This window comes from Pararge aegeria, chromosome 27 (genome assembly GCF_905163445.1).
Source record: "Pararge aegeria chromosome 27, ilParAegt1.1, whole genome shotgun sequence".
In the NCBI taxonomy this organism is placed as follows: Eukaryota; Metazoa; Arthropoda; class Insecta; order Lepidoptera; family Nymphalidae; genus Pararge; species Pararge aegeria.
Window position 1 is genome coordinate 3,739,870 of NC_053206.1, and position 144,179 is coordinate 3,884,048.

The window sequence follows — 144,179 nt, forward strand, 5'->3', positions numbered from 1 at the left end:
AGCCAGAGAGTTCTCCGGTCTGAAAGGCGTGTGAAGTCCACCAATCCGCACTAGGCCAGCGTGGTGGGCATAGCCTGAACTCTTGATGAACCGAAACCGGTTGACGATGATGGTGATAATGAGAAACTTGAAGTTGTTTATTTTAAATATATATTTCTTGCATACAAGGGCAGCAACCCAGTTTCAAGTTGTTGTTATGAACATATGTTTTTCAGTGTCTGGGTGTTTATATGTTTATTATTAATATTAATTTTATGTATAGTAGTATACAGTTATAAAAATATTCACCAGTTATCTTAGTGTCCGTAACAAAAGCTATTACTTTGACGCCAGATGGCTGTAGTCACCACATAACATTGTGAGATGATGATAACAAAAAAAACACCCGGCTAAGTTTGTTGTGGGCTTCTTCTTAGACCAGGACGCGTTTGGAACCCTCGTAGGTTTAGTTTTAAGTTTACGATTGTAGTTATCGCCATCATCTCACTACCGTGTAATTCTTATGTACGCATCAAAAGTGCCACCTATGGGCCAACTTGAATAAAGATATTTTTGACTTTGACTTTAACTAAACTATATGGCGCTATAAAGATTCTGCATCGCGCCAACATGTGTTCACAAAAGTTGACGTGTATATTTTTGTAGTATATTTATTTATTTTGTATTTACTGTTCGCACGGCGTGTTCCGGATAAGGTCGCGAACTTTTCCACTGTAAAATAAAATAAAAATATGAGTTTTTAATATCGTAAATCTAAAACCTCAACCTATTGGCGTTTCCATTCTGGGTAAGACTTGGTGTAATACCATCACAAGCTATATCAATGCTCTGTCGGACTAAAGGCCTCTCCCAGCGTTCGCCCATTATCTTGTTGCTTCTCAAATAGTTTTAAACGACAATGTGAGATGGTGATAACGGAAAAAAAACGAGCTAATTTTGCTGTGGTCTTCTTAGACCGGGGTGCGTCGAACCCTCGTAGCTTTAGTTTTGAGTTGACGAATTTAATTATCGGTTAGTAAGGCTGAGTTTGCGGCCATTTGCCATATTGTTAATAATAAATCGGCAATAATTTAGTTCAAATCTTGTATCAACAATAGAGTATGGCAATGATTATTTATTATGAATTCTGTTTAAAGTTTGGGTTTTTATACAAAAATGGAAAATACATTACTATGTCTGTTATTCTGTTTGGTTATTTGTGGGCGTGAATTGTTCTAAATTCATATATAATTTATTAATTAACTGTGAGATGGTGATAACAAAGGCTGTACACACCTATGTATGTAAAAATTAACCTCGCTCGTATTTAGCCTCGAGAACACAAATTTCGGCATTTGGTTAACAAGAACCCAAAGGTCGTCACCCTTTATCTTCAGATCTGAAAAGACAAATATAATTATTATTAATAATTTGTCAAATATAATCTTTAAACGAGCAATTCTTGTATATTATGTATTATATACATTTCATGAGTGTGAAGCCCTGTCTCATGCGGTTGTTTAAACAGTGTTACAGGAGACAGTGTCTTCCCTACATCTATGGTTTTATTAACAAACAATTGTTTGACAATTTAACAGGGAAATTATATAAAGGAAAAACAAAAAAAAAAGTTATCCCGTTACTATAAACTTCGTCACTCCTACCAGCAGGTTAGAATGCTAAATTGTAGTAGAATCAAAAAAAAGTTATCACCCGATATGTAAACCAATTTAGCGTGATCTTGAATAGCGATGCCGATGTTTGCGGGCGCCATTATGGTGTCGACACGCCAACACAGGATGGCGTCTTGGGCTGGATTCGCGAAGAAGAGTGTCTTCGTTGCTGCGTGATAGCCGTGTGATCCGCTTTGAGTTTTAACACCGCGTGTGCCTACAACCTGGAATACAATAAAAGTTACTAGCTGCCGCCCGCGTTCTTCGTTTATTACGGTTTTTTACTAATCCCGTGGAAACAGTCTGTTGCCCCGGGATAAAAAGTGGCCTATGTTACTCTCCGTCCTTTCAACTAACTCTATGCCAAAAATCAAGTTGATTCTTTGCTTGTTTAGGGCGTAAAGGACGAACACCCACACGCCCCTATTTATAATTTTAGTACTAGTCCAAGCATGCCAACATGTAGCGGCGATCGGCGATGCCTATGCTATGTCCTCGCACCTAACTCTACCTAAGCAGGTAGGGCGTAAAGGACGAACAAACACAATCATCATCATCATCATCATCAGATCAACCGGTAGACGTCCACTGCTGGACATAGGTCTTTTGTAGGGAGTTCCAAGTTCCACGATTCTGAGCCGCTTGGATCAAACGGCTACCATTACCATTACCAGGCGCGTCGCAGGTGCGACGCGCCTTATGTCGTCTGTCCACCTCGTTGGGGGTCGACCAACGCTGCGCTTACCAGTACGGGGCTGCCATTCCACACAATAAACTATTATTAAATTGGATATTGTGTTTAAATAATATTTAAACACAATATCCAATTTATAATAATAGTATGGATACCAAACATAGCATGTGTAGCAGTAACCAGCGATGGGATAGGCATTCTATGTCCTTTCAAATAACTCTGTGGCAAACATCAACTTGATTGTTTGCTTAATTAGGGCGTAAAGGACGAACAAAAACAATAGTAAATTTATAATAGTAGTATGAATACCAAACATGCCATATGTGGTACCAGCGATAGGGCAGGCGTCCTATTGTTTATTGTTGTTTATTGTTATTGTTTATTGTTATTAGGTACACAAAACAGGTAATAACTAAAAGTAGATCTAAATATAAGTAATAACAAGTTTTGTTCTAAGCTACAACCCAAAGTATGTGTACACAACTTGGAATTAAATTAAACAGAAAGTAAAGATAAAATTAAAGTTGAAACAAAAAGAAACACTTAAATAATAATACATATACATATTATTTCCCTAAAGATTATGTGGAATAGTGCTTAATAATTTGATTTTTAAAAATATTTATCCTTTTGTTAAAAATGACAATATTATGATGTCCTATGTCCTTTTAACTTACTCTATGCCAAGAATCAAGTTTGTCTGCTTAATAAGGTCGAACGAACTTGTTTTGTTCTTCTGTTGTTTGGACGAAATTGAATCAACGAACAAACAAACTTTCATATTTATAATTTTAGTTCGGATTCCAAGCATGCCACATGTAGCGGTGACCGGCGATGCCTATCCTATGTCCTTTCAACTAACTCTTTGCCAAAATCAAGTTGATTCGTTGCTTGGTAAAGGACAACTTAACACACTCCTATTTACAAGCGCGGCGGCGCCTTTGACAAAATGGCTTTGAATGAATATTTTTGACAATCTCCCTGGCGCAACAATGAGCGCCGTGAATTTAAGAAGGAGGTCCCGGGTTCGAATCCGGCCGGGGGCAACTTGGGAATTTTCTCTGGTACGGTCTGGTTAGAGGCTTTGGCCGTGGCTAGTTATCACCCTACCGATTACCGGGTATAACTACCATACTCGCTAACTGGATAGCCCGCTACCATCTTCGCCTGCATAAACACTTACCGCCTGGTGAGATTGCAGTCACTTTGAGATTTTTGTACAATTGGATTTAAATTGATCACTTATATGAATCTGCAGACTAACAATTGTCTCAGATGTCAACTGTCAAACCTTGTAACTAACTTCAGGGTGTCGGTTTTTTGTGACGGTGTGCGCGCGCATCGTTAAAACTCTCATCATTTTCCCCTAACGCGCCAAAAGAAGTATAACTTCAAAAATTTAATAACAGATGACTTGGAGAGCCGACACCGGTGAAAAGTTTAAGGTATCTTTTTTTGTGAAATGAGATTATGAGGCGTGCACTTTTGGATTTTCCAATTTTACCTTGACATTGTTATCAATATCTCCACTCTTGAGAAACTGGGTGTTGATGGAGAATTCTTGGTTGGACACCATCGGGTGGTAAAACGCTGTTCTGTCACCACGAGGGTCGGGCTCTGATAAAGCAATACTGAAAAGACCATCTCGCCAGTTGATAACATAATCTGAAAGTTTCACATTAAATTATAACCTAAACCAATAAGTTTATTTTACATGGAGATGTCTCTTAAAAAGTTCAAAGTTTGTATTAAACGTAAGCTTATAGAAAAGTCCTATTATAGTATAAAGGACTACGTAAACGATAAAAAAGCTTGGGTGTAAATTATTGCTCTAACCAGGTCGCTCTTCTAATAAATTTTAAATGTCATTGTGAGATGCTAATAAGAAAAAAACACCCCGCTAAGTTTGTTCTGGGCTTCTTCTTAGACCAGTTCGTGGACGCGTTTGGAACCCTCGTAGCTTTAGTTTTAAGTTTACGAATGTGGTTACCTCCATCATCTCACTACCGTGTAATTCTTATGTACGCATCAAAAGTGCCACCTCTGGGCCTCCTTGAATAAAGATACTTTTGACTTTGACTGTGACATGAATAAATGAAGCGGTGATAGCCCAGTGCGTAGGAGCTCGACTACGCTTTCAGTGGGCCGAGTTCGAATCTCAGCACGCACCTCTTTTACTAAGTTATGTATTATGATTTAAAAAAAAAAAGTAATTAATATATCACTCGCTTCAACGGTGAAGGGAAACATCGTGAGGGAATCTGGATGGCTGAGAGATCTACATAATGTTCTAAAAGGTGTGGTGTGGAGTCCACCAATCCGCACTGGGGCCTTAAGGCTTAACTCTACGCACGTTTCGCTCCGAAACCGTAGCATCCTCAGGAGATGTTGACTTCACAATGAATAATTTTGCCTTTGTATAATAAACCTTTGTATAATTTGATTATTAACTTTTCAAAGCTTGCTCAACATGATTTTGCAGGCATGTGTAATGATTGTTCTTGTTGCGCACTTTACATTTCGCATGCTTAATATTGTAATGTATTATATGGAGGAATGTTACTCGTATATTATAATAAGATCCTATGTAAGCTCATGTTCAGCGAATAAAATTTTATTTCATTTCATTTCATTATATTGTAATTAGAGATACTAAAACGATTAAACGTTGTAAGATATAAATATGGGGTTTCTTTTAATAGTTAATTGCATAGTTATTTATAGGTTTGGCCAATTTTAATTTATAATATAGTAAATAAGAAGAAGAAGAAAAAGTCTTTATTGCACATACAAATATAAAACCAGGTTAACAAAAAAAAAATAACGATAATATACATATGCTAATTATAAACATTACATATACAATACATACTAATACTACATATAATCATATATATGTAAATATCAATATATATATATCAATATATAAACTTAAATACATATTACTATTTAAACATACACATAAAATACATAGATATTTTGCTACATACTGGACAGGAAATAGTCTTTTAACCGCGATTTAAAGATATTTAATGATTCGGACTGACACATCCCTCTGCAGCTCATTCCATAAATTAACCACCTTTACCGTAAAAGAATTGCCGTACGCCAATGAACGACTAGCAGGAACGTGTAACAAGCTGTCATTATTAGCTTGCAGATAGGATAGGTAATTGTTATTGATGTAGCTATGGATTTTAATCTGAATTAAACGTTATTATTATAGTGACAAACTTACCAGCAACAGTGAAGTTCAGAGCGGCCTCGTCGTGGACGAAACTGGGGTGGTTCAGACGTCTGCTTGTATTCGACTTCAATGAGTATACAATCATGCTTTCTGTGGCAAGGTCGTTGATATAGGCGTAAGCATCATCACATCGGTCTTTGGTAACGTCTACTGTTATTGAGGTTAGACCTGGGAAAGGAAGGTAAGGAAGAAAGTATACTTTAGTTGTACGCCTTATTACTAAAAAGATCTCTGCCATGCATTCAAACTGCATAAGACATAATGAGTGACCGCTGCAATGAGTGCAACAATAACTTTTATAAATATTAACAAATTCTTACAAATATATATTAACGCACATAATTTGATATTATAATACTACATGATTAAAGTACTCATTATTACCCAAAAACCAACCCCGGGAAAACTGACTGTTCCTGCGGAATTTGTAAAATTAAACGCGGACGAAGTCACGTGCAACAGCTAGTTTAGTGCAAAGTTGTGTGCACGCTATCGCGCAGTCGTTTTCGAGTATCAAATCACTGTTAAATAAAAGCAAAATGGACCTAATCTCACTCGCTTTAGGGTCGTTTTTGTATTTTGTACCGCACCGCTAGCATGGACAGGAGACAATCATCTCCAGGGGAAAGGAAATAAATGTATCTTCTCCCACAGCTTTCTCATCTCAGAGCACTGGCGCACAAGTGAAAATAATATCCAAATAATATATGTGTAGGTAATAGTAAACGGGCTTAAACTGGTAAACTTCTCCTATTCTCTGTTCCCGTGGTTTAGAATGTGGACACGTTAATTATATCTCCTGTCAGGGTATATAATCGGGGGATATAATTTTTGGCTCCGTGCTGCGGACGAATTTTAGGTTAAAATCAAGATGTTTTCATTCCATTTTACTCTGTCATTGGAGAGTATCTTGTAGAAGAACGATAAAGTTACTTACCTCCAGGAGTTCTTTCGTTGACAAGATCTGCGTCATTGAACTCGTATCTTAAAATCAGTTTGTCAGTCTTAAGGTCGAAGATCACAATTGAAGGATTCCTTAGCTGCTTTCTATTCCCTTAAAATGTATAAAATATCAAGACACACGACAGTGTGTCAGCCAAGGTCCACCATCTTTACTTTTAAATATTCCAACAAGGACCCATGATACAGGATTGCTTAAAATTATGGAGTAAGTACCAGTGCCGGAAAAACCAAGTGGCAAGAGTAGCAAATGCTACGGGTCCCGCGCGAAAGGGATCCCCGCAAATTTAATACCGCTCGTCTCTGCCTGACTGACTGACAGACACGCACACGCACACAGACATCGGCTACAGTAATTTACTACACTATTAATTACCCACAAAATGAATTTATTTATACTCTTTATTTGCACACAAAGAAGAAGAATAAAAAAACACAGACAGAATAAGTACACAAAAGGCCTTATCGCTTTGTAGCGATCTCGAGCGTACTATTAATAGCAAATGCGTATTGTATTTAAGATACGTTAATACGTATTTAATATATTTATTGATGTTGAATTGTATTTTTACCAAGAACGCATAGCAGATCAAGGGCTCTTTTAAAGAATTTGCTACGGGCCACGCGCTTCCTTGATCAGGCACTGGTAAGGAATCAATCAAAAAAACGTCACAAATCAAATCAAAAAATCAGAAATCCAACGATTCCAACGAAGCTGTCTCGACAGAGCAATCGTTATATAATCACGGATCCAAGTGAGGGCTTTTTTTTTTTGCTTTTTGGGAAGGACACTTGCCGATAACCACCCTGAGGGGTTGCTACGGCGTCACCGGGGGAGTGGGGCGAGCGCGAAAGCTCGCCATGAGAAGAGCCCCAGGGCTCGACGACTTCGGGGGGGAGAGTGGGAGACGTCGACCCGATGGTGCCTCCTGCGAGGACTCGGACCTCTGCTCGGTTCGACGTTAATCTGACTGTTGGTGGACTTTTGGACTAATCATTGTTTAGTCCGAACGCCCCCGTGACCGTGGTAAGGATCCACGTCCGGATGACGTCAGAAATCGGGGCCCTCGTCTTCGCCGGCGAAGACGCTGTGTTTGTTGCGTGTGTGTTGTTGTTGGGACAGGGTCGTCAAGGACATGCTTCGGGCGTCGCCGCTTTGGCTCGACGTCGGGGACGGGGGTATATGTGGACGCCTCGACCACTAGGGGGTTGGGGTGTCGGACTGCTCCAAGTGAGGGCTATTGGTACACGAGTAAGTAGTAAGGCACTTCATCACATCCGCGACCCTCTCTTTCTTTCCATCCCTTAGAAAAGGATTGGCCTAGTTGAAGATATGGTTAAAATAGTAATCGCAGTAGAGCTTCTTGTGGCAGCTCATACGGGAATGAATTAATGAATGAATACACTTATTGTACACCACAGACAAAAATCACAGAGACACATATACAATAGCACAATAAGGTAGTACAATTTGGCGGTCTTATCGCTATATAGCGATCTCTTTCAGTCAACAAAAGGCAAACGAACAAACGCTATAGGAAATTGGTAGCTGGTATAACATACACCAACATCGGGGAGTGCTAAAGTCAGGTTTATTTCTGCCGCCAAGCAGAATTGTTGTGTTCAGGTAAACCATCGCTTTGGTGCGTCAATTATTACTTTAAAAGTATAATAGTACCTGGTACTTCCAGCAGTCCAGTATCGACCATCCAAAGTCTCCCGCACACATCTATCCTAGGTCTGTACACAGATACCAGGTCCTCACTCCCAGGATAAGGTTGTAGTCCTGGCGATTTCCACGGAGCATTTCTGACGAAGTTAAGAGTTGATGGGATTCCTGGAAGAAGAAATAGCTACGCTCAAGGGCGTTTTTTCTCGATTTTGATCGTCTCAGCAATGAGGTGTCTCTGAGGCGTCTCAGGAATCTCGTGATCAAATCAGGAATGAGGTTATATGGAGAAGAATAAGTGGCAATTGGTGGGCACATAGCTCGGAGAACCGATGGACGTTGGGTCACAAGGTTCTGGATTGGCCACCTCGGATAAACTCAGCGTTGGCGTGGACGAGGTAGATAGATGACACCATCAGGAAGCCCGCAAGGGGCACAAGACCGTGTTATTTGTGACCTTCCTACAGAAAACCTCGGTCCATCAGTGGACATATATTTTTTAACATGACGATGATGATGATGATACCAACCCATAATGGGTTCTAGAGCATCAGTCCATCTGATTTAATAACACAGATTTTATAACTTCAAACTTATCTTATGGGTGCCTACCGAAAAGCAGCGTTGGCACTGCCAACGTTGCGCTGAGGAGGTGACCCATTGACTACATCGACACAACGCATGTATGTTTTTAAATTATTCTTTAGTGTTTTTATAGCTAGATGAAAATTCAAAAAAAAGAAGAATACGAAAGTTACGATTCGTTTGTTTTAATAAGTAATGTGTAAATTGTTTTAATAAAAAATAAATATTTTGTTGTATGTTAAAAAAATATTTATTATTTTACAAAGAAGGCATGACGACTGGTGGCCACCAGTCGTCTTGATTGTACGATGTCATTCCAACACTGCAAATAATTCTGACCGTTTGAAACAACCAACTTAATTAGAGTTTAGTCGAGTATGTGTCATAAAAAGCTTACCAAAGCGTCTTCTAGGCACTGTCACAAATATTTTATCGCCCCAAACTTCTAGTCCTATAGGAACGTTGTTGTATTGAATGAAATATTTTTCACTGTCTTCCAGATCGTCCTCGAAATACAGAGCGTTGGCTGTTTTTTTATAATTTGCGTCTCGATTATCTGTAAGTAGATTGAAACAACGTGATATTTATATGCTTTGTGATTTTCTCTTTAAATTTCTGTGCGAAAGCAGACTAAAAGTAAGAATCCCGTAAATTTCGTAACTAACCTGCTTACATGACAACACTTCTGTGTGTTTAGTCACCTCGTTAGTCACTTTTTCATAGCCTAAACTAAATTTCTGTGCGAAATGGACCAAAACTAATATAATGATAAACGACTAAGACACCGGGAGGTATCTTTGCATCGTTCGAGTCCATGTAGGACTGCGGTGCATCGTGTGTGTGTGTGGATTCGAAATGTTATTGGCTGGGAACCTTACGGGTTTCAACAGCGTCACCGGTGGGTCGGGGCGAGCGCGAAGCGTCGCCTGATGAAGGGTTTTGAGCCCCAGGGCTCGAGGAATAATATGTGTCGTCGGTGTGTAGCCCTAAAGCCCTAGCATAAGGAGCGTTGTCCGTCGTTATGTCGTCGTCGGGGTCGTCAAGGACGTGTCTGAGCCGTCTCCTATTAGGATCGACGTTTGGATTGGGCGTGTTGCAAATTAGCTGCATCCATGACAACACTTCTCTCAGTTTAGTCACCGTATTAGTCACGTTTTTATAGCCTAAATTAAATTTCTTTGCGAAATGGACTAAAATGAATATACTTATATGAGTTTTAGTTTTAGTTTCGCTTCTTAGTACTTTTGAAACGACTCCATGAAACTGCCAATTTAATAGTATAGACATACTTACACAAAATCCCGTCAATTTCGTAGCTAATTTGCTTCCATGACAAAACTTCTCTCAGTTTGGTCACCGTATTAGTCACTTTTTCATAGCCAAAACTAAATTTCTGTGCGAAGCACACTAAAAGTAAGAACTTAAAAACGTTGTTCATAGTGCTGTTATCTTTTACGAGTGTTCATTAACTTGATGAGAACCGGTTGACTCGATGAGAATCGCAAGAGATTGCCAAATAGTCATGGGGAAATATATATTTTTTTCGATTCTATCGATTTTTTTTTTTTGAACCACTGCAAGTTAGGCCTTGATATAATGAACACCAACTCATTGATATAATGTATTTAGATAACGCACATGCCCATAACTAGAAGCGATCGTTCGTAAAACAAAACAAACAGTTCCTACTGGATTTGTAAAAACCGTAATAAACGCGAATGAAAACGCGGGCAACGTCTATTTATCGATATAATGTATTAAGATAATGCACATGTCTATAACTAGAAGCGGTCGTTCGTTAAATAAAACTATCGGTTCCCACGGGATTTGTAAAAAATTGTAATAAACGTGAACGAAAACGCGGGCAACATATTCTATTTATCGATATAATGTATTAAAATAATGCACATGCCAATAACTAGAAGCGGTCGTTCGTAAAACAAAAGGTGGGTAAATAAAAAAATATATATTAATTGAATAACGTGAGAATCTAATAAACTGTAGAACAACATGAATTGTTTATCTTAACTACAATCATTCGCCTGTTAACGTCTCATAGCTGGGCAGAGAATAGACCCACCATGTTGTTAAAATGCGGGTTGGTGGGCTTTAACGACTGTTACCACAAGGTATTGATAATAACCTGCACGGACGGCTCCGTGCTCTTCGAGGCACGGGGGTTGGCACAGATTGCTGAATGGCTGGTACTAAAATTCTTGAAGAGGAAATACAGACAACCTTATTGGCCCGACCCAAGATTCGATCCTCGACCCAAGAGAGGTCCCTCTCTGATGTCTGCAGTCAAACAAAGTTTGACAGCCGGTTTGCGCAGTGGGCAGCGACCCTGTTTTCAAGTTGAGTGAGTTGAGTCAAGTTGAACTGAGTCTTGTACTCAGTGTGGGTTCGATTCCCACAACTGAAAAAATGTTTGTGTGATGAACATTAATGTTTTTCAGTGTCTGGTTATATCTGTATATTATAAGTATTTATTTTTATTATTCATAAAAAAACGCATCTTAGTACCCATAAAACAAGCTACGCTTACTTTGGGGCTAGATGGCGATGTATTGTAAAAAAAAAAAAAAATATATGCTCTCCAATAAACCAACGAGACAATTAGCTACAAAAGAAGTAAAGTCGCCAGCAAAAGCAAGTTTCTAGATAATAAATTACAACACTAGTGTTATTGGATTCTTTGTTTACTGTTGACACTTGTGTCAATATATTGTGTCTGCTAAAACTTTCGGTATCCAATAGTTTTAAATCCCGCCTTAAAAAGACTGGATGTGTGTTTGTGGCATCGTAGCTCTCAAATGGCTGAACCGAATTTGATTTTTTTTTTGTTCATTGTAAAGTGACTTGTGATAAACACGTTTAAACACGTTTATTGAGGGCAATATGGGAATCTAGGGCTTGGTTTAACTAGTACAAATGCACGATGATAAATTTTAAATCCAAGTTGGCCGCCATCACGAAATTGCATTTTTTTCGCAACTCCCTCAATATGGGTACCTATCGAATGAAATGTCTTGGCTAGTAGAATACTATGACAAATTTCAAATCAAAGATGGCCGCCACCAAGAAAAAATGCATACGACATAACTTACGTGTAATATTACTGTTCGATTGCCTTGAAAATCTAATTAATATACATAAAAATAAAATAACATTCCACTGCTGGACTATACCCATAGAAAATCTAAAAGTGCACACCTCATAATCTCATTCATTACAATAAAATTGAGATTATTTGTAAATAATAATTAAACTATATACCGTGAAAAGTAATAGGCTTCTATTCCTCAAAATACTGAAGCCTGTAAAAATTACCCGTCTCGATAAGTGAAGTGTTTCGCTCGTTGTCGTGACCACAAGGACGTCCAAGACGGAACTTTTTTAAATATTTTTTTAATTCGTTTAAATAATAAAAAGAGATTTAAAATATCATGAGTGTTAAAAATAGTGTTTTTTCTCAACATTTGTCTATTTATATTCAATTATAAAAGCAATAAAGAATAAAAAAGTGACATTTTAAGTTGGAGTTATCACTCGGTGTGCGTCGACTGACAGTAATACCCACCCAAACCCTTCGCTTGAGGCGTGCAAAATTACAGACCTTTCTAGGGTGCTCTAAGAATATTCTCATTTAATTTAAAGTTTCTACGCTCGGTCGTTTGTCTTCTAGGTTGCCTCAATCTGTATAGTAAGTCAGGGCAAAGGGTTTGTAGTTATATATCATCATCATCATCAGCCATTGTGCGTCCACTGCTGAACATAGGCCTCTTTCAAGCAGCGCCAACTTTTCCTATTTTCGGCTTTCCTCATCCAGTCGATGCCTGCCACTTTTCGGAGGTCGTCGCTCCATCTAGTAGGGGGGCGTCCGACACTCCGTTTACCGACACGCGGTCTCCACTCGAGAACCTTTCGACTCCAACGTCCATCGGTCCTCCCACAAACGTGACCAGCCCACTGCCACTTTAGTACGCTAACACGAAAGGCTATGTCAGTTACTTTAGTTCTTTGGCGAATCACTTCGTTACGGATCTTATCCCTCAAAGAAATACCAAGCATAGCTCTTTCCATAGCACGCTGAGCGACTTGAAGTTTGTGAATTAGCCTCGCTGTCAGTGTCCACGTTTCGGCACCGTAAGTCATGACCGGCAGGACGCACTGATCGAAAACTTTTGTCTTCAGGCATTGCGGTATGGGTGACGAGAAGACTCGGCGGAGTTTGCCGAACGCTCCCCAGCCCAGCTGTATTCTTCTATCGATCTCCTTCTCGAAACTGTTTCTATCCAACTGAACGATTTGTCCAAGATATGTATATTCTTTAACAGTTTCGAGAATAGACCCATCGACAGTGACTTGCCCCGGAACGATCAGATTATTAAGCATAATCTTGGTCTTGTCCAAGTTCATCCGGAGGCCGACATTTTGCGAGGCAGCATGAAGGCCATCGATCATTTGTTGAAGCTCCTGCAGCGAACCCGCGATGATAACGATATCATCTGCAAATCGAAGATGTGAAATAAGCTCACCATTTATATTTATGCCATGTCCTTTCCAATCTAGCGTTTTGAAGACATCTTCCAAAGCATTTGAAAATAGCTTTGGAGACAGGATATCTCCTTGTCTCACCCCGCGATGCAATTGGATAGGTCTTGTAAACGCGCCTTGTACTTGGACAGACATAACAGCTGCGCTATACAAGCATTTCAGCACCTTGATGTAACGCCAGTCTACTTGGGATCGCTGCAGGGATTCCACAATTGCCCAGGTTTCGATTGAGTCAAACGCTTTCTCATAATCCACGAATGCAAGACACAGAGGCTGGTTGTACTCGTTGGACTTCTGTAGAATTTGCCTCAACGTGTGTATGTGGTCTAGAGTACTGTATCCACTCCGAAACCCTGCCTGCTCCGGCGGCTGGAAATCATCGAGCCTACGTGACAACCGGTTCGTGATGACCCTTGAAAACAACTTATAGATGTGGCTTAGGAGCGAGATAGGACGGTAGTTCTTGAGGAGTGTTTTGTCACCCTTTTTAAAAAACAAAACTACTATGCTCCTATTCCACGCCTTCGGAGTTCTCCCATTCTGAATAACAGAATCAAAAAGCCTCTGTAGCTCCTTAGTTATATATAGCGTCTTTCAAATAATCGTCCCATAGCGTCGTTATAAAGTTATGCAGTGTTTTACCACCCATAAGTTCTTCATATGAGAGCTCCATTCAAACATCTGATGTTTGAATGGAGCGTGACAAAACAGTGAATAACTCCGTCTTTATTCCAAGTTTATTTCTAAGGCCCATTGAAGATTAATGACTGCTACGCTACTGTGAAATAATAAACTAATATTATTTCTGCTTAATACAGTAATAATCATATGATAAACAAATTGAGTAATTAATTCTATAACTTTTATTCAATGTCAGTTATTAAGACCTTCTACGGGTGTGCAGTTCAGATGAAAGATTCTAGTTTTAAGTTTTTTTTTATTTTCAAACTTCAGAGCGTGACAAAAACAGTGAATAACTCCGCCTTTATTCCACGTTTATTTCTAAGGCCCATTGAACAGTACTGACTGCTACGCCACTGTGAAATAATAAACGAATATTATTTCTGCTTAATACAGTAATAATCATAACATAAACAAATTGAGTGTGTTCATTCTACAATTTTTATTCAATACCAGTTATGACGACTTCCTTCCGGTGTGTAGTTCAAATGGAAGTTTTTTTTTAAATATTTAACTGTGGATTGAAAACATTATATTTTTGGTAAAATAATATAAAATCATCATCACCACATCCACCCATTACCGGCCCACTACAGAGCACGAGTCTCCTCCCACAATGAGAAGGGGTTAAGGCCGTAGTCCACCACGCTGGCCCAGTGCGGATTGGTGGAAATTCCCAAACACCTTTGTGTTGGTAACACCAAAGCTACCACCAATAGTATTGAGAGTTATGTAGAACTCTCAGGCATGCAGGTTTCCTCACGATGTTTTCCTCCACCGTTGAAGCAAGCGATAGGTATTTTAATTACTTAAAACGCACATAACTTAGAAAAGTTACAAGTGCGAGGTACTGGGAGAACTCGGCCCCCTAAGGGAAATGCGATATGGGGTTATGCTCCCAAAATTGCCCGCCCGTGCCGGACCTCCCATTTGTAAGACGATAGAGCGTGCTGCGCCACGGAAGACGACGTGATACTAAAAAAAAACGTGTGTGTACTTATGTAGACGCGTTAAAAGGTATACTTCTTTGGAGTAACAAGATACAATTTTTTTTTGAAAAAAACACACTAACAATAGAAGGTATTTAATACATTGATGATATTATAACGTATTATCCATGTAGTTATGTTATTATCGTACAACCAAGTTTAACTCACATTCAAATTTGAGATGAGAATGCAGACTTTGACAATTGAAAGTGTAGGTACACTGTCAAAACTTTTTTGAAAACTAAAATGATGACTATAGCTAACTTCAGGGTGTCGGTTTTTCGTGACGGTGTGCGCGCGCATCGTTAAAATTTACTCTCATCATTTTTCCCTAACGCGCCATAAGAAGTATAACTTCAATATTAACATCCCTTTATGATATATTTCCTTGAGGACGCAAGAACAATTAATTTGCTAGTGTTCTAAGAATGATTCACATATTTACCAAGTTATAAAATAAAGATAACCTTTTAACCTTACTTCGCTTTAAAGTACATATCACTATCTATTCACTGAAAATAAATGTGTTGAATAACGGAGTTCACAAATTATAAATATTAGTATCGTAAATAAGTAAACTTATAGAGAAATTCGTAATTGTTCTCGATTCGAGATTTCACAGAAGTATTATCAATTTTATTCCACTAGTTGTTTCTCTCAACTTTGTCGCTCACTATTCTGTCTTTAAAAATCCTACGAGAGTAATAAATAACTTTATTCGTAATAATACTTTTATCTCTCGAGGGATATAATGAAAGTGTCCACGTCCTAAAATCCACGTGTCCACGTCCGCAATGGGCGGTGGTACCTTAATTGCTGTTCACCGCATACTTAATACTAATATTCTGAATGTACGTCCGTTGCCTGTATTTCCCGATGCTGAAATCACTCAAATCAATATATCACTATGTCGCGGCCCCACACATAAAAATCTTCGTTTGTTCTGTTGTTATTTCCCACAGAATGCACATCAAATATGGTCTCAACATCAACTTTTCGAGCACCTTTCAGACTTAAACATTGAAAATCCAACGGATGAATTTTTAGTGGTTGGTGATTTTAATATAAAAAACGGAGAGTGGCACTGTGACACTCGCGAATCATACTATACTTTAACAAATCCTACTGTTGACCAACTTACAACCCAACTTTCGTCTTTTTTATGTTTTACTGGTTGGATGCAATTTAACTGTATCAGTAATATGAATTATAGATATTTAGACTTAGTTATATCTAGCTCTCAATGTGCAGTGACTAGATGTGAACCACTATCGCTACCTGAAGACGGTCACCATCCTGCACTCAATGTAAACGTCGATGTGCAATATGTGCAACCCAGTCTACGTCCGCCTCCTCGCTTGGTACGACGTTTTCATACTGCCGATTACCACATCATTAATGCAGAGTTAGGGAAGGTGAACTGGAGCGAGCGTCTCGGTGACAGGAGTGTGGTAGATGCCGTAGACGAATTCTATTCAATAGTTAATATAACAATTGATAAGTTTATACCGTCCAAGCTTGTCATTAATAATACGAGATATCCAAGTTGGTACTCTCGTCCATTAGTTAAACTTTTGAATAAAAAATTGAAAATACATAAGAAATGGAAAATTTATTGCAGGAAATCTGATTACATATTGTTTTCTCATCTACGGCTTGAATTCAAAATTTTGGAAGCTTCATGTTATAGTTCGTTTATTCAGCGTACAGAAGGTAATATTTCTTTAAACTCAAAATGCTTTTGGTCATTCTTACAGTCAAAATATAACGTTAATAGAATACCTGATAGTCTATATCTAGATAATGAAAATGCATATGATGGGCAACGAATAGCGGATCTTTTCAATAAATTTTTTGAATCGGTCTTCGAAAACCATTCGATTGCTATTTCGAACATCAACAATTTTAACTCTTCACAAGCACTTATTGGAAACGTAAAAATAAATACTGAAATAGTTGAAAAGTACTTATCAGGTCTTGATTCGACTAAAGGCAGTGGCCCTGATGGTCTTCATCCCTTATTCCTTAAAAAATGTAGCAAACAATTGTCTAAGCCCATAACACTTTTGTTCCAGAGATCTCTCAATTCAGGAGTAATGCCAAACACTTGGAAACGTTCTATCGTTGTTCCTATCCATAAAAATGGAGATAAACACAACATACGTAATTATCGCGGTATATCTAAATTATCAGTCATTCCTAAACTCTTCGAAAAGATTATATATGACACGTTATTCCCAGCAGTACGACCATTATTGACGCCCTTTCAACATGGGTTTATAAATAAACGCTCTACGGAAACCAATCTATGCCAACTTCTTGATGTCACTTTAGAGGCAATGGACAATGGTTTCCAGGTTGATGCCGTGTACACCGATTACTCGAAGGCTTTTGATAAAATATCCCACGATATCTTAATTAGGAAGCTAGAGGCAATCGGTATACATGGTGACCTCCTGAGATGGCTCACATCATATCTCCGTGAACGTACTCAAGCAGTTGCTGTCAAGGGATATACTGCTACTTTTGTACCAATTGCATCTGGAGTACCGCAGGGTTCTCACCTCGGGCCTTTACTTTTTAACATTTTTATCAACGATGTTGTAAATTGTATCAAAAAGTCTAACTTACTTTTATATGCTGACGACACAAAAATCTTTAATATAATTAAAACAGAAAAAGACTGTCAAGATTTGCAGAATGACTTAGACCATGTCAGTCAATACTGTATAAAAAACGGTTTAACTTTGAATGTTGATAAATGTTGTTCAATTACCTTTACGAGGAAAAAGAAAATTATACCTTACAGTTATAATTTACTCGGTACAAAATTACGTAGAGTAGATGAGGTAAGAGACCTGGGAGTCCAGTTGGATAGTCGATTATCGTTTGAACCTCATCTAAATATTATTCGTAATAAAGCTTATAAAATGCTTGGTTTTGTTTTGCGTCAGACTATTGATTTTAAGAACCCAAATACACTCATTTTACTTTTCAACTCACTCGTAAGATCCCACCTAGAATATGCTTCCATTGCTTGGAATCCGCATTACGCCATTCACGTGGATATGATAGAGAGCATTCAGCGTAAATTTTTTAAGTGTGTTAGTAAAAGATTTAATTCCTTTGACCCTACAAAATTAAACTCTTTACAACTTAGAAGAGAACACAAAGATCAGATTTTTTTGTACAAAATAATAAACGGCCTAATCGATTGCCAATATCTGACAAATAAAATAAAATTTTGTGTTCCCAAATCCGACAAACGTACTAATCGTAAAATGAATACGTACCTTCTCCCACGTGCTAAGACCAATTATAGCCGGAACAGATTTATTATAAGAACATGTGATATTTACAATAATAAGTATCAACATATAGACCAATTTTATTATAAGTATGGAAAGTTTGTATCTGCTATCAAAAAATGCACTTGAATGTGTGTTTTTTCTTAGACTAACTTTTTGTAAATGAGCAATCATTTTTGCGTTATTAACTTATTGTAACTAGTATTACTTAGTATAAGTTACTTATATATAATTAAACCAAACTCCCGTATCATTATGATAATTTTAATTAATAGTGAAAACTTTATTGGCTTGTGTAAGATCTATAATTAAGTTTATCCATTGTAGAAATTTATTTATAGCTGTTTGTTTTCCAAATAAAAAAAAAAAAAAAAAAAAAAAAGTACGGGAACAGGGAATAGGAAAAGTTTACCCCCGTTTATTATAACACGGGTAGGTATATATGTATTTTTGGATATTATTTCCACTTGTGCGCCACCAGTGCTCTGTGAGTTGATAAAGCTGGTGGAGAAGATACATTGTTATTATTGATAATTGTCGCCTCCTCGAGACGATTACCTCCCCGGGAAAAGAATAAAAAATTATCTCTAACTCTATCTAATTATCGATGTTGAAATAACATTATATGTGTTATAATAAACGGGGGTAAACTTCTCTAATTCCACGTCCCCGTGCTTTAGCAGGTGGACACGTTAATTATACCCCTTGTCGGGGGATATAATCGGGGGATATAATTTTTGTCTCCTGCCTGTGTTAGCCCTGCTGCCCATGCTAGCCGTGCTGTTTGTTAGAATGGGCTCCACGAGAGAATTATGTCTATCCATTATCTCATCAATCTCATTAGAAAAAATATGACTCACGGGTAGAGATAACTATGTCGTGGTGCGCACATGCTAGCTCTACTGTTTGCAAAGTTATACATTTAAAACACTCTAAATCGCTTGGCGGCACGCCTTTGACGTGGTAGTTAGCCTCGGCCGAAGCCTCCCACCAGACCAGACCATAGAAAATTCAGATATTACAAGTTCCCGAACCACAGAGCTCACTTCCGCGCCAGAGAGGTCGTCAAAAGGTTTTTTATTGGGATGTGGACCCAAAGAAGAGAAGGGGTTAAGGCCGTAGTCCACAACGCTGGCCCAGTGGAGATTGGTGGTGGGACCCAAAGATGCTGCATTATTATTATGGTACGCCCGTTACATTTTCACAACGTTACTCTATGGTACAGGCCATTATGGTACCAGGTAAACGAGAGTTGATTAGTAGGTATATTTTGAAGGGACAAAAGAAAAATAAATTCGGCTACTTACAAAATATTTAAACTTCAAAACAAGTTAGGCTTCTTTAAGTGGTACTTCTACACTATACGTATGGCATTTTTTTTCAGTTAGTCAGTTTGGTTATAAAGTAAAGTTAGAAACAGATTAAAGGACTTTCTCCGTACTATCTTAGGCTTCGGCCGAGGCCAGTTACCACCCTTAAAACTGAAAAATATCTTAGCTATACTATTTAATCGGAGACAGATATCAAACGTCACAATATAAAAAGTAATGAACTTATATAAAAACTCCATACATGACACCTCCCTTCTTTTTTTCTAAGGAAACACAAGGCACATCAAAAGTAAAACTAAACAATGCTTCTAATTACTAGAACTAACATAAACCTTAATTTATGAGTACATGTCCAGCCCTAAGGTGAAAACCTAATAATCGGCTTCCTTATTCGCTTTGGGCGCATCACTGACGGTGGTTTTGTATATTCGGGCGAGGACGTAACTGCTGTTGTCATACCATCGTCAACCTCCTCCCCAACAATTTTCAAGCTGGGCTCACTAGAGCTCGTCCCCCGACTGAGACTCCTTGGCTTATACTTATTGTCTGATGTCGCGTTTATGGCTTCTTGTGAGAATGCCTCTTCGTTATCAAAGTTGATGACACTGGACAAGGAACATCGGACATGTGTGATCTGCGTCTGATTTGATCCACGTGTCTGGATAAAACACGATCATTTCCGGTGTCCACATCGCCGAGACCCTTCTGAAGCAATAACAGTTAGTTCCCTTTGACCACCTATCGCGAGACCCATATTCGCGAGCCCAGATTGAATCTCCTGGAGTCAAAAAACAAAGACGCGTGCCTCAGCGTAAGAACCCTTTAGGAGCATGGGTTTTGTCGGCGACTAGCTTTTACCTTAGTTTATAATAATTAATATAGGTAATTAAAGTCGTTGAAATAATTATTACAAGCGGTTAGTAAATTAGATATTTTAATTATGTAAAAAGAATCATTTTTTAATAATACTTTAGATTGTATAAGAAATATTGTATAATAAAGAGTCTCCATTGGCGGTCGAGTACTTTCACACTCGATAGCTCACCAAGAGTTCTCCCCCACGGGCTACTACTACCTGAAAACGGTGGTAGAACACGACCGTACGTGCGTGCGTAGCAAACGGGCGCCGACCAGCACACGAGACAGAGCTCAGAACATAACGCAATGTTCTATACCTGCCTTATTTCGCGCCTCGTCACCCATTGGGACACGTTCCCTTGGCGTTGCTTCGGCATAGAACACCGACGCGCCGCAACAGGTTTCATATAAATGCTATACCCCTAAAAGTTTTTCCCGAACGGTTTCGGACGGCAGCTCCGACACGACTGGAAAGAAAGGCGTAGGACTATTAGCTAAACGTGCTCTCCGCGGCCCGGGGTACATGTTCATGGGGGGCTTGATCAGGTATCCGCTGCACCCGGCCAACGGAGCGGAGGATGCGTGACCGCTGGAAAACAAGTCTAGAGGATGCCCTCTACGGCAAACTTACCATAGAGGCCATCCGCCCGGTCTTCGGCCAGTGGATTCAACGGGAGCATGGTTCACTCTCCTTCCGGCTCGTGCAGGTTATGATAGGCCATGGCTGTTTCGGTCATTACCTGCACCGTGTCGCGAGGAGGGAACCAACCCCGTCGTGTCATGAGTGCGGTGCTGCGGATGACACTGCTCAGCACACCCTTGAGGAGTGTCGCAGGTGGGATCCTCAGCGCCGCACTCTAGTAGCGGAAATCGGCGGGGACCTCTTGCTGCCCAGCGTTGCATTTGCCATGGGAAACTACTACCGCCATACTGATTTCTACGGCTAAGCAGCATTCCTGTGTACCGGTCTGAAGAGTTTTGTTGCCGGTGTCATTACAGGCTTAACACCAATGCCTCAGATTTTTGGACACAAGGCGGCACTATGTAAGGTTGCCTGGCAGAGATCGCTAATAAGCGATACCACCCTTAGTGTTCTGCTTCTATTTTTATGTTTCTTTTTTCTTGTATAATTATATTAATTCATGAGGTGTACAAAAAAAGATTAATAATAATAAGACATGTTCCAGTTTATAGGCCATTGTATTCAACTTAAATATAAAAAAAAAATTGGTTGTCTGTAAAGTCAGCTTACTGACGATAGTTGAACGTGACAACGTCGTAAGAAAATACTGACGGAATGGTTGCATTTTTCAAAAGAAAATTTTAATTTTATTGTTTGATAGATATTATCGTTACTATAAACAATTGACACCACATTCACTTTTCACTGGACTTCATCCTTGCCGAAAACATGTAAATGTATTATTGTATAGAAGCTGTCCACGCGGACGCATCGCTCACTCAAGTTAGAGAGAGACAGATGTTGAACGCGGTGGCCGACTGTGCCTCTCTGTCGCTCGCTCCGCGCTCTCGCTTGCACTTTAAGCCTTGAATGGAACGCCTCAGAGCGAGGTAACGCCGCATACGTCATGTTTTTTCGTGCGTGCAGCATGTCATAAAAGAGTAATAATATTAAGACATGTTCCAGTTTATAGGCCATTGTTTTCACCTTAAATATAAAAAAAAAAACTTAAATTGACAATACCACTGGGTGTGGAAGGGCCTTTACAATGACGCCCATCTTGGGTGTTTGACATTTGACCATCTCAGCAGATATGTATCAACGTAAGTAACGAATCAAACTTGAATCAAATAGAACGTTATTCTGAAATCCAGATCAGTTGTAATCGGGCGCTCGAAGGAGACGCGCGTTTTTGTTTTTAACTATTTACCTAATAGAATAACCCTGTGTTTTACGTGAAAAGTACATAAATGTAAGTGTTTTATTTTATTTACTTTCTTGCTAGGTTACTTTGTTGTATAAATAGGTGTGTTAATGTAACTATTTCCGCATTATTAACGAGTTTAGAGAGCTTTTTTTTGTTAAGTACGTAACTACCTAGGTTTCTTTATACGGCATAATCATATTAAAACCTTTTCATAACCGACTTTCAAATAAACAAAGCTTAAATCTGATCGATCCGCATAATTGTTTTGCAATATTACCTACCTACTTTATATGTTTTACAAATCTGAACCAGTTTTGATGATTCATTTCGATTATCACAAAGGCTTATATTTGCTAGTTTTTTTTATTTCCTCTTTTTAGTACCGTATATAACGTCCGGGAGGTATACAACGGGTTCCCCGGGCGTCTAACAAAGCCAACAAGAGGGACATGCCGTGTTGGTTTTTAGTTTGGGTATACCCCTTAAGAGGGGGAGTGCCACAGAACCTCCGTCCTGCCCCAGGGTCTTAGGTAGCAATAAAGCTTTTCCGCCAAGCAAAAAAAAAGGGTTCCGTACCCAAAGGGTAAAAAAGACCCCTGTTACTAAGACTCCGACGTCTGTCCGTGTGTCCGTATGTCCGTGTATCCGTCTGTCACCAGTAATTAACGTGTCCAGCTGCTAAAGCAGCTAATAAGGCTGCCTTTTAACACTACTGTTTTTATTGGATAGAAGCAGGCGTGCGTTCATCATCATCATCATCACATCAACCGATAGACGTCCACTGCTGGACATAAGTCTTTTGTAGGGAGTTCCAAGTTCCACGGTTCGACGCGCTTAATGTCGTCTGTCCACCTCGTTGGGGGTCGACCAACGCTGCGCTTACCAGTACGGGGCTGCCATTCCAGCACCTTGGGACCCCAACGTCCATCCTTTCTCCGAACTATGTGTCCGGCCCGTGGCGTTAAGGCGTGCGTTACTTTGCGAAAATCCATGATATATTATGTAAATTAAGGTTAATTGGCTTTACAACGTGAAAAGCAGGAGAATCTGTATGGTATTTATAATTTCTACAATCCTTAAACATAAGAATGGGAGGTTCGAATTGCTAAACGATGTCTATGTTTTCTTTTGGTATTTCTTTGTGTTTTGTTGCAATAAACTTAGTATTGCCACTGCGTTCGTTCGTTTACGGCGGTTTACCCCGTTAGTTTTCTGTCTGCATGACTAGATTTTTGCGAGCTCGATAGATAGAAACCCAAAAGATATTTGGGTGCAATCTAGGCTTCTGTAGGTAAATTCTATAAGCTAACGCGTGTTGCAACCTATCCTTTAGTGTCATCATCACTACAGGGCAGGGGTCTCTGCCCACAATGAGAAGGGTTTACGACGTAGTCCACCATGCGGGCCCCCTGGGGATTGGTAGACTCCACACGCCTTTGGCACATCATGGAGAACTCTCATGCAGGTTTCCTCACGATGTTTTTCTTCAACGTTGAAGCAAGCGGTATTATAATAGCTTAGAACGCACAGAAGTTACTAATGTTAGGGATGCTTGCTGGGATTCGAACTCGGCCCTTCGAAATTGAAACCAAAATCTTGCCGACTAGGCAATTACCACTTTTTTGTTTTTTTTATTATTTTTTTTTTTTAAATATAGACAAGTGCTTGACTGCAATCACACCTGGTGGTAAGTTAGGATGCAACCTAAGATGAAGCGCGCTTGCCTAGAAGATGCCTATTCACTCTTGATTTGAAGTTACCCAAATTATAGGTATCGGGGAAGACGGAAGATGGGAGGGCATTCCAAGCCTTTGCGGTGCGGATCAGAAAGGAAGAAGCAAAACGCTTCGTACGAGTTGATGGTATTTGAACAACGTAACGGTGCAGATTCTTTCGGTACCTCGCAGTTCGATGGTAGAAAGGCGATGGTTTAGCCAAATCGAATAGCTCCTGAGCACACTCTCCGGAATGTTTCTTGTAGAATACAGCCAGACAGGCAACCTTGCGCCCACTTCACAATCACATAATGTTTCGTGGAAGGATGGGAATAAAACTTGAATGTAAATATTCACATTGTTTAATATAACTCAAGGTTAATCGTGGAAACATTTTATCTCGCGATCTTATACTAATGTTTAAAGCTGAAGAGTTTGTTTGTTTGTTTAGTTAAACGCAATGACCTCAGGAACTACTGGTCCGATTTGAAGAATTATTTTAGTGCTGGATAGCTTATTTATAGAGAAGGGCTATAGGCTATTTGTCATCAAGCTAAGACCAAATGGAGCATAGCACCAATGAAGAATGTTTTTTTTTTTTCTTTTGTAAGCTTCCGTTGCGTGCGCTAAGTAAACGGTTAAAGTTACGATAAAATCATGCATAAAAAAGCTGTTCGTCTTTAAAATTTCTCAAAAAAAGTCCGGACGGTAAATGTTTATCTTTAAAGGTTGACTTTACAATGAATAAATGTGAAGTCATACAGATTCTCCTGGTTTTCGCGGACTATAGCAAATTAAGCTTAATTTTCCTAATATACCTATCATGGGTTCCCGCAAAGTAACGCCTGCTTCTATCCAATAGTATAGCAGTTATTTTGACTCCATATCCCCACACTCTGTTTCTACGCGACGTCAAATCGCTTAGCGGCACGTCTGAATCCATAATTATTATTCATGACCCGGAGTAAAAAAGCAAGCTGGTGATGTCAACAAAACTGAGTCATGTTTAGCCGAGTCATAGACCTAAGCAACTAGGAAAATACCTACTTGCGAGACAATGCTTTGAGAATTGTGACCATATAAAAAGTTATTTATGTTTTTTCTTCTTATAAGGCTACAGTACGTAGTGATATCAGGGGCATACGAACAAGTTGATATTTCCTTATATTGTGTTACAATAATTTTATAAAGTGGGTAAATAATTTAACTTATGATAACTATAAATTCATGTTTACCACAAATTTTATTAAATCGATTTCTTACACGATCGATTCTTTACAAATACGCTAATAATTATTATTTAATTTATAAATAGTTTTCAAGAAACAATTCAAATTATATTTGATTAACAACAAAAGTTCATGACATTGAGTCGGTGGGTATTTTGATAAAAATATCGATACCCTTTAGTCCTGTATGGACTCGAACGATGCAAAGATACCTCCCGCAGGGTGATTACGTATCTCGCGACAGACGTAAATCATGCAATCACTGCAGCTGTCAAACATCACTTTTCCATAAAATAAATAAACAAAAGACGTTTGACAGCTCCTGTGCTGAACACGGGGGCCTTTTGTATTTTAATTACAGCTATAACCTAAAATAAACTATTTAAAACGAAATAAAATCTATTTTGTACAATTACAGTATCGCTTCTCGGCCTTTATATTATATTTATAAAAGAATAATATTAAATATACATATATATTTTCATAATTACAGCTACTGATGTTATTCATTCATGAACAGTACCTATCTTTAGGGGTAAAAGTTGATGCAAACCTTGGACGATTAAATCAAACTAACTAGATTTTTCATTAATCGCCCCGAGATTTTTTTTGACTGGATCATCATCCAGTCTGAGATGCGCTAACCTGTTATGCGTTATTGACCCCAATTGCTTTCTACGCTGCTTCGTACGGGAACTCTAAATTAAAAAAAAAAACAATATTCCTTTATTTTAAGTAGGCCCAGTTTATAAGCACTTGTGAAACGTCAAGTATACAAAAGGTGGCAACTAACTACGGCTGAAATCGTATGTATAGAGGCCAGAAGAAGTCTGAAGGTGATATGTGAATATAGTGGGCCGATCCCGGCAGCACTGCAATGCCGGGCCGACCCGTGACAGGAGTGGAGCAAGCCCCGAACATCCCGTCGTTTTGCAAAAATCAGTTTAATATACTGGTCCCACATTGTGGGAACTTTCAGATATTAAGCTGAAAAGAACAGATACTACACTTTGATCTTAGCCAAAAGGCCGAGAAGCGATACCGTACACGTAGAAAATCGCGAGAGTGATTCAACGCTGTAGAATCTCTCTAGCGCGATGTAATATTTGGTACTGTTCTACTAGCGCCATCTGTGCAAACGATGTGAAACTCAGCGATAAATGTGAAGCGCATTTAGCGTTCGAAATCGGACACGTCAATGGTGCAAATTATGTTACACATAAACCTACCTTGAAAATTTTAAACTTAACTAAATACTGCTTAAAAATTTTATTGTACACAAATCTCTAAGCGGAACTAAATTTGCAGCTATTAAAGTAGTTGTGTCCTTTTTACAATGCTATCCTCTTGCGAGACAAACGTTATACGTTATAGTATATTAAACGTTATACGTTATAAAGTAATAAAAAGTAGGGCTAATGATTATACCTCCCAAATACTTCATACAATTAACAGCAGACGTGTCGGAATTCGAGAAGACGCTTTCCACTTAGTTCCGAGGTTTCTTATTGTAAAAATTTACTTTCCTTTTTACAGCATGAAACTCCTCGTGATATGGGCGGTGATCGCCCTTACGGCAGTTCACGCCAGGACCACAGCAAAACAGCAGACCATAACGCCACAGATAACTTCTTTGACTGATAAGGTAAGACCGTTTTAGATCATCTGCTTGAACCAAAAATCTGCGTAAAAATTTAGAAAATCACTTGTTAGACACTAAGTGTATGTACAAAGTTATTTTACATTTTACTTGGCACCGACTTAAAAATTTTATAATAATACCAATTAATTACCTACCTTAGAGAACATTATGGAGAACTCTCACGTACGCTCAACGGTTGCTTCAACGGTAAACGAAAACTCCTGTTCCTCACGATGTTTTCGAAAACTTCGAGGTGCGTTCCGGGATTCGAACGCGCCCTCCCCCGAAAGTGGAGACGAAGTCCTACGCACTGGGCTATCATAGCTTAATAAAAAATGTTTATTTCTTGCTTTTGAGTTGTTTCACAAAGTCTTTTTGTGTATTTTATTTTTCACGCTTTTTTTATACTATCTCACAACTATTTACAAGATATTTATTTTCACGAGGCCGGGGTGCTAATATTTTAAGAGTCCTTCCAGCACATCACCATTAGTTCGTTTATTATGACGAGCGTGAAATGCTTACCTAACGGTTATGAATGAATGAATGAATGAATACACTTTTATTGTACACCACAGAGAAAATTTACAGAGATACAAATACAACAGCACAATAAGGTTGAACGTACAATTTGGCGGCCTTATCGCTAAATAGCGATCTCTTCTAGGTAACTAAAGGCATACAAGAAAATGTTATAAGAAATAAGTAGGTGGTACAACAAACAAAATTAAATATTAGGATTTAAAACTAACGTAACTAACTTTTACGTTAAAAAAAACATAAAACATAGTATATACTAAACATAACATATTAAAGATATGTACAAAAATATAAAATATATTCCATATCTACATATATACAAAAATATAAAACATGTATAACATACAAATACGCTACTATAAATACTTAATTAAAAAAAAAAAATTAAAAATAAATAAAAAATAAAAAAATTAATAAAATAAAAGAACCCTCAAAAATATGTTGTTATATTTTAATTGCATAAATTGAAAACGCACATAACACCTAAAAGTTCAAACTCGAACCCTCAGAGAAGGAGGCCAAAGGACTTTACGCCAAGCTATTATCGGTTCATGGATAGATTGCTTAATTACAGCCAATTTTACAGCCAATTATACAGCAATTACTGATTCTTGCTCGCTATTTTTCCTTGTGGAGTTCAATGCTGAATCAATTCTTCATAGGTATAAGGTGCGATGCCTATTTTTAGAGATGTTGATTACACGACGAAGTTCCCCTCCTGAACTTTGTTTCTGTTAAGATAACCTCGTAACTAACGATAAGAGCTATAACGCTATAACGTTCTTAGTGTCTCGTGTGTGATTTTCTACCGCCGTCCTTATTCGATCGCGTAGAAGTTATCTAAGATTTGTAAGGAACCGAGAGAGCGCCATCTAGATAAAATACTGGGAAACAGTATTCTCACTTATAGTAGGTATAGTAACAATACTAGGAAACAGTATTGTCACTACTATGGTTACAATACTGGGAAACGGTAGTGCCACTAGTATAGTTACAATACTGGGAAATATTAGTGTCACTAGTATAGCACCAATACTGGGTAACAGTATTGTCACTAGTAGAGTTTTAATACTGGCCAAAGTATTGTCACTAGTATATTTACAATACTAGGAAACAGTATTATCATAGTTAGGTGTATTACTGGGAAAAGATGACTCACATCTTACCTTAGTGTCATTAAGACCTTTACGGCATTACGACTATTTGAATTTGATTGAATAATCAATAATGTGTTTTTTTATTCCAGGATGCAAGGCAAAAGGCAAGAGTACACCCGGCTTTCGCAAATGCTGGAACTCGGGCTGGGCTAGAATTATGGAGAATTGAGGTTAGTTATTTTTCTTTTTGTTTACCGATACTTCGTCTGAGTAGAACTTGTGATATCTAAAATATTTCATACAAACTGTTTTCTGCTTATCTACATAATTTTTATTATGTCAACTCTTGGACCAAGTCTACTAGCCTAGGATGTAGGTGCTTTGGATACAGAATATTCTTAAGCATTCGATTAAATATCACATAAAATTCTGTTACATAAGCTCGATAAAAATAGAATACAATATTATGACCATCTTACCTTAGGGATCGTTCAGGCTGTAGCTTTAAAATAATACTTTTTCTCTTTCCTGCCTGACTCCACTGGTGTCCCCTAAGGCTTGCATTTTGGTCCATTACTATTCAGCATCTCTATTAACGACGTCATTTCTTTTTTTTCCCAGAACCTATTACTGATGATACTATTTTTTTTAAATCATTACAAATATACTACACGATTACAAAAGATAACAATAATAATATAATATTTGACGGCCGAGTGGCGCAGTGGGCAGCGACCCTGCTTTCTGAGTACAAGGTCGTGTGGTTCCCACAACTGGAAAATGTTTGTGTGATTTTTAGTGTCTGGGTGTTTATTGTATATTATAAGTATTTATGTGTATTATATTCATAAAAAAATATTCATCAGCTATCTCAGTACCCATAACACAAGCTACGCTTACTTTGGGGCTAGATGGCGATGTGTGTATTGTCAAAGTATATTTATTTTATTTAAATATGATAAGCTCTTTTTATTTTTTTTTTATTTTTACTTGTCTTAATCTCTAATCATTTCGTTTCCCAATATTACAAAGCTGAGGAAATCTTAAATGTTTATGCGATAAAAAAACTGCATTACTCTTATGTGTAGAAGTATTGTTTGTGACGCTGGAGAAGCTAATTCAAAATTCAAAATTCAAAATTCTTTTATTTCAAGTAGTAGTATTTATTTTCATAAGCACTTTTGAAACGTCAAGTCTATCTGTTTGTAGTGATTCTACCACCGGTTCGGAAGGCAGATTCTACCGAGAAGAAGCGGGCAAGAAACTGCTGGTTGCTCTTTTCCAACATCAACAATTTACATTTTGCATTTTAACATTCATTTTTCTATCTTGTGAGAGCTGAAAGCGGAGCACGATGCTTCCAAGCAACCTTTTCATTAAAATATTCATTAATTGTACAGTAACCTCGCTGTAATAAATGTGTTTTAACTAATTCTTTAAACTTGTGCATTGGCAGGTCCAAAATCACCTTAGGAATCATATTAATCAATAAAAAAATACCAACAATATTTCTATGAATGCTATATGAATGCTATGTAATTGATACAAATATTTTATAACTTAGTTATTAAAATACATATGTTTTTTTTTTTTAAATTACTAATGTATATTCTAGAACTTTGAACCAGTGGCGGTACCCCAAGCAGATGTTGGCAAATTCTATAAGGGAGACTCTTACGTTGTCCTGAAGGTAAGTAATAAACATTAGCGTTATTATGTAATCCAGGGCAAAAATAAATTTGATCCAAATAGTTTCTAAGTAGGTGCTTCAATAGACGATTATGCATCAAGTACGGTTACATTGCAGTTTACAGTCGAGTCTTTATTAACGGCACTCGAGCGCGGTAAGTAAGCCGAGAGTTTAATAAGTTATGTACCATAGGCGTTTGATGCGACGATTTTCATCACACTTGCGGGGAAAAAACAGGCTAAAGTTTTAAATATGTGCTCAGAAAATAACTGACCATTTTTGCCGTTTTCCACTGAATGGAAGTTTTGTAGGCCACTCTCTAGGTTTTGTCGCGATAAGTGTCTCGATTATTATTTCCGGCGGAGTGAAATCTACTATTGCTCTGCTTTGCAAGTTAAACTGGACATTTTAAATTATTAAAATTAAATATTTGAAAATGGGCCATTTTAATTTTATGCGGGTAATACGGATTCTTTAAAGAAAAGTACGCATTTTCTTAAATGATTATATAAGTATAAGTATAACCTTAATGAAGTTAAGCATGATAAATATGAAGAGTACATTTTTGTACATAATATATTTTTTATTTTATCCCAAAAAAAAACGTATACCAAATGTTTGTAGGAGGTAACTTTGATATTTATTTCTGTCATGAAATTTCACTCAATCGTATAAAGCGGATAACCATTCAGTCAGTAAAAATGGACAAAAAAACGTATCTTTTTTTTTCTGTGGAATACTTCATAAACAATAGTTAAAATTTTTCCAATCTCGCTCAGCACCTTAATAGCGATCGTACACACAGACAATTCCTGTTTCAGACCACGGCAGACAAGCGTAATACCTTATCCTGGGACATCCACTACTGGATAGGCAGTGAGAGTTCTCAGGATGAATCTGGAGCGGCGGCCATTTTGACTGTAGGTCTGGACGACAAGTTCAACGGCAAGGCCATCCAGCATAGAGAGACCATGGGCCATGAGAGTTCACAGTTTCTGAACTACTTTACTGGAGGAGGTAAGTGGGTGTTTGGAGCCGTGCTGTGGTTGCCAGTGCTACAGATGTACACGTGAACCTACGGTACAGGTTGATGAACGCAGGGCGGAATATAATAAAAATAGTAAATTTCATTTCAGGCGTAGCCCACATGCAGTGCAATTACCATCTTAAAAAAAATTAAAATACTAAAATAAACACGAAATAACTATTAAAATAAATATAAAATAAAAAATATAATAGAGGCAAACCAATACTATGACATTTATTATATTTATATAATGAAATAGTGTTTAAAACAAATGTCAAAAGGGTTTTTTTTTTTCCTGTTTAATGTTACGTAAGTTTGACTAAAACACAGCACCGGTATTTGAAAAGAAAATATGACATTCTCAACTCTCAAGACCTTAAAGCAATTCTGGTCGCAAAATGTCATTCAAAACACTATCGAAGTACTGTGGCATCAGAATAGAATAGAAGATGCCTTTATTGCACTGTCATAGCAGTGTAGGTACTTAAAGAAAAGTGTGATTCACTCCACTAAAAAAAAACATACAATATAACTTGTGTGCGTGCGTGTGTATGTCACTGAACTCCTCCTAAACGGCTGGACCGATTTGAATGAATTTTTCGGTATGCGTTTGGGTGGCACCCTGGATGGTTTAGATTCACAAATCTGCCCGACAGATGGCGCTGGGGTCTACAACTATAATACTCGGGTATAATACTCTTAAATATACTATTTTTTGTTTATACTGTACCTACTCTCTTCTTTGGTTTTCCCTCGCTTGCACCGCAATGAGGGGAGACATGTAGCGGATGTAAGATGCGATAGCCTAGTAGTTAGAGCTTTGCCTTCCTTTCAGGTTATCCGAGTTTGATCTCCAGCACGCACCTCTAATTTTTCGGAGATATGTGCATTTTTATTTGAGAAATTTAAAATATTACTTGCTTATACGGTGAAGGTAAACATCGCGGCGATAACTGCATGCCTGAGAGTTAACTTACTCTATAACTTTTTCTGTAACTTTTTAACGTGTGTTTTAACTTTAATGCCCTCGACATATGAAGCCCCTAATGGATTTATTATGATAGACTGGCGCAGTGGGCAGCGACCCTGCTTTCCGAGTCTTAGGCCGTGGGTTCGATTCCCACAACTGTAACTTTTGTTTGTATGATGGACATGATTGTTTTCCAGTGTTTGGCGTTTTATCTGTATATTATAAGTATTTATGTGTATTATTTTCATAAAAAATATTCATCTTAGTACCCATATTGTCGTAGTATATTTATTTATTTATATTTATGTTGCTAGCTGATGTATAATAGAGGCAGTTGCGTGCAAAAGGTTTTTCACTGGGAAAGGCACAAAGCACAAACATGGCATCAAATGGGTAAAACCTCTTTCCATATAAACTTTGTAAATATTTTAGGGTATGCAGTGCTTTTGTGCATGTATGAAGTGCACGCCACTGAATAGAGGCCAGCTTTTCAACTCCTGATGTGTCACCATTTTTTGCAGCCGTCCGCTATCTTGACGGAGGTCACCAGTCCGGGTTCAACCACGTGGTCACAAACCCCGGTGCTGAAAAGCGCCTTTTCCAGGTTAAAGGCAAAAAGAACATCAGAGTGAGACAGGTAAGAAACGTGGAAATAACTAGAGTTCAATCAATATCTATCTACTATTCTCATTGGAATTCATTTCATTTAAAAAAAAGAAAAAGAACAGTTTTTAATACTCTAATGGTTTCCCTGCCGCTTATTATTTTGTTTGTACGCCTACGTCGCCATTGTTTAAGCAAAGGTACTCAGCCTAGCGGCCAAATAGTATACCTAATAAATAGCATCAGTGCGTAGAAGAGCTGATTTAATTAAAAGCAAATTAAAAAAGAAAAACAAGACAGAAATGAGTTTCAATACAAAGTTGTAGTCGCGATTTTGTACAGATTTTTTTTGTTTAAAATCCTCCATAATGCATTTGGATGTTATTATAATATGCAAGACGGAAATAAAAACACTAGTGTGGAAAAGAATAACTTTCCAGACACATGAAAAAGTTTACTTTTTGTGCAAATATATTTAAAAATACATTCCAATGTTTCTTTTTTAAGGTGGACCCACTCATATCTTCGATGAACAAAGGCGACGTGTTTATCCTGGACATCAACAACGATATTTTCGTGTACGTCGGCGAGAAGTCCAAGAACGTTGAGCGTCTGAAGGCAATATCTGTGGCCAATCAGATCAGGGACCAAGACCACAACGGAAGAGGCCGGGTGGAGATAATTGGTAAGAGACAATTCTAGAAGAGTAAGATCCGACTTCCAAACGTCATTGAAGATTTTGGATTACCTGCAGTCCGCCATCTTGATTTTATTTCAAAATCTCATTCACGGATAATTCTTTCACAAACTGATTGATGCTTAATATATTTACAAACACGTAATAATCTTGAACAAAAACTCGTGAAGTGTCACAACTCACATTTCGAAGATATAAGTTTTCTAAGTTTGAATTTTTTCACAAATAATTCTGTAAGAATTCCTTGTTATTTCCAGCCTGGAACGAATTATCCGTTATTGAACGCCATACAAAAATCTTCCTTGCCCTTTATTATTTTTATTTTATATTTCATGCAATCGTTAATATTTTGATAAAATACCAAGAATTACCAATGATCAATATTCCGTAATTTTAATGAAATAATCACAGATAATTACATTATTACGAAATATATTACGCCATATTCCTAGGTAAAATGTGAGCATATAGTAATAAAAAATAAATAAAATATACTACACACATCCCCATCCAACCCCAAAGTAAGCGTAGCTTGTGTTATGACTTATGGGTAGGTACTAAGATGACTGATGAATCTTTTAATGAATAATATACATATATTATATAACATACAGATGAACACAGAGATACTTATATACATTCATGTTCCTCACAAACATTTTCCGGTTGAGAGAACTGGACCCACAGCCATGGCTCTAAAAAGCGGGGTCACTGCCCATTGCGCCAGTCTGCCGTCAATAAATGTGATTAAAGTGGGCCGACCCGTGACGGGAGTGGAGCGAGCCCCGAACATCCCGTCGGTTTACAAAAATCAGTTTAATATACTGGTCCCACATTGTGTGAACTTTCAGATATTAAGCTGAAAAGAACAGATACTACACTTTGATCTTAGCCAAAAGGCCGAGAAGCGATACCCCGTATGCGTAGAAAATCGCGAGAGTCATTCAACGCTGTAGAATCTCTCTAGCGCGATGTAAAATTTGGTACTGTTGCTACTAGCGCCATCTGTGCAAACGATCTCTCAGCGCTAAACGTATCTCTCTTTGAATGCCGACATGCCTTGCATGATGAATATTTATAATTCATCATACAAACATTTTGCAGTTTTAATAATCGAACCCAGTCTCCGACTCAGAAAGCAGAGTCAATCGGCCTGAAATATAAATCGCAAACTATATTTTTTTTAATATTTCCCGCGAAAACGCTCGGGTGTCATGGCCGTACTCGTCTCGACATAGCCAAATTAGAGCTTCCGTAGGTCCTTGTTCCATAGCTTAAGATTATTGATTTTGGCATTGATGACAAAAAAACACAGAAACTTCGAAATCACAAAATACTTTATACAACGTGTAAATGAGAAGCGATATAATATTTCATGGGCTTTAGAGGAACAATATTTACTGTATCTGTGTCCGGATGTTTATATGTATATTATAAGTATTTATGTATTCAAGTATTATCATTTCGATTATATCTTAAAAAGCGTTTTTTAAATAAATAATGGTGTTAATTATACTTGTTAGAATTTCTTACACTATTCTTAATTCAAATGTATTAAAATTTAATTTATATTTTTTAGTTTTCTATATAAAGCGTGTGTTTCAGTTTTTTTTAACAATTATTTACTATTTTATTTGATTTTAATGAAATCATTTAATTCAATTTAATTTAAATTTTTTAACAGTTGTTTTAGAAAATCAACTTTTAATAATATAATCTTATGCTCAATGTTTAAAACTTTAATTTGAATATGGACTAGTCGTGCTGTCAGTCTGCAACAAAATTGCGTTAGAATATCAATTAAGAATAAGATATACTAGATATAGTTTTATTATATTTTAGGTTTAGGTGCATGTAACCAGTTTTGCGAGAAATATTTTTATGTTACATTTGTGTAAAAACATTAAAAGGAGCAGCTGTAAAAGGTTAAACTTTTTGCAGATCAATACTCAAGTGATGTCGACGTTCAGAAGTTCTTCACAAATCTTGGCTCTGGTTCCAGGGATTTGGTGCCAAAGGAGAGCGCTGGGGGTGACGATCAGGTGAGACCGGGTTTCTTTTTAAAAAATACTCCATTTTTAAACCCCACGCAAAAGCGACGGGGTGTTTGAGCGTGAGCGTGTGTGTCTGTGGCATCGTATTTCCCGAGCGGATGAACGGATTTCGATTTTGTTTTTTTGTTTGAAAGCTCAATAACTTGGGAGTATTCTTAGTTTGATAGAATTGGCCGCCGACACAAAATGCCTAATTACATTTTAATATTTCGCAACTCCCTCAATATGGGTATTAAATGAAAGGGCTTGACTAGTAAAATAATAGACTTATTATTATTTAGTGTTGGGGGTTTTGAAATGTTAAATATATAGTAATAATATTTAAATTTATAGTTCTAACTTGTCTTATTATGTTAACAATATTTTCATTACTTTTTAGTGTAAAGTATGTTTAAAAAATTGGATAATGTCGAATATGTAGAATAAACAAAAATATAATCAAATTTTATTGAATTATTTAGTTTTTATATGTTGTTGACTTTACAATGAATAATTTTCAAGTATCGTAGTAGTCAAGACGACAACTACGATATCGATTCTAGTTTTCGATTCCTATTGCAATTGCGATTGCGACTACGGTATCAATTCTAGGTATCAATTTAAATGTCGATTAGGATATCGATTACGATTACGATTGCAATTGCGATTGCGACTACGATATCGATTCTAGGTATCGATTTCGATAAGATTTTTTAATCGATTATCGATTTTGATATTGATTACAATATCGATTATTCAATTGCAATCGAAATCTTAATCGAATTAAAAATCGATATCGATAACGATATCGAGTTTAGACGAATAGCTTTAGTTTTAAGTTGACTAATTTAGTTATCGCCATCAACTCATTTCTATGTTATATTTTACATGTAATGTACGCATCGAAAGTGCCATATATGTGACTATGTGAATAAAGATATATGTCACTTTGACTTTGACACATTTATGATATTAGTAAGGATTTTATTAAGATTATAACAATTCTTTCAGACTTTCGAGAAGAATGAGGAAAGCTCCGTTATCTTATCGGAGGTCTCAGACAGTACTGGTAAACTGAAGATAACACCTCTCTCTGCGCCATTCCGTCAAGACCAGCTGAAACCTCAGGTAATGTCACAATTTTATCCCGACCCGGCCTCTCGGCACTGTGGACTTCACAGGGTGGTAAAATAAATAAATAAATAAATATACTACGACAATACACATCGCCATCTAGCCCCAAAGTAAGCGTAGCTTGTGTTATGGGTACTAAGATGACTGAGGATTTTTTTTTAATGAATAATATACATAAATAATTATAATAAACAGATAAACACCCAGACACTGAAAAACATTCATGTTCATCGCACAAAAATTTTCCATTTGTGGGAATCGAACCCACGGCCTTGGACAATAAAAGCAGGGTCGCTGCCCAGTTAAAACCTAAAGCGTTTTGAGAGCTGTAATATTTTAAAGAAAGTGGACTGTAGGGGAAAAATAGAGATGTTTAAACATTAGGAAAACACGCGAAAGACAATCAATATGGATAAGATAAAAGAATATTAACTCACGGTACTCCTTAAATCCAGCGTGGTCAATTTCAAATTCTCATCACCACAATACTCAATGAGGCGTTATGCGAAACGATAATCTATATCTATCTATGCATATAAAAGAAAGTCGGCTCAAGAACGGCTGGACCAAATTTTATGCTATTTGATTTTTTGGATTCCTCTTAGACCGGAATAGGATAATAAGAATTAAAATATTGCATTCATCAAAAAAAAACAAATAAGAAGCGGTAATAAGTTCGCCGGGACAGCTAGTAATATTTAAAAAAAATATGTTGGTTTGTGTACGCTTCAAAAACTCAAAAAGTTCTGCACCGATCAAGATGAAATTTTAGCATGATATATAATCCGCATCAAGGATTGTTTTTATCTATTTTTTGCATCAGTCACATATCCGCGACCGCGAAACTACAGGTTTTTTTAACGATCGATGTACCAGTGACCGCGCCATCTGCCGCATGCGAAAAAACTCGCTGACATATGTAATGTATTCTTTGTTTTGTTTCTCATTTCTCAACCATTCCATAAAAATGTGCCACAGCGAAGAGTGGCAGAGTACAACTAGTAATTTTTTTTTTTATTCTTTAAAATAATTGTTTTATAAATATAACCTAAAATAAACTATTTAAAACTAAATAAAATCTAAAACGTCCTCGAAACCACCGCAGCGAGGCACATTCCTAAGATGCTGGCAGCATTGCCCCTTTGGATGGCCAAACTAATTCGTTGGCCAAGGTAACTGCCCGCTCTAGGATCACCGGTAGACTCGATAATTCTTTAAAAAGGGCGCTTGCCTCCGGACCCCACGGTCCCAAAGTCTCTACTCCAAAAGGCACACTAGTAATTTATATAGTTTTTGTAACTTATACGGCCATGTTTTTTGTTCTCACGAATACTTAGTACGTGCGCGACGATAGTCGGAGGTCGAGTTTTTTGTTCATAAATTTGCGAACCCCAAAGGACGGGTAGGAAGGAAATACAGATAGGAGTTTTAATGAGAGGGAAAGAGAAAGCGTCCAATTAGTCATTTTTGATAGAAGCGTTAGTTTGGCACATATTTTGATTGCCATATTAAAATTGTGTTTCCTATTATTACCACACGGCATGGTATCAGATGACTCCTGCCACTTTATGAGGTCCGCGTCGCGTAGCGTAAGTACTATGCGCGTGTCGGTATTTCATCTTCAATAGGGTTGTCCTAAGTGAACACTTAGAATGTTTTGAATTGGTTTGTATTGCAGAATAAATATGTTTCTTTTTTTTATTTAATATTTTACAGGGTGGTTAAACTTTAACGATAAAAAAGCTTGGGTGTGAATTGCTCTAGCTTCATAGCTTAATATAAATAAACTGTGAGATGGTGATAAAAAAAATACCCGGCTAAATTTGTTGTGGGCTCTTCTTAGACCAGGGCGCGTTTGGAACCCTTGTAGCTTTAGGTTTAAGTTGGCGAACGAAGTTATCACCATCCCCTTACGATTACGTAAACATATATGTATGAACGCTTCAAAGTGTCTGTGATAGGGCTACATGAATAAAGAAATTTTGAATTTTAATTTTGGTTACAACGGGTTCACCGGGCGTCTAACAAATCCAACTAGAGGGATATGTCGTGGTGGTTTTTAGTTTGTGTATACGCTTTTTAGGGAGAGTCCCACATAACCTCCGTCCTGCCCAAGGGTCGGGGGTAGCACTAAAACTTTTCCACCACGCCAAAAAAATAAAAAAGGGGATTCCAGGGGGCGTTCATAAAATACGTGAGATGTTTAAGGGGGGGAGGGGGTCGAGACAAATCTCATCTAATCTTACGTTGGAGAGAGGGGGGTCTCGGCAAATATCAGGCAATTTTATTCCCAGATTGAAAAAAAAAAATATACTATTACCATTGGTCCATTGGTCTTTTTACAATAACAATCCAACGCGTTAACGTAAGAAACCCACATTTTGAAAAATTTCACGTGAACTTGGGTTATGGGGGAGGGGATTGAATAAAATCTCACGACATCTCACCAGGGGGGGAGAGGGTGACAGAAAGTTAAAAAAAAAACACCTCACGTAATTTATGGACGCTCCCTTATGAAATTTACTTAAGCACACTTCAACAGTATTTCGTAATTCGGTTACACGTTGTACAGACCAAACTGAATAACGATTTTTTTTTCCAGGAAACGTATATCCTTGACACAGTCAGCGGAAGTATCTACGTGTGGGTCGGAAAGCAAGCTACGCAAGCGGTAATCTTTAATCAATTTGATAATATGATTAAAATATCAGTTGTACTTAACAATTATTAATTGTAAAGTCATCATCTCCTGAGGATGCTCCGGTTTCGGAGCGAAACCTGCGTAGAGAGTACATTGCCGAGGATCTGTTTGGTGTGGAGTATACGGATTGAAGTAATTATAAATTACACCACAGATTCTGCTGCTGATCGCAGAGTATAGCAAATTAAGCTTAATTTTCATAATGTGAAGCATCAGACGGAGGGAAGGACAGAACCTGATTGTTGGCCTGATATACGATTGTATTTTTGTATTTCGTATTTAATAATAAAAATGAATATTAATATATTAAACAGTCATTATTAACCGACTTACAGAAAGGAGAGGATAGAATATAAATAAATAAATAATTTAAATCCTAGGACAACGTACACATCGCCATCTAGTCAAAGCGTAGCTTGTGTTATGGGTAATAAGATGACTGATGAATATTTTTATGAATATATACATAAATACTTATAATATACATATAAACACTCAGACACTGAAAAACATTCATGCTTATCACACAAACATTTTCCAGTAGTGGGAATCGAACCCACGGCCTTGGACTCAGAAAGCAGGGTCGCTGCAAATTGCGCCAATTGGCCGTCCAATGATTCGGTTGTATTTATTTTTTGTTTTTTTTTTTAACAAATTTATACTTAATGCTTTTATCTTTTCATAATGCATTATCTGATTCCTGTCGTATTCGGTTCATAAAACTTATTCCGATGTTTCGCATCTGTCAGGCGTCCCGTGACGTTAACACATTTTTTTTAACCATTGTTTTTATACTTACAAACTGTGGAGTTAGGTTTTAGCTTTTTTAATATTGTTTTTCTTTGTTTCAGGAAAAAGCTGAGGCTATGGCGAAGGCGCAACAGTATTTGACAGCCAAAAATTATCCGTCTTGGGTAAGAATAGATTTTTTTTTTATTAACTAAGCTTGTTTTATTCTACTCTTTTAATAATTTATTATGTTAGTTATTTGTACTACGTAATTTAGTGTGTAAATTTATGTAATGTTTATTGAAATTGCGATTTCCCGTTTCTAATTTAGGTAGGTATATTCCTATCGTGAAGGTTACCTGGCAGAGATCACTTTTAGTGAAAAGGTCGCATTTTGCTTCAATTATTTTTTAAGTATATTTTTAATTTCTCCTTTACTACGCAATAAATATATTTAAATTAAATAAAGAAATAGGCTTTTGTTTACAGAAGCTATAAATACCATGGAAAAGAGAAGTTGCATTAGATACACTGCTCACGTTTTTGATACGCGTTGATTTATGCGAAATCGCTTAGCGGCACGTATTTGTCGGCGAGGTAACTAGCCACGACCGAAGCCTCCAGATCAGAAAATTGAAAATACAGAAATAATTAATTCTTATTTATTTATTTATTTAAGAGCACTAACAACATGCATATTACACGTTTTTTAAACATAGCTCACACACAAACACAAGGACTGATATGCACGTCAATGACAAGTGCACATAGCATTGAAAAAGCGTCATATAAACTTAATTTGTAAAAAAAATTAGCACATAATTTAACTCACCGATAAGTGTTCGGTGAGTTTTTTTTCTAAAAGCTGTGGGTGAGTCATGGAAGGTATCGATGCCAGGTATCTTTTTAGATAACTCATTGTATTTCGCATGAGACCTTAAGGCACAGTGGGCCTGGAGGTCGTCAATATCGAAAGCAATTATTTTAATTCCAGGTGCACGTAGCTAGGATCCCCCAGGGAACCGAACCCGCTATCTTCAAGCAGTACTTCACCACGTGGCGTGACGTTGGCATGTCACACTCTCGCATTGTGAGGTCCGCTGGCACAGGTCAGGAATAGTGTAAACGGGTTCAACGCACGTTAGAATAATGGTGGGAACACACTTATGAAACGCTCTTCGCACGCCAGCTAATGAATGGCAATGCAGTGTGACTTCGTAATTTCTTTCATGACATTTATGTGAACGTGTGTATTATGCACAAAAAAAGATCTAAAAGAATAACTGTCAAAATGATCTTAAATGATCGATTCTGTTCTAAAACGCGACGCTATTAACTTGCCTTTATATTTCCCGTATTGATTATCTACGAAGACAATATGCTGAACGCTTTTGTAATTTTACCTTCAAATCTTCAGTGGCGTGCACTTCATACATGCACGAAAGCACTGCATACCCTAAAATTTATACATTATAACTCGTATAGGAGGAGATTTATTGCCGTTTTCATCATATTCATCATCATATCAACCTATTGCCGGCCCACTAAAGGGCGTGGGTCTCCTCCCACAATGAGAAGGGGTTAAGGCCGTAGTCCACCACGCCGGCCCAGTGCGGATTGGTGGACACACACTTTTGAGAACATTATGGAGCACTCTCAGGCATGCAGGTTTCCTCACGATGTTTTCCTTCACCGTTGAAGCAAGTGATATTTTGATTGCTTACAATCGATACTTTGAAATAATTAAAAAAAAAATCGCGTCTTTATATTAAAAAATACGAATTACTGAAGAAGCCGCATAAACAGCTCAGCGTAATATATTATATCAACCACTTAAACATTACAGAATAGATTAGAATGGAATAGATAAAGAGCGTAACGGATTTTTTTTGCATGACAGCTTTGTTTGTTCTTACTTGGAATGTTTTATAACAGTAACAAATTCTTAGGCGTTATAAAACAAGAATAGGAAAAAAATGTATAACGTTTTCTATCTCACTCTGTCCCATATATTTATGTGTTTGTTTCTTTACCTAGATAATATACGGTTTCCTTGGTAACTTAAATAGGAAAAATAAGTTAATTAAACGAAAGCGACGTTGCATGTTTGCGCATGCAACGTCGCAAAGCGAAAACGTAACGAGGTCATTCATCAGTAGATTTTGCTCCTCACATTTTTCTCATACCTGGCGCCTTATATGTGAAAATCGATTGTTCTTTCATGCCACCTAGAACTAACTTTACGATGTAGAATTCACGTGTCGGTGTACGCGCGCATTGTAAAAATTCACTCTCATCATTTTGCTCCACCGCGCCATAAGAAATATAACTTCAAAAAACTGTTATCTTTTCATTTATACAGCTAAGGTAAACCTATAGAATAATTATAGCATCGGAGAAGACTGACGTTTCAAAAGTGTGTTGCCGCCTTAAATTGAATGATATATTTATTTGAATAGAATATATTATTAAAATTACATATTTGAATGGAATGTTAAATTTATTTAAATAGAATATTCGAATCGTGCTTGTTTGTGTGTTTGTGAGCATTATACACAATAAAATAAATATTTAACAATAATGTATTTTTATTTGATTTTTTTGCACCTTCATCTATTTATTATCTTACTCAAGGCATGTGCTTGAAGTGTTCTATCTATGAATGTTAGAAGTAGTAAAGCTTTTTCTGACAGCTTGTTCGGGGAAGTACCGACGTGCTTATTTCTCCTTATGAAAATTAAGCTTAATTTGCTATACTCCGCGAACAGCAGTTATAAGGCATAAATCTCCTGAGGATGTTCCGGTTTCGGAGCGAAACGTGCGTAGAGTGTACATTGCCGAGGATCTGTTTGGTGTGGAGTATACGGATTGAAGAAATTATAAATTACACCTTATAGATTCTGCTGCTGTTCGCGGAGTATAGCAAATTAAGCTTAATTTTCATAATATATTATGGGTTTCCGCAAAGTAACGCCTGCTTCTATCCAATACTGATTTCTGACGCCCAGCAGCACGGTTATAAAATCACGCCATATTATGTTTAAAATCACGTCTTAGCTTGATGGACCCAGGGCGACACTATATAGGACGTGTTTCTAACATGTCATACGAAGTGTTGCCATAAAAAAAACTGCAAACTGTCCATTCATACAGCTAAGGTAAACAAACCTATGCAATAATAATATATCATTAAAAAAAACTGCAATCTGTCTATTCATACAGCCAAGGTAAACTATGCAATAATAATACGATAGGTAAAGACTGACGTTTCAAAAATGTGTTACCGCCTTAAACTGAATAATACATTCATTCAAATAGAATATATTATTATAATTATTTGAATTAAATATATTAAATTTGTTTGAATAGAATAAATAAAAATAAATACTACGACAATACACACATCGCCATCTAGTCCCCAAAGTAAGCGTAGCTTGTGTTATGGTTACTAAGGTAGCTGTTGAATATTTTTATGAATATAATAAACTTAAATACTTATACAGATAAACACCAAGACACTGAAAAACAATCATATTCATCACACAAACATTTTCCAGTTGTGGGAATCGAAACCACGGCCTTGGACTCAGAGAGCAGGGTCGCTGCCAACTGCGCCAGTCGTAGTATATTTTTTATTTATTAGCTGTTAACCGCGACGCGTTTGATTTTGTTTTTTGATGTGGCATTCAATTTAGTTGTAAAATTTAAAGTATTAAGTATCGCTAAGCCTTAAATGAGGGGTTTGCTGCTGTCCACTGAGGAGTTCTGTCCTCTATCTCCAACCACAGTTTGGGCAAAATTAAACAAATATTGTAACTTCTACTTATAGTACAAACATTATTATTTAAATCGGTTATAATTTGTCGGAGTTATGGTGTAAAACGTCAAACACTTTCATCCCCTCTCCCAAAGGAACCGAGCTTAATGTCGGGATAAAAAGTATCCTATATTACTTCTAACACTTCCAAGAATATGTGTGCAAAGTTTCATGAGGATTGGTTTAGTCGTTTTTGCGTGAAAGCGTAACAAACAAACTTACATTGACATTTATAATATTAGTAGGGATAGGGATTTATTTTTCTATGAACGTTAGAAGTAGAAGAGATTTTCGTACCATGCTTATTTCTGCTGCTAAGCAGCATTGTTGTGTTCCGGTGTGAAGGGCGTGGTTGCCGGTGTAATTACAGGCGTGAGGAGTAACACCTACGCCTCAGTTTGGTGGACACAGGCCGGCATGTTGCAGGACGTGCTCCTTGCATGCCCTGCGAAGTGTTGTTCTATTTACAGGCAATAGTTTTCAACTTTCATTTAGGTGGATCATCAGCTTGGTACGTCAATTATTACGATAAATGAAAGTGTTCGCGCAGTTTACCTTCTCTGGCGACAGATGGCGTGATCACCCTCTGGGATCGCGCTATCGTTGTGTTATTCCCAGAATATAAGTACCTATGTCGATTTATTTATAGTCAGAAAGACGAACGCAATTTCCGCGTCGTCATTAAAGGATTACCGAAAGAGAGTAGCTTCGAGCTAATATAAGCCGACCTTTTGTCGCAAAATCTACCTGTCCTGGGACAAAGGATGTGCAATACCAGGACAAAATACGTCTACGAGATGGTTCTCGTACTCTTAGAACTTTCCCCCGAAGGGAGAGAAATATGTAACCTCGAGAAGGTATGCCACCTGTCTGGCTTTACCACCGAGAAGCCCCTCAACAGAGGCAAGGTCGGCCAGTGCCACCGATGCCAATTATAAGGCCATTCCGCAAGGAATTGTTTCGCCCGCCCTAGGTGCGTCAAGTGCCTGGGCGATCACGGCACCGCCGATTGCTCCCGACGGGACCCGACCGTCGTCGAACCACCAAGCTGTGTACTCTGCTACACCCAAGGCCACCTCGCGAATTATCTCGGATGCCCAAAGGCTCCGCAGTTTACACGGCGCAGGGGTCCGCCGCCGGTTCGGAGACCCGCAGCCCAGCCCGCCCAACGCTTCGTCCCAGCGCCGGTAACCGCTACCAGCGCATGGGCCAAGCCCCTCAACGGAGCGCCTAGCGCCTCCGCCCCCACACCGGTGCCGGTGGCCCCTCAGGCCACCGCGCCGGCAGCGGCCCACCCGGGCGCAGCGCCCTCGCCCATACTCCCTGGCTGTCAGCTTCTTTAATGCAAACGGCCTTATCGATCAAATTCAACAAGTCCGCGAATTTATATGTGCACAACAAATCGATATCTTCTTAGTGCAAGAGACCTTCTTGAAACCTAGTAGAAACGATCCCAAAGTTGGAAATTATAACTTAGTCAGAAACGATCGTACCACCAACCGGAAAGGTGGTACCGCGATCTATTACAGAAGGGCTCTTCACTGCACTCCTCTCGATCCTCCACAGCTTACCAACATTGAAGCCTCAGTATATCAGGTGGGTATGACCGGCCATCCGTCGATCATACTAGCATCCGTTTATCTCCCCCCGACTAAGGACTTTTTAGAGAGCGACTTACGCGCTCTCCTCTCCTTAGGAGACTCTGTCATTTTGGCTGGCGATTTCAACGCTAAGCATACCGACTGGTCCCGTACCACTAACCCTCGCGGACGAAAGCTTAACGCACTTGTCAGTCGACCCGACCTCAATTTTATAATTGTTGCCCCCAATACGCCGACTCGCTTCCCGATATCGGATAACCCGACCGACCGGCCGGACATACTCGATATAGCGCTCCTCAAGAATATCGCCCTTGAGGTGAACTCTGTGGAAGTGCTATCAGAGCTATATTCGGACCACAGACCCGTCAAATTACAGTTAGGCACCGTAGGACCCGCGATCCTCCCGACCCGTACCGTCATCGACTTCAAGAAGCTCTCCGGGCTTCTCGAAGCGATGGACTCTGTGCACCTCTCTAAAATTCCTGATGTCGTAGAGACATTAGAGCAAGGCAGCCTCACTGCACCTGACCGATCACGTTTGTGACGCTACGAGCGAATGCTCCCGCGAGATGCCGTGCGGATTTTACCGCATGGTACTCACGGAAGACGCGCGAGAGCTCATCACAAACAAGAATAGGGCCCATAGGGAGCACGACAAATACCCGACACGACAGAATCTTACGGTTCACGGTTAGAACTCTGGAGAGCCCAAAGGAAGGTAGTGTCTTGCATTACCGCACTCCGATACGGACATGGGACAGGTTCTTGGGGAGCTCCCGCCATTGCGTAGTGCGTTCTACAAAGTGGCGAGGGCTCTTAAAATTATCTCCGCTCCCGCTCTCCCTCCGTTAGTACGACCTACCGCCCGCCTTTGAAGATATCGATAAGGCGGAATGCATGGCTGACAGCCTGGAATCCCAATGCTCTCCGAGCACCGTCTCTATTGATAGGCCCCACGTCTTGCGAGTCGAAAGCGAACTCGCAACAATCCTCTCGACCCCTCCCGATGGTGAACCTCTCGCCCCGACGACCTGCGATGAAGTTCATACTATTATCAAGGGTTTCCACGCTAAGAAAGCCCCAGGTCCCGACGGTATTTCAGATATAAACTGTCATAGGCATCCACAAGACGGGCAAACCCCGCGACCATCCCTCTAGTTATCGCCCTATAAGCCTCCTCAACACCTTAGCAAAGGTGCATGAGAGGATAATACTACATAGATTGAAGGCCGTCGTGGAGGAGAAGAAACTCCTCAACGACGAGCAATTCGGCTTTCGAGCCAAACACTCTTGCATTCATCAAGCGCACCGCCTCACGGAGGAAATCGTGACAAATTTTAACCGCTACAGACACTTGGCCCCCACGGGGCCGTGTTCTTCGACATTGTCAAAGCCTTCGATAGGGTCTGGCACGCCGGCTTGTTGTACAAGCTTCACTATCTGGGTGTGCCAGCTAGACTCGTACGTTTCCTGCGAGCTTTCCTCACAGACCGCATCTTTCGCTACCGCATTGACGGCACGCTATCTTCCCCTAGACCGATACGAGCGGGAGTCCCTCATGGCTCCTTGCTCTCGCCGCTTTTCTACGCGCTCTTCACGAGCGACATTCCCCGTGACCTACCGGCGACGGTCAAACTGGCCCAATTCGCCGACGACACCGCTCTCTTTGCGACCGATCCCAAAAAGAGTAACATAGCAAGTCGACTCCAAAAGGCGCTCCACCTGCTGGGCAAGTGGTTCCGCCTCTGGAGGATCGAAGTGAACCCCGAGAAGAGCGCAGCGGTGCTCTTCACGGGCAAACTGAGAGGCCGCTTCACGGTAAACCCCGCAGATGTGACCCTCTACGGGCGTCCTATCCCTAGGCAAGACAAGGTCAAATACCTGGGAGTAACGTTCGATCATAGAATGAGCTTCACCGCACACATTCGCAAGGCCCGCCACAAGGCTTCGTATGTGATGGGTCGTCTCTATCCGGTGATTTGCCGTAAAAGCAAATTACAAGGTAACCTTGTATAAAACGTGCATACGTCCCATGATGATACACCAGTGTCGTATTCGCCCATCGCCCTCACAGCTACAGAATAAGTTTATGCGCATGGGCCACGGGCAGCCCGTGGTTCGTGCGTCTGGGGCTCTTCTAATGGCGAGCTCTGGCGCCGTAGCAACCCCTCTGCACGGCTAGCATGGGATGGAGACAATTATATCCCCGGGGAAGAATAAAAAATTTTCTTCTCCCACAGCGTTATAAACTCTTCGCACAAGTGGAAATAATATCCGAATAATATATGTGTAATAATAAACGAAAGTAAACTTCTCCTGTTCCATGTTCCCGTACTTTAGGAGGTGGACACGTTAATTATATTCCTTGTCAGGGGATATAATCGGGGGATATAAAAATTTTGTCTCCTGCGCGTGCTAGCATGTAAGCAATGCTTTATTCTAATATGGTAAGGTTCCTCCACAGCATAAGACAGCCGGTTAGCGCAGTGGGCAGCGCCCTGCTTTCTGCCTCCAGGGCCGTGGGTTCGATGCCCACAACTGAAAAATGTTTGTGTGATGAACATGAATGTTTGTCAGTGTCTGGTAATCATTTGTATATTATAACATAAAAAATATTCATCTTAGTATCCATAACACAAGCTACGCTTACTTTGGGGCTAGATGGCGATGTGTGTAGTAGTATATTTATTTTATTTATTTTATTTCAATATAACATTTTGTTAGAAGCAATTTTAGCCTAGTGGTCAGATCTACGGCCCCTCTTTCGGGGGACCGAGTTCGAGTCCCAGCAGGTACTCAACTCTATCTTTTCGGAATTATGTAAGTTTTGAAATTAGGTAATCAAACATCCATCAATCCGGACTTGGGCGTGGTGGACTACGGCCTTAACCCCTTCTCAATGTGGGAGGAGACCCGTGCTCTGTAGTTGGCCGGTAAATGATGAATTAAACATCACTTGGTTTAACGGTGAAGGAAAACATCGCTCAGGAACCAGCTTGCCTGAGCGTTCTCCGTAATGTGAAAGGGGTGTGAATTCCACCAATCCGCACTTCGCCAGCGTGGTGGACACCGAGCCTTGTAGTGGGTCGGCAATGGGTTGTTATCATGATGTTGTATTATTAGAAACAATAACTAATTTGTATTGACAGATAACGTGCTCCAAGATGAATCGACTACGGGTTACCGACTATTCGATGTAACAGTACGTTCGGCTCGTGTTATTGAATATAAAGACGAAATTCCCGATTTTTCACAAAAGGTAAGTTAAGACTCAGCTGTACAAACAAGATGAATCGACTACGGGTGAACAAGTGAACGATCGATTGGCGCAGTGCGCAGCGACCCTGCTTTCTGAGTCCAAGGCTGTGGGTTCGATTCCCACAACTGGAAAATGTTTGTGTGATGAACATGAATGTTTTTCAGTGTCTGGGTGTTTATATGTATATCTATACTTATAATAAAACTGTAAGTGGAAGATTTCTGTACATTTAATATATTTTGAAAATTTTGACCGGGGGATGCTTTATAATCGACACTTAAGTCCAAAACAGATTTTTATTAAATTTTTGTCTGTCTGTCTGTCTGTCTGTGTGTCTGGCATCAGGTGAAAACTACTGAACGAATTTAAATAAAATTTGGTATAGTGGTAGCTGATACACCGGGTCAACATATAGGATACTTTTTATCCCGGGAAATGGGATGAAATTTTTTATTAATTTTACTTCATAGCTCCGTTAAATTTTGCTTAGAAGTTGCGACGGGTATAGAATTACACGAACGGCCGCGAATAACATAGTTTGGTAATATAACAGGTCCACCTGGTAGATAGCGCTGCAATTAGTTTCTAGGTTTCTTTTAGGTGCAGACGAAGTTCCGCGGGTCCGCTAGTTATACCTAAGTATTTATGTATATTGTTCATAAAAGTATTCATCAGTCATTTTAGTACCAATAACACAAGCTACGCTTACTTTGGGGTTGGTGTTGTGTGTGTTGTCGTAGTTTCTAAATAATTGTATTTAAAGTTTTTAGGATTTTTTTGTTTAATTACTCGTATATATAAGTAGGTTGAGATGATGATGATGACGATGATATATAAGTAATTATAAATAATTGAACAAAAAATTGAGGAGAAGTCGTGTACAATAGCTAGCTATAAATAAATTCACGACTTTTGTTTCAGGTTATGAGAGATGATAAAGTTTATTTGCTGATAAATAATAACAAGAACTACATCTTCTGGATCGGGAAATTCGCACCAGAAAACTACCTTAAGACTCTAAATCATTTTGTAACAGTAAGTATATTTTTGAAGTTATACTTCTTTTGGCGCGTTAGGGATAAATGGTGAGAGTAAATTTTAACGATGCGCGCGCACACCGTCACATAAAAACAGACGCCATGAAGTTTTTCTAAAAAAGGTTTGACAGTTGACTTTCAATAATTAAAACAATACCTTTTTTCTATTGTTAGTATCGTTTTTTCTACAAACGTTGAGTAAGGCGAAGATAAAATTTTTCAAAAGTGTCTCATATTGTCACGCCACACACGTTTTTTTTTTTATTAGCTTACAACCTTTTTACAAGCTTTTTCCCGTTCAGAACGTAGGTAAAACTACTACTACTGTTTCTCACGGTACTGTTTCTTTTCCTGTATGTTATACGTGCAATAAAGTGTTTCTTCTTCTTCTTCTTCTTCTTCTTAAAATAATGACTGTCGACTGCTAAATAGTATGAAGTGACTCAGAGACACTACTAAAGTGGAGTGGTTTATGATGCTTCATTATTAGTTGTATATACGGTTTCTGGATGTTGGTAATTCTGTAGTACTTTACACTTTGAAAAGTACGGCATGATAGTAAGTCGTTTTTGATTTTTAGTTATTTTCTTTTTCTTTGCAATATTATTGTTTTTTTTAATTCTTTTATTATTGTTTTTCTTTTGTTTAGCGGCTAAATATCACCCAATTTGGTTGTAAAAAAAAAGAGTGTCTTTTGTGTTATGCATGCTGAGTTAGCCTTTAAGTGGAGTGTACAACATTTTAAAACAATTGTTATATGTGTCCACATGTTAAGATACGTTGACTTCCAAATGAATAACTGAATAAATAAATACCCTAATTTCAGAATGTGGCCGCGTTTGACCAAGAACATAATTTCACAATTATCAAACAAGGATTTGAAAATGCGAGATTCCTTGAGGCTTTTGAAAAATGGGACCCAGATATGTGGAACGTAAGTGGATTTTTCGTATGGCAGGCGAAAACCATATATGTATCTTATATAAATAAGCAATAGTTTCAACGCATTTCATATATTGGATAGAAGCATTTTGACGGCCGAGTGGCGCAGTGGGCAGCGACCCTGCTTTCTGAGTCCAAGGCCGTGGGTTCGATTCCCACAACTGGAGAGTGTTTGCGTGATGAACATAAATGTTTTTCAGTGTCTGGGTGTTTATCTGTATATTATAAGTATTTATGTGTATTATATTCATAAAAAAATTATTATCAGCTATCTCAGTACCCATAACACAAGCTACACTTACTTTGGGGCTAGATGGCGATGTGTGTATTGTCGTAGTATATAGTATATAGTATAGTATATTTAACTAAAGATTTGCTTTTCGCGGAGTATAGCAAATTAAGCTTAATTGTCATTAAGCATTTTATGTAGATTTTTTTTTTGAAGTTATACTTCTTTTGGCGCGTTAGGGAAAAATGATGAGAGTAAATTTTTACGATGCGCGCGCACACTGTCACAAAAAAACGACACCCTGAAGTTAGCTATAAGGTTTGACAGTTGGCTCATTTCGGTGATTTAATTGATTCAATTGTGCAATAATCTCAAATTTTAATGTTGAGGAAAACTTGGTTGTCCTATAATGAGTCTATTAGTATTCCAAATTTAATTATTTTTATATTGTCCTTTTCTTTAATTATGTACACCGACCTACGTCAATGATTATGTAGAAATATATTTTGTGGTATATGGAGGGTAGAGGTAAGGAGAGTCATAAGTGTCGTCAAAATGTATTAAATTAGGATGGCGCCACATTTGCATCAGGGTAACTCTTAAAAGAAGCGCCAAATATAAATATTGTTAGAGTAGGCTTGAAAAATAAACAAGGAAGTATGGAGATACAAGGGAGTAAGGTTATATTTACCACAATATTTTGTACAACGTAAGTTGTTGAAATACTCAATAATTAACTACTTTAGTCGATAATGACATTAAATTTTTTAACTCTGCATACTTCAATTCATCTACGATTGCTACATTCATACCATACCCTGTGCATCCACCAGCGCCATTGTGGAGGATTTTTGAACTGTTATTTAGCGCAACAACTGGACTCTTTTTCAACTTTTCTCCCATATAAGATGACTCTCCTTACCTCTACCCTCCATATTTGTGGTATTTAAATAAACTTTTTTTAACTAGCTATTATAATAAAACTTTCAATGTATCACCTTTTTTCTATTGCTAGTGTCGTTTTCTACAACCGCAGAAAGGCGAAAGATAAAATTTTTGAAAAGATTTTTATCTTGTAAGTCTAACTTCTAACGCAAGTACATAAAGACACACACTTTTTTATAATGTATACCAGCACTTGACAGCAATCGCACCTGATGGTAAGTGGTGATGTCTACTTGCCTGGAAGATGCCAATTCACTCTTTATTTGAAGGTACTTTTTTTATACGTACCGGGGAAAACGGAAGCTAACCTACGAACAATGACTGTGACCGATTGGGGCAGTGGGCAGCGACCCTGCTTTCTCAGTGCAAGGCTGTGGGTTCGGTTACCGCAACTGGGAAATATTTGTGCGATTAACATGAATGTTTTTCAGTGTCTGGGCGTTTATCTGTATATCATAAGTATTTATGTATAAAATACTAGATGTGCCCTGCGGATTCGCCCGCGTAATTTTGGGAGTCTACACCTATATTCATATATGAGATTTTAAGTTTTTTTCACAAACATTTTTTTATCTTGCGTAATTTTTTTTGCAAAGTATACTATATTTTTTCTTATATCTCCAAGAATATGTATAAAAAGTTTCATGAATATCGGTTCAGTAGTCTTCCCGTGAAAGCGTAACAAACAAACTTACATTAACATTTATAATAGTATTCATTCATTTATTCATTCATCAGTCATCTTAGTACCCGTAACACAAGCTACGCTTACTTTGGGACTAGATGGCGATGTGTGTATTGTCGTAGTATATTTATTTATTTGTTTAAATAATATTTACCTATAGATGAATATTTTTGTTTCAGAAACTAAAACTGGAGGCAATAGATAAGAATGAAGACCTGAGAACCAATTTTATAGACGTCGATTAAACTTATCCTGTACTCAATATTATTCTTTTTCTTCTTTTGCTTTTCTGGAAAAAATAAACATTATATAAATACTACACTATACTTTTTATAAATATTAGTATTCCAAAATAAGGAGTTCGTAATGGAGTGTCTTTGGATAGTGTTATAATTAAAAGTTTTTTTTTATTATAAATCTAGATATATTAAGAGCTTAATTTTGTCGGATTGAATATATTTTTACATAGCGACTGAAAACTAGCATAAGAAAACTTCGGAGAAATAATGGACGGGGATTCAATATCCTTAGCCGATTGAATGACAGCGATTTTATTTTTTGCATTCGACATAAGATTCAAAAATAGAAGTTTAGTTACTTTATTTCTTTATTTTTTTTACATTTTACACTATTCAGGGAGTGCTTATAAAAAATATCCAGACCACCTATCGTGGTTCCGTAAACCGTGGTTTCCTGAATAATTTATCCATACGAAAGTGTAATTCACAGAAGCTGAAGTCTACAATCAATTGCTGATATTCTAAGTGCCATTTTAACTGTTCTAAAAAAAGATTTTAATTAAGTAAAAAAAAAATCCATTATACCTATGTTTACAGTTACCAAGTATAAATAAAGTATTTTATTGAAAATTTTGATGTTTTCATTACTTGGTTTATTTATATTACAAGTGCGGTAAGTCGGTTTTGATTAGGATACTGATGCAAATTATTTTCTCAGTGCTAGTAGCGCTTTTAGTGACAGAGATCGTCCTAGGAAGCACCATGCCATGCTTATTTCTGACGGACGGCCCATTGGCGCAGTTTGCAGCGACCCTGCTTTCTGAGTCAAAGGCCGTGGGTTCGATTCCCACGACTGGAAAGTGTTTGTGTGATGAACATGAAAGTTTTTCAGTGTCTGGGTGTTTATCTGTATATTATAAGTATTTTATGTATATTATTTATAAAAATATTCATCAGTTATCTTAGTACCCATAACTCAAGCTGCGCTTACTTTGGGGCTAGATTGCGATGTGTGTATTGTCGTAGTATATTTATTTATTTATTTATTTCTGCCGCGGAGTAGCACATCCTAAAAAATATATTAAAGTGTGTCCGACGTACGACTTTCAGACACATTAACAGAGTAATCTGTTGCTAACATCGGGAGTTTCATCGATAATTACCGAAACAAATACTGTCAAATTAATTTCAAAATCGACGTGAGAGTTAATTACATCAGCTACGGAATGAATTATATAATTTTATTAGATAAATAACTCGTCCCGGATTTTCCGCTTAGTTTATTTCGTATATGTTTTTCTAAAACAAGATCGTATTTTGAAAGTAACAATACAAGTGTGTTCTGCTCAATCCAGTTACACGGTTTGAGTTTCTCAGTGATTCTCACTGTCGCTCTCTCCGTTCTGAAGATAATCTTATGCTAAAAATTCCTTCCTATTCTAAATCCTTTGCGGTTGAAGCTGTTCGACTATGGAACTCTCTCCCCTTCCAAATTAGGCGCGCGCAGTCACTACCGATTTTCCAAAGATTCCTTAAAAAACATTTTATGCCACCCTAATTAGTAATTTTTTTTTTTTTTGCTTCTGAGTCACTTTCCTTGGTGTTGTAGGCTTTTACTTTGTATGATATAATAATTGATATATATATTTATTTTTAATTTGTTAACTGCTGCTCTTGTGTACAACCTAACCCTTAAGTCTGTTTTTTTTGCATTCCGTGATTCGACCGCAGAGGTCGCTTTTTAGCGATAAGGCCGCCCATTGTACCTGTGTTGTATTGTGTTATTTTTGTTTATAATTTAATTTCTGTTAGGTGTACAAAAAAGTGTATTTTCATTTAATTTCATTTCAAGTTCTACGTTCTTTCATTTATTTAATGAAATTAGCACTTAAAATCCGGGCTTTTCGGCTTGTATGGTAGTACCGCCATTGCTGTGTTGCGGTCTGAAGGGATATAAGGACACACAGTTGCACTTTGTAGGCCTTGCATCTGCTCTGTCAATAGCCGATGGTTCTTAACTAACAGCAATGCTGGCGGCAGAGATAAGGACGAACGAAACTCTACTATTAAAGGAATGCTTGCCGTACACAAATATATAACTTCACTAAACTAACAGGTCTCAAATGAATGCTGTTTCACATTTTTCGTGTGGAAAACGATAGTGGTATGTTAGACTTGTCAGTTTATTATAATCGTTTGTTTGTTGTTTGAAGTCTTAATTGTACGCACACATTTTATAAAAATTAAACACAAATACAGAAGTTCGAAAATAAAATAGAGCGTGCAAAGGCGGTCTTATCACTAAGCGATCTCTTCCAGAACACTTGACGTTAGGAAAAACGAAGGAGCGGGTTGGAGCAGTTTAAAAATATATATTTATATATATACAAAATAATTATAATAAACTACTTACTCATAAATTCTAAAACTACACACATATTATACATAATATATACAAGTATATAAATATTTATGCAGTACATACTATAATATTACAAAGATTTTTACTTCAGTAGGTTACCTCGTAAGAAGGCTCAGAGTCACTCAGCGGGCTCGGAGTATCTCTACGTGATCAAATCAGAAATGAGGTGATCCGTAGAAGAACCAGAGTTACCAACATAGCGCAATGAGTCGCGAAGCTGAAGTGGCAATGGGCGGGACATATAGCTCGGAGAAAGGATGGACGTTGGGGTCCCAAGATGCCGGAATTCCAATCGGTAAACTGGTAAGCGCAGCGTTGGTCGACCCCCAACGAGGTGGACAGACGACATTAAGCGCGTTGTAGGTAGCCGTTGGACAAAACCGTGGAATGCAGGTAGCCGTTGGAATTTGGAATTCCCTACAAAAGACCTATGTCCAGCTGTGGATGTCTATCGGTTGATATGATGATGATTATTTGTAAAATATCTAAACACCAAAACAGAAACATAAAAGGCTGCCTTATCGCTTTACAACGATCTCTGTCAGTATTAACGTAATTCAGAGGTTTGTGTATATAAGAATTACCTACGTTTTATGCAAATAAATAAAAAACCGGAAAAGAATATAAATAACCATTTATTTTGTGCTTTCATTTGTGCTCATTTAAAGAAAAGTATTTTAAGTACAGCTGGCTGATTAATTGTTTAATAAACTTAAAATTATTTAATTTAAGATCTTACTGAACGCAGTCTAATTTTTTTTACCTGTGTTCTATATAATTTCAACAATATTTCCGTATTGACGGCCGACTGGCGCGGTGGGCAGCGACCCTGCTTTCTGAGCCCTAGGCCGTGGGTTCGATTCCCACAACTGGAAAATATTTGTGTGATGAACATGATTGTTTTTCAGTGTCTGGGTGTCTATCTGTATATTATAAGTATTTATATGTATAATATTCATAAAAATATTCAACAGCTATCTTAGTACCCATAACACAAGCTACGCTTAATTTGGGGCTAGATGGCGATGTGTGTATTGTTCCATGGCTTCCAAATCAATAGTCAAATGACAATTCAATATTGTGCAATGGGTAACGGCACATCCAGAGTTCAGGTGTCACCAACATTTTCTTCCTGCGGGTGTACGAGGCGACTAAGGGAAAATAACGGATAGCGGGCAGCAGCGTCCTCTATGCTACTATTAACATCTCTGATTATGGACTAAAGGCCTCTCCCAACCTTTTTTAAGAGGCCTTTAGTACAGCAGTTGTCTGTTATAGGCTATTGATTCAAAAATTTAAAATTCATTTATTTCAAGTAGGCCTAATATAAGCACTTTTGAAACGTCAAGTCTGTCTGTTTGTAGTGACTCTACCACCGGTTGGGAAGGCAGATTGTACCGAGAAGAAGCCGGCGAGAAACTCAGCAGTTTACAATTTACATTTTAACATTCATTTTTCTATCTTGTGAGAGATGAAAGCGGAGTCGGATGCTTCCAAGCAACCTTGTCATTAAGCAATTCATCAATTGTATAGTAACCTCGCTGTAATAAATGTGTTTTAACACATTCTTTAAAGTTATGCATTGGTAGGTCCAAAATTACCTTAGGAATCATATTATAAAAGCTTATACTCAATCCCACAAATGACTTCTGTACCTTTCGCAGACGATATGCAGATGTCACTAATTCATGACCATTTCTTTTAAGTCGACTGATGTTGATGTTGACGAATGAAAGCCAGGATTCTATTAATAAAGGAAGCGTTTTTTTCCATCTGTCTGTTTCTATGTTTTAATACTAAAGCTTGTAAGATTTAGTTCCAATCTTGAAAGTGCTGCTTGAAGGCCGTCGGTTCTGCTTCTTCCACCACCTTGGATATGTGGACCTGGAATAACATTTTATAAATGAAGTTATACTTCTTTAGCGGCGTTAAAAATCATGGGAGTGAAATAATACGATGTAACGAAATGCGCGCGTACATGGTTACACGATTTTAACTGGATGAAGGTAGTTGTGAAACCAAGTGAGAGGGAATACAATATCGTCTGCCAGCTCACTTTTTACGATGCGCCGTCACAAAAAACACCCTGAAGTTAGCTGTAGTCGACATATTCGTTTTTCAAAAAAGGTTTGACAGTGTACACTTTAAATTGTCAAAGTCTGCTGCAATATATATCTATATATATAAAAGAGAAAGTGTGTGGGTATGTTCCGTATAGGCTCCGAAACGGCTGTACCGATTTCAATGAAACTTTCAGGGAATCTCCGGATTGACCTTGCGAGTAATCCTGTAAAGTTTGGTGACGATCGCAGCACTCCTATTTTTTAAAACAGCTTTTATTTACTATGATGATATTCTATTGTTGGGCGTACATGGTTGTAGATAATGATCTTCAACCGCTCGAGAAGAGAATAGAAGAGAATGAATACGGAGAGTAAATGAGAGAATAAATGATTTAATATTTAGAATATATTATGAGACTTAAATTAAAAAAATTATGATGTAAGTTTATTGTTTAAATAAAATAAAGAAAAATTTAGCCCGGCGAAGCGGGCTGGGTACGCAATTTTTTTATATAGTTTAAATTACAAGACAAGATTTTATATTATAGATTACATCATAATAAATAATACACTTTAGTGACGGACTTTTCACAATGTTTGAAAAAGATTGCATTATTTTGACACCTGTCAATTTCGCTTAGTTGAGCGGACTTGGCAAAAATGTTACGGAAGCTTGTCTTTCAAAGTCAAAGTCAAATAGGCCCATAGGTGGCACTTTTGCACAATGCGTTGGTACTTTACGTGAGAATTACACGGTAGTGAGATGATGGCGATAACCATATTCATAAATTTAAAACTAAAGCTACGAGGGTTCCAAACGCGTCCTGGTCTAAGAAGAAGCCCACAACAAACTTCGCCAAGTGTTATTTCTTGTTAACACCATCTCACATTGTTATTTAAAATTATTAGAAGAGCAACCTGGTTAGAGCAAAGACATCTACATACCCAGGATGGATAGTTATTCGCCTCCAGGTAGTGTTGTGCTTTCTTCATAGCCTCTGCCTTCTCCTAAAATAAGTGAAAGAGAGAGAAAGAGTAAGAGAAAAAAGTAGGTGCGTGTAACCTTTACGCGCGATTTAAGTAAAACTTTTATTATTTTTAATTAATGAAAGAGTAAAATGTTCCTGGGACTCCGCCATTTCTTATAATATTTACTATTTCATTTTATATTCTATTTAAAATTCATTAAAATCACTTTCAAGTTTTATAAGTATTTTCATTCATTAAATAGAATAATTGAAAGTAGAAAATTAAAGGTTAAATATACTAAATATACTACGACAATACACACATCGCCATCTAGCCCCAAAGTAAGCATAGCTTGTGTTATGGGTACTAAGATCACTGATCAATAATTATATGAATAATATACATAAATACTTATAATATATAGATAAACACCCAGACACTGAAAAACATTCATGTTCATCACACAAACATTGTCCAGTTGTGGGAATCGAACCCACGGCCTTTGCTCAGAGAGCAGGGTCGCTGCCCACTGCGCCAATCGGCCGTCAAAGGTTAGATCAGCACATGTCAATATAACCTTGCCACTGAATATTATAGAATGTCGCGATCGTCAGAAAATTTATTAATAATTTGTTTATTACAAAATTAATAAATAAACAAGTATATTTAAAGATTTCAAAAAACTTTTCAATTTAAAATATTGTTTTTAAAACGTTTGAATTTTTATTCACTGTTATTCACAATTGATCCGTTTGAATATATTGGAAATAAACAATCCCAATTGCTTATGATGCTGATTTCCGCCAGAAAAATGATCTGAGTCACTCCCTCTAAAGAAGTTTTACTTCAAAAATATTTATTATGCAGAGTAGTACAATGAGGTTTAAAGAACTCAAATATTAATATTCAAAGCAAAAAAAACATATGTTATTGTTCACCGTCTCTCAGATTAAATGGTTATCCACTTTAAACGATCCAGTAAAATTTTCTTGATACAAAAGGACGTGTGTGTAAATGTGACTATGAAAAAGTAGAATGACCCGACAGTATGGATCTTTGGAGTTGGGCCACTTCCAAATATTTTTGGTATCTCAATAAATGTTATCATAAAATAAAGCTTGATTACTCTTGTTTCATTCACATTAATATTTTTCTGATAGGAATCCCAGATTCAAGAAATATGTTTAATTTTGAAGAATATGTTAAGTTAACTTTAATGAGTTGCGCCAGGGTGGTCGTCAAATTAGGCAGTAGAGGGCGGTGCCTTCACATTAAGAAGTGCAATTGCAAAATTATATAATTTAGGCAAAGTTACAATACTCGGAAACAGTAATCGCTAGATGGCGCTCTATCGATTCGATACAAATCGTAGTTAACTTTTACGCGATCGAATAAGCGGTCGATTAGTTTCTAAATTACTCGTAATTCAAAATTTATTTCAAGTATGCCCAATATAAGCACTTTTGAAACGTCACGTCTGTCTGTTTGTAGTGACTCTACCACCGGTTCGGAAGGCAGATTCTACCGAGAAGAAGCCGGCAAGAAACTCAGCAGTTGCTCTTTTCCAACATCAACAATTTACATCTTACATTGTAACATTAATTTTTCTATCTTGTGAGAGATGAAAACGGAGCCGTATGCTTCCAAGCAACCTTGTCATTAAGAAATTCATCAATTGTATAGTAACCTCGCTGTAATAAATGTGTTTTAACAGATTCTTTAAACTTATGCATTGGTAGGTCCAAAATTACCTTAGGAATCATATTATAAAAGCGTATACTCAATCCCTCAAATGACTTCTGCACCTTTCGCAGACGATAAGCAGATGTCACTAATTTATTCGACTGAACTAGCGCCGTCCAGACTAGCGTTTCAATGTTTATTTACCTCTTTTGTGGATTTCTTTCCGATCCACACGTAAATGCTGCTACCTGTGTCGAGGATGTAGCATTCCTGAAATAAAAATGGATGCCAATTAATGTATAAAAGGGTTTCATCATATCGACCTATTACCGGCTCTCTACAGGGCACGGGTCTCTTCCCACAATGAGAAGGAGCTAATGCCGTAGTCCACTGGGCTGGACTCCACGCACCTTTGAGAACATTGTGTAGAACTCTCAGGCATGCAGATATCCTCAAGATGTTTTCGATCACCTTCCTGATATTTTAATTACTTCAATCGCACATAACTTATAAAATTCGAACTCGGCCCTTCGAAAGTCGAGCTCCTACCGAATGCGCTATCACCGCTTAAATATACCCTATATTGCAAACCAATTATTCTTTTTAACAAACTCGCTTTTTAACACGATTTTTAAACAATCATCATCATCAACATATCAACACATTATCGGCCCACTGCAGGGCACGGGACTCATCCCATAAAGAGAAGCGGTTAGTCCACCACGCTGGCCCCAAAGCTGGCAGACGCGCAAAGAAGTGGTATCCCCATTTGGGCAGCGTGTGGACAAGAAGACCGGACGTGTTTGCGAGTGTTCTGCATTTAAAAATTGTTTTTAAGTGTATTTCCTCTGTTTCTAGTGTTGTTCTATTGTGGATTCAGTGTATAGTGCTGCTATCAACATTGCAAGGGACAATTTGTGACGAAAGGACGTCGGCAAGGACCATTTCCTGCCCTTATTGTGTGTGAGAGGAGGAGGATTAGGAGGAGGATCCTCGTGGAGGTTAGTTTTTATTTACTTGACTGTTATTTGTAGTGCATGTTAGTTTTTACCACGGGAAAGGACCCAGTTAATGTCTAGTGCTTAGTTTTTCCAGTCACGAGTATTGTTCATTAAAAATTTAAACTCTAACAGTGATATTTCGGTACTTTAGAAAACCACGTGGTGCGCACATGGGAGCACGTGGTTTGAGAGGTTAGTTGCATCGTGCAGCATGGCTGCCTGTACGTCGGATGTCAGTGCGCCGTCCGCCATATTGGCAGTTGTCGTCTGACAGTGACGTTAAGTTGACATTATTCTTGACGTGTGCAGTTAAGTGTCGTATACACACTCTGACCCAAGTTGGGTCCGGACTTTGGTCGGCCCAATTTGCTCTAGTACTATTTTTATTTTAATAAATACACGAACTGGTCGATAAAATTAATCGTCAGTCAGTGAGTCCATCTCCGTCATCGGAGAGCGACTGCAGCACGGAGGAGGAACAGGACCAGCCGGGGGGGGATGCGTCCTCCCCCTTCGCCCCGCGAGCGTCTCTGGCGCGCACCCCGCCAGGCTCGGTTACGGTGGACTCTCCACCGGTTCCACCACGGAAGAATAAATCTCCGCCAGGTCAGCCACCGGTATCAATGACAGGAGGCAAGCGCCCACTAACTTCGCCGGAGGAGCGAAGACCGGCCGACAAGGTGCGCCTGTGCCGCCCGGCCACGCCTGCCCGTGTGCCCTCAATTACGGGGGCCACCTTGAGACCAGGACCGCATCAAATAAGCCGCCCTGCTACGCCGGATGCTGAGACTGTTCCCACGGGCAGCGAACAAGGAGGTCAGGAGGGCTCTCCCATGTTGTCCCGGGCCTCAAAGCTTGAGCTGCTGGACCGGGTAAATAAGAATTTGTCATCTATCATGAATGCTGTGACGGGCCCAACCTCCAAGATTAATAAGGAGGGAACGAACGCCATTAGTGCAAGCGTGCAAGACACCTTGGCGGTGGTAGCTGCCCTTAGCCTGCGCTTAAGTGAGATGGAGGCTGAACTGGCGAGAGGCAACGCAAGGTGTGCCGAACTGGAGAGAAGTGCCGACCTAGGATGCCGAGGTCCTCAGGGTTCCGCTGGCGGACCAGCTCCGGCCGCCACTGCATCATATGCGTCGGCGCTAAAAGTGTCGAGTCGTGCACCTTCGGTCCCTATCCCTCGGGCGCAGGGCCCGGTGCTCGCATTTTACCCGGCTTCGGACCAGGTGGAGGTTCTGCGCACTGCCGAGGCCACTAAGGCAGAATTGAAAAGGGCGGTGAACCCGAGGATACTGGATGTCCAGATCGAAAAGGTGCGCAAGATAGGGAACGCAGGCGTCGTGGTGCAGACCACATCCCCGTCGGCCGCTGACCGGCTCCGCAATGCAGCTCCAGCCACGCTTCGGGTGTCGGAGCCGAAGAAAGTGGCACCAAAGGTCTGTCTCCGGGGGATCGACGGCAACCCCGAGTCGGAGGAAGTGCTGTTGGCCCTGCACGATCAAAACCTGCGCGGCTCGGACTGGTCGCTCGAGAAGCTAAGGGCCCAAACAAAGATTTTCAAAAAGAACGGCAGGTTTGGTACCACAACGGTCGTCTTGGAGTGCCCCTCGGACCTAAGAGAGGCGCTGCTAAATAAGGAGCGCGTCTTCATCGGATGGCAGGCGGTGGAGGTCTGCGACTATCTGCAAATCACGTGCTGCTCGAGGTGCCAAATTTACGGACACCCGGAGAAGTACTGTAAATCGAAGGATGTGGTCTGCGGAAAGTGCGGCAGCGTCGGCCACAGGAAGGACGCCTGCAAATCGGAGGCCGCGCAATGCGCTACCTGCCACCGCTTTGGTCGGAGTGGGGCCGACTCACACGCGACGGCGTCGCGTGACTGCCCGGCGCGGCTGTACGCCGAACAGAGGGCCGTCCAACAGATCAATTATGGCTGCCCCTAAGGGGCATACTAATATAACCTTCGGGCAGCTCAATCTCGGCGGTGCCGAGGTTGCTACGAGCGAACTCCCTTCACTCGCCCGTGCGCTGGGGTTGGATGTCGTTCTTGTCCAAGAACAACATTCGCAGCCCCCGCCCGGTCTTATCCAGCATGGTGGCCTCGCCAAGGCTGGGATTTTGGTGGTTGCCGAGGACGTCGGTGTGGTGGCCCTGTCCCACCTTTCAAACAGCCACTGCATGGTTGCGGCGGTCAGGAGAGGCACAGAGGAGGTCACGGTTGTCTCGGCGTACTTCCAATACTCCGAGGCTATCGATGGCCACCTTGTGCACCTGGACCGAGTACTGGATGCCTTAGGCAGCTCAGTACGCACAGTAATTGGCGCGGACGTTAACGCCCACTCACCCATGTGGCACAGCATGCCACGTCACTATATCGGGCGTGGGCACGAGGCAGAACATCGCAGGCGCTCAGTGGAAGAATTCATCATCGCTAAGGATCTCAGATTACTCAACAGTCCGGGGCAGCCTATGACGTTCAATGGTCCTAACGGGGAGTCCAACATCGACCTGTCACTCACTTCAAGAAACGTCAGAGCTGAAGAGTGGCAGGTGTGGCCCTCCGCATCAAGTAGTGACCACCGCATCATTTCCTACTGTGTTAGACTCACATGGGGGGCCCGAGCTGTGCCGTGCGCTGAGCCGGCTGAGGGTGGTCCGCCGCGGTTTCGGGATAACGGTGTGGACTGGAGTCGCTTCCAAGCGGCGGTAAGTATGAGAGTAGGGGTCCTGGATGAGCGGAGGTGCGCCTCTGCTCTCGCCCAGGACTTCACGAATGTGGTAGTGCGGACTGCGCACGAATGTTTAGGTTTGCGTGCTCAGGGTTGGAATGGAGGATATGAATGGTGGAACGCAAGGCTGGACGTCATGCGTAGGAGAGTCGGTAGACTCCGCTGCGCATGGCAGGGTGCAAGGCGGGCTGGTGGTGAAAGGGAGGTAAGAGCAAGGGATGCATATCACGCAGAGCGCCGGAAGTATCGGCGCCTAATGGTGGAGTCGCAGAACAGCTACAATGTTCGGGTGGCTGAGTCGGGTAACGATGACCCCTTTGGTCAGGCGTACAGGGTAGCCAGTGGGAGGTTTCGGCCCCCCGCTAACGTCATCAACGGCATCATGTACGCCGGTGGCCACTCGAATAGTGTCGGTGAGGCCGTGGATAACCTGTTGTGCGCCCTGTGTCCGGACGATAATCCGGCGGAGGATACCGCGTACCACAGGGAGGTCCGGTTTGCGGCCTCCGTAATCCCGTCGGGCTGCGACGCGACTCCGCCCTGCCGCGAGGTTCTGCAGGCCATAGTCAGGTCTCTGCCGAACACGGCCCCTGGAATCGATGGCATCACGGCGCGAATAGTTAAGCGTGTGTGGGTGGTGGCGGCCGCGGAGTTCCACTTCATCGTCGCAAAATGCGTGTGTGAGGGGATCTTCCCGGACGTCTGGAAGGACGGTAGGCTTGTTGTTCTCCCCAAAGGGAACGACAGCAACTTCGGCAGGCTGCGGGAATTCGCGCACAAATGGCACAAGAGGCGGAGCAGTATGGAGCGCTGAGACTGGGATCGCTAATCGGACTGCGTCGGACCGCGGCGGAGCGCGGCAAGTCCGTTTTGTATTGTCCAGCCCCAGAATGGGGAGAATGGCAAATGGGGACAAGGACTAGATAAAAGAACTTGTAGGGAGTCAAGCAGGTGACCCGGGAACACGCCACGAGCAAGTACCGGGCACCCTCCCGCAGTTTCGGCCCATATAACCGCGAGGTTGGTGGGGCCATGGGAGGTGGTGGGTTGCCCGGCTGCAGGACCAGGTCTGGGAAGACTTGGACCTTATCAAAAGGTGGCCACTAAGTCTGCCCACTTGAAGGGCTCCTTCGTGCGGAACCTGAAAGACGCTGCGGCTTCTATCAAGGAAACAGTGGTCCTCGGGTCACGTACCGTTTCGGAGGAGACACGGCGACTGCAGGCCGATATTTCTCGCCTGCAAGCCGAGATGGCCAGTCTCCACAGAGACCTTTTTTTTTTTTTTTACGCTGGGAAATGCGTTTAGGCATCCCTCCTGGAGGCTGCGCAGCCAGAACTGTGCAGCCTCCGGCAGCCGATGAAGTATCAGCCAGAATACCCACTAAAACCCAGCGGAGCCGCCCGCGCCCAAGTTGGAGCGTCAAAGGATCGCGGTCGCATACAACTTTGACGCCCCGGCGCACTCGCCGGAGGCACGCAACGGAGGTGGCATAAGGTGCGCATATCTGCGCCTCATGCCACAATTTCTCCTTCTTCGGAGGGGAAGAGCATCAGCCGCCTGCTCTCTCTCCCTCTCCGAGGCCTCCTTCAAGCCCATTACGGCTTCGCAGAAGGAGGCGACAGTAGACCATCCCTCCTCACTGCCGAGCATCAGATTGATAACACTCGGCAGCGAGAGGTCACCGTCCAGGAGTGACACCATTGCGTGTCTTTGCGGTGCCCATGACGGGCATAATGCCAAGGTGTGGAGCGCCGTGTCTTCAGGCGCGCCACACTCATGACAGATCGGCGAGGCCTCCCTCCTCGCGATCCCGTGCAAGTACTTACCGAAGCAGCCGTGTCCGGTAAGCACCTGCACGAGGCGATATGTCAGCGCGCCATGGCGCCGCTTCAGCCACCGCTCTAGGTGGGGCCGGATGCCCTCCACCGTCCAGATGCCCGCCAACGGGGACTCGAGGTCTTCTCTCCATCTCTGGACCAGGACCTCTCTTCCGAGGGTACGGAGTCTCCCAATCTCCTCGAGTCCTGGTCTTTCCCCTCGAGTCCTCACACTTGACCGGTAGCGGTGCACCTGTGCAAGCACCTCAGCCTGCAGGTCCCACGGCGGAGCGAGGAGTGTGGATGCCGTCCAAGACACCGTACGGTAGCCCCGTATTGCACGCACCGCGATTACGCGTTGTGGTCGCCGCAGAAGCGTAATGTTCTGCGGAGACAGTGCGTGCACCCATATTGGACGCATGACGGCCGATTGGCGCAGTTTGCAGCGACCCTGCTTTCTGAGTCCAAGGCCGTGGGTTCGATTCCCACCACTGGAAAATGTTTGTGTGATGAGCATGAATGTTTTTCAGTGTCTGGGTGTTTATATGTATATTATAAGTATTTATGTATATTATTAATAAAAAAATATTCATCAGTCATCTTAGTACCCATAACACAAGCTACGCTTAAATTGGGGCTAGTTGGCGATGTGTGTATTGTCGTAGTATATTTATTTATTTATATTTATTTATTTATTGGAGCCCCGTACAGCGCCATACTCCTGACGATACCCGCATACAGGCGTCTGCAGGCCGAGTCCGGCCCCCCGATGTTGGGCAAAAGCCTTCCCAGAGCGGCTGCCGCTCCGACGAGTCTGGGCGCAAGCAACTCGAAGTGCCCTTTAAAATTCCACCGTCCGTCCAGGTTGAGGCCCAGATACTTCATCTGGGCCTTTATTTCCACCTGAACACCCTGGACGGTGATGTGGGCACCTCGTGGTGGACCTCTGCGTGGGCCATGGAAGAGGAGGGCCTCGGTCTTAGGGACCGAAACCCTCAGACCCAAGGCCTGGACCCTCCTTACCACGAGGGACGTGCTGACCGTGGCCAGGCGGGAAGCCTCCGCGAAGGTGCTCCCGCGTGCCGTGACCAGGGTGTCATCCGCATAACATAACACCCTCGTCCCAGGCAGCATGGGGGCCCGCAGTAGCCAATCGAAGCCGATGTTCCACAACACCGGCCCGAGAACCGATCCCTGCGGGACCCCGTTGAGCACCCTCCGCCGGTCTCGTTGCCCGTCACTCCCCGTCCAAGATACCCACCTATCCTGGAGGTATGACTCCAACAGCCTCCTGAGATACGGAGGCACTTCATGGTACCGAAGTGCCTCTAGAAGAGTCTCAAAGGGGAGGCTGTTGAAGGCATTCGTGACGTCCAAGGAGACGGCGAGAACGGCAACTGCCTCATCCGTCAGGGCCTTCAACGACTCTAGGGCGTCAATGGTCGAGCGACCCGCCCTAAAGCCGTACTGCCCCTCCGAGAGCCCTGGACCGACAGTTTCCAGATGCCCAACGAGTCGGTCTGCAAGGATCTTCTCAAAGACCTTCCCGACCTCGTTGAGCAAGACTATCGGTCTGTACGCCGACGGAGCGTCCAGCGGTCGCCCTGCTTTGCGGATGAGGCACAGCAGTCCCTCCTTCCAAGACTTGGGGAACTGTCCAGCCAGTAGACACTGGTTGAACAGCTCCCGGAGTCTTGCCTCAAAATACTCCCTGGTCATAAATATGACCCGACCCGGGATACCGTCCGGTCCAGGTGCGTCTTCTTGGACCGGAGGCGACCAAGGGCTACGTCCAACTCCTCCCCGGTGATCAGCGGAACAGAACTGCTATCAGCCAGAGGGGTGGAGCCCCTTCCAGCCGGGGTACCGGGGAGGACATCGTTGGAGGGACATGTCCCTGGGAGTCCGGGAAGAGTCCCTCGACAACGCTCCGCAAGAGCTCCGGCTGGAGGGTCTGGGTTACTGGAGGTCCCTGGTTACGGAGCTTCTTTCTCGCCACGTGATAAGGGCGTCCCCAGGGGTCCCTACTCAGGCCCTCCAGCAGTTCCTCCCGGGCACGCTCCTTGGCACTGCTTATGGCCAGCTGAAGAGCCCTCTTGGCCTGGCCGTAAACCTCCCGCAGTTGCTCCTCCAGAACTACGTCCAGTCCGTTCCGCCTACGACACCGGACATAGTCCCTGCGGGCTCGGTGACTGGCGATACGTAGGACCGCGATCTCGTCCGACCACCAGTACACCCGTTTACGGCGGCGCCATCCACGCGCCCTCGGCATTGCAGGGTCGCAGACCTCAGTGAGGTCCACGCGCAGCTGCTCCGCCAGTTCTCCCACACTGGTGTCCCTCTCATCTCTGTAGGAGGCCCACCGTCCAATAATGGAGGCCTCTTTGACCAGTTCCCGGTCCAGTTCGGGTGAGACACCAACGTGGAAGGCGATTTGGACCCTGGGGAGGTGCCATCGCGACCACCGGGGATGTAGAGACCTCAAATCGGACATAGTTGTGGTCCGATAGGGTCTCCACCCCGTCCTCTACCCTCCAGTTGGCGACTCTGTCGGCAACCGAGGGGGAGGCAAACGACAGGTCCACGATGGAACCACCCTGCGCGCGGACGCAGGTGTGGACTGTCCCCCTGTTGAGTAGGGAGAGCCCAAGGTGCACAGCCCACACCAGCACAGCCCTGCCTCTGCCATCCGAGGTGGGACTCCCCCACGCCTGGCTCTTGGCATTGAAGTCTCCAAGAACCAGGGTACGCCCAGAGTCGAGGAAATCCTCAAATTCTGCCAGCGTGCGGTTAGGAGAAAAGTACAGGCCGACAATGGTGTACTGTCCCCATCCCGAAACCACAAACCCGGGACCCCTCTCGAGAGGTGAGAGGGGAGGGCCCGCGCCGCCCGCCGATACAACGACTACCGAGCCACACATGTCCCCAACCCAGCGTTCCTGGGTGGGGACATAATATGGCTCGCAAGCCACAACTATGTCGATAGACCACTCTGCGGCGGACTGCAGTAGGAGGTCCTGAGCCCCCGCAGAGTGGTTTAAGTTCACCTGGAGTACACTTATATGCCGTCTATTCATTTGACGGCATATCAGTGTCTTCGGTCTGCGCTGGGCCACTTCGGTCGCTCTGAGAGGGGACAACTCGGGCTTTCCCTTGAGGGGGGTGGCAGCTCTTCCCCCCCATGATGTGCCCTGACGGCTGAGATGCCTCCGCGCAGACGGCTCAGCGCAGGGGCCTCTCGCATCCTACGTGCCTGTGGCCCTCCTCTCCACACCGGTAGCACATCTTGCTCCGGTCGGTTTTGGAGGGGCACAAAGACGCCGTGTGTCCCATACCCAGCAGCGCAGAGGGCGGTGCTCCAGTGCCTGGACTCCTGCTGAGCTCCAGCCCACCAGCAGGCGCCCGGCATCGCAAACCTTTTTGGCCGCGTCCACTGGGCAGTAGACAGTGGACCAGCCAGTTCCCAAGGAGCCCGTCTGCACCTGAGTTGCCTTAACCGTGGTGAGCGAGCAGCCCCCTGCCCGAGCCACCGCCTCCGCAACCTTAACGGCCGTTGCAGAATCGTCCAACCCGGTAACACTCCCTCAATGCTATTCGGAGACGTTCCGCGAGCACCTCAGCCTGGTCCTGAGTTTGCTCTTTAGGCAACTCCAGTAGCCTGCCCCCGGTGGCAGAGCGGCGAATCCGCATCCCCGCGCCAATGCCGAGCTCCTCCAGATTTACCCTTCTCTCCGCCTGCTCCAAGACCTGAGCGTAGGTCACGCCTTTCCTGGCCGCCTCTGAAGCCAGGGTAATTACTACGGCTGCAGTCTTGGGCGGGGCCAGGTTGGGCTTTGGCTTGGGCTTAGCGGCCGCCGCGGAAGGGTTCTTCGGTGTTGCCGTCGGGAGATTGCTGGTGGGAGTCAAAAGGCCCTGTTTTTTCGGGTCACCACCTCCGACCAGGTTTCTTCCTGCGGCGCTGCTCGGCTGGGGCCCGCCGTCGCCGGGGGTGCCCCAGGCAACGCTGAGGCCGGGCTCGCTCCGAGGCCGCCCGAGAGGCCCCGAACTGCCTGTGGAGCTCAAGCCGTACGGGGAGGAACCGGGCCCCTTCTGTCTGAGGACAGCGGTGGGCGGACGACCCTTTCAGGTAGAAGGCGCTCCTCAATCCCTGCAAAACGGGCGTCCAACATCCTCCCAACTGCGGCCACTATGGAGGCTTTTAACTCCTCCTCCACAGAGACCTGCCCCAACTACGGACAGACATGGAGGGTATGCGGAAGCAGGGTTTCGCCAACTCTTCCCCGGACAAGACAGAAGAGGCGCCCCTGCAATGCGTCCTCCTCAAAAGGGTAAAACTGAAGGCTCTGGAATAACTCCCACTACGCCTGCTGTGGAAGAGATTTGCCATGATGTGTGGTGCAGGTCGGAGGAATGCCTAATGCACGCATGGCGTCTCTAGAGGACAGACTGCTCCCGGAGAGGATCCTGCGGGCCGCCTTTGGGGTTGGATAAAAGATGAGAAGCCCGCACATTTGCTTCCGCGTCTTCGCATTCTACTCCAGGTACCACAAGCCAGCCCGGAGAGAATCAAACACCTCCAGCACTGGCTCGATCGGGACCTAGCAGACTTGCAGGGCAAGCGCCCTCTGCAACAACCCAGCGCCCAGCTGGACCTACGTCGAGTCGGCCTCAAGCAGGGACGGCAACAGAGGACCCGTCTTCTTCCTCTTATCCTGGAAGGCTGGCCAAAATCACGAGCCTTTTTCCTCACCTCAGCAAGCGGAAACGCAGTGACTGAGAAGGTTCCAATGGCCGAGGATTAGTAATAGACCTGAACCTCCTCCAGACGAATATCAACCACTGTGCCAGAGCCCAGGACCTCCTCTTCCAGAGCATGACGGAGTGGTCGATCCACGTAGCCGTGGTAGCTGAGCCCTACCACGTCCCTTCTGGGGATAATTGGGTGCGAGATACGGACGGAGTTGTAGCCATGACGTCCCGGTCTATAGTGGGCTCCCCGGGTTTCGTTAACGTAGTGCGAGGTCAGGGATACGTCTCGACCTTTGTTGACGACGTCATGGTGGTTGAAGTGTTCTTCTCGCGGAAAAAGAGTCTCGCTGACTTCGAGAAGTTTCATGCTAAAGTCGGCGTCGTGATAAGTACAAGACGCTCCGGCCGCGTTCATGTCGCTGGGGATCTTAATGCTAAATCTGTGACATGGGGGTGTCCAGCGACAGATCCACGTGGAAGAGAGCTGGAGGAATGGGTGACAGTAACTGGCCTCATGGTCTTAAACAGAGGGTCGGTCAACACATGTGTGCGGCAACAGGGTGAGCGCCATTGTGGACGTCCGCAGATGCTGCCCTGACGCGCCGTGTTCGGAGTTGGGAGGTGCTGGAGAACGTGGAGACGTTGTCGGACCATCGACACTTGAGGTTGCCCTCGTCGAGGCGTGGTTTTCCGCACCTCGAGAGGGCAACCTGATGGAAGTAAAAGGGGAAGTGACACGTCTCGGCGTGGTAATGTCGCATATCTGCGACGGGGCCATGCCGAGAGTGCACTCTGTCCCCTCGAAGCGAGCGGTCTTTTGGTGGTCTGGAGAGCTAACGTTGCTGCGCAGCTCTTGCGTGGCGGCGAGACGCCAATACACCCGTTCCCGCCGGCGGAGAACACGCAACCTGATGGAAGAAGAGCGGCTCTACTCCCTCTACAGGGACGCGGTTAGGTTGCTGCGTACGGCCATCGGCGTTGCCAAAGATTTGGCTGATGACGAGATGCTAGCGACATTGGATGGTTACCCATTCGGAAAGCCATTTAAGGCCGTCCGTAAAAAACTTCGGTCTTGGGCCCTCGACTCACGCAGAGTCTCCAGCCTCTTGTCTTCGAGGAGTCGGTGGTTGTCGCTCTGTTTCGAAACAGAGTCGAACGCAAGACACCTCGTATGGCGCCTTCCATTGTAGAGGGAGACTGGAACTCGGGCGCTCCCGCAGTCACAGAGGGAAAGTTGTGTGCGGCGGTGTTGTGCATGCGCGCGAGAAGCACGGCGCTACATCTTTTCACGCAAGACGTGAGCCCACAGAGGTGTGCCACGAGTGCGGTTACACTGGACTCGTGCGTTCAGTGGTCGATTCAGCGAGCCGCACTCGTGGCAATAGTTGGTCCCGATCTCTCGCTGCCCACCGTTGTTCGCGCCATGGTGAGCAGCGAGAGGTCTTGGAACTCCGTCGCCTCTTTCTGCGAAGAGGTCATGACGTAGAAGGAGGCAGCGGAATGGCGGCGGGAGGAGGACGCAGTCGCGGATCCTCTCCGTCGCCGAAGAGCGGGTCGCAGGCGATGTGCTCACGAACGCCACCTGCCACCCTAACGAGGAGCCTCGGGCGACAGATTTGAGGTATCGGTCGTCGGTCGAGAAACGTCCTCGAGTCGAGAGGCGCACCGAATGTGCCTGGTACGCCTCTGACGGAGTTTGGAGACCTTGAACTTGACCTTGGGGGACCTTCCCCCTGTGGAGGTTCTAAGTCGGCAGACGCTACTGGCTGGGATACGGACGATTGCGCAAGTGTTCCCGTATCCCAGTCACCAGGCGACGAGTAGGAACATCGCTGGGTTTTAGTGGGTATTCTGGCTGCCTTATGTCGGTGAGTCCCACCTACCCCTCCGAAAAAAAGTGCAGCTTCGGATGCGCTGTTTCCGAAGGGGATGCATAAACGCATTTCCCAGAGTTAAAAAAAAAAAGAAAGGTGGTTAGGTTGGTGAAAGGTAGGCCTAGAAATCTTTTTTGTTTAGGCGTTACTCACTTATGCATTACCTTGTTTGTTGTTAGTGAAAACGAGCCCTTTGGATGCTTAACACCTTACCTTAGTATCCAGTAAGTCTTGCGTGAAGGGTCCAGGTAACTTCTTAATCTCAATTGATCCGGACTTATCCGATATCTCATTAAGAGTCACTTCTTTCGATGCGCCGCGCTCGAAGTCCTGAAAAGCATAAAGAAGTATTAAAGCGTTGTATAAGTATACAACTTGTTACCGAATTACGAAATACTGTTGAAATGTGCATAAGGATATATATATTTTTTAATACAATCTATTTGTACAACAAAAAAGAAAAAAGAAATTAGGAAAATTGTTGGCCATCCCTGCAACTTTCCATACTTATTTTGTTCTTCGATCTCAAATCGATCGAATCCTTTTATTCGAAAGTGTATACTATCAAGCATGTACTCGTATTATCTTATTTTAATAAGGATCTGATAAATATTGGCGGAGATAAAGGACATAACTCTTCACAAATAACAGCAAGTCGTAAGGCATATGGGACAACGATCGAATGCATGCGTACCATCCTACTTATATTAGAAATTCGAAAGTTTGTGAGGGTGGATGTATAGATGGATGTATGTATGTTTGTATCAACTAAAATAATGACAACTTACTAACTCATACTGAGTTACCACGTTGAATAATAGTAGGTACATAGCATAGCCACGATGATTATGATGTTATCATCAGATCTATTCTAGCTTCTCGACTGACTCATACACGGACGAAGTCGCGAGGTTCTGCTAGTTTACTAAGAATAATAATAAAAAAAAAAACTAATATAGCAAGAGTTAACTACCTAATGTCGTCTTTACTGCTCAAGATAATGGGCTTTAACATTTTCTATAAGGAATCACCTTGTAAATATATTAAATCAAAAGAAGCACATTTATTTTTCCATACAAACTAATTCGGTATTACGACAACCCTATTGAAGATTAAAGACCGACACATGCATAGTGCACACGCTACGCGACGCGTATTTTATAAAGTGACAGGAGTCACCTGATTTTAATTTTGCATGTTTCTTTTGTTGTAAAGCATCTGACGCTATACCTCATCGTCACCACCATCTTCCGCATCTGGCACTGAATCCTGGTCTCCAGATCCTAAGGCCTCGAAGAATTTGCTCACGTCGCCCTCGTGGGAATATGGATCTGCAACAAACACACTTCCTTCTGAAAGCTTCTTTCACGCAGAAATGGAGTAACGCACCATTAACGTGGTGGCCTAGATGTGTGATGCAGCTAGAGTATCGACACAAGTTGCATCGCACACAAGTGACTTTCCCAGCCTCCAAGGAATGAGAGTCATACCATCAGGTCTCTTCGCTATCGCTCCGCGAAGTTTTCAAGCTTTTAAATTTAATTAAATTAATATACACCTGACATTGGCTAATCTGTGTAAAGCTAGGAGAAAAAAAAACATTTTTTTTTTATGTTTATAGACGAGCGCTTGACTGCAATCACACCTGATGGTCAGCGATGCCGCAGCCTAAGGTGGAGCGCGCTTGCCTAGAAGATGCCTTTTCACTCTTGATTGGAAGGTACTCATATTGTAGGTACTGGGGAAAATGGAAGCTGGAAGGGCATTCCAGATCCTAGCGGTGCGGATCAGAAACTAAGATGCGAAGCGCTTTGTACGCGTCCGCGGTATATCAACCACGTAGGGATGCAGATCCTTACGGTGCCGCGCGGTTCGATGGTAAAGAGGCGAGGGGGGAACTAGATCCAATAGTTTTTGAGCACTCTCCGAAATATATCCTATAGAATACCGAAAGACAGGACCTTGCGACGATGTTCCAAACTCTGAAGTTTTTATTGGCTAGGTCACCGATGAGCCTTCTAGCACGGCGATCCACCGAATCCAGGGCATCAAGCTGATACTTGGCAGAGCGATAAATGGGAACAGTACTGTATTGTACTCCATGCAATATAGAAATTGAGCTTGGTACAAGGTGAGAAGTTGTTCAGGCATGAAGTGCCGCTTGACCTTATTGATATACCACACGGCAGGTTTTCGAACGTACCAATGATCTCAATATTTCCTCTCCCATTATGATCCTGGTCTCTTATCTGGTTGGCCACCGATATCGCCTTTAGACGCTCCACGCTCTTGGCCTGTTCCCCCACGTACAGCAGGATATCATGGTCCACATCCAGGATAAAGCAGTCACCCTTGTTCATGGACGTGACTGATACTTCCACCTGAAAGTATAATAAATAATATAGCGGCTGATTGGCGCAGTTTGCAGCGATTGGATTTGCAGTTTTGGGCAGCCGCCCCTCCCTGGAAATCTCGCAGAAAAAGTATGAATTTTCTTAAAAAATGTATGGCGGCTAAGGTACAGACATACAGACGGAAAAAAAAATGAAAAAAAGATATAGTTTTGGCTCACATATCACCCCTCCCTAAAAATTTCGCAAAATAGCCGCGGACGGACTGACCTATAAAAATTTCACTTGGCCCCCCTAGACCAGAAGCTGGGTACGCCCATTGCGCTCTATAAAACCCTCTCTCCTACGAGAGAGGGGGCATATACCCAGCAGCAGGACGTTAATATGTTAAGCATTTAAAGCCTCACCTGCCGAACTCTGACATTCCGTTTGCCCTTGATCTGGAAGAGGCGCTTTTCCGCACCAGCGTTGATTGTGACATGGCTGAAACCGGAAGCATGGCCGCCCTCCAGGTAACGAATCGCTGGAAAATAAAATTCCTTCATTTAGTGGCCTGCACTTCATATATGCAAAAAACTACTACCCATCTCAACACTTTTGTATGTCTCATAGAGAAGAATTTTTCCATTTCATGCCATTTTCCTTCTTTATGCATACCCTGTATTTCTTTTTTTTTGTCGTAGTGGAAAAGCTTTATGGCTACCTCTGTCCTTTTGGGCAGGACAGAGGTTATGTGGGACTCGTTTAACCTAACAAAAACCACCACGGCATGTCCCTCTCGTTGGCTTTAGTAGACGTCGGGGAACCCTTCCCAGGCGTCAACCAACCGCACCAACCGATAGCCAGGAGGAGGGGAGCTACTTCGCTAAGGAGGAGGGGATCCCCTGGTCAAAAACCCTGTGCACGCAGTGGCGTGCACGAGGTTTTTGACCAGGGTATGCATAAAGGAGGAATATGGTATGGAATTGAAAAATCTTTCTTTATTATGAGACACAAAAATTTAGGGGTAGGCAGTGCTTTTGGGCATATATGAATTGCACGTCACTGTGTGCACGCCACTGCCTTCATCTCAACTCACAAACTCTCATAAAGAAATAAACGTATAGTAGAATGACAAGGAACACATTGTACCTTTTTTATTTTAATTAATATGGAAACTGATATGTAGATAAAGAAACAGACACATCAATGTATAGGAGAATGAGATTTTATACATTTTATTTTCTTTTTTAGTTGCCATGGAAACCGAACAATATGTAGATAAAGAAACATCATATAAAGGAGAATTAGAGAGAATACTTTACACATTTTGTTTTCTGTTCTAGTTGCTATGGAAACTGAACAATAAGTAAAAAAATATTAAATATTTTTTTAACTTTGTAAAATATAATAAACCTTACAATTGTTGTTATATTCTTGATAATCCTTCCGAGTTTTTAAATTTTAAATACGTAAGGACTTTCTCTGATACCTGTTTAGATAACTTCTGAAACTGCTTACGCACCTGGTTCAAAATAGGTCAAATTTCGAACTTCAAACTTTTTCTTTATTGCGGATTCGGGTGGTTTGTAAGATGAATAAAGAAGGAACAGTCAGGGGTCAGAAAGGTAAGGAACTGCTGAGATATTGTTAAAAAATAGATCAGGAACTGCTTGGGTACCTGGTTCGAAATACGTCAGGAACTGTTTAGATTCGTATCCCTGAGTTTCCCGGTGCTGCACCGCAGTGCCGTTGAATTGCTCGTCGTCCAGGTTCACGGACAAAATGGCGGCTGCCCCGGACTCGTCCTGACTCGTCTTTGAGCCAAGCCAGAAGTGGATGTCCCATGACAAGGTGGATTTGCCTATTGTCTGAAAAAATATATAAAACTGCCATAAATAAGTCCTTTATACTGAACTCGTAAAAACCTAATAAAGTCCTTTATACTTTAGCAATTGTGTATTAATGTTATATACATATTTAAAAGAGAAAGTGTGTGGGTATTTTCCGTATACGCTCAGAAACGGCTGGACCGATTTCAATGAAACTTTCAGGGAATCTCCGGATTGACCTGGCGAGTAATGCTGTAAAGTTTGGTGACGATCGGAGCACTCCTATTTTTGAACTGTCAAACTGTCAAATACAGCTTTTATTTACTATGATGATATTCTATTGTTGGGTGTACATGGGTGTAGATAATGATCTTCACCCGCTCGAGAAGAGAATAGAAGAGAATGAAAACGGAGAGAAATAAATGATTTAATATTTTATGAGACTTAAATTAAAAATTTTATGATGTAAGTTTATTGTTTAAATAAAATAAAGCAAAATCTAGCCCGGCGAAGCGGGCTGGGTACTCTAGTCGATTATAAATAATTTACTTGTTGAAACTTCATTGGTTTATCTTTATATGCATATTTCTTGTGTGCGTGTATATGTCACTGAGCTCCTCCTAAACGACTGGACCGATTTGAATGAATTTTTTGGAATGCGTTTGTGTGGCACCCTGGATGGTTTAGATTTACAAATCAACTCGACAGATGGCGCTAAGGTCCGCTAGTGTGATATAAAAATACGGCATTATTCTTATGTGTAAAAGTAATGTTTTTTTCCCTTGAAAAGCTTAGAAATAAATAAACAAATACTGTAAGTACTCGTAAAAAACCTAAAAAAAGAAGTCCTTTATACTGTACTCGTAAAATACCTAATAAAGAAGAAGGTTTTTATACGAGTACAGTATTAAACTGTCAACATCATCATCGTCATATCGACCCATTACCAGCCCACTGCAGGGCACGGGTCTCCCTCCACAATGAGAAGGGGTTAAGGCCGTAGTCCACCACGCTGGCCCAGTGCGGATTGGTGGACTCCACATACCTTTGAGAACATTATGTAGGCAGGTTTCCTCACGATGTTTTCCTTCACAGTCAAAGCAAGTGATATTTTTAATTTCTTCAACCGCACATAACTTAGAAAAGTTAGAGATGCGAACTCGACCCCCCGAAAGTGAAGTCGAGCTGCTACCCACTGCGCTATCGCCGCTTATAAAACTGTATGTACTCGTATAAAATCTATACAATTAAAGTTTTTTCGCTTCGCTTTCGACGTCCGATTGGCGCAGTAAACAGCGACCCTGCTTTCTGAGTTCAAAGCTGTGGGTATGATGAACATGAAAGTTTTTCAGGGTTTTTTTTTTTTTTTGAGCTGTTGCCAATGCACAGAATAAGGCTGAGTTTGCGGCCATTTGCCATATTGTTAATAATAAATTGGTAATAATTTAGTTTAAGATCTTGTATTAACAATAGAATGTGGCAATAAAGGATATTAATATTATTATTATTAGTATTATATATATTTATTTATTCTTTAAAATAATTGTTTTATAAATATAACCCAAAAAAAAAAATTAAAACTAAATAAAATCTAAAACGTCCTCGAGACCACCGCAGCGAGGCACAGTTCCTAAGATGCTGGCAGTATTGCCCCTTTGGATGGCCAAACTAATTCGTTGGCCAAGGTAACTGCCCGCTCTAGGATCACCGGTAGACTCGATAACCTTTTTCGATAATTCTTTGAAAAGAGCTCTTGCCTCCGGACCCCCCCGGTCCCAAAGTCTCTATTCCAAAAAGCACAAAATGAAGCTACATCCAGGTTTTCTAATTTACGCCTTTGGCCTGCTCGGCATTGGTAGCAGCCGCACTCCGTATTATATGTATATTATAAATACTTATGAATATTTATTTATAAAAATTTATTCATCTGTTATCTTAGTACCCAAATCACAAGCTACGCTTACTTTGGGGCTAGATGGCGATGTGTGTATTGTCGTAAGATATTTATAAAACAAAAAAAAATGTAGCATCTCTGCCAACTTTATTCATCTTTGAGAATATAAAATTGGATTTTTTTTTCTGTATTTAGCTATGTTTCTATGGTCTTGCAATTTAAAACAGATGTTTATAAACAGATAAAATCTTAATGAGGCATCTGTAAGAACTCACATTCAAATGTTTTTATTGGCCACAGATACGCATGTAAAACCACAGAGTTAATCATGCTTTAAGATATTTAAAGAGTTCAGACGAGCAAATATAACATTTAACAGATGTTACTGTATATGCTAGGTAGTTAGTTATTTATTTACTAGCTTTGTCACGTTGCTTCACGCGCTTTAACTGAGGCTTATAATTCGTAGGGTAACGTTTTATATGCCATTCGGATACATTATTTAAAGACCCCTCACTCATCCTTTACACAAACTTTATTGCACGCCAGTAGCCCAGTAGTTAGGACTTCGACTTTACTTTAATGAGCGCGAGTTCGAATCCCAGCACGCACCTCTAACTTTTCTAAGTTATGTGCGTTTTAAGCAATTCAAATACCGCCTACTTCAACGGTGGAGGTAAACATCGTGAGGAAACCTGCATAGCTGAGAGTTCTTCATAATGTTCTCAAAGGTATGTGAAGTCCATTAATCCGCCCTGGGCCAGCGTGGTGGGCGCTAACCCCGTCTCATTGTAGGATGAGACCAGTACCCTTAGTGGACCCGTCATGTGTTGATATGATGAAGTGCCTATAATAAGACAGAAGAACCAAAAAAGACCAGTAATAAAACTTAGCATGAAATTTTTTATTGCAAAGGCGGTCTAACCTTTCTCAACTTTTAAGTGTTATTTTTTTTTTTTGCATAAAAATGAGGTTTATTTATACGGCCAGTATTTCTGTAGAACATAGTAGTCCTGTTTGACAGGCCATTTTGACGGTCGATTGGCGCAGTTTGCAGCGACCCATCTTTCTGAGTCCAAGGCCGTGGGTTCGATTCCTACTACTGGAAAATGCTTTTGTGATGTGCATGAATGTTTTCAGTGTCTGGGTGTTTATATGTATATTGCAATTTATTTATGTATATTATTCATAAAAATATTCATCAGTCATCTTAGTACCCATAACACAAGCTACGCTTACTTTGGGGCTAGATGGCGATGTGTGTATTGTCACAGTATATTTATTTATTTATTATTTTATTTAGTCTGCACAAGTGGCTCAAGTCCAAAGTCAAGTGTTGCCAATGATGACTTACAGATAGAAAACGTGGTCACTTTCTCGCGATGGCGTATCTCTACGTGATCAAATCAGAAATGAGGAGATCCGAAGCAGAACTAGAGTTACAGACATACGAGTAGTTCAGCGAGTCGCAAAGCTGAAGTGGCCGGGGAACACGCTCAGAGAAAGGATGGGTCCCAAGGTACTGGAATAACGACCCTGCACGGGTTAACAGTGTTGGTCGCTCCAAACGAGGTTGACAGACGACATGAAGCGAATTTCTGAGAGCCGCAGGAAACAATCGGTGCACTCTTTTAAACACAATGTAAAGGAGCATTATCTAACGTTGTCATAGTATATTTATCACTGTTTACTTATTATAGATATATATTTATATTTATATTATATAAATATTTATTTATTATATTATTTTTATGTATTTTGTATATATAGTATATTCAAATGTTATTGTATTAGTATGTAGAATTTTGTTATTATTTAGATAAATTAAATATACTTAGTAGTTATGAAGTATATTGTACCTTTATTTGACCTATACCACAATTAAATCATCTTACTCACATCCTGGGGTAGCTGGAAGAGATCTCTTATAGAGATTTTATGTATTTTGTATATATAGTATATTCAAATGTTATTGTATTAGTATGTAGAATTTTGTTATTATTTAGATAAATTAAATATACTTAGTAGTTATGAAGTATATTGTACCTTTATTTGACCTATACCACAATTAAATCATCTTACTCACATCCTGGGGTAGCTGGAAGAGATCTCTTATAGAGATAAGCTTTCCTTTGCACACTTCATGTATCTCATGTTCACAATCACAATTTATGGTAAATAAATAATAAATAAATAAATAAACAAGCGGCCCAGGACGGAGGTGGATTTTGGAACTCCCTATAAAATACCTATGTCCAGTAGTGGACGTCAATCGGTTGAAATGATGACGATGATGATGAATGGTGAAAACAGATCGCGAATGTTTTCTGGTTTCGACTTTCAGAGTATATCGATTACAAATAAAAAAACCGAGCTTATCTCTTCATAATACTAGTGTTAAGTTTAAGTTAAGAAATAGGTAATTGCTTGAGTAATTTCATTTCCACAATATTTTTGTTTTTTTTTTCTTTTTTCTTTTCTTAGTAATTTATATTTTTTTATACTATGGCCTCAAACTTGAATATCAGCAGGCATCGTCTAATCCTTCCAAGCACTTTATCAGCAATAGAGTAATACAAATGTGGAATGCCTTGGCTGAAGATGTAGTGACTGCGGAATCACTGAGTCAGTTTAAGAATAGACTGGATAAACATCAAAAAGACAAAGAGCGCAAGAAATGATATAGACGCATCAGCGAAAGCGGCTTAGTCTATTATATAATAATAATAACAATAACTTTTTTTTTTTAGCTGTTTGCAGCAGCCTTACGTACCCAGCGTATTGGCATGCTATGTTCGCATCGAGAAGGCACAATTGTATACACATGCCGAATAGTGCTATAGTTTATATTAGAGTAAGCAGTTGATTGTCAGTTTTGCGAACTAAATTAAAAAAAAAATAATAATAATAATGTCACTTACCCTCAAGACAATATAGGAGTCCCCACTGTAGAAGTTGCCATATTGATTAGGGGGCACTGCGACCGGCTCAAAATCCTGAAACGAAACATACAGAAATCATAATATTCCTTTTAGAAATATTGTAGGAAATAGGAATCATCAATATTTAACTAATACCAGCCAAAAGGGCGCGGGTCTCCTTTCACAATGGACTCATTACGTGAGGAGAACCCCGCGCCCTTTTTTTAAACCCTACTGGGTTTAGGTCGTAGTCCGCCACGCTGACTTAATCCAGATTGGCAGACTTCACACGCCCTAAAAATAAACAAAATAAAATGATATTGTATAGCAGCGGGCGTTACTTTGCGGAAATCCATGATATATTATCAAAATTAAGCTTAATTTGCTATACTCCGCGAAAAGCAGGAAATTCATTGTAAAGTCAACATCTCCTGATGATGCTCCGGTTTTGGAGCGAAACGTGCGTAGAGGGTGTATTGCCAAGGATATGTTAGGTGTGGAGTATAAGGATTGAAGAAATTGTAAATTACACCACACAGATTCTCCTGCTTTTCGCGGAGTATAGCAAATTAAGCTTAATTTGCTATACTGAGCGAAACGTGCGTAGAGGGTGTATTGCCGAGGATCTGTTAGGTGTGGAGTATAAGGATTGAAGAAATTGTAAATTACACCACTCAGATTCTCCTGCTTTTCGCGGAGTATAGCTAATTAAGCTTAATTTGCTATACTGAGCGAAACGTGCGTAGAGGGTGTATTGCCGAGGATCTGTTAGGTGTGGAGTATAAGGATTGAAGAAATTGTAAATTACACCACACAGATTCTCCTGCTTTTCGCGGAGTATAGCAAATTAAGCTTAATTTTGATAAAATAAAATGAAATATACTACGACAAATACACATCGGCATCTAGCCCCAAAGTAAGCGTAACTTGCGATATGGGTATTAACATGACTGATGAATATTTTTATGAATAATATACGGTTTTGACGGCCGATTTGCGCAGTGGACAGCGACCCTGTTTTTCTGAGTCCAAGGCCGTGGGTTCAATACCCACAACTGGAAAATGTTTGTGTGATGAACATGAATGTTATTCAGTGTCGTGTTATCTATATACAATTATAAGTATAGCTGTGTATTATATTCATAAAAATATGCATCAGCTATCATAGTACCAATAACACAAGCTGTCACGTGGCGTGGTAATAAAATATCTTTTTAAAAACTAATTTATTTAATTACACAATAAATCTTATAATATTTTAAATCTTAATATATATAAATCTCCTGTCACGATGTTTGTCCGCGATGGTCTCCTAAACTACTTAACCGATTTTAAATTTAATTGGCACACCGTGAGCAGTCTGCTCCAACTTAAGAGATAGGATAGCTTAGATCTTTAATTATAGTTGCAATTTTATTCTATTGCAAATTATTTGTCTATAATTAATTGACAGTCACATGACAGTCATACTACTATACTCATTTAAGGCTTAGCGATACTGAATACTTTAAAAACAAAATCAAACGCAGACGAAGTCGCGGGCCACAGCTAGTAATCTTATAAATTTATATTAATGAAGAATGTAATGAAAAGAAATAGGAATAAACTTTAACAATGTTTGAAGGAGGTAATGAAGAACAAAGATATTAATATCAGCATAAAAGCCAGGTTATACGATGTCGCAATTCGCCCATGCTTAATTTATGGATGCCAAACATGGACACTTAGAAAAGCGGATGAGGAGAAAATTGCGGTATGCCAAAGGAAACTGGAAAGGACCATCCTGGGGGTAAAGTTGTCAGACAGGCTAAATAACCAAAAACTCAGGAAAAGAACGGGTGTTAATGACGCCTTGAGGCAAGTTATATTGCTAAAATGGAAATGGGCAGGTCATGTTTGCAGAGCAAATACCATTTCATGGACGAAAATATTGACAGAGTGGCTGCCACGGAATAAGAAAAGGAAAAGAGGAAGACCACGGAAACGCTGGGCGGACGTTTTTACTCGAGTATGTTGACCTTTGTGGATGAGAAACGCTAAGGAAAGAAGGGAATGGAGAGAGCTGGGGGAGGCCTACGCCAGAGAGGCGAATTCTACCACAACACAACAAAACAAATAAGAATTGAAGACTAGCAGAGAGGCGAATTCTACCACAACACAACAAAACAAATAAGAATTGAAGACTAGCTATTAAATAAATGTAATGAAATAAAATATGTAATTTGTTAAAATATGTATAAATTTAATTATGTTCTGTAGTTTAATTATGTGAATGAATGTAATATGTATTTCTTTATTTATTGGTGGTAGAGTAAATGGCCTTTTTTATTTTTGTTTATTTATTTTATTTAATGTTTGGAGTAAACTATATAAACAAAGAAGCAGAGTACCGATCTTGAAAGGAATTATAAATAGAATGTGTCGGGACAAGGGTGCGTGGAGTACAGTGTGTGTGTGTGTGTGTGTGTGTGTGAGTATAGTGTGTCAAATGTTAAGTGGAAGGAATAGCTTGGGTTTGTTGCTGTGTACAAGGGATGCATATCATTTATTAACATTAGGAGTATACTTATTTACTAATTAATTTACATAATACATTAGGTCTAGAGGTTAGTAGCTAAGTTGTTAATGATAAAACTATCGGTACGATTATTATTTTATTTATTTATTTCTTTTATTTTATTGTACAGGAAAACTTACAGCTAATAACAGAAAATAAAAAAAAATGGATGTAAAGTAATCAAGTATAGCCAATTACAAGTTTTCACAGATAGAATTTACATAAGAAAGGAAAATGCTCACACGGGAAGTATAGTTAAAAGATTTATGAATAGTGTAGTCTAAAAATAGGAATGAGCAACACTGAAAAGTTATAGCTTAAAATATAGTGAGAGTACTTAAAATTATTGATTAGTAGTTACGGGTTATGTAACAAAGCTAAGCTTACTTTGGTCATAGTAAATTTGTTTATTTATTTTTATTTAAACACCCAGACACTGAAAAACCCTCGTCACGATATACACGGTTTCCTCACGATGTTTTCTAGTTTGTGACATTTAATTGCGTAATAGCACTGGGGTGGCTGCTGTCCATTTTCCGTTATATCCTATTTAACTCTTTACTATAGGTACCTACATAGATATTTAAATATATATAAATCATTTGTGTAATACTAAATTTAGATAATCTATAGATAGCTACATCGTCCGGGGAGATAAACTGCCTTCCTGTTGAAATTTATGTTTTTTGCGAGATCAAAGTTATTTTGTACGCCCACAGTGATATCTGGATTTCAGCGTTAGGGTTGCCACTGCGCACATTATTGCAGCAGGTCGATTCTGTATCTCGGTTGCCAACCAATTTAGCTAGCCTAGATTTTTTTAGCCACTGAGGAAAGTTGCTACGAAATAACCCATTCAATCCATGTTCCGCGTACTGAAAACTAAGTTTTTAACTGAGTTCATTTCAATTCGGTTGGCAGTTACAACTACGTAAGGTATACTAACGGTTTGGGCGTTATTTAATAGCAACTGATTCGGCGTGTATGTAATATACAAGTCGTGTCCTGACAACTATTATAAATGCGAAAGCTTCAAAAGAATGTAAGTATTTATATTTGTTACACATTCACGACGCGCCTTTCTTCTATTTGGAATGTACATAAATAATACAATGACTTAAGAAAATGTTACTTTTTTCGAATTAGTTTTTTCCAAGACATATTTTAACAAACGCCGTTGATCTCTTTACAGTCTTATGGAGACTTGCGAGTATTTTTATTGCATTTCGCTATTTTTAAAGTAGCATAATGGTTCATTTAGATAATATATTTAAAAAAAAAACGCGTGAGCCGTAACGGGACACCTTGCAGATATGTAACATCGAAATTGTTTTCTGTCAGTTATTATATTATATATATTGCATAATGAAAAGATAAAATTACAAATTTGTTCCAAAAATAAAAAATAAAATACAACGAAATGGATAACAATGCCTGTTTTATTACAAAAATTTTATTGTTACATACGAAATACAAAAATTCAATCATATAGCGTGGCGAAGCGTCGCCACGGCCTGTGTCGCCACGCCAACAATTAGGTTTACCCTCTCCTATAGATGTTTCACATCAAAAAGAAAACATTCAAAAACCCTATTGCAAACAAAAACCAAGTTCCTACAGACTTATTCACCGCGTATAACTATGGGTTGTATAAAACTACTAGCTGTTGCCCGCGACTTCGTCCGTTTTTGTTTTTGTTTTTCGAAAGACATGTGCCTCATAAATGTGGCAGCACTTTATGTATTTAGGATAGCTAAGCCAGGTGTAAAATCGTCTGTAGGGTCTGATAACAATATATAAACGAAATACTTATATCATAATAATTAACCTAAATACTTTACATACATATATAACTTAACACCTTATTCTAATTTACCAATAACAATTTGAACATACAAACATTCACACAAACATACATATCAACATTCACAAACTTACATTTACGATCGTTCCTACCGGTGTAATTCAACAATAGTCCATACCCATCTCGCAGTTGAAACGCACAAACTGCCGACTGGTATTATGACGTCGTCGTTTGCATGTAGGTAGTCGGTACACTAACCGCGTGCCGGCAGTTCGCCATTGGATTCGTGCATCAGTCGTGTCGCTCAATGTAAAACGAATGTTATTGTGTTTCTTATCGGCTCTAAACAATATTGTAAATATCGGAGTAAAGTGATTCTGAACTACAAGTGTGTTTAACATTTAAAACAAACCTAAACATCATCGGAAGATCATAACTCACAACGCATTGCCCCCCTAAACGTCAAACACCTTCTACCCCTCTCCCAAAAGAACTGAGCTTAATTTCGGAATAAAAAGCATTCTATATTAATTGTAATATGTGTACAATGTTTCGTGATGATCGGTTTAGTAGTTTTTGCGTGAAAGCGTAACAACTAACAACCAAACTTACATTCACATTTATAATATTAGTAGGGATAGGGATAGGGATTACAAATTGACAACCCTTCCAAACTCCAAAGTTACTTAGTTATGACGTGAAGGAAGGACAGCCAAATGAATATACTCTCCCTTTTTAATATTATTTAGGATTAAATCAAATTGACAGCCCTAGGCCGCTAAATAAACATTGCCCGCGTGTATTATAAACATTTCATCTCGTAAACCAAACAAAAATAAACTCTCGAGAATCAAACGGAGTATGGGAACATAATAAAAGTGAATTATTACATATTTTATACTCCTTTTATTAAGTGTTCTGTGTGGTGACGTCAGAGTTCAGGTGTCACCAACCCTTTTCTTCCCGCGGGTTTCGTACGAGGCGACTAAGGGGATATAACGAAGAGAGGGCAGCAGCGTTCTCTGTGCTACTACAAGCATCTACTGCGGTCACCAAACCGTCTGCCCAGCGTGCTGGTAATGGGAAAAACTTCCGTTGGAAGAGGAATTAGTCCAGCAGTATAATAGGCTATTTCGATTTAAAAGATAACAAAATTTTATAAGAAAAAAAAAAATTGGACAAATAAGAAATAAATAAATAAATATACTACGACAATACACACATCGCCATCTAGTCCCAAAGTAAGCGTAGCTTATGGGTACTAAGATAACTGATGAATAATTTTATGTATAATATACATAAATACTTATAATATATAGATAAACACCCAGCCACTGAAAAATATGTATGTTCATCACACAAACATTTCCCAGTTGTGGGAATCGAACCCATGGCCTTGGACTCAGAAAGCAGGGTCGCTGCCCACTGCGCCAAACGGCCAACGACATCCTCAACATCAAATTCCTTTCTACCAGGTGAGAGGGCATTAAAAAAATTTAAAAGAAATGGAACGATCTTTTACTCTGAAATAGAAAGCCGCGGCAAAAGTTGTAATAAAATCCATATTAATATATGTTTTTAATTTTTTTTGCATTTGTATTATTATTATTCGACATTTACTCTCACGCCCGTGTACAAAATGAATACCTACATATAGTGAGCCAAAACAATATTAATATACTTACTTAGATACATAAAGATTAATACACTTAAATATACATTACATAAATATATATATATACGAGCTGTTGCCCGCGACTTCGTCTGCGTCTGATTTTGTTTTTATCGTATTCAGTATCGCTAAGCCTTAAATGTGTACATGTGACTGTCAATTAATTATAGACAAATAATTTGCAATAAAATAAAATTGCGACTATAATTAAATATCTAAGCTATCCTATCTCTTAAGTTGGAGCAGACTGCTCACGGTGTGCCAATTTAATTTAAAATCGGTTTAGTAGTTTAGGAGTCCATCGCGGACAAACATCGTGACAGGAGATTTATATATATTAAGATATAGGGGGACTATCCTAGCCGAGTCCAGCTTAACCACTTTATTATTTTTATTATTAGAGCATTAACCCACCATCCTACTCCTTTTACAATTTACGATTATGAACACGTCATACTAACTTTTTGAAGTCTGTACCTAGTTACTAATAATATTTAATTCTTTAGGTGCCGCCAAGCGATTTACCGTTCCGATACGATTTTGCGTCGAAACTGTCTAGCGGTTATTTAATACACTTTCCATAACACTAAGGTTAGCCCGCTACCATATTAGACTGCATCAAAATCTACCAACAGGTGAGATTGCAGTCAACAGCTAGCTTGTAGGCAAATAAAAAGAAAATAACCCAGCCAGAGAGTCGCAGGTTCAAATCCTGTCGGTTCCGAAAATTTTTATATGCATTTTAAATTTATAAAATTGATAACTCCTCCAAGTGTAGGTAAAAACACTAATATATATATAAAAGAAAGTGTGTGGGTATGTTCCGTATAGGCTCCGAAACGGCTGTACCGATTTCAATGAAACTTTCAGGGAATCTCCGGATTGACCTGGCGAGTAATCCTCTAAAGTTTGGTGACGATCGGAGCACTCCTATTTTTAAACTGGCAAACTGTCAAATACCGCTTTTATTTACTATGATGATATTCTATTGTTGGGTGTACATGAGTGTAGATAATGATCTTCACACGCTCGAGAAGAGAATATAAGAGAATGAATACGGAGAGAAATAAGTGATTTAATATATTAGGAGTCTTAAATTAAAAATTTAATGATGTAAGTTTATTGTTTAAATAAAATAAAGCAAAATCTTACCCGGCAAAGCGGGCTGGGCACGCTAGTAAAAATTATAAAAAATAAAAAAATGAATAGAAAAAACTATCACGTTACAATAGGGACATATGGTCACGTTATATAATATACCCGTGTAACATCATTTACCTTATAATATTGTTATCGAAAATAAATACTTTATGCACTCGTTAGTTTATGATAAGGACTTATTATTTTTGTTCATTTAATGATAAACTACTCGAACAAAAACCTAGTTAATGTGATAAGTTTAATTTATACTTCGTTTGGTTGAATTATAAAGTTACTAGGTTCCTAAATAACTGTTCAAAAATGGATCGATCAAACGGCGAGAAAGCTTTTTAACTTTTAAACCTCTTAAGTCTTTCAAGCATTTTCTTTTAGATACACGTCATATTATTTTTTTAATTTAAATTAATTCCCCGCGTTCAAGTTGTTTTACTTTTTTTTTTTCGAGTCCGAGTAAAAGGTCGTTCCATTTAAATTACACGACAGATAAGAGATTACTATGTTATTTATTTGGCCGCTAAACCATGACAGATATGGATTTTCATACAACTTTTGCCGGAGCTTTCTATTTCGGAGTAAAAGAACGCTCCATTTAAATAATATGAGTTTACTAGATAACAGATAGACAGTAAGTTACAGATATTCCTACAACTTATGCCGGCCTCTGCTCGCATGTATGTGGCCAGAACAGTGATTTCGATTTATCTAAAAGAAGGATGTCATATTATGCTCAAATTTCAAAGCATGTTTAAGAAAAGTCTACTCTATTTCTTTTATTTTTTGATTTCCTGTTATTTCTTGTTTTCTTAACTTAATAAGGACTTTACTACCATATTTGCGGATAGAATCATAGGTAATGTGGTCAACATTTTGCTTATTTAGTTGTATGCGGAAATTATTTCCATGATGCGATACGTAAGATTAAATGTATGTTAGCATTTGTTATGGTCGTATGAAGAATGAGTTGATTACTGGAAATATTGAATGGATGTAAATGAATGTATAGATTGACGATACACGGGCCATTTGCCAATATAACGGAACCGTAAAAACTTACCTCTACCCTCCATATTTCAAGACCGGCCTTCTTTCCCGAATTCGCGAACGCCGGATGTACTTCTGGCATTTCTTCCTGTAAAAAAAAATCATTTAGACTTTTTTAAATGTTGCAATTTTTGATTTGAATTTTCATTAAAACAAACTTGCATTTTCGTCCATTATTCTCTCTTAGATATGTATCTAAACTTTATATATTTAAAAGTAAAGTATCGTTGTTTTTTATATAATTTTATCGTTACGTTAATAACGGGATCTATAGGTGAATGCAGGTGTACAGTTTCAGCTACAAGAGGGTATACAAAGACTATAAAGATAACAATGCGTTACACAGATAAAAACCACTTAAACGTAATGTACTCATAAAGAAGTGTACATATTATCACAGAATTGAGAACATACAAAACCCCCTTTCAGCCATTATTGCAAGCAGTGTATTGTTTCAAAAAACAGTAAAACGCTTCATACCAGCGTAATGTTGCTAACTGCGATTTAAGAAATCTATTGTTTATAAACTTTAAAGTATTACATGATAAGAAGGTTTGCTAACATTGCAAATCAGAGCGTGCTAAACAAAAAAAAAATTCAATATGCCAAAATAATCATATCCGTAAAAAGTATACAAAAATATGAGGGTATGGTACCATTGTAAGAAAATCCCAATATCACAAGGTATATTAGGTCATAAGGTGGATATCACATAGACGACAGACAAGATGTGGCTCACTTTTTAGATAGAAGATATCGTATCTCATAAACTTTTCCAATTTAATGGTAAACGTTTAAAGCATTGGAGGTAAAATAATTGCTGTCAAGTGTCAACTACTAAATGTAGTGAAGTGGCCAACCGCCTGTTCAAGAAACACTTCTAAAGTGGAGTGTTTTATGATGCTTCTGTATGTTCTTACTTCTGTGGATGCTATAGACTAAAAGTTGCTAATTGTAAAGTGACGGCCGATTGGCGCAGTAGGCAGCTACCCTGCTTTCTGAATCCAAGGCCGTGGGTTCCATTCCCGCAGCTGGAAAATGTTTGTGTGATAAGCATGAAAATTTTTCAATGTCTGGGTGTTTATCTGTATATTATAAGTATTTATTTATATTATAAATAAAAATATTCATCAGTCATATAAGTACCCATAACACAAGCTACGCTTACTTTGGGGCTAGATGGCGTTGTGTGCATTGTCGTAGTATATATATATATATTATTATTTATTAATTAAAATACGACTAGCGATCACCGCGACTTCGTCGGCGTGTTAGTAAAATATAGAACAATAGCTGCTGTTGTTTTTGTTTTTAAAGCATATTTTTAAGTCGATCATTCTAGTAAAAAAATCGGGTGTAACTTTTAAACTCAATGGAGTGGAGTGACTAACCGCCTATTCGAGAAACACTTCTAAAGTGGAGTGGTTTTTGATGCTTCAATATTAGCCGCGTACACGGCTTCTGTATGTTCTTAATTCTGTGGAACTCTAAAAGTTGCTAATTAAAAGATGACTAGCGGTCCCCCGCGACTTCGTCTGCGTGTTATTCAACCTTAACGAATAGAACACTGCTGTTGTTTTTGTTTAAAGCATATCTTTAAGTTGTGCGTTCTTGTGAAAAGTATAGATTGTATTGGATAAAAGCAGGCGTTAGTTTTCTATTTTTTTTTTTTGGAAAATAAAATGTAAATATAGTCTACGCTAATGAATGAGGGAAACTTCTGTCATCCTAGTCATTAAATAAATAAATCTAGCCCCAAAGTAAGCGTAGCTTGTATTATGGGTACTAAGATGACTGATGAATATTTTTATGAATAATATACAAAAATACTTATAATATACAGATAAACACCCAGACACTGAAAAACACTTATGTTCATGACACAAACATTTTCCAGTTGTGGGAATCGAACCCACGGCCTTGGACTCAGAAAGCAGGGTCGCTGCTCACTGTTCCAGTCGGCCGTCAAAATCATCAGTTGATAAATAAATAAATATCATAATGACGCAAATATTTGTTTAGTATATTGGTTTTATTAGATACATATAAGTAGCTAGCCCGTGATTTTTACGCAATTTATTTTTCGGTTTCGAAAACTACCGTGGAAACCGGTAACTTTCCAGAAGTAAAAAGTATCGAATGCCAATTATAGGAAAGCCAAACGTATGTAAGAAACAAACAGACTATCACCTATTACTTATCCGTAATAATATATTTATAGTATTATTATAGATAAGTAAGTAATAACGCGCCATTCTATAAATATATAGGATTTGAAAAAAAAAAAAAAAAAACTAGAGACCATAATATGCGCGAGGTTTAATGTTTATTTAACTATTAGTCACACTTTGTAGGCCAAGTTAACGTGACTGTCAGACAAGACGAGAAAATTGGCTATCGCGTTAATTGACTAATAATTTTGCTATTTATCGTAAATCTAGCTGACCAGTGCAATTTCGTCTGCACCAAATCGGTTATTACCGGAAAACACGAATAAAATGACATTTTCTAAAAATGAATCCTAGCTGGATCGATTTATCGCCGCCGAAACCCCCTGTATTCTATATTTCATGAAAATCGTTGGAGCCCATTCCGATATTCCAATTATCTATACTTATAATAAAACTGTAACTGGAAGATTTGTGTACATTTAATATATATATATTTCTTGTGTGCGTGTGTATGTCACTGAACTCCTCCTAAACGGCTGGACCGATTTGAATGAATTTTTTTGTATGCGTTTGGGTGGCATCCTGGATGGTTTAGATTCACAAATCAGCCCGAAAGATGGCGCTGCAGTCGGTATCTAGGTTATTTACCTATACTGCAACTAAACGGCTGATTTATTCAGGTACGAGTCTGATTTGATACTCTTTCAGTGTTGGATAAGCTGATCTATCGAGGAAGACTATAGAGTATATACCATCACGCTAAGACTAAAAGGAGCATAGGACCAATGAAGAATGTTTCAAAATCGGCCACTTAGCTTACGCCACGTGTGCTGCGTAAACGGTTAAAGTTTCGATAAAATCACGCATAAAAAAGTTTCTCCCTTTATAACAAAGTTCTAAAAAAGCCTGGTACAGGCGACAGCATGTCTATCTTTTAAGGTTGACTTTTACGCGGACGACGTCGCGAGGGACCACTAGTATATATATATTTCTTGTGTGCGTGTGTATGTCACTGAACTCCTCCTAAACGGCTGGACCGATTTGAATGAATTTTTTGGTATGCGTTTGGGCGGCACCCTGCATGGTTTAGATTCACAAATCAGCCCGACAGATGGCGCTGGGTTCCGCTAGTTTAATATATTTTGAAAACTTTGACCGCTTAATAATTGTTACCGAGTCCAAAACAGATTTTATTTAATTTTTGTCTGTCTGTCTGGGCATCATGTGAAAACTACTAAATGGATTGATATAAAATTTGGTACAGTGGTAGCTGATATCCCGGGTCAACATATAGGATACTTTATATCCCGGTAAACAATAAGTTTCCTCCGGGAAATGGTATGATTTTTTTTATCAATGTTTCTTCGTATCTCCGTTAAATTTGCACCGATTTTATTAATTATTTATTTTATTTGACAGTGCATACTACCAAGCTTGTATTGTCTAATTATAATGAAGATCTGATGAATATTGTCGGAGATCAAGGACATAATTCTTCACAGATAACAGCAAGTCCCAAGGCATATGGGACAACGATCGAATGCATGTGTTAAAAAAAATAAAAATGGAAGGCCAGATATTCAGATATTAACTTCAATACCCACAATGTTCAGGATGGCACTTAGATCTTTCATTAATTATTGAAGCTAAATACCTAGTTTCTTAGCAGTAATTATTTATTCTCATGACTATTATTCTTCCTTACTATTAAAGTATTAATTTTATAAAAGATATCATTAAAGCCCACCAACCTGCACAAGAGCAGTGTTGTGGGTTTGTCTCTATCCCTGTCTCTCCAAGGAGTAAAATAAAACAACTGGACCAACTCTAATACTGTATATTAAGCTTCTCTATAATTCATATTACTTGTTACTTTTAAATGACTCTACTACCAGTTCGGGATGCTGTCTTCGGCAGAGAAGACCACTGGCAAGAAACTCTACCGTTGCTCTTTTACTCAATCAATTAAAATAAGACTTCTAAACACAATTACAACATTGTCATATGTAATAACGCTAGGCCCTTTGATACAAGACATATAAGATAGATCAAACATAACTACTGTTATCACTTTTTACACCAGGACTTTTGGAACAAGTTGTTTGTACAGAGCACCCTCTGCTACATATACTTTCTGTAAAAAATAATGCTAGGGCTCCTAATATGATACCTAAATAACCCAAAGGATATAAGAGATACTTATACTTATCTGATGCAACATCAGGTACAACCATAGTACCAACAACAACATATCTCAACTTCATCGTCAGTATATAGGATTCTTGTTCCGCCACAACAATATTTTATTAAGTATATCCACATCAGGTACCACCATAGTACCAACAACTTTCAACAACTCCATCAACAGTATAATATACGACAGTTGTTCCGCCACAACAATATTTCATTAAGTATATTGTTTCCATCATAAATCATCTATTCCGAATTTGTAACGTTTTATCACCATACTTTTCTTTTCTCACTTAGTTAATTTAAATCCATGCTAACTTTTCTTTCCCGCCAATCTAACTTGTCAAACTCGCGTCTCCCGCCATAGATCCTATACTTTTCTTTGACAGTCTACTAAAGGCCATTATTCTATTTTTAATACACTATCAATGAGTATACAAACTATGATTTGTTGATATATTTAATATAATCATCTGGTTTATCATAGATAAAGTGCTGTAATTCCCTATTTCCTAACACATGCGTACCATCCTACTAATATTATAAATGCGAAAGTTTTTCAGGATAGATGCATGGATGGATGTATGTATGGATAATTGTTACGCTTTAACGCCACAACGAATTAACCGATTTGGCAGAGATACCTACAATATAGTCTGGAATAGCTCATAGGCTTCCTTTATCCCGGAAAAACAAACAGCTTCTGAAGGATAGGATCACTATTTTTTCCGCAATTGACTTTCAAAATCGGCGCAATGGAGTTTTAGATCAACGTGGTTTTTTGGATAGGCATAGTTGAAATATTATAAAGCTTTTAAATTATATTGGAATTGTCGGAATTGTTGTTTCTTTAAATTTCTATAAAACTGTCGACTATTTTTTGAAGTCGCCTCATTCGCGGACAAAGTCGCGCGGGTCCGCTAGTCATATTATAATGGTCTTAAAATAATAATAATTGACGGATAAAGCATTTGGATCCATCCTGCATGGCTAGCAAGGTCCAACGACAAACCTTTGATCCCCGGATTACATCCATTGACAAGGGATATTTGCTTGTCAATAAAGGACATGAATTTTTGCTAAAACCAAAATGTGTATGGTTTTTTAAATGGCAACGTGAGGTGATAACAAAGAGAACACGCGGCTAAAGTCCGTTTTCTATACTCAAGACCTTTTGACGACCTCCCTGGCGCGGATTCGTACCCCGCATTGGCAATTTGGGACTTTATAATTTCTGAATTTTCTCTGGTCTGGCCTGCTGGGAGCCTTTGACCGTGGCTAGTTACCACCCTACCGACAAAGACGTGCCGCTAAGCGATTTAGTGTTCCCGTGCGATGTCGCGTAGAAACCAATTAGGGTATGACTACCAGACTCCCTAACAGGTTAGCCCGCTACCATCTTAGACTGCATTATGTCTAGCTTGTAGTGGAATAAAAAATGAAAGTAAAACACAATATTTCTGTAGTCTATTGGATAGAAGCAGGCGGTACTTTGCGGTATTCCATGATATATTATAAAAATGAAGCTTAATTTGCTATACTCCGTCAAAAGTTCCGGGCACTCCATACATACAAGAAGTGTAACTATGCCAACCCCCAATATTCGTAATAGAGGATATGTAGCTATTATGATAGATGGTATACTCAAGGGCGCCCCTCCTAGATTGGCAGACCAATGCCATTAAAGACGATCGATACGAGGCAGAGGTTGCAAACCTATCAATTTTTCACGTTCCATTATGTTTGTTAACACTTCCTTTCTGATCATTTTATCAACGATATTATAGGTGATACATGTATTTTTTTCAGTTAATTAGTGACGCCAAATATTTTACGATTTTATAGTTGGTAGGTGTATTTATTACGTAGTTAATTTGTTTCTTATGAGCGAAATAGCGGTACCTACACGAATTATTTTGTATTTATGGCTTTGGTACTAATATTGCTAGCGTACCCAGCCGCTAAGCCGGGCTAGATTTTGCTTTATTTTATTTAAACAATAAACTTACATCATTAAATTTTTAATTTAAGTCTCATAATATATTAAATCAGTTATCTCTCTCCGTATTAATTCTCTTCTCTTCTCTTCTCGAGCGGTAGAAGATCATTATCTACACCCATGTACACCCAACAATAGAATGTAATCATAGTAAATAAAAGCTGTATTTGACAGTTTGACAGTTCAAAAATAGGAGTGCTCCGATCGTCACCAAACTCTACAGGATTACTCGTCAGGTCAATCCGGAGATTCCCTGAAAGTTTCATTGAAATCGGTCCAGCCGTTTCTGAGCGTATACGGAACATACCCACACACTTTCTCTTTTATACTATTAGCAGGATTTATATTATACTAGCTGTTGCCCGCGACTTAGTCCACGAGCTCTGTCTCAAAAAGCTCAACTACTATTAACTAGTTTTAGTGCTTGTGTTGTTTTTTTTATCTCAAGCAAGGGCCAGTCTTACAAAAATATGCACCAAATGTTTACCCACCCTGCCCCATAACACGATGTATATAATAATAGCCATCCTATAAAGTCCCAAGGTGACATCAAATAGACTTTTAGGGTGCGATCGGAGCAAACTCATTCTTTACAACTGTTTAAAAATGTTAATTGAAAGTTTTAAAAACCTGACCTTCAATGTAGTGTACATTATTCTACTAGTCAAACCGTTTCATTGGATACCCATATTGAAGAAGTTATAAAAAAATATTTTTCACAGTGGCACAGTGGGAAGCGCCCCTGCTTTCTGAATCCAAGGCCGTGGGTTCGATTCCAACCACTTCAAAATGTTTGTCTGATGAGCATGAATGTTTTTCAGTATCTGGGTGTTTATATGTATATTATAAGTATTTATGTATATTATTCATAAAAATATTCATCCGTCATCTCAGTACCCATAACACAAGCTACGCTTACTTTGGTTGGTTGACGTCGTATATTACGTTTTCAACAATTTAACTCGGAGAGCGGGCAGCGTCGTTCTCTGTGCTACTACTACCATACACTGCGATCACCATTTTCAGCGTGGTGATAATGAGCGAAACCTCCCGTTGGGGGGGTCACGTCGGGGGTCCCGTTGGGACTTGGGAGGTCCCTTTGGGTGGTCCCGTTGGGAGGTCCCGTTAAAGGCCTCTCGCCTTTATTGCAGCAGTGGTATAGGCCATTCAATGAAGCAATTAAACATAAGTAACACGAAGCGGTCATTTCGAGAGGCCGAGTTCGAATCCCAGCACGCACCTCTAACTTTTCCGGTAAAGACTTCTAACTTTTCGGAGTATTGTGCGTTCAACAAATTAAATTGTAATATTTTGAAATTGACAAATTCTAATATTTTGATTTTATTTTCCTTTAGTTCTAAGTTGACATATTTTAATATTTAAATCAATTGTAATAATAAATTTTAATTTGGATAAAAAATTTAAATTACGTAAAAAATAAAATTAATTTCGACAAATTTTATTGCAATGCATACATAGAGACATGTATGTATGTCTATGTGCATGAAGCAATTTATAAACAATAAACAATAATAAACATCTCTTGCTTCAACGGTATGGAAACCAGCACGCCTGAGAGTTCTCCATAACGTTCTCAAGGCCGTGTGAAATTTACCAATCCGCACATGGCCAGTGTAGTAGAGAACAATACAAATCGTGATTTTTTCCTAATAAAAAAAAGCTCAGTATACCTACGTCACTATCCTGTCCAAAAGCAACATTTAAAGACAAACCAACGAATCGAAAAACACTTCGCATATAAACAAATACGTAAACATGTACTCACGAAGTTTGTGTGTACGTGCGTTCCCTCCTAAACACGGAACTGGACTGAGTCAAATGACAACAGCGAGTAAAGCCGGCCGTTCTTCGGTATAATTCATTAGTCATGTATTTTTGTTTACGTTGCAGTCGAACGGGGATTCCGGCCAATTCTACAGATGCCTGTTTTTCTTTTCTTTTATTCCATTACAAGTTAGCCCTTGACTGTAATCTTACCTTTGACGGCCGACTGCGCAGTGGGCTGCGACCCTGCTTTCTGAGTCCATGGCCGTGGGTTCGATTCCCACAACTGGAACATGTTTGTGTAATTAACATGAATGTTTTTAGTGTCTGGGTGTTTATCTGTATATTATAAGTATTTATGTATATCATTCATACAAATATTCATCAGTAATCTTAGTACCCATTACACAAGCTACGCTTACTTTGAGGCTAGATGGCGATGTGTGTTTTGTTGTAGTATATTTATTTATTTACCTGGTGGTAAGTGATGATGCAGTCTGAGATGATAGCGGGCTAACCTGTTAGAGATTATGGTAGTCAAACCCCTAATAGGTTTCTAAGCGACATCGCACCGGAACACTAAATCTCTTAGCGGCACGTCTTTGTTGGTAGGGTGGTAACTAGCCACGGAGAAAGCCTCCCACCAGACCAGACCAGACAAAATTCAGAAATTATAAATTTCCAAATTGCCCCTTGCCTTGATCGATAGTAACTAGACGACATCGGTGAGTGTGCTCAGGAACTTCACAATCTTGTTCCTCCTTCCCCGTTCTACAACAGAACAGCGAGACACCGTGAGCGGTGGCATCCTTATGTGCTTTATTCCATCAACAAGCACGAAACGTTTTTTATCCACGTTTCTGATACGTGCCTCTAAGATGTAGAACGCCCTCCCGGCAACTGTTCCTGCCACGTATAACTTGAGTACCTTCAAGGCTACAGTGAACAGGCTTTTTCTAGGCAAGCGTGCTCCAACCTAGACCTCATCATTGCATTCTAACGGGCATGATTGTCGTCAAGCGCTGGCCTATCGTTAATCAAAAAAAAAAGACTAGAACTGGACTAGAACAAAGAGCTTCAAGCCATCTGAGCTGAAATTTAAGTATAACAAATATTATAAATGTGAAAGTGTGGTTGCAGCAGCCGATAGACTTGATTTTTGGCATAATATATGATAGATAAAGTTAGTTTTAAAGACGGCAAATAACATAGTACTTTTTATCCCTGGAAAACAAACGGTTCCCGTGATTTGTAAAAAAAACCTATTTTATTTATAAACACGACTCACTCGTTCTAAAAACACAGTCGTTCCGTTCCACAAGACTCACTGCCAAGGACTAAGTTCTGAGACCGGCCATGCGATACAGCGTGTCGCCTGCCGAGAATCATTATTTTTGTTTTTATTTTATGCTACAGCTAAACTACATAGATTCGGCAATCATTAAAATGTCCGATAAAAGTCTTAGTGTTTCAGTTAAGATTTTTTTTACTTGTTACAGCTAAACTACATACAAGTGGCAATCATAAAAATATCTGGGCTATAAAGGAATATGAAAGGAATATTTGTTTTTTTTTATCATTTCAATTTTAAATTTATACCAAACATGATATGCATACCAAATTCGAAAGCTGACTGCCCGCGGCTCAGCTCGTAAACTAATTAAGGAATCGGAATAAAATGTAACCTATGTTCTTTTCCACGTCAAAGGCTACATGCATGCCAAATTTCATCCAAATCCGTTCAGCCGTTTTCGCGTTATTGAGCAACAAACATCCAAAAATCAAAACATCCACACTTTCACATTTATAATATTAGTAGGATTACTTTGCCTGAAGTAAAGATTATGGAGTAAGTATTATGCTTATTTTAAAATAAAATGTTTTATTTAAGGTAACGAAATAATATATTACATTCTTAAAAGTTTCGGAGCTTTAAGCTGTATGCAAATGAACCAACAGGATTAGATAAGAATACCCCAATGAGCAATTGCAACCTTGGTTTTTTTTTTAATCTTAGTTTTGACACAGAGCATTCTTGAGTTTTAGGAGCTTAAAAAATGATCGCTTTTATTTCCCCACAATTATATTGTAAGTTTAAGCAAAAATATCACTTGCTTGGTGAAGGAAAAACATCGTAAGGAGACCTGCATGCCTGAGAGTGCTCCATAATGTTCCCAATGGTGTGTGAAGACCACCATTCCGCACTGGGCCAGCGTGGTGGACTACTGCCTTATCCTTTCATCCCTTATCCCACGCCCTGTAGTGGGCCGGTAATAGGTTGAATGTTGATATGATTGTTTAAAGTAATAGCCAGGTATAACTACGTTCAGGGTTTTGCGGAATTTCTTCGAGATCGAATGTGTTGCGTTTTGTAGGGTACATTATTTACAACGGGTGACGTCCTTTTTTCTCTTTTTTTTGACGCTGGGAAATGCTTTTAGGCCTGCTGGAAGCTGAGCATCTCAGAACTGAGCAGCCTCCAGAAGGATATGTGGGACTCGCTGGCCATAAAGCATCAGCCGGAATACCCACTAAATCCCAGCGGAGCCGCCTGCCCCCAAGTTGGGGCGTCAAAGGATCGCGGTCGGATGAAACTGGCGCACTCTTGCACTTTGCGCTCTTGCACTCTTGGACTCTTGGACTTTGGCGCACTCGCCAAAGGCACGCGTTGGTGGCAACGGGGGTGGCAACGGCTGACGTGAGGTAATACGGTGATATGCTCGACCGTAGGAAGATCTTCCTCCGAGCGGGTGATCGTGCTCGGGGACCGAGGTCCGAAGATTCATTTTTGGAAGTTGTATATATAGGCATTCTTCGTGAACACTTCGCTAGCGCGATGTAGGATATAAGTAGCGCCATCTAGTTATGTAATGTGGAGACCGCCACAAATCGCTGTTAAAATAACTTTTAACGAGCTATCTTTTAGCTGAGACAATCTAATAGTATTACAGGATGGCGTAAACATTACGTCACGGGATGAATAATAGAACGCGTTAGATTAATTTCTTGGCAAGCGTTTTACCAGCGTGCGCGTTGCTCGTAAAAAATGTTTTGCACCGTTCAATCAACTTCATTAAAGAGTGATCAAACAGCAGTTGATTTTATTAAGATACTAGCTTGGCGCAGTGGGCAGCAACCCTGCTTTTTGAGTCCAAGGCGGAGTTCGATTCCCACAATTGGAAAATGTTGGTGTAGAAACATGAACAGTGTCTGGGTGTGTAATCAATAATAATAAGTACCCAAACACAAGCTACGCTTACTCACGTTGGGTCGTGATGGCGATGGTTGTATTGTCGTAGTATATTTATATAGTAATATTATTTTCTAAGTTATGAATTATTGAATGAATGAATACACTTTTGTTGTACACCACATAATTACCACATAATAGTAAAATTATAAATAAAAATTTAACAAAAAGTATACAATTTGGCGGCCTTATCGCTACACAGCGATCTCTTCCAGGCAACCAAAGGCGTTAAACACAGCTCAAGAAGAGAGGTAGGTGATGCATATAAATAAACATATATATTTGCATATATACCTATATATACATATATAATATTTATTTATTTTTTTAAATAATTGTTTTATAAATATAACCTAAAAATTTAAAACTAAAGAAAATCTAAAACGTCCTCGAAAGCACCGCAGCGAGGCACAGTTCCTAAGATGCTGGCAGCATTGCCCCTTTGGATGGCCAAACTAATTCGTTGGCCAAGGTAACTGCCCGCTCTAGGATCGCCGGTAGATATCATATATAAAATATATACATAATAAACTTACAATATAATATGTTATGTGCGTTTTATGCAATTAAAATATCACTTGCTTCAACGGTGAAGGAAATATCGTGATCCACCTGCATGCCTGCATCTATTCAAAATGTATGTTTTTGTTCGTGGTGCTAGATTCGTCAAGTTAATGTCACAGCCTGATGGATCTTACAGCTCTCATGTCTCTCAATCGTTTTTTCTCCTTCTAACTGACAATATAGTTTTGTATTTGCAAGTTATGTGTGAAATATAAAAATATAAATTATGCTATGTGCACTTGTCATTGACGTGCATATAAGTCCATGTGTTCGTGTGTGTGCTATGTTTAAAAAACGTGTAATATGCATGTTGTTAGTTATCTTAAATAAATAAGTTGTGGCAGTCTTTAAGTGGGTCTACAATATTACATTTATATGTTTTTTTCCTTTTTGTTCAGTTTTTAAGAGTTGTTGTTGTAACCTGTTGATTGTCCCTTAAACAAATAAATAAATAAATAAATGCCTGAGAGTTCTTCATAACGTTATCAAGAGCTTGTGAAGTCTACAAATCGACACTTGGCCATCGTGGTGAACTAAGTCTTATCCTGAGCGGAGAACTGTACCCACTATAGGGTTTAAAACCCTGTAGTTGGTCGGTAACGATTACAATGATGATAATGAATAATAGTTAATGTTGTTGAAACCTCTTTTTTGGATTAAGTACCTTCTTGACATCTTGACGGCTGACTGGCGCAGTGGGCAGCGACCCTGCTTTCGGAGTCCAACTCCGTGGGTTGGATTCCCACTACTGGAAAATGTTTGTGTGATGAGCATGAATGTTTTTCAGTGTCTGGGTGTTTATATGTATAATCTAAGTATTTATGTATATTATTCACAAAAAAAAAATATTCATCAGCTATCTTAGTACCCATAACTAGATGGCGATGTGTGTATTGCCGTAGTATATTTATTTATTAATTGTTTTACCTTAACAGACATTTTCAATAGTCAAAAAGTTAAATAGTGTTTCGGCATTAAAAATAACATGTGACCTAAACCAGCTGAAAATAGAAAAGTTAGATCATTATCATAATGAAGATGATGAATGGTGCTAAACATTTTTTATCTGTGTGTAAATACTATTTTTATTAGTTGGGTACTTTTGTTTTTCTGTAATAATTAATGTTTGAACCTTGAGGTTAATAAATAAGAAAAAATAATCTGAAATTTAAAATAGAAATCTACTAAAGCTAATGATCTCTGTGAACCATTTGCGAATGTTGTTATTATAATTAGGAATGCACAGCGCATTACGCCATCTTGGTAAAGATCGACTCGATAACTCGTCATATCTACTAAACTGAACCGTTAGTTTTTGTTTAAAGTGTATTCTATAATTACCAGTCGGATTTAAAAATCCCTTAATAAAAAATAAAATAAAAATAAAAAAGCCTTTTAATTATTGCTTACAATACATAGATAAGATTGCAATACATATTATGATTTTACGTGAAAACATTAAATACAAAGAAAATAAGTAAAAAATAAACAGAAAAATAAAAAAAAACAAGTGGTTCTAAATTGCGTTTACGAGAATTAATAATTATTATCAGGTGTTATATAACTTCTAGCTTCTCATGCGAGGGTAAAGGCCTCCTCCAGAGATGACATTTCAGGAAGAACAGCAAACAGAGGTGGACCTGGCGGTCTCCAAGTGGTAGCACCAGAAATGAAAATCCCTTAGGGGACTGAAAATTGAGCTAGAGCTCTGACATGGACAATGAAAAAAAAAAAAACAAATCGACAGTTTCCTGCACGAAGTCAGATCTGTTAATTATTTAACAATGCGAGTCATATGGTCTCGTCATTGACACATTTTACATGAGAATGAAAATTTTTTGTGACAATTTTTTTTTTCTTGCAAATTGAATTTTTGTTTTGATTATTTTTGAGTCCCAATATCAATTTCCGACCTCTAGCACAATCGAAGCTTTTCTCTTTATGAAATCTGTTAACTTTTTGACAGTGCCAGTCATAAACTCAAGCTCAGTGGGAAACTCTTTCGAAACTGATTTTCCAACAACTTAATTGGAACCTACCTTAATTTTTTTAGTAAGTCTAACTAAATGATAGTGCTATCATAAATAATACCCGGCTGAGATGGTCATAAGTGTCGATTAACCACGATATTGCAAAACGTAGTTAGGTATTTATAAATGCCAAAAAGGATACAAACACTTAACGCTACCTAAAAATGTTCGAAAGATTCTGTAATTAATAGTTTTCATGCAAGAAGTTTTCATTTAATTTTGTTACTAGAATTAATACATATCTCTCATTTATCATATTTTCCGCAGCATACAATAATTTATTCTAATAAGGAAAAAACTGAACTCGCTTTAGGGCTGGCACTTCAACTAAAACATCGGAAAAAAACATTTTAACGACGCATAAAAGTATTTTCTTATTTTCAGTTCGTCTTATAATAAATTTTCAATAATTTATATTTATATAGAAATCGCATTCACAAATATAATACTTGTTACATAGTAACTTGGATTATATATTTTTTTCCATAATTTAATATTTTTATTTCTTTTTCTTAGGGTGCCGTCTTACGAAGGTTTGCAATCATTAGGACTATCTCTTCTATGGACACCGCTGCTCGAAATAATGATTCTTTCCAAACCATTGCCGTAGGTTTTTGAGCCATGATATTCTTCTCCGGCCAGAACTTCTGCCTACCACTTTACCTTCTATGATAAGCTGAAGAAGTTCATACTTTTGGGTATTCCCCATATTTTGTTTGTGTTTATTCAATTATTCTAAGAACAGACTGAAAAGTGTTCTCAACAGCGTGTGAATTTCAACAATCCGAACTTGGAAAGCGTGGTAGACCACAGGTTAAACCCTTCTCACTCTAAGAGGAGACCTGTGCCCAGAAGTAGGCCGGTAATAGGTTGATGATGACGATTTTTTTTAAACTGAACTTGATGACATTTCTATGACTCTGTGTTTATATACTTAAAAAAAAATTCTAATCACATTGACGTGACAACCCTAATCCACGCGCGGATGTTGCCAACGCGAAATGTTTTTATTTTTAAAGAAACAAGTTTGAAACTGGGCTGATGTTCAAAAATAACCTGTTGTTAGGTAGACCGACTTACAAAAAAAGAGTTATGATATGTAAAACACAAATCCTACACTAATTTGACAGCTCTAAAAGTAGCGCTCCCTTTCAAAATGGATCATCAAGGAAATAAGCAATACCAACTTGTAAACGTGTCAATTTAGTATTATGAAAATAAAGCTTAATTTGCTATACTCCGCGAACAGCAGGAGAATCTGTATGGTGTAATTTATAATTTCTTCAATCCGTATACTCCACACCAAACAGATCCTCGGCAATGTACCCTCTACGCACGTTTCGCTCCGAAACCGGAGCATCCTCCGGAGATGTTGACTTTATAATGAATAAGAGCCTCCTCAGATGCAGAAGAATTATTCTTAACAATTATTCATTGTAAAGTGAATTTTCCTAATATATTATGGATTTCCGCAAAGTAACGCCTGCTTCTATCCAATACTGTCAATTTAGTTTCGTTTAGAGACTTATGTTCAAAGGTATTTGCACCATTATCATAGTTTTTGTTTCACTCTAATAGATTAATTTGAAGTTTACTATAAAATAGCCACGGAACTACAAATTTCACATTGACTTTCGCGTCATATTATACTTACGTTATCTGTTTTACTAAGTAATTAAACATTGTTATACTTGCATTTAACTTCTTTATTTATTTCCGTATAACATTTTTGACCACAACGTTTTGACACTTTCCACAGACTCACGTTCCGTTCTTATAATATTATCAAAACCATATCCGACAAGAATTGTGGTTTACAATTTGTTAAAAATTTTAAAAAGACTTTAACAAAAAGGAAGAGTACTTAATCAAAACTTGAAAATTTTAATAACCGACTAGCTGTTGCTCGTGACTTCGCCCTCGTTGAGGGGATTTACACCTTAACAGGTCACAATAAGACAGAAATTCATAATTACCTACTCTTAAGCGTATACTTTTATCTACATAATATGATTTATGAAAGCAAATATTAAAAAAATTGTGTTTAAAACCCCTAAACAAACAAGCAGTGGACCCTGTTTTCTGGTTACAAGGCGGTGGGTTCGATTCCGACGAACGAATATTGTTAGATACAGGAGTAACCTCTTACCGCGGGTGTCGTAGTAAAAGTCAAATATTTCTTTCTTCAAATAGGCACATAGATGGCACTTTTGATGCGTTGATTATATACAAAATGTGTACACAGCAGTGAGTAGTGATGGCGATAACTACAATCGTAAACTTAAAACTAAAGCTACGAGGGTTCCAAACGCGCCCTGGTCTAAGAAGAAGCCCACAACAAACTTAGCCGGGTGTTCTTCTTGTTATCACGATCTCACATTGTCATTAGAAAATATTTAAGAAGCAACCTGGTTAGAGTAATTGTTCACACCGAAGCTTTTTTATCGTTTACGTAATCGTTTCAACTATAATAGGACTTTTCTAGAAGCTTTCTCTTAATGCAAACTCTGAACTTAAAAAATGTTGTCAAAAAAAATTGGTTGTCTGTAAAGTCGGCTTACTGACGATAGTTGAACGTGACAAATTCGTAAGAAAATACTGATGGAATAGTTGCATTTTTCAAAAGAAAATTTTAATTTTATTTGTTTGATAGATATTATCGTTGCTATAAACAATTGACACCACATTCACTTTTCACTGCACTTCATCCTTGCCTAAAACATGTAATTGTATTATTGTATATAAGCTGTCCACGCGGATGCATCGCTCACTCAAGTAGGAGAGAGACAGATGTCGAACGCGGAGGCCGACTGTGCCTCTTTGTTGCTCGTTCCGCGCTCTCGCTTGCACTTCAAGCCTTGAATGGAACGCCTCAGAGCGAGGTAACGCCGTATACGTCATGTTTTTTCGTGCGTGCAGCCGGCTCTATCGAATTTTAAGACGTTGTCACGTCAAAAAAATACATACTAATAACTACACACTAATACTTCAACTAGATTACACAAATAAAATAATACATAATATATAAAATATAAATAAAATAAAAAAATAATAATAAACTAATATATACTATAACATAACATAAATACATTACCAACAGTGAATACTACGAGTATTACAAGTCGTCTTCAATGTAAACTATAGTGGTTTTAGACAGCTTTCTTAAAAATATAAAGTGACAGACTGCCTTATGTCGATTGGGAGCGCATTCCACAGCGCTATGGCTTGCACTGTAAACGAGTGCTCATGCCTTGTCATGGGATCTCCTTCTTCGTCGTTTACTTCATAACTGAAGGTCGTGTCCGGATTCATGTTCCTACATAGCGAATTTTACTGCATCCTGTTCTATCCTCGGCCTTTTCGATAGCTTCTGTGATAGGAAGGCGTGTGAGCGACTTTACCTGGTCAGACCAGCGACGAGGTGATCGGCTACGTGTCACCCACACACTTGAAGTCGTAATCAAGTCGCAATCACAAATGCAGTCGTAATCAATATCAAGTCTCAATCAGAATTGCAATCGGAATCAATATCAAGTCGCAATCACAATTGCAGTCGTGTGCGCTGTGCTGTGCTGTGCTGTGCTGTGCTGTTCTGTGCTGTGCTGTGATGTGCTGTGCTGTGCTGTGCTGTGCTGGGCTGTGCTTAATCGATATCAAGTTTCAATCACAATTGCAATCGGAATCGGAATCAATATAAGGTCTCAATCACAGTTACAGTCGTAATCAATATCAAGTCGCAATCACAATTGCAGTCGGAATCAATAATAAGTCTCAATCACAATTGCAGTCGAAATCAATAATAAGTCACAATCATAATTGCAGTCGTAATCAATATTAAGTCTCTATCACAATTGCAATCGGAATCAATATCAAGTCTCAATCACAAAAGCAATCGTAATTAATATCAAGTCGCAATCACAATTGCAATCGGAATCGGAATCAATAAAAAGTCAGAATCACAATTGCAGTCAAATCAATATCAAGTCGTAATCACAATTGCAATCGTAATTGGAATCAATAATAAGTCGAAATCACAATTGCAGTCGTAATCAATATCAAGTCGCAATCACAATTGCAGTCGTAATCAATATCAAGTCGCAATCACAATTGCAGTCGTAATCAATATCAAGTAGCAATCACAATTGCAGTCGGAACCAATATCATGTCGCAATCACAATTGCTGTCGGCATTGGAATCAATATTAAGTCTCAATCACAGTTGCAGTCGAAATCAAGTCGCAATCAATATCACATCGCAATCATAATTGCATTGGGAATCAATATAAATATCAAGCCTGTGCTGTGCTGTGCTGAGCTGTGCTGTGCTGAGCTGTGCTGTGCTGAGCTGTGCTGTGCTGTGCTGTGCTGTGCTATGCCATGCTGTGCTGTGCCGTGCTGTGCTGTGAATCAATTTTAAGTCGAAATCATAAATGCAATCGGAATCAGAATCAATAATAAGTCACAATCACAATTGCAGACGTTATTAATATCAAAACGCAATCACAATTGCTATCGGAATCGTAATCAATATCACGTCGCAATCATAATTGCATTCGGAATCAATATCAATATCAAGTCTGTGCTGTGCTGTGCTGTGCCGTGCTGTGCTGTGCCGTGCTGTGTTAGCCGTGCTGTGCTGTGCTGTGAATCAATTTTATTTCGCAATCATAAATGCAATCGGAATCAAAATCGAAAATAAGTCACCATCACAATTGCAGTCGTTATTAATATCAAGCCGCAATCACAATTGCAATCGGAATCGTAATCAATATCAAGTCGCAATCATAATTGCATTCGGAATCAATATCGATATCAAGTCTGTGCTGTGCTGTGATGTGCTGTGCTGTGCTGTGCTGTGCTGTGCTATGCTGTGGTATGCTGTGCTGAATCAATATCAAGTCTCAATCACAATTGCAATCGGAATCGGAATCAATATAAGGTCTCAATCACAGTTGCAGTCGTAATTAAGTCGCAATCAATATCACGTCGCAATCATAATTGCATTGGGAATCAATATCAATATCTGTGCTGTGCTGAGCTGTGCTGTGCTGAGCTGTGCTGTGCTGTGCTGTAAATCAATTTTAAGTCGCAATCATAATTGCAATCGGAATCATAATCAATAATAAGTCACAATCACAATTTTAGTCTTTATTAATTTCAAGCCGCAATCATAATTGCAATCGGAATCGTAATCAATATCAAGTCGCAATCATAATTGCATTCGGAATCAATATCGATATCAAGTCTGTGCTGTGCTGTGATGTGCTGTGCTGTGCTGTGCTGTGCTGTGCTATGCTGTGGTATGCTGTGCTGAATCAATATCAAGTCTCAATCACAATTGCAATCGGAATCGGAATCAATATAAGGTCTCAATCACAGTTGCAGTCGTAATTAAGTCGCAATCAATATCACGTCGCAATCATAATTGCATTGGGAATCAATATCAATATCTGTGCTGTGTGAGCTGTGCTGTGCTGTGCGGAGCTGTGCTGTGCTGTGCTGTGCTGTGCTGTGCTGTGCTATGCCATGCTGTGCTGTGCCGTGCTGTGCTGTGAATCAATTTTAAGTCGCAATCATAAATGCAATCGGCATCAGAATCAATAATAAGTCACAATCACAATTGCAGTCTTTATTAATTTCAAGCCGCAATCACAATTGCAATCGATATCGTAATCAATATCAAGTCGCAATCATAATTGCATTCGGAATCAATATCGATATCAAGTCTGTGCTGTGCTGTGATGTGCTGTGCTGTGCTGTGCTGTGCTATGCTGTGGTATGCTGTGCTAAATCAATATCAAGTCTCAATCACAATTGCAATCGGAATCGGAATCAATATAAGGTCTCAATCACAGTTGCAGTCGTAATCAATTTTAAGTCGCAATCATAATTGCAGTCGTAATCAATATCAAGTCTTTATCACAATTGCAATCGGAATCAATAATTAGTCGCAATCACAATTGCAGTCGTAATCAATATCAAGTCGCAATCACAATCAATATCAATATCAAGTCTGTGCTGTGCTGTGCTGTGCTGTGCTGAGCTGTGAATCAATTTTAAGTCGCAATCATAATTGCAATCGAAATCGTAATCAATATCAAGTCGCAATCACAATTGCAGTCGTAATCTATATCAAGTCGCAATCACTATTGCAATCGGATTCGGAATCAATAATGAGCCGCAATCACAATTGAAGTCGTAATCAATATCAAGTCGCAATCACAATTGCAATCGGAATCGGAATCAATAATAAGTCACAATCCCAATCGCAGTCGTAATAAATAATAAGTCGCAATCACGATTGCAGTCGTAATCAATATCAAGTCTCTATCACAATTGCAATCGGAATCAAAATCAATAATTAGTCACAATCACAATTGCAGTCTTTATTAATTTCAAGCCACAATCACAATTGCAATCGGAATCGTAATCAATATCAAGTTGCAATCATATTTGCATTCGGAATCAATATCGATATCAAGTCTGTGCTGTGATGTGCTGTGCTGAGCTGTGCTGTGCTATGCTGTGGTATGCTGTGCTGAATCAATATCAAGTCTCAATCACAATTGCAATCGGAACCGGAATCAATATAAGGTGTCAGTCACAGCTGCAGTCGTAATCAACTCGCAAACAATATCAATATCAAGTCTGTGTTGTGCTGTGCCAACCTGTGCTGTGCCGTGCTGTGCTGTGAATCAATATTAAGCCGCAATCACAATTGCAATCGAAATCGTAATCAATATCAAGTCGCAATCATAATTGAATTCGAAATCAATATCGATATCAAGTATGTGCTGTGATCTGCTGTGCTGTGCTGAGCTGTGCTGTGCTGTGCTATGCTTTGGTATGCTGTGCTGAATCAATATAAAGTCTCAATCACAATTGCAATCGGAATCGGAATCAATATAAGGTCCCAATCATAATTGCAATCGAAATCAATATCGATATCAAGTATGTGCTGTGATCTGCTGTGCTGTGCTGAGCTGTGCTGTGCTGTGCTATGCTTTGGTATGCTGTGCTGAATCAATATAAAGTCTCAATCACAATTGCAATCGGAATCGGAATCAATATAAGGTCCCAATCATAATTGCAATCGTAATCAATATCAAGTCTTTATCACAATTGCAATCGGAATTAATAATTAGTCGCAATCACAATTGCAGCCGTAAACAATATCAAGTCGCAATCACAATTGCGATCGGAATCAATATCAATATCAAGTCTGTGCTGTGCTGTGAATCAATTTAAAGTCGCATTCATAATTGCAATCGGAATCAATAATAAGTCGAAATCACAATTGCAGTCGTAATCAATTTTAAGTCGCAATCATAATTGCAGTCGTAATCAATATCAAGTCTTTATCACAATTGCAATCGGAATCAATAATTAGTCGCAATCACAATTGCAGTCGTAATCAATATCAAGTCGCAATCACAATCAATATCAATATCAAGTCTGTGCTGTGCTGTGCTGTGCTGAGCTGTGAATCAATTTTAAGTCGCAATCATAATTGCAATCGAAATCGGAATCAATAATAAGTCGAAATCACAATTGCAGTCGTAATCAATATCAGGTCGCAATCACAATTGCAGTCGTAATCTATATCAAGTCGCAATCACTATTGCAATCGGATTCGGAATCAATAATGAGTCGCAATCACAATTGAAGTCGTAATCAATATCAAGTCGCAATCACAATTGCAATCGGAATCGGAATCAATAATAAGCCACAATCCCAATCGCAGCCGTAATCAATAATAAGTCGCAATCAAGATTGCAGTCGTAATCAATATCAAGTCTCTATCACAATTGCAATCGCAATCAATAATAATTCGCAATCACAATTGCAGTCGTAATCAATATCAAGTCGCAATCAAAATTGCAGTCGTAATTAATATGAAGTCGCAATCACAATTGCAGTCGTAATCAATATCAAGTCACAATCACAATTGAAATCGTAATCAATATCAAGTCGCATTTACAATTGCAATCGGAATCAAAATCAATAATTAGTCACAATCACAATTGCAGTCTTTATTAATTTCAAGCCACAATCACAATTGCAATCGGAATCGTAATCAATATCAAGTTGCAATCATATTTGCATTCGGAATCAATATCGATATCAAGTCTGTGCTGTGATCTGCTGTGCTGTGCTGAGCTGTGCTGTGCTGTGCTATGCTTTGGTATGCTGTGCTGAATCAATATAAAGTCTCAATCACAATTGCAATCGGAATCGGAATCAAAATAAGGTCTCAATCATAATTGCAGACGTAATCAATATCAAGTCTTTATCACAATTGCAATCGGAATCAATAATTAGTCGCAATTACAATTGCAGCCGTAAACAATATCAAGTCGCAATCACAATTGCGATCGGAATCAATATCAATATCAAGTCTGTGCTGTGCTGTGCTGTGCTGTGAATCAATTTAAAGTCGCATTCATAATTGCAATCGGAATCAATAATAAGTCGAAATCACAATTGCAGTCGTAATCAATATCAAGTCGCAATCACAATTGCAATCGTAACTATATCAAGTGGCAATCACAATTGCAATCGGAATCGGAATCAATAATAAGCCACAATCCCAATCGCAGCCGTAATCAATAATAAGTCGCAATCAAGATTGCAGTCGTAATCAATATCAAGTCGCAATCAAAATTGCAGTCGTAATCAATATGACGTCGCAATCACAATTGCAGTCGTAATCAATATCAAGTCATAATCACAATTGAAATCGTAATCAATATCAAGTCGCATTTACAATTGCAATCGGAATCGGAATTAATAATAAGTCACAATCACACTTGCAGTCGTAATCAATATCAAGTTGTAATCACAATTGCAATCGTAATGGGAATAAATAATAAGTCAAAATCACAATTGCAGTCGTAATCAATATAAAGTCGCAATTACAATTGCAATCGTAATCAATATCAAGACGCATTCACGATTGCAGTCGGAATCAATATCACGTCGCAATCACAATTGCAGTCGAAATCGGAATCAATATCAAGTCTCAATCACAGTTGCAGTCGTAATCACAATTACAGTCGTAATCAAGTCGCAATCAAAATTGCAGTCGTAATCAATATCAAGTCTCAATCACAATTGCAATCGGAATCAATATCACGTCGCAATCATAATTGCATTGGGAATCAATATCAAGCCTGTGCTGTGCTGTGCTGAGCTGTGCCGTGCTGTGCTGTGCCGTGCTGTGCTGTGAATCAATTTTAAATCGCAATCATAAATGCATTCGGAATCAGAATCAATAATAAGTCACAATCAAAATTGCAGTCGTTATTAATATTAAGCCGCAATCACAATTGCTATTGGAATCGTAATCAATATCAAGTCGCAATCATATTTGCATTCGGAATCAATATCGATATCAAGTCTGTGCTGTGCTGTGCTGTGCTGTGCTGTGAATCAATTTTAAATCGCAATCATAAATGCATTCGGAATCAGAATCAATAATAAGTCACAATCAAAATTGCAGTCGTTATTAATATCAAGCCGCAATCACAATTGCAATCGGAATCAAAATCAATAATTAGTCACAATCACAATTGCAGTCTTTATTAATTTCAAGCCACAATCACAATTGCAATCGGAATCGTAATCAATATCAAGTTGCAATCATATTTGCATTCGGAATCAATATCGATATCAAGTCTGTGCTGTGATGTGCTGTGCTGTGCTGAGCTGTGCTGTGCTATGCTGTGGTATGCTGTGCTGAATCAATATCAAGTCTCAATCACAATTGCAATCGGAACCGGAATCAATATAAGGTGTCAATCACAGCTGCAGTCGTAATCAACTCGCAAACAATATCAAGTCGCAATCACAATTGCAATCGGAATCGTAATCAATATCAAGTCGCAATCATAATTGAATTCGAAATCAATATCGATATCAAGTATGTGCTGTGATCTGCTGTGCTGTGCTGAGCTGTGCTGTGCTGTGCTATGCTTTGGTATGCTGTGCTGAATCAATATAAAGTCTCAATCACAATTGCAATCGGAATCGGAATCAGTATAAGGTCTCAATCATAATTGCAATCGTAATCAATATCAAGTCTTTATCACAATTGCAATCGGAATTAATAATTAGTCGCAATCACAATTGCAGCCGTAAACAATATCAAGTCGCAATCACAATTGCGATCGGAATCAATATCAATATCAAGTCTGTGCTGTGCTGTGCTGTGCTGTGAATCAATTTAAAGTCGCATTCATAATTGCAATCGGAATCAATAATAAGTCGAAATCACAATTGCAGTCGTAATCAATATCAAGTCGCAATCACAATTGCAGTCGTAATCTATATCAAGTGGCAATCACAATTGCAATCGGATTCGGAATCAATAATGAGTCGCAATAACAATTGCAGTCGTTATCAATATCAAGTCGCAATCACAATTGCAATCGGAATCGGAATCAATAATAAGCCACAATCCCAATCGCAGCCGTAATCAATAATAAGTCGCAATCAAGATTGCAGTCGTAATCAATATCAAGTCTCTATCACAATTGCAATCGCAATCAATAATAATTCGCAATCACAATTGCAGTCGTAATCAATATCAAGTCGCAATCAAAATTGCAGTCGTAATTAATATGAAGTCGCAATCACAATTGCAGTCGTAATCAATATCAAGTCACAATCACAATTGAAATCGTAATCAATATCAAGTCGCATTTACAATTGCAATCGGAATCAAAATCAATAATTAGTCACAATCACAATTGCAGTCTTTATTAATTTCAAGCCACAATCACAATTGCAATCGGAATCGTAATCAATATCAAGTTGCAATCATATTTGCATTCGGAATCAATATCGATATCAAGTCTGTGCTGTGATCTGCTGTGCTGTGCTGAGCTGTGCTGTGCTGTGCTATGCTTTGGTATGCTGTGCTGAATCAATATAAAGTCTCAATCACAATTGCAATCGGATTCGGAATCAATAATGAGTCGCAATAACAATTGCAGTCGTTATCAATATCAAGTCGCAATCACAATTGCAATCGGAATCGGAATCAATAATAAGCCACAATCCCAATCGCAGTCGTAATCAATATCAAGTCGCAATCAAAATTGCAGTCGTAATCAATATCAAGTCTTTATCACAATTGCAATCGGAATCAATAATTAGTCGCAATCACAATTGCAGTCGTAATCAATATCAAGTCGCAATCACAATCAATATCAATATCAAGTCTGTGCTGTGCTGTGCTGTGCTGAGCTGTGAATCAATTTTAAGTCGCAATCATAATTGCAATCGAAATCGTAATCAATATCAAGTCGCAATCACAATTGCAGTCGTAATCTATATCAAGTCGCAATCACTATTGCAATCGGATTCGGAATCAATAATGAGCCGCAATCACAATTGAAGTCGTAATCAATATCAAGTCGCAATCACAATTGCAATCGGAATCGGAATCAATAATAAGTCACAATCCCAATCGCAGTCGTAATAAATAATAAGTCGCAATCACGATTGCAGTCGTAATCAATATCAAGTCTCTATCACAATTGCAATCGGAATCAAAATCAATAATTAGTCACAATCACAATTGCAGTCTTTATTAATTTCAAGCCACAATCACAATTGCAATCGGAATCGTAATCAATATCAAGTTGCAATCATATTTGCATTCGGAATCAATATCGATATCAAGTCTGTGCTGTGATGTGCTGTGCTGAGCTGTGCTGTGCTATGCTGTGGTATGCTGTGCTGAATCAATATCAAGTCTCAATCACAATTGCAATCGGAACCGGAATCAATATAAGGTGTCAATCACAGCTGCAGTCGTAATCAACTCGCAAACAATATCAATATCAAGTCTGTGTTGTGCTGTGCCAACCTGTGCTGTGCCGTGCTGTGCTGTGAATCAATATTAAGCCGCAATCACAATTGCAATCGAAATCGTAATCAATATCAAGTCGCAATCATAATTGAATTCGAAATCAATATCGATATCAAGTATGTGCTGTGATCTGCTGTGCTGTGCTGAGCTGTGCTGTGCTGTGCTATGCTTTGGTATGCTGTGCTGAATCAATATAAAGTCTCAATCACAATTGCAATCGGAATCGGAATCAATATAAGGTCCCAATCATAATTGCAATCGAAATCAATATCGATATCAAGTATGTGCTGTGATCTGCTGTGCTGTGCTGAGCTGTGCTGTGCTGTGCTATGCTTTGGTATGCTGTGCTGAATCAATATAAAGTCTCAATCACAATTGCAATCGGAATCGGAATCAATATAAGGTCCCAATCATAATTGCAATCGTAATCAATATCAAGTCTTTATCACAATTGCAATCGGAATTAATAATTAGTCGCAATCACAATTGCAGCCGTAAACAATATCAAGTCGCAATCACAATTGCGATCGGAATCAATATCAATATCAAGTCTGTGCTGTGCTGTGAATCAATTTAAAGTCGCATTCATAATTGCAATCGGAATCAATAATAAGTCGAAATCACAATTGCAGTCGTAATCAATTTTAAGTCGCAATCATAATTGCAGTCGTAATCAATATCAAGTCTTTATCACAATTGCAATCGGAATCAATAATTAGTCGCAATCACAATTGCAGTCGTAATCAATATCAAGTCGCAATCACAATCAATATCAATATCAAGTCTGTGCTGTGCTGTGCTGTGCTGAGCTGTGAATCAATTTTAAGTCGCAATCATAATTGCAATCGAAATCGGAATCAATAATAAGTCGAAATCACAATTGCAGTCGTAATCAATATCAAGTCGCAATCACAATTGCAGTCGTAATCTATATCAAGTCGCAATCACTATTGCAATCGGATTCGGAATCAATAATGAGTCGCAATCACAATTGAAGTCGTAATCAATATCAAGTCGCAATCACAATTGCAATCGGAATCGGAATCAATAATAAGCCACAATCCCAATCGCAGCCGTAATCAATAATAAGTCGCAATCAAGATTGCAGTCGTAATCAATATCAAGTCTCTATCACAATTGCAATCGCAATCAATAATAATTCGCAATCACAATTGCAGTCGTAATCAATATCAAGTCGCAATCAAAATTGCAGTCGTAATTAATATGAAGTCGCAATCACAATTGCAGTCGTAATCAATATCAAGTCACAATCACAATTGAAATCGTAATCAATATCAAGTCGCATTTACAATTGCAATCGGAATCAAAATCAATAATTAGTCACAATCACAATTGCAGTCTTTATTAATTTCAAGCCACAATCACAATTGCAATCGGAATCGTAATCAATATCAAGTTGCAATCATATTTGCATTCGGAATCAATATCGATATCAAGTCTGTGCTGTGATCTGCTGTGCTGTGCTGAGCTGTGCTGTGCTGTGCTATGCTTTGGTATGCTGTGCTGAATCAATATAAAGTCTCAATCACAATTGCAATCGGAATCGGAATCAAAATAAGGTCTCAATCATAATTGCAGACGTAATCAATATCAAGTCTTTATCACAATTGCAATCGGAATCAATAATTAGTCGCAATTACAATTGCAGCCGTACACAATATCAAGTCGCAATCACAATTGCGATCGGAATCAATATCAATATCAAGTCTGTGCTGTGCTGTGCTGTGCTGTGAATCAATTTAAAGTCGCATTCATAATTGCAATCGGAATCAATAATAAGTCGAAATCACAATTGCAGTCGTAATCAATATCAAGTCGCAATCACAATTGCAATCGTAACTATATCAAGTGGCAATCACAATTGCAATCGGATTCGGAATCAATAATGAGTCGCAATAACAATTGCAGTCGTAATCAATATCAAGTCGCAATCACAATTGCAATCGGAATCGGAATCAATAATAAGCCACAATCCCAATCGCAGCCGTAATCAATAATAAGTCGCAATCAAGATTGCAGTCGTAATCAATATCAAGTCGCAATCAAAATTGCAGTCGTAATCAATATGACGTCGCAATCACAATTGCAGTCGTAATCAATATCAAGTCATAATCACAATTGAAATCGTAATCAATATCAAGTCGCATTTACAATTGCAATCGGAATCGGAATTAATAATAAGTCACAATCACACTTGCAGTCGTAATCAATATCAAGTTGTAATCACAATTGCAATCGTAATGGGAATAAATAATAAGTCAAAATCACAATTGCAGTCGTAATCAATATAAAGTCGCAATTACAATTGCAATCGTAATCAATATCAAGACGCATTCACGATTGCAGTCGGAATCAATATCACGTCGCAATCACAATTGCAGTCGAAATCGGAATCAATATCAAGTCTCAATCACAGTTGCAGTCGTAATCACAATTACAGTCGTAATCAAGTCGCAATCAAAATTGCAGTCGTAATCAATATCAAGTCTCAATCACAATTGCAATCGGAATCAATATCACGTCGCAATCATAATTGCATTGGGAATCAATATCAAGCCTGTGCTGTGCTGTGCTGAGCTGTGCCGTGCTGTGCTGTGCCGTGCTGTGCTGTGAATCAATTTTAAATCGCAATCATAAATGCATTCGGAATCAGAATCAATAATAAGTCACAATCAAAATTGCAGTCGTTATTAATATTAAGCCGCAATCACAATTGCTATTGGAATCGTAATCAATATCAAGTCGCAATCATATTTGCATTCGGAATCAATATCGATATCAAGTCTGTGCTGTGCTGTGCTGTGCTGTGCTGTGAATCAATTTTAAATCGCAATCATAAATGCATTCGGAATCAGAATCAATAATAAGTCACAATCAAAATTGCAGTCGTTATTAATATCAAGCCGCAATCACAATTGCAATCGGAATCAAAATCAATAATTAGTCACAATCACAATTGCAGTCTTTATTAATTTCAAGCCACAATCACAATTGCAATCGGAATCGTAATCAATATCAAGTTGCAATCATATTTGCATTCGGAATCAATATCGATATCAAGTCTGTGCTGTGATGTGCTGTGCTGTGCTGAGCTGTGCTGTGCTATGCTGTGGTATGCTGTGCTGAATCAATATCAAGTCTCAATCACAATTGCAATCGGAACCGGAATCAATATAAGGTGTCAATCACAGCTGCAGTCGTAATCAACTCGCAAACAATATCAAGTCGCAATCACAATTGCAATCGGAATCGTAATCAATATCAAGTCGCAATCATAATTGAATTCGAAATCAATATCGATATCAAGTATGTGCTGTGATCTGCTGTGCTGTGCTGAGCTGTGCTGTGCTGTGCTATGCTTTGGTATGCTGTGCTGAATCAATATAAAGTCTCAATCACAATTGCAATCGGAATCGGAATCAGTATAAGGTCTCAATCATAATTGCAATCGTAATCAATATCAAGTCTTTATCACAATTGCAATCGGAATTAATAATTAGTCGCAATCACAATTGCAGCCGTAAACAATATCAAGTCGCAATCACAATTGCGATCGGAATCAATATCAATATCAAGTCTGTGCTGTGCTGTGCTGTGCTGTGAATCAATTTAAAGTCGCATTCATAATTGCAATCGGAATCAATAATAAGTCGAAATCACAATTGCAGTCGTAATCAATATCAAGTCGCAATCACAATTGCAGTCGTAATCTATATCAAGTGGCAATCACAATTGCAATCGGATTCGGAATCAATAATGAGTCGCAATAACAATTGCAGTCGTTATCAATATCAAGTCGCAATCACAATTGCAATCGGAATCGGAATCAATAATAAGCCACAATCCCAATCGCAGCCGTAATCAATAATAAGTCGCAATCAAGATTGCAGTCGTAATCAATATCAAGTCTCTATCACAATTGCAATCGCAATCAATAATAATTCGCAATCACAATTGCAGTCGTAATCAATATCAAGTCGCAATCAAAATTGCAGTCGTAATTAATATGAAGTCGCAATCACAATTGCAATCGGAATCAATAATTAGTCGCAATCACAATTGCAGTCGTAATCAATATCAAGTCGCAATCACAATCAATATCAATATCAAGTCTGTGCTGTGCTGTGCTGTGCTGAGCTGTGAATCAATTTTAAGTCGCAATCATAATTGCATTGGGAATCAATATCAAGCCTGTGCTGTGCTGTGCTGAGCTGTGCCGTGCTGTGCTGTGCCGTGCTGTGCTGTGAATCAATTTTAAATCGCAATCATAAATGCATTCGGAATCAGAATCAATAATAAGTCACAATCAAAATTGCAGTCGTTATTAATATTAAGCCGCAATCACAATTGCTATTGGAATCGTAATCAATATCAAGTCGCAATCATATTTGCATTCGGAATCAATATCGATATCAAGTCTGTGCTGTGCTGTGCTGTGCTGTGCTGTGAATCAATTTTAAATCGCAATCATAAATGCATTCGGAATCAGAATCAATAATAAGTCACAATCAAAATTGCAGTCGTTATTAATATCAAGCCGCAATCACAATTGCAATCGGAATCAAAATCAATAATTAGTCACAATCACAATTGCAGTCTTTATTAATTTCAAGCCACAATCACAATTGCAATCGGAATCGTAATCAATATCAAGTTGCAATCATATTTGCATTCGGAATCAATATCGATATCAAGTCTGTGCTGTGATGTGCTGTGCTGTGCTGAGCTGTGCTGTGCTATGCTGTGGTATGCTGTGCTGAATCAATATCAAGTCTCAATCACAATTGCAATCGGAACCGGAATCAATATAAGGTGTCAATCACAGCTGCAGTCGTAATCAACTCGCAAACAATATCAAGTCGCAATCACAATTGCAATCGGAATCGTAATCAATATCAAGTCGCAATCATAATTGAATTCGAAATCAATATCGATATCAAGTATGTGCTGTGATCTGCTGTGCTGTGCTGAGCTGTGCTGTGCTGTGCTATGCTTTGGTATGCTGTGCTGAATCAATATAAAGTCTCAATCACAATTGCAATCGGAATCGGAATCAGTATAAGGTCTCAATCATAATTGCAATCGTAATCAATATCAAGTCTTTATCACAATTGCAATCGGAATTAATAATTAGTCGCAATCACAATTGCAGCCGTAAACAATATCAAGTCGCAATCACAATTGCGATCGGAATCAATATCAATATCAAGTCTGTGCTGTGCTGTGCTGTGCTGTGAATCAATTTAAAGTCGCATTCATAATTGCAATCGGAATCAATAATAAGTCGAAATCACAATTGCAGTCGTAATCAATATCAAGTCGCAATCACAATTGCAGTCGTAATCTATATCAAGTGGCAATCACAATTGCAATCGGATTCGGAATCAATAATGAGTCGCAATAACAATTGCAGTCGTTATCAATATCAAGTCGCAATCACAATTGCAATCGGAATCGGAATCAATAATAAGCCACAATCCCAATCGCAGCCGTAATCAATAATAAGTCGCAATCAAGATTGCAGTCGTAATCAATATCAAGTCTCTATCACAATTGCAATCGCAATCAATAATAATTCGCAATCACAATTGCAGTCGTAATCAATATCAAGTCGCAATCAAAATTGCAGTCGTAATTAATATGAAGTCGCAATCACAATTGCAGTCGTAATCAATATCAAGTCACAATCACAATTGAAATCGTAATCAATATCAAGTCGCATTTACAATTGCAATCGGAATCAAAATCAATAATTAGTCACAATCACAATTGCAGTCTTTATTAATTTCAAGCCACAATCACAATTGCAATCGGAATCGTAATCAATATCAAGTTGCAATCATATTTGCATTCGGAATCAATATCGATATCAAGTCTGTGCTGTGATCTGCTGTGCTGTGCTGAGCTGTGCTGTGCTGTGCTATGCTTTGGTATGCTGTGCTGAATCAATATAAAGTCTCAATCACAATTGCAATCGGAATCGGAATCAAAATAAGGTCTCAATCATAATTGCAGACGTAATCAATATCAAGTCTTTATCACAATTGCAATCGGAATCAATAATTAGTCGCAATTACAATTGCAGCCGTAAACAATATCAAGTCGCAATCACAATTGCGATCGGAATCAATATCAATATCAAGTCTGTGCTGTGCTGTGCTGTGCTGTGAATCAATTTAAAGTCGCATTCATAATTGCAATCGGAATCAATATCAAGTCTCTATCACAATTGCAATCGCAATCAATAATAATTCACAATCACAATTGCAGTCGTAATCAATATCAAGTCGCAATCAAAATTGCAGTCGTAATCAATATGAAGTCGCAATCACAATTGCAGTCGTAATCAATATCAAGTCACAATCACAATTGAAATCGTAATCAATATCAAGTCGCAATCACAATTGCAATCGGAATCGGAATTAATAATAAGTCACAATCACACTTGCAGTCGTAATCAATATCAAGTCGTTATCACAATTGCAATCGTAATAAATATCAAGTCGCAATCACGATTGCAGTCGGAATCAATATCACGTCGCAATCACAATTGCAGTCGAAATCGGAATCAATAATAAGTCGCAATCACAATTGCAGTCGTAATCAATATCAAGTCGCAATCACAATTGCAGTCGTAATCAATATCAAGTTGCCATCACAATTGCAATCGGAATCGGAATCATTAATAAGTCACAATCCCAATCGAGGTCGTAATCAATAATAAGTCGCAATCACAATTGCAGTCGTAATCAATATCAAGTCTCTATCACAATTGCAATCGCAATCAATAATAAGTCGTAACCAATATCAAGTCGCAATCAAAATTGCAGTCGTAATCAATATCAAGTCGCAATCACAATTGCAGTCGTAAGCAATATCAAGTCGTTATCACACTTGCAGTCGTAATCATTATCAAGTCGTTATAACAATTGCAATCGTAATCGGAATCAATAATAAGTCAAAATCACAATTGCAGTCGTAATCAATATCAAGTCGCAATCACAATTGCAATCGGAATCGGAATCATTAATAAGTCACAATCCCAATCGAGGTCGTAATCAATAATAAGTCGCAATCACAATTGCAGTCGTAATCAATATCAAGTCTCTATCACAATTGCAATCGCAATCAATAATAAGTCGTAACCAATATCAAGTCGCAATCACAATTGCAGTCGTAAGCAATATCAAGTCGTAATCACACTTGCAGTCGTAATCATTATCAAGTCATTATCACAATTGCAATCGTAATCGGAATCAATAATAAGTCAAAATCACAATTGCAGTCGTAATCAATATCAAGTCGTTATCACAATTGCAATAAGAATCAATATCGGGTATCAATCACAGTTGCAGTCGTAATCACAATTGCAGTCGTAATCAATATCAAGTCTTTATCACAATTGCAATCGGAATCAATACTTAGTCGCAATCACAATTGCAGTCGTAATCAATATCAAGTCGCAATTACAATTGCAATCGGAATCAATATCAATATCAAGTCAGTGCTGTGCTGTGCTATGAATCAATTTTAAGTCGCAATCATAATTGCAATTGGAATCAAAATCAATAATAAGTCACAATCACAATTGCAGTCGTTATTACTATAAAGCCGCAATCACAATTGCAATCGGAATCAATATCAAGTCGCAATCACAATTGCAATCGGAATCGGAATAAATAATAAGTCACAATCACACTTGCAGTCGTAATCAATATCAAGTCGTTATCACAATTGCAATCGTAAGCGGAATATATAATAAGTCAAAATCACAATTGCAGTCGTAATCAATATCAAGTCGCAATTACAATTACAATCGTAATTAATATCAAGTCGCAATCACGATTGCAGTCGGAATCAATATCAAGTCGCAATCACAATTGCAATCGGAATCGGAATTAATAATAAGTCACAATCACACTTGCAGTCGTAATCAATATCAAGTCGTTATCACAATTGCAATCGTAAGCGGAATATATAATAAGTCAAAATCACAATTGCAGTCGTAATCAATATCAAGTCGCAATTACAATTGCAATCGTAATTAATATCAAGTCGCAATCACGATTGCAGTCGGAATCAATATCACGTCGCAATCACAATTGCAATCGGATTCGGAATCAATAATGAGTCGCAATCACAATTGCAGTCGTAATCAATATCAAGTCGCAGTCACAATTGCAATCGGAATCGGAATCATTAATAAGTCACAATCCCAATCGAGGTCGTAATCAATAATAAGTCGCAATCACAATTGCAGTCGTAATCAATATCAAGTCTCTATCACAATTGCAATCGCAATCAATAATAAGTCGTAACCAATATCAAGTCGCAATCAAAATTGCAGTCGTAATCAATATCAAGTCGCAATCACAATTGCAGTCGTAAGCAATATCAAGTCGTAATCAAAATTGCAGTAGTAATCAATATCAAGTAGCAATCACAATTGCAGTCGTAAGCAATATCAAGTCGTAATCACACTTGCAGCCGTAATCATTATCAAGTCGTTATCACAATTGCAATCGTAATCGGAATCAATAATAAGTCAAAATCACAATTGCAGTCGTAATCAATATCAAGTCGCAATCACGATTGCAGTCGGAATCAATATCACGTCGCAATCACAATTGCAGTCGAAATCTATATCAAGTCGCAATCACAATTGCAATCGGATTCGGAATCAATAATGAGTCGCAATCACAATTGCAGTCGTAATCAATATCAAGTCGCAATCACAATTGCAATCGGAATCGGAATCATTAATAAGTCACAATCCCAATCGAGGTCGTAATCAATAATAAGTCGCAATCACAATTGCAGTCGTAATCAATATCAAGTCTCTATCACAATTGCAATCGCAATCAATAACACGTCGTAACCAATATAAAGTCGCAATCACAATTGCAGTCGTAAGCAATATCAAGTCGTAATCACACTTGCAGTCGTAATCATTATCAAGTCATTATCACAATTGCAATCGTAATCGGAATCAATAATAAGTCAAAATCACAATTGCAGTCGTAATCAATATCAAGTCGTTATCACAATTGCAATAAGAATCAATATCGGGTATCAATCACAGTTGCAGTCGTAATCACAATTGCAGTCGTAATCAATATCAAGTCTTTATCACAATTGCAATCGGAATCAATACTTAGTCGCAATCACAATTGCAGTCGTAATCAATATCAAGTCGCAATTACAATTGCAATCGGAATCAATATCAATATCAAGTCAGTGCTGTGCTGTGCTGTGAATCAATTTTAAGTCGCAATCATAATTGCAATTGGAATCAAAATCAATTATAAGTCACAATCACAATTGCAGTCGTTATTACTATCAAGCCGCAATCACACTTGCAGTCGTAATCATTATCAAGTCGCAATCACAATTGCAATCGGAATCGGAATAAATAATAAGTCACAATCACACTTGCAGTCGTAATCAATATCAAGTCGCAATTACAATTGCAATCGTAATCAATATCAAGTCGCAATCACGATTGCAGTCGGAATCAATATCACGTCGCAATCACAATTGCAGTCGAAATCTATATCAAGTCGCAATCACAATTGCAATCGGATTCGGAATCAATAATGAGTCGCAATCACAATTGCAGTCGTAATCAATATCAAGTCGCAATCACAATTGCAATCGGAATCGAAATCATTAATAAGTCACAATCCCAATCGAGGTCGTAATCAATAATAAGTCGCAATCACAATTGCAGTCGTAATCAATATCAAGTCTCTATCACAATTGCAATCGCAATCAATAATAAGTCGTAACCAATATCAAGTCGCAATCAAAATTGCAGTCGTAATCAATAACAAGTCGCAATCACAATTGCAGTCGTAAGCAATATCAAGTCGTAATCACAATTGCAGTCGTAATCATTATCAAGTCGTTATCACAATTGCAATCGTAATCGGAATCAATAATAAGTCAAAATCACAATTGCAGTCGTAATCAATATCAAGTCGCAATCACGATTGCAGTCGGAATCAATATCACGTCGCAATCACAATTGCAGTCGAAATCTATATCAAGTCGCAATAACAATTGCAATCGGATTCGGAATCAATAATGAGTCGCAATCACAATTGCAGTCGTAATCAATATCAAGTCGCAATCACAATTGCAATCGGAATCGGAATCATAAATAAGTCACAATCCTAATCGAGGTCGTAATCAATAATAAGTCGCAATCACAATTGCAGTCGTAATCAATATCAAGTCTCTATCACAATTGCAATCGCAATCAATAATAAGTCGTAACCAATATCAAGTCGCAATCACAATTGCAGTCGTAAGCAATATCAAGTCGTAATCACACTTGCAGTCGTAATCATTATCAAGTCGTTATCACAATTGCAATCGTAATCGGAATCAATAATAAGTCAAAATCACAATTGCAGTCGTAATCAATATCAAGTCGTTATCACAATTGCAATAAGAATCAATATCGGGTATCAATCACAGTTGCAGTCGTAATCACAATTGCAGTCGTAATCAATATCAAGTCTTTATCACAATTGCAATCGGAATCAATACTTAGTCGCAATCACAATTGCAGTCGTAATCAATATCAAGTCGCAATTACAATTGCAATCGGAATCAATATCAATATCAAGTCAGTGCTGTGCTGTGCTGTGAATCAATTTTAAGTCGCAATCATAATTGCAATTGGAATCAAAATCAATAATAAGTCACAATCACAATTTCAGTCGTTTATTACTATCAAGCCGCAATCACAATTGCAATCGGAATCAATATCAAGTCGCAATCGCAATTGCAATCGGAATCGGAATAAATAATAAGTCACAATCACACTTGCAGTCGTAATCGAAATAAATAATAAGTCAAAATCACAATTGCAATCATAATCAATATCAAGTCGCAATCACGATTGCAGTCGGAATCAATATCACGTCGAAATCACAATTGCAGTCGAAATCGGAATCAATATCAAGTCTCAATCACAGTTGCAGTCGTAATCACAATTACAGTCGTAATCAAGTCGCAATCAAAATTGCAGTCGTAATCAATAACAAGTCTCAATCACAATTGCTATCGGAATCTATATCACTTCGCAATCACAATTGCATTGGGAATCAATATCAATATCAAGCCTGTGCTGTGCTGTGCTGAGCTGTGCTGTGCTGTGACGTGCTGTGCTGTGAATAAATTTTAAATCGCAATCATAAATGCAATCGGAATCAGAATCAATAATAAGTCACAATCAAAATTGCAGTCGTTATTAATATCAAGCCGCAATCACAATTGCTATCGGAATAGTAATCAATATCAAGCCTTTATCACAATTGCAATCGGAATCAATAATAAGTCGCAATTACAATTGCAGTCGTAATCAATATCAAGTCGCAATCATAATTGCAATCGGAATCAATATCAATTTCAAGTCTGTGCTGTGCTGTGCTGTGCTGTGCTGTGCTGTGCCGTGCTGTGCTGTGCCATGCTGTGCTGTGCCGTGCTGAGCTGTGAATCAAGTTTAAGTCGCAATCATAAATGCAATCGGAATCAGAATCAATAATAAGTCACAATCAAAATTGCAGTCGTTATTAATTTTAAGTCGCAATCACGATTGCAGTCGGAATCAATATCACATCGCAATCACAATTGCAATCGGATTCGGAATCAATAATGAGTCGCAATCACAATTGCAGTCGTAATCAATATCAAGTCGCAATCACAATTGCAATCGGAATCGGAATCATTAATAAGTCACAATCCCAATCGAGGTCGTAATCAATAATAAGTCGCAATCACAATTGCAGTCGTAATCAATATCAAGTCTCTATCACAATTGCAATCGCAATCAATAATAAGTCGTAACGAATATCAAGTCGCAATCAAAATTGCAGTCGTAATCAATATCAAGTCGCAATCACAATTGCAGTCGTAAGCAATATCAAGTCGTAATCACACTTGCAGTCGTAATCATTATCAAGTCGTTATCACAATTGCCATCGTAATCGGAATCAATAATAAGTCAAAATCACAATTGCAGTCGTAATCAATATCAAGTCGCAATTACAATTGCAATCGTTATCAATATCAAGTCGCAATCACGATTGCAGTCGGAATCAATATCAAGTCGCAATCACGATTGCAGTCGAAATCTATATCAAGTCGCAATCACAATTGCAATCGGATTCGGAATCAATAATGAGTCGCAATCACAATTGCAGTCGTAATCAATATCAAGTCGCAATCACAATTGCAATCGCAATCAATAATAAGTCGTAACCAAAAACAAGTCGCAATCAAAATTGCAGTCGTAATCAATATCAAGTCGCAATCACAATTGCAGTCGTAAGCAATATCAAGTCGTAATCACACTTGCAGTCGTAATCATTATCAAGTCGTTAACACAATTGCAATCGTAATCGGAATCAATAATAAGTCAAAATCACAATGGCAGTCGTAATCAATATCAAGTCGTTATCACAATTGCAATAAGAATCAATATCGGGTATCAATCACAGTTGCAGTCGTAATCACAATTGCAGTCGTAATCAATATCAAGTCTTTATCACAATTGCAATCGGAATCAATACTTAGTCGCAATCACAATTGCAGTCGTAATCAATATCAAGTCGCAATTACAATTGCAATCGGATTCGGAATCAATAATGAGTCGCAATCACAATTGCAGTCGTTATTAATTTTAAGTCGCAATCACGATTGCAGTCGGAATCAATATCACATCGCAATCACAATTGCAATCGCAATCAATAATAAGTCGTAACCAATATCAAGTCGCAATCTAAATTGCAGTCGTAATCAATATCAAGTCACAATCACAATTGCAGTCGTAAGCAATGTCTAGTCGTAATCACACTTGCAGTCGTAATCATTATCAAGTCGTTATCACAATTGCAATCGTAATCGGAATCAATAATAAGTCAAAATCACAATTGCAGTCGTAATCAATATCAAGTCGCAATTACAATTGCAATCGTAATCAATATCAAGTCGCAATCACGATTGCAGTCGGAATCAATATCACGTCGCAATCACAATTGCAATCGGATTCGGAATCAATAATGAGTCGCAATCACAATTGCAGTCGTAATCAATATCAAGTCGCAATCACAATTGCAATCGGAATCGGAATCATTAATAAGTCACAATCCCAATCGAGGTCGTAATCAATAATAAGTCGCAATCACAATTGCAGTCGTAATCAATATCAAGTCGCTATCACAATTGCAATCGCAATCAATAATAAGTCGTAACCAATATCAAGTCGCAATCAAAATTGCAATCGGAATCAATATCAAGTCGCAATCACAATTGCAGTCGTAAGCAATATCAAGTCGTAATCACACTTGCAGTCGTAATCGAAATAAATAATAAGTCAAAATCACAATTGCAATCATAATCAATATCAAGTCGCAATCACGATTGCAGTCGGAATCAATATCACGTCGAAATCACAATTGCAGTCGAAATCGGAATCAATATCAAGTCTCAATCACAGTTGCAGTCGTAATCACAATTACAGTCGTAATCAAGTCGCAATCAAAATTGCAGTCGTAATCAATAACAAGTCTCAATCACAATTGCTATCGGAATCTATATCACTTCGCAATCACAATTGCAATGGGAATCAATATCAATATCAAGCCTGTGCTGTGCTGTGCTGAGCTGTGCTGTGCTGTGACGTGCTGTGCTGTGAATAAATTTTAAATCGCAATCATAAATGCAATCGGAATCAGAATCAATAATAAGTCACAATCAAAATTGCAGTCGTTATTAATATCAAGCCGCAATCACAATTGCTATCGGAATAGTAATCAATATCAAGCCTTTATCACAATTGCAATCGGAATCAATAATAAGTCGCAATTACAATTGCAGTCGTAATCAATATCAAGTCGCAATCATAATTGCAATCGGAATCAATATCAATATCAAGTCTGTGCTGTGCTGTGCTGTGCTGTGCTGTGCTGTGCCGTGCTGTGCTGTGCCATGCTGTGCTGTGCCGTGCTGAGCTGTGAATCAATTTTAAGTCGCAATCATAAATGCAATCGGAATCAGAATCAATAATAAGTCACAATCAAAATTGCAGTCGTTATTAATTTTAAGTCGCAATCACGATTGCAGTCGGAATCAATATCACATCGCAATCACAATTGCAATCGGATTCGGAATCAATAATGAGTCGCAATCACAATTGCAGTCGTAATCAATATCATGTCGCAATCACAATTGCAATCGGAATCGGAATCATTAATAAGTCACAATCCCAATCGAGGTCGTAATCAATAATAAGTCGCAATCACAATTGCAGTCGTAATCAATATCAAGTCTCTATCACAATTGCAATCGCAATCAATAATAAGTCGTAACCAATATCAAGTCGCAATCAAAATTGCAGTCGTAATCAATATCAAGTCGCAATCACAATTGCAGTCGTAAGCAATATCAAGTCGTAATCACACTTGCAGTCGTAATCATTATCAAGTCGTTATCACAATTGCAATCGTAATCGGAATCAATAATAAGTCAAAATCACAATTGCAGTCGTAATCAATATCAAGTCGCAATTACAATTGCAATCGTAATCAATATCACGTCGCAATCACAATTGCAGTCGAAATCTATATCAAGTCGCAATCACAATTGCAATCGGATTCGGAATCAATAATGAGTCGCAATCACAATTGCAGTCGTAATCAATATCAAGTCGCAATCACAATTGCAATCGGAATCGGAATCATTAATAAGTCACAATCCCAATCGAGGTCGTAATCAATAATAAGTCGTAATCACAATTGCAGTCGTAATCAATATCAAGTCTCTATCACAATTGCAATCGCAATCAATAATAAGTCGTAACCAATATCAAGTCGCAATCAAAATTGCAGTCGTAATCAATATCAAGTCGCAATCACAATTGCAGTCGTAAGCAATATCAAGTCGTAATCACACTTGCAGTCGTAATCATTATCAAGTCGTTATCACAATTGCAATCGTAATCGGAATCAATAATAAGTCAAAATCACAATTGCAGTCGTAATCAATATCAAGTCGCAATTACAATTGCAATCGTAATCAATATCAAGTCGCAATCACGATTGCAGTCGGAATTAATATCACGTCGCAATCACAATTGCAGTCGAAATCTATATCAAGTCGCAATCACAATTGCAATCGGATTCGGAATCAATAATGAGTCGCAATCACACTTGCAGTCGTAATCATTATCAAGTCGTTATCACAATTGCAATCGTAATCGGAATCAATAATAAGTCAAAATCACAATTGCAGTCGTAATCAATATCAAGTCGCAATCACGATTGCAGTCGGAATCAATATCACGTCGCAATCACAATTGCAGTCGAAATCTATATCAAGTCGCAATAACAATTGCAATCGGATTCGGAATCAATAATGAGTCGCAATCACAATTGCAGTCGTAATCAATATCAAGTCGCAATCACAATTGCAGTCGTAAGCAATATCAAGTCGTAATCACACTTGCAGTCGTAATCATTATCAAGTCGTTATCACAATTGCAATCGTAATCGGAATCAATAATAAGTCACAATCACACTTGCAGTCGTAATCACAATTATAGTCGTAATCAAGTCGCAATCAACATTGCAGTCGTAATCAATAACAAGTCTCAATCACAATTGCTATCGGAATCTATATCACTTCGCAATCACAATTGCATTGGGAATCAATATCAATATCAAGCCTGTGCTGTGCTGTGCTGTGCTGTGCTGAGCTGTGCCGTGCTGTGCTGTGCCGTGCTGTGCTGTGAATAAATTTTATTTATTTATTTATTTATTTATTTATTTATTGGGTCTACCAGTGATTTTACATAGATAAAAATAATATTACTTATCATATAAATATTACTCAGAGTATGCAAAACCATATAAAGGTAAACACTACATGCTAAATTCGCTTATGTACTAACAATTTTCAAAGAGAATTAATAAAAACTAATAAAAAGAACAACAACAAAAGCCGAAACAGTTACAAACGGAAAAAACTAAATTATTATTATAAAAGAAGTTATGATTAAAATTAAAATTAAAATTAGAACTATGTTTAACTATTCTACATACTAAAGAGACTAATTATACAAAATAAACAATGATTAAGATACTCGGGATGACAGATTGGTTAATTTACTGATGATAATTTTACGAAAAGTGCTATGCGAGTTAAAGTTAATGTCAATTGACTGACTGAATTTATTGTATAATTTACATAACCGAGGGATAGTGGAGTTTGCGCCGAAGACTGTTCTGGTGCGTGGCGGCACGATCGGCGTAATAGCAGCACGCGGATATCTATACGGTACTCTGAAATTAATTTTACTCAGCAAAATGGGGCAATCTAAATTATTTCTTAGCAACCTATATAAAAACATTAAATCCAGCAAATCTCTTCTTTGGTCAAGATTCAGAATTTTAAAGTATGTCAGTCTTTTTGTATAGGATACCACCTTTTTGTGAATCTTTGCCGAGTATGACAAATGCCACATGAATCTCTTCTGAACACGCTCCAGTCTTAAGTAGTGGGTCGAATAATGAGGACGCCACACAACGCTACAGTACTCTAAATGACTGCGCACAAGGCTATTGTAAAGACTAATTTTTGTTTTAGCTTCTTTGAAAATTCGACCTTGTCGCATAATAAATCCTAATAGTTTAGAAGCTTTTTTTATTACATTTTCTATATGGTTAAGATATGTCAATTTTCTATCTAGCATAACACCCAAATCTCTTATAAGCTCAACCTTCTTGAGACTACAGCCATATAAATTATACTTTGTTGGGATAATATTATTTTTCCGCGTAAATTTAATATGTAAGCATTTACTGCAATTGAGTTGCATGCTATTCGATTCACACCAATTCGTTAGTCTATTTAGATCATTCTGTAATACAATTGAATCACCCAGCGAACAAATTGTTCTCGTTACTTTTAAATCATCAGCATATAAATAAGGTGTGGAATGTTCAAAACATGAAACGATGTCGTTCACGAATATATTGAATAATATAGGGCCAAGATGCGAACCTTGAGGTATACCTGAGGTTATTAGTTTAGTTGAAGATCTAAAACCATTAACCACTACATAAAAAGAACGGTCATGCAAGTATGATGAAAGCCAATTCAGCACCGGTCCTGAAAACCCGTAATATGATAATTTTTTGATAAGTATCCTATGCGAAACTTTATCGAATGCCTTTTTAAAATCAGTATATATGGTATCTACCTGCTTCTGTGAGTCTATGGCCTCTGATAATGCTGAAGTGAAGCTTACCAAATTAGTGGTGGTAGACCTACCTGGCAAAAATCCGTGTTGATGTTCAGAAACGAAACGTTTAAAATGGAATTGTATTACCGGACAAACCAAAGATTCGAATACCTTTGCAAAAACCGAAAGAATCGATATGGGCCTATAGTTTCGTATGTCTTTCTCGTCTTCACTCTTAAATATTGGAACAACTTTTGCTAGTTTCCATAAAGAGGGAAAAGTGCCCGAGCGCAGCGATGCTCTATAGATAAGGCATAAAGGCAAAGACAGATGAGTTGCGCTGTTTTTTATAAATGATGGTGGTATATCGTCTGGCCCAGCCCCTTTTGCTATATCAAGGCCCTTCAACTTTTTTAGGATATCATTCTGATTTAGTTCTATAACTGACAGATTTTCACTACTGCCTAAAAAGGGAACTTTACGCAAATAAGATAAATAATCTAAAGTATAGGAACTAGATGCATCCTCATACACAGAAGCGAAATAACTGGAGAACATATTGCAAATTTCCAATCCACTAATAGAGGTTTTAATTCCATTACTCATAGCAGCTGGATAAGAATTAGAATTATTACGTTTACTCTTTAGGAATGTCCAAAATGCTTTCGGGTTTTTTTGAATTTGTTTTTCAAGTTTTTGATTATAATTGTTGTAAGCATCGTGAGTAATTTTATTACAACGATCACTAAGTATTCTTAGCTCTATCTCATCCATTGGATCATTATACTTTTTAAATCGTTTGAGCATTTTGTGTTTCTCTTTTATCCTTCTTGAGATATCGTGATTTATCCAAGAAGGGAACCTATTACTCTTAATTTTTTTCAAGGGAACATATTTTGTGATAGCATTTTGTATAATCTCATAAAATAGTTTAACCATATCATTTACATCTGTTAAGTCCAATAACTTATCCCAATCAATTCCTTTGAAGTAATCATTAATCGAAGCATAATCGGCTTTATAAAAGTTGTACCGCATATGTGATGTATTTGCTGCAAGTCTATTTTGTTTCACATTAGGTATGTTGATTTCAAGGGGAGGATGCGAAGGGTCAATATTACTTATTTGATTATAAGAATATCTAACGGAACATATAGGTAAGTCTACGAGTACGAAGTCGAGTATCCTTTGTTTATTATTAAGAATAGAGTTACATTGGCGCAGTCCATTTTCTGTTATGAAATCAAGTAAGCTTTGCGCTACTGGGGGAAGGTTACAGTCTACTGGTTTAATAGATACATTCCAGGATATACAGCTTAGATTAAAGTCGCCAATTATGCAGGTTAACATATTATGTTTCTCTGAAACACTGTTACAATTGTTTAAAAAAATATCCATTAGGTTCTTATTTACAGGAGGTGGAATATATATACCACATAAAGCTATATGGCGTATACTGTTAAAGTGGGGCACATCGACAACCACCCACAAATCTTCACATTCGCTTTCCCAGCAACTGACTCTACTGGAAATTATACTTTTCTTGACAGCCATTAATACACCCCCACCATTAGACTTAGTGCTAAGTTTTGCAGTCTCCCTGTCTCTACGATACACATTATAACGCGTGTCAAATAGTTCACTATTTGATATAGAGCTATTCAACCAGGTTTCAGTCAAAATAATAATGTCATAATCATTAACTACTATGTTTCTGTAAACATCTTGGGTCTTGGTTCTCAGTCCGCGAACATTCTGGTACAACATATTAATCGATGCACCTTTTATGCATTATGACACCAATACCTGACCTTCGTAACATAAACTTAACTTATTCAGGAAGTCCATATTTTTTATTACTTTGTAGTCGGAGTTATCATCCTTTCGCATCAGTATACGACCATTTCGAACCCAAACATATCTGTAACCTATTTCTTTAGCTTTAAGTCTCGTCGCTGCATGCAGGGCTTTATTCTCGGGTGAGAGATGTTCTATAACATAAATGGGTTGTTTTTCTCCAACACTCCCCATTCCTATCTGCGAGGTATTCAATTTATCTTTGGGATTGCTTTTATTATGTTTTATCACCGCGGCCAAAACACTGTCTCTAGTGAGCGGAGAGCTAAATTGCACAATGATAGACCTTGGCCGAGTACTCTGACGGTTTACCTTAGCCACTCTCGTAATACTCATAATATTGTCCGCGTTTATGTCCAACCCTATGGCACTGCCCAAATGTTCCACGATTTTGATCAGGTTCTCATTTTTTCTTTCGGGAACACACTGCAACTCCAGGTTGTTGGATCTAGATCGCTGCTCGAGCTCGGTTACACGTGTGTTTAGGGCGTCTATAGTCACCTCTAGTTTCTTATTGTTTTCTTTAAGATCCTTCACAGCTATTTGATTTACCCTGTGTTCCTCCAAGAAATCCTCGTACTGGCTATTTATAAAATTTATAGAATTATTCATGTCTAAGATTTCCTGCCTTAATACTTTCAGTTCACTATTTAATACGCTTTTTATAGAACTTCTCATCTGTGTTAAATCGCAATCATAAATGCAATCGGAATCAGAATCAATAATAAGTCACAATCAAAATTGCAGTCGTTATTAATATCAAGCCGCAATCACAATTGCTATCGGAATAGTAATCAATATCAAGCCTTTATCACAATTGCAATCGGAATCAATAATAAGTCGCAATCACAATTGCAGTCGTAATCAATATCAAGTCGCAATCATAATTGCAATCGGAATCAATATCAATATCAAGTCTGTGCTGTGCTGTGCTGTGCTGTGCTGTGCCGTGCTGTGCTGTGCCATGCTGTGCTGTGCCGTGCTGAGCTGTGAATCAATTTTAAGTCGCAATCATAAATGCAATCGGAATCAGAATCAATAATAAGTCACAATCAAAATTGCAGTCGTTATTAATATCAAGCCGCAATCACAATTGCAATCGGAATCAATATCAAGTCGCAATCACAATTGCAATCGGAATCGGAATTAATAATAAGTCACAATCACACCTGCAGTCGTAATCAATATCAAGTCGTTATCACAATTGCAATCGTAAGCGGAATATTTAATAAGTCAAAATCACAATTGCAGTCGTAATCAATATCAAGTCGCAATTACAATTGCAATCGTAATCAATATCAAGTCGCAATCACGATTGCAGTCGGAATCAATATCACGTCGCAATCACAATTGCAATCGGATTCGGAATCAATAATGAGTCGCAATCACAATTGCAGTCGTAATCAATATCAAGTCGCAATCACAATTGCAATCGGAATCGGAATCATTAATAAGTCACAATCCCAATCGAGGTCGTAATCAATAATAAGTCGCAATCACAATAGCAGTCGTAATCAATATCAAGTCTCTATCACAATTGCAATCGCAATCAATAATAAGTCGTAACCAATATCAAGTCGCAATCAAAATTGCAGTCGTAATCAATAACAAGTCGCAATCACAATTGCAGTCGTAAGCAATTTCAAGTCGTAATCACACTTGCAGTCGTAATCATTATCAAGTCGTTATCACAATTGCAATCGTAATCGGAATCAATAATAAGTCAAAATCACAATTGCAGTCGTAATCAATATCAAGTCGCAATCACGATTGCAGTCGGAATCAATATCACGTCGCAATCACAATTGCAGTCGAAATCTATATCAAGTCGCAATAACAATTGCAATCGGATTCGGAATCAATAATGAGTCGCAATCACAATTGCAGTCGTAATCAATATCAAGTCGCAATCACAATTGCAATCGGAAACGGAATCATTAATAAGTCACAATCCCAATCGAGGTCGTAATCAATAATAAGTCGCAATCACAATTGCAGTCGTAATCAATATCAAGTCTCTATCACAATTGCAATCGCAATCAATAATAAGTCGTAACCAATATCAAGTCGCAATCACAATTGCAGTCGTAAGCAATATCAAGTCGTAATCACACTTGCAGTCGTAATCATTATCAAGTCGTTATCACAATTGCAATCGTAATCGGAATCAATAATAAGTCAAAATCACAATTGCAGTCGTAATCAATATCAAGTCGTTATCACAATTGCAATAAGAATCAATATCGGGTATCAATCACAGTTGCAGTCGTAATCACAACTGCAGTCGTAATCAATATCAAGTCTTTATCACAATTGCAATCGGAATCAATACTTAGTCGCAATCACAATTGCAGTCGTAATCAATATCAAGTCGCAATTACAATTGCAATCGGAATCAATATCAATATCAAGTCAGTGCTGTGCTGTGCTGTGAATCAATTTTAAGTCGCAATCATAATTACAATTGGAATCAAAATCAATAATAAGTCACAATCACAATTGCAGTCGTTATTACTATCAAGCCGCAATCACAATTGCAATCGGAATCAATATCAAGTCGCAATCACAATTGCAATCGGAATCGGAATAAATAATAAGTCACAATCATACTTGCAGTCGTAATCGAAATAAATAATAAGTCAAAATCACAATTGCAATCATAATCAATATCAAGTCGCAATCACGATTGCAGTCGGAATCAATATCACGTCGAAATCACAATTGCAGTCGAAATCGGAATCAATATCAAGTCTCAATCACAGTTGCAGTCGTAATCACAATTACAGTCGTAATCAAGTCGCAATCAAAATTGCAGTCGTAATCAATAACAAGTCTCAATCACAATTGCTATCGGAATCTATATCACTTCGCAATCACAATTGCATTGGGAATCAATATCAATATCAAGCCTGTGCTGTGCTGTGCTGTGCTGTGCTGAGCTGTGCCGTGCTGTGCTGTGACGTGCTGTGCTGTGAATAAATTTTAAATCGCAATCATAAATGCAATCGGAATCAGAATCAATAATAAGTCACAATCAAAATTGCAGTCGTTATTAATATCACAATTGCTATCGGAATAGTAATCAATATCAAGCCTTTATCACAATTGCAATCGGAATCAATAATAAGTCGCAATCACAATTGCTGTCGTAATCAATATCAAGTCGCAATCATAATTGCAATCGGAATCAATATCAATATCAAGTCAGTGCTGTGCTGTGCTGTGAATCAATTTTAAGTCGCAATCATAATTACAATTGGAATCAAAATCAATAATAAGTCACAATCACAATTGCAGTCGTGATTACTATCAAGCCGCAATCACAATTGCAATCGGAATCAATATCAAGTCGCAATCACAATTGCAATCGGAATCGGAATTAATAATAAGTCACAATCACACTTGCAGTCGTAATCAATATCAAGTCGTTATCACAATTGCAATCGTAATCGGAATCAATAATAAGTCAAAATCATAATTGCAGTCGTAATCAATATCAAGTCGCAATTACAATTGCAATCGTAATCAATATCAAGTCGCAATCACAATTGCAATCGGATTCGGAATCAATAATGAGTCGCAATCACAATTGCAGTCGTAATCAATATCAAGTCGCAATCACAATTGCAATCGGAATCGGAATCATTAATAAGTCACAATCCCAATCGAGGTCGTAATCAATAATAAGTCGCAATCACAATTGCAGTCGTAATCAATATCAAGTCTCTATCACAATTGCAATCGCAATCAATAATAAGTCGTAACCAATATCAAGTCGCAATCAAAATTGCAGTCGTAATCAATATCAAGTCGCAATCACAATTGCAGTCGTAAGCAATGTCAAGTCGTAATCACACTTGCAGTCGTAATCATTATCAAGTCGTTATCACAATTGCAATCGTAATCGGAATCAATAATAAGTCAAAATCACAATTGCAGTCGTAATCAATATCAAGTCGCAATTACAATTGCAATCTTAATCAATATCAAGTCGCAATAACGATTGCAGTCGGAATCAATATCAAGTCGCAATCACGATTGCAGTCGGAATCAATATCACGTCGCAATCACAATTGCAATCGGATTTGGAATCAATAATGAGTCGCAATCACAATTGCAGTCGTAATCAATATCAAGTCGCAATCACAATTGCAATCGGAATCGGAATCATTAATTAATCACAATCCCAATCGAGGTCGTAATCAATAATAAGTCGCAATCACAATTGCAGTCGTAATCAATATCAAGTCTCTATCACAATTGCAATCGCAATCAATAATAAGTCGTAACCAATATCAAGTCGCAATCAAATTGCAGTCGATATCAATATCAAGTCGCAATCACAATTGCAGTCGTAAGCAATATCAAGTCGTAATCACACTTGCAATCGTAATCGGAATCAATAATAAGTCAAAATCACAATTGCAGTCGTAATCAATATCAAGTCGCAATTACAATTGCAATCGTAATCAATATCAAGTCGCAATCACAATTGCAATCGGAATCGGAATCATTATTAAGTCACAATCCCAATCGAGGTCGTAATCAATAATAAGTCGCAATCACAATTGCAGTCGTAATCAATATCAAGTCTCTATCACAATTGCAATCGCAATCAATAATAAGTCGTAACCAATATCAAGTCGCAATCACAATTGCAATCGGAATCGGAATCATTAATAAGTCACAATCCCAATCGAGGTCGTAATCAATAATAAGTCGCAATCACAATACCAGTCGTAATCAATATCAAGTCGCAATCACAATTGCAGTCGTAAGCAATATCAAGTCGTAATCACACTTGCAGTCGTAATCATTATCAAGTCGTTATCACAATTGCAATCGTAATCGGAATCAATAATAAGTCAAAATCACAATTGCAGTCGTAATCAATATCAAGTCGCAATTACAATTGCAATCGTAATCAATATCAAATCGCAATCAAGATTGCAGTCGGAATCAATATCACGTCGCAATCACAATTGCAGTCGAAATCTATATCAAGTCGCAATAACAATTGCAATCGGATTCGGAATCAATAATGAGTCGCAATCACAATTGCAGTCGTAATCAATATCAAGTCGCAATCACAATTGCAATCGGAATCGGAATCATTAATAAGTCACAATCCCAATCGAGGTCGTAATCAATAATAAGTCCCAATCACAATTGCAGTCGTAATCAATATCAAGTCTCTATCACAATTGCAATCGCAATCAATAATAAGTCGTAACCAATATCAAGTCGCAATCACAATTGCAGTCGTAAGCAATATCAAGTCGTAATCACACTTGCAGTCGTAATCAATATCAAGTCGTTATCACAATTGCAATAAGAATCAATATCGGGTATCAATCACAGTTGCAGTCGTATTCACAATTGCAGTCGTAATCAATATCAAGTCTTTATCACAATTGCAATCGGAATCAATACTTAGTCGCAATCACAATTGCAGTCGTAATCAATATCAAGTCGCAATTACAATTGCAATCGGAATCAATATCAATATCAAGTCAGTGCTGTGCTGTGCTGTGAATCAATTTTAAGTCGCAATCATAATTGCAATTGGAATCAAAATCAATAATAAGTCACAATCACAATTGCAGTCGTTATTAATATCAAGCCGCAATCACAATTGCAATCGGAAACATAATTGCATTCGGAATCAATATCAAGTTGCAATTATAATTGCATTCGGATTTCGGAATCAATATCAATGTCATGTCTGTGCTGTGCTGTGCTGTGCTATGCTTTGCTGTGCTGCGCTGCGCTGTGCTGTTCTGTGCTGTGCTTTGCTGTGCTGCGCTGCGCTGTGCTGTTCTGTGCTGTGCTGTGCTGTGCTGTGCTGTGTTGTGCTTTGCTGTGCTGCGCGGCGCTGTGCTGTGCTGTGCTGTGCCGTGCTGTGCTGTGCAGAGCTGTGCTGTGCTGTGCCGTGCTGTGCCGTGCTGTGCTGTGAATCAATATCAAACCACAATCACAATTGCAATCGGAATCGTAATCAATATCAAGCCGCAATCACAATTGCAATCGGAATAGTAATCAATATCAAGCCTTTATCACAATTGCAATCGGAATCAATAATAAGTCGCAATCACAATTGCAGTCGTAATCAATATCAAGTCGCAATCATAATTGCAATCGGAATCAATATCAATATCAAGTCTGTGCTGTGCTGTGCTTTGCTATGCTGTGCTGTGCTGTGCCGTGCTGTGCTGTGCCGTGCTGTGCTGTGCCGTGCTGAGCTGTGAATCAATTTTAAGTCGCAATCATAAATGCAATCGGAATCAGAATCAATAATAAGTCACAATCACAATTGCAGTCGTTATTAATATCAAGCCGCAATCACAATTGCAATCGGAAACATAATTGCATTCGGAATCAATATCAATATCAAGTTGCAATTATAATTGCATTCGGATTTCGGAATCAAGATCAATGTCATGTCTGTGCTGTGCTGTGCTTTGCTGTGCTGCGCTGCGCTGTGCTGTGCTGTACCGTGCTGTGCTGCGCTGCGCTGTGCTGTACTGCGCTGCGCTGTGCTGTGCTGTGCTGTGCCGGGCTGTGCTGTGCCGAGCTGTGCTGTGCTGTGCCGTGCTGTGCCGTGCTGTGCTGTGAATCAATATCAAACCACAATCACAATTGCAATCGGAATCGTAATCAATATCAAGTCGCAATCACAATTGCAGTCGTAATCTATATCAAGTCGCAATCACAATTGCAGTCGTAAGCAATATCAAGTCGTAATCACACTTGCAGTCGTAATCATTATCAAGTCGTTATCACAATGGCAATCGTAATCGGAATCAATAATAAGTCAAAATCACAATTGCAGTCGTAATCAATATCAAGTCTCTAGCACAATTGCAATCGCAATCAATAATAAGTCGTAACCAATATTAAGTCGCAATCACAATTGCAGTCGTAAGCAATATCAAGTCGTAATCACACTTGCAGTCGTAATCATTATCAAGTCATTATCACAATTGCAATCGTAATCGGAATCAATAATAAGTCAAAATCACAATTGCAGTCGTAATCAATATCAAGTCGTTATCACAATTGCAATAAGAATCAATATCGGGTATCAATCACAATTGCAGTCGTAATCACAATTGCAGTCGTAATCAATATCAAGTCTTTATCACAATTGCAATCGGAATCAATACTTAGTCGCAATCACAATTGCAGTCGTAATCAATATCAAGTCGCAATTACAATTGCAATCGGAATCAATATCAATATCAAGTCAGTGCTGTGCTGTGCTGTGAATAAATTTTAAGTCGCAATCATAATTGCAATTGGAATCAAAATCAATAATAAGTCACAATCACAATTGCAGTTGTTATTACTATCAAGCCGCAATCACAATTGCAATCGGAATCAATATTAAGTCGCAATCACAATTGCAATCGGAATCGGAATAAATAATAAGTCACAATCACACTTGCAGTCGTAATCAATATCAAGTCGTTATCACAATTGCAATCGTAAGCGGAATATATAATAAGTCAAAATCACAATTGCAGTCGTAATCAATATCAAGTCGCAATTACAATTGCAATCGTAATTAATATCAAGTCGCAATCACGATTGCAGTCGGAATCAATATCAAGTCGCAATCACAATTGCAATCGGAATCGGAATTAATAATAAGTCACAATCACACTTGCAGTCGTAATCAATATCAAGTCGTTATCACAATTGCAATCGTAAGCGGAATATATAATAAGTCAAAATCACAATTGCAGTCGTAATCAATATCAAGTCGCAATTACAATTGCAATCGTAATTAATATCAAGTCGCAATCACGATTGCAGTCGGAATCAATATCACGTCGCAATCACAATTGCAATCGGATTCGGAATCAATAATGAGTCGCAATCACACTTGCAGTCGTAATCATTATCAAGTCGTTATCACAATTGCAATCGTAATCGGAATCAATAATAAGTCAAAATCACAATTGCAGTCGTAATCAATATCAAGTCGCAATTACAATTGCAATCGTAATTAATATCAAGTCGCAATCACGATTGCAGTCGTAATCAATATCAAGTCGCAATCACAATTGCAATCGGAATCGGAATCATTAATAAGTCACAATCCCAATCGAGGTCGTAATCAATAATAAGTCGCAATCACAATTGCAGTCGTAATCAATATCAAGTCTCTATCACAATTGCAATCGCAATCAATAATAAGTCGTAACCAATATCAAGTCGCAATCAAAATTGCAGTCGTAATCAATATCAAGTCGCAATCACAATTGCAGTCGTAAGCAATATCAAGTCGTAATCACACTTGCAGTCGTAATCATTATCAAGTCGTTATCACAATTGCAATCGTAATCGGAATCAATAATAAGTCAAAATCACAATTGCAGTCGTAATCAATATCAAGTCGCAATTACAATTGCAATCGTAATCAATATCAAGTCGCAATCACGATTGCAGTCGGAATTAATATCACGTCGCAATCACAATTGCAGTCGAAATCTATATCAAGTCGCAATCACAATTGCAATCGGATTCGGAATCAATAATGAGTCGCAATCACACTTGCAGTCGTAATCATTATCAAGTCGTTATCACAATTGCAATCGTAATCGGAATCAATAATAAGTCAAAATCACAATTGCAGTCGTAATCAATATCAAGTCGCAATCACGATTGCAGTCGGAATCAATATCACGTCGCAATCACAATTGCAGTCGAAATCTATATCAAGTCGCAATAACAATTGCAATCGGATTCGGAGTCAATAATGAGTCGCAATCACAATTGCAGTCGTAATCAATATCAAGTCGCAATCACAATTGCAGTCGTAAGCAATATCAAGTCGTAATCACACTTGCAGTCGTAATCATTATCAAGTCGTTATCACAATTGCAATCGTAATCGGAATCAATAATAAGTCACAATCACACTTGCAGTCGTAATCACAATTATAGTCGTAATCAAGTCGCAATCAACATTGCAGTCGTAATCAATAACAAGTCTCAATCACAATTGCTATCGGAATCTATATCACTTCGCAATCACAATTGCATTGGGAATCAATATCAATATCAAGCCTGTGCTGTGCTGTGCTGTGCTGTGCTGAGCTGTGCCGTGCTGTGCTGTGCCGTGCTGTGCTGTGAATAAATTTTAAATCGCAATCATAAATGCAATCGGAATCAGAATCAATAATAAGTCACAATCAAAATTGCAGTCGTTATTAATATCAAGCCGCAATCACAATTTCTATCGGAATAGTAATCAATATCAAGCCTTTATCACAATTGCAATCGGAATCAATAATAAGTCGCAATCACAATTGCAGTCGTAATCAATATCAAGTCGCAATCATAATTGCAATCGGAATCAATATCAATATCAAGTCTGTGCTGTGCTGTGCTGTGCTGTGCTGTGCCGTGCTGTGCTGTGCCATGCTGTGCTGTGCCGTGCTGAGCTGTGAATCAATTTTAAGTCGCAATCATAAATGCAATCGGAATCAGAATCAATAATAAGTCACAATCAAAATTGCAGTCGTTATTAATATCAAGCCGCAATCACAATTGCAATCGGAATCAATATCAAGTCGCAATCACAATTGCAATCGGAATCGGAATTAATAATAAGTCACAATCACACTTGCAGTCGTAATCAATATCAAGTCGTTATCACAATTGCAATCGTAA

At 38.8% G+C, this 144,179-nt stretch overlaps 4 protein-coding genes, 1 non-coding gene and 1 pseudogene across 7 annotated transcripts; 1 reads left to right on the forward strand and 5 right to left on the reverse strand.

Moving 5' to 3' along the window:
* Positions 1-494: 494 nt before the first annotated feature.
* LOC120635721 (L-dopachrome tautomerase yellow-f-like) lies at positions 495-10,369 on the reverse strand. Of its 2 annotated transcripts, XM_039906845.1 has the most exons (9): positions 10,101-10,369; positions 9,205-9,363; positions 8,232-8,390; positions 6,531-6,647; positions 5,585-5,761; positions 3,851-4,011; positions 1,693-1,876; positions 1,276-1,378; positions 496-711 (listed from the first exon to the last, which is right to left on the reverse strand). In XM_039906845.1, the coding sequence occupies exons 1-9, from the start codon at positions 10,243-10,245 to the stop codon at positions 666-668; spliced, it is 1,251 nt and encodes a 416-aa protein (XP_039762779.1). In that variant the 5' UTR covers positions 10,246-10,369; the 3' UTR covers positions 496-665. The 2 variants fall into 2 exon arrangements, with proteins under 2 accessions (XP_039762781.1, XP_039762779.1); XM_039906847.1 differs by lacking the exon at positions 6,531-6,647 and having other exon boundaries at positions 495-711.
* Positions 10,370-22,309: 11,940 nt separating this feature from the next.
* On the forward strand, positions 22,310-53,004 carry LOC120635594 (gelsolin-like). Its single transcript, XM_039906604.1, has 16 exons — positions 22,310-22,465; positions 26,901-27,009; positions 28,793-28,873; positions 30,259-30,333; positions 31,155-31,350; positions 32,852-32,967; positions 33,441-33,618; positions 35,572-35,672; positions 36,675-36,791; positions 39,400-39,468; positions 40,350-40,412; positions 41,222-41,336; positions 48,795-48,904; positions 49,826-49,939; positions 50,768-50,875; positions 52,922-53,004. Exons 2-16 carry the CDS (start codon positions 26,902-26,904, stop codon positions 52,985-52,987), a joined length of 1,617 nt encoding a protein of 538 aa, XP_039762538.1. The 5' UTR covers positions 22,310-22,465; position 26,901; the 3' UTR covers positions 52,988-53,004.
* On the reverse strand, positions 26,212-26,404 carry LOC120635887. Its single transcript, XR_005659307.1, has one exon. It is a non-coding gene; the product is annotated as a U2 spliceosomal RNA (small nuclear RNA).
* LOC120635888 lies at positions 34,378-34,542 on the reverse strand (annotated as a pseudogene).
* Positions 53,005-57,038: 4,034 nt separating the features above from the next.
* On the reverse strand, positions 57,039-97,703 carry LOC120635797 (gelsolin-like). 2 transcript variants are annotated; one of them, XM_039906956.1, is made up of 11 exons: positions 97,651-97,703; positions 89,518-89,592; positions 81,270-81,344; positions 76,304-76,493; positions 75,051-75,166; positions 74,496-74,673; positions 73,523-73,623; positions 72,506-72,622; positions 60,323-60,388; positions 58,412-58,474; positions 57,039-57,287 (listed from the first exon to the last, which is right to left on the reverse strand). In XM_039906956.1, the coding sequence occupies exons 2-11, from the start codon at positions 89,584-89,586 to the stop codon at positions 57,216-57,218; spliced, it is 1,047 nt and encodes a 348-aa protein (XP_039762890.1). In that variant the 5' UTR covers positions 89,587-89,592; positions 97,651-97,703; the 3' UTR covers positions 57,039-57,215. The 2 variants fall into 2 exon arrangements, with proteins under 2 accessions (XP_039762890.1, XP_039762889.1); XM_039906955.1 differs by lacking the exon at positions 97,651-97,703 and adding an exon at positions 89,667-89,818.
* Positions 97,704-134,433: 36,730 nt separating this feature from the next.
* On the reverse strand, positions 134,434-135,111 carry LOC120635547. The gene has a single exon (XM_039906563.1). It carries the CDS (start codon positions 135,109-135,111, stop codon positions 134,434-134,436), a length of 678 nt encoding a protein of 225 aa, XP_039762497.1.
* Between the last annotated feature and the right edge of the window lie 9,068 nt (positions 135,112-144,179).

Excerpts from the sequence above, each read along its gene's own strand:
- LOC120635594 (XM_039906604.1), top strand. The coding sequence starts at position 26,902 with ATGAAACTCCTCGTGATATGGGCGGTGATCGCCCTTACGGCAGTTCAC. Across the intron at positions 28,874-30,258 it reads TAGAATTATGGAGAATTGAG|AACTTTGAACCAGTGGCGGT; the intron begins GTTAGTTATTTT and ends TGTATATTCTAG. Across the intron at positions 33,619-35,571 it reads AGGCCGGGTGGAGATAATTG|ATCAATACTCAAGTGATGTC; the intron begins GTAAGAGACAAT and ends AACTTTTTGCAG.
- LOC120635721 (XM_039906845.1), bottom strand. The coding sequence starts at position 10,245 with ATGAACAACGTTTTTAAGTTCTTACTTTTAGTGTGCTTCGCACAGAAA. Across the intron at positions 5,762-6,530 it reads CAACGAAAGAACTCCTGGAG|GTCTAACCTCAATAACAGTA; the intron begins GTAAGTAACTTT and ends TTCCTTTCCCAG. Across the intron at positions 4,012-5,584 it reads TCTGAACTTCACTGTTGCTG|ATTATGTTATCAACTGGCGA; the intron begins GTAAGTTTGTCA and ends TGAAACTTTCAG.
- LOC120635547 (XM_039906563.1), bottom strand. The coding sequence starts at position 135,111 with ATGAATAATTCTATAAATTTTATAAATAGCCAGTACGAGGATTTCTTG.
- LOC120635797 (XM_039906955.1), bottom strand. Across the intron at positions 81,345-89,517 it reads TTGAAATATGGAGGGTAGAG|GATTTTGAGCCGGTCGCAGT; the intron begins GTAAGTTTTTAC and ends GTTTCGTTTCAG. Across the intron at positions 72,623-73,522 it reads AAGATGGTGGTGACGATGAG|GACTTCGAGCGCGGCGCATC; the intron begins GTATAGCGTCAG and ends TATGCTTTTCAG.